The sequence below is a fragment of the Nycticebus coucang genome, chromosome 23, assembly GCF_027406575.1.
Source record: "Nycticebus coucang isolate mNycCou1 chromosome 23, mNycCou1.pri, whole genome shotgun sequence".
Taxonomy (NCBI): domain Eukaryota; kingdom Metazoa; phylum Chordata; class Mammalia; order Primates; family Lorisidae; genus Nycticebus; species Nycticebus coucang.
This window is the reverse complement of record NC_069802.1, coordinates 13789538-13897703: the sequence shown is the minus strand read 5'-3', so window position 1 is coordinate 13897703 and position 108166 is coordinate 13789538. Positions and strand designations below refer to the sequence as shown.

Genomic DNA, 108166 nt, shown 5'->3' with positions numbered 1-108166 from the left:
GCGGGCCGAGGCAACCGGAAGGTCCTGACCCCTTTCCGGTCTCCTCAACATCCTGAAGCGCAGCCCTCAAGGGGTTTTCAGCATCCTGTACCCCGTGAGTCTTTCCGCCGGGTGGATCACTCCCCTGCCACACCCTTTAGGTCTTCTGGGTCGTCCTCTGGGTCCACCCAAGGTTTAGTCAGCTCCCTCCCGACCCGCCGCTTCTGAGAACGATCCTCCTCACGCCAGGAGGACGCTGAGTTCCATCACAACTGGACCAGTTAGTGTCACCGCCCTGGTCACTGGCAAGAGAAGCGGAACACCCACGCCCTCCTGGCAGACTTTACAGAGATACTCCGGCCAAATTCGGAATTTGGGATGTCTGTGCATGATGATGTAGCAGACACTATGCAACATCTAAGTGCCGGGTGTGAGTACGGGTAAAATGGACGCGTGAAGTGGAGCCTGCCCACTTCACACTTTTTGTGTGTGTGTGTGTGTGGTCTTTGGCCGGGGCTGGGTTTGAACCCGCCACCTCCGGCATATGGGACCGGCGCCCTACTCCTTGAGCCACAGGCGCCGCCCTAACCTGCCCATTTTCAATGTGGAGGGCAGTTCCGCGCCTCTTCTTCACCCCTTCGAGCTCGTTTTAAGCCTCAAATCTAAATGGCTTAGTCTTGGCATTTTATTCTTGTCATTGAGAATGTCATCAGGTTGCATGTACTTGTCAAAAGCATTTTAACCTACGTGGGGGAAAGTGATTAAAAAATAATAAAGGCACATTAAAGTATCGTGCTGGATTGCTGTTTTCTGGATAAATTGATAATGGCAACTTTAATGAAGTTGTTGGAAGTTGATTAAACAGCTTGTGTATCATACAAAGTGTGATAGGATATTTAGGCTTGTGCACTTCATGTAGTTTAATTCATTAATCCTACAAATATTCGATGCCTTTTGTGTGTCAGACGTCCTAGAGGCTGAAAATATAAAATGGATTAATACTCATTTCCTTCTTCCAAAGCTCACAGCCTAATAGGAGAGAAGTAAACAAGTAATTGCAATGCAAGTGACAATTTCTATAGTAGAAGTACTTTTGAGCTTGGCATATACATCGATTTAACTTACCTGTTACAATTGACTTTGTAAACAGCCCAAGTGCCCATCAACACATGAATGGATTAACAAATTGTGGTATATGTACACCATGGAATACTATGCAGCCATAAAAAAGATGGAGACTTTAAAAAAAAGATGGAGACTTCACATCTTTTTTTTTTTTTTTTTTTTTCTTTTTTTAGAGACAGAGTCTCGCACTTTGTAGAGTGCCGTGGCGTCACACGGCTCACAGCAACCTCTAACTCTTGGGCTTATGCGATTCTCTTGCCTCAGCCTCCCGAGCAGCTGGGACCACAGGCGCCCGCCACAACGCCCGGCTATTTTTTTGTTGTTGTTGTTGCAGTTTGGCCGGGGCCGGGTCTGAACCCGCCACCCTCGGCATATGGGGCCGGCGCCCCACTCACTGAGCCACAGGCGCCGCCCGACTTCACATCTTTTATGTTTGCCTGGATGGAGCTGGAACATATTCTTAGTAAAGTATCTCAAGAATGGGAAAAAAAAGTATCCAGTGTACTCAATACTACTATGAAATCAATATGTAATCACCTACACATTCATATGAATGGTAAAACATAATTATAGTCCAGAAAGTAGAATAGAAGAAGAAAGGGAAGGGGAAAGGAGAGGTGGGAAGAGGAGGGGTATTTGGGGGGACCCCACCTAATGTGCATGATGCAATGGTACATTTCAAAACTATTAACAAAAGAGTATAATTGTGATGGATGTGTTACTTAGTTCAATGTAAGCATTTCACATATATATCAAATCATGTGAAGTCACACTGAACCCCATAAAAGCATCAATGTATAAACAATAATAACTTGGTATAGCAAAAAAAAGACAATTGACTTTGTAATAAAACCACTCTTCCTTTTTTTTTTTTTTTTTGAGTAGGTCTCACTTTGTCCCCCTCCATAGAGTGCTGTGCTGTCATAGCTCTTAGCAACCTTAACCTTGGGCTGTTTGGGCGGGGGTGGGCGGGTGGTCTCACTCTGGCTTAAGCTGGTCTCAAACCCATGAGCTCAGGTGATCCACCTGGCACCGTGCCCGGCCTCCATTTTGTCTATTATTTATCCCTTTATTTTTGAATTTAATATTTTCTTTTTTTTTTTTTTTTTTTTTTTTTTCGTAGAGACAGAGTCTCACATACCGCCCTCAGGTAGAGTGCCGTGGCATCACACGGCTCACAGCAACCTCTAACTCTTGAGCTTACGCGATTCTTTTGCCTCAGCCTCCCGAGTAGCTGGGACTACAGGCGCCCGCCACAACGCCCGGCTATTTTTTTGTTGCAATTTGGCCGGGGCCGGGTTTGAACCCGCCACCCTCGGCATATGGGGCCGGCGCCCTACTCACTGAGCCACAGGCGCCGCCCTGAATTTAATATTTTCTATGTAGTATTCACTTCACAGTCTTTGTTAGCACTTTGACAATAATCAGAATCTTCAAAACAGTCAACAGGATTTCTGAAATTAGATCAGAATATCAGTGCTAGTTAGAATGGACCCTTGGATTTATGACAGCAGTTCTCAAAATTCATGACAATCCCTAAGCCTTTTCAGGGGATCCAGGAGGTAGAAACATTTCCATGATATGTCATATGCTTTGTTCACTGTGCTCTCTCATGAGTGTACAGTAAAATTTTCCAGAGTCTATAATGTGACAATGGTAACAGATTACACAAGCAGATATGAGAATCCAGCTGTCTTAAGTCAGATATTAGAGAGTTACAAAAATGTAGAACAATGCCAATCTTCTTACTAATTGTTTATTTGGATAATAGAGTAATTTTTTTTTTTTTTTTTTTTTGTAGAGACAGAGTCTCATTTTATGGCCCTGGGTAGAGTGCAGTGGCCTCACACAGCTCACAGCAACCTCCAACTCCTGGGCTTAGGCAATTCTCTTGCCTCAGCCTCCCGAGTAGCTGGGACTGCAGGCACCCGCCACAAGGCCCAGCTATTTTTTGGTTGCAGTTCGGCCGGGGCCAGGTTTGAACCCGCCACCCTCGGTACATGGGGCTGGCGCCTTACCAACTGAGCCACAGGCGCCGCCCATAGAGTAATTTTTTATTAAAATATGATATTGCCAGGCACAGTGACTCATGCCTATAATCCCAGCTTCTCAAGAGGCTGAGGCAAGAGAATCGCTTGAACCCAAGAGTTTGAGGTTGCTGTGAGCTATGACACCATGGCACTCTACCAAGGACAACAAAATGAAAAAAAAAAGAAATATAATAAGATAAGTGGATGAGGTAGAGGAACAAAAAGAATGAATGTGGGGAGATCAATTCAGAGGCTCTAGTCATCTAGAATTGAAAGTAGCATGTCCAGGATGGTATCCATGGAAATTCAGAGACATGACCAGATCCAAGAGATGTTTGGGGGAAAGAAAGTAATAGACTTTGGTAATATCCCTTACCCTACATCAAAAGTGACATCCTGACTTCTGACAGTGAAGCTTAGTTTTGCTTTGGAAAGATACATTAAAGGGAATCAATTTCCAGCTTCTCAAATTCCTCATATCCTTCTTTTCTAAAACTAATATACCTGAGAACAGTATATTTTACAAAAGAAAGGCTTACCTTGTTTTTCTTTTTGTTTTTTTCTTTTGAGACAGTCTTACTACGTCGCCCTTGGTAGGGTGCTATGGCATCATAGCTCATAGCAACCTCAAACTCTTGGGCTTAAGCGATTCTCTTGCCTCAGCCTCCCAAGTAGCTGGGACTACAGGCGCCCACTACAACATCGGGGTTTTTTTGTTGTTGTTATTGTCATTGTTTAGCAGGCCCATGCTGGGTTCGAACCCACCAGCCCCAGTGCACATGGCTGGCGCCCTAACCACTGAGGTACAGGTGCGGAGCCAAAGCTTACTTTGACCCAAACAAAACCTTACTATGATTCATTACCCAGGCATAAAATTCATGTGGGTGCCAAATAAAGGAATAAACTGAATTCTATAATGATTAATGAAGGATCTTCAAACCTGTCTGTCCCTCATTTGATACATATTTTTGTGAGGGCTGACATACAAACTTAGAAACAGGACATTTTGGCCTATGTTGAATAATTCTGAATTCTAAACAGAACGGGCCATATAAATAAGTGACTTTGTTTTTTAAAAAACAACTTGAGTATTTTCCAGGACTAATGGATAAAATTTATTTAGTATAATAGTTCAACTTAGTTACATAAAATCTTTTTTTTTTTTAAGATAGTCTCATTTTGACACCTTCAGTAGAGTGCTCTGGCATCACAGCTCACAGCAATCTCAAACTCTTGGGTTCAAGCAATTCTCTTGCCTCAGCCTCCCAAGTAGGTGGGATTACAGGCACTCACTGGAACACTTGGCTAGTTTTTCTATTTTTACTAGAGACAGGGTTGTGCTCTTGCTCAGACTGGTCTCAAACTCCTGAGCTCAACTGATCTTCCTGCTTTGTCCCAGAATGCTAGGATTATAAGTGAGAGCCGCCACATCTGGCCTATGAAATCTTATAATGAAGTGTTTTTCCACTTATCTTCACCTTATTCAATGTTAATATTTTCTGATTCTTATTAACAAGATTAAACCTATACCTAGAAACGTATTATAATTATTACTATTTTTAGACATGATGTCTTGCTCTATTGGCCAGGCTGGAGTGCAGTAGCATGATCACAGGTCACTGAAGTCTCAAATACCAGGGCTTAATCCATCCTCCTGTCTTAGCCTCCTGAGTAGCCAGACCATATGTGTGTGCCACCATACCTACCTAATTTAAAAAAACAAAACGTGTTTTAAAGACAAGGCCTCACCATGTTGTTCAGGTTCCTAGATACATATTAAATGTCTACTTAAAATATGTGAGTCAACCTAAAAAAAAAGTGTGAGTCATTGGCAAATGCCAGACCAATTCTCCAAAATTTCTGAGCAGTTTAATCACATTGATTCTAACACTCTGGATAGCAGTTGGGATTATAGTTAATCTTTGTGTTTTAAGCTATCCAGTTTTGCCTGCAAGTCTTGCAAAATCAGTTTCTGCTTTAGGATACAGCTGTGACTAGTGGCTTTACCAAAAGATAATTATTATTATTTTTTTAAGAGACAGAGTCTCACTTTGACGCCCCAGTAGAGTGCTGTGGTGTCACAGCTCACAGCAACCTTCAACTCCTGGGCTTAGGCGATTCTCTTGCCTCAGCCTCCAGAGTAGCTGGACCACAGGCACCCGCCACAGTGCTCAGCTATATATATATATATATATTTTTTTTTTTTTTTTTTTTTTTTTTTTTTTTTGCAGTTTTTGGCCAGGGCTGGGTTTGAACCCACCACCTCCAGCATATGGGGCCAGTGCCCTACTCCTTTGAGCCACAGGCGCTGCCCAAACACCCGGCTATTTTTTGTTGCAGTTTGGCCGGGGCCGGGTTCGAACCTGCCACCCTCCGTATATGGGGCTGGTGCCCTACTCACTGAGCCACAGGCGCCACCCCCAAAAGATTATTATTAAAACAAAAGAAGGAAAGGCCAGGCTCATACCTGTAAGTCTAGCACTCTGGGAGGCTGCAGTGGGTGGATTGCTTGAGCTCAGGAGTTTGAGACCAGCCTGAGCAAGAGCAAGACCTCTCTACTAAAAATAGAAAAAAAACCACTGGGCACGTTGGCTCATACCTGTAATCCCAAGGCAAGTGGATTGTCTGAGCTCATGAGTTTGAGACTAGCCTGAGCAAGAGTAAGACTCCATCTCTAAAAATAGCTGGGGTTGTGGTGGGTACCTGAAGTTCCAACTACTTGGGAGGCCGAGGCAAGAAAGTCACTCGAGCCTCTCAAGAGTCTCTCAAGAGTTTGAGGTTGATGTGAGCTATGATGCCGGGCACTTTACTGAGGGTGTCAAAGTGAGACTCAGTCTCAAAAAGAAAAAAAAAAAGTTCCATTCATTCCACAATTTGGCTTCTCAGCAGAATTTGACGCTGTTGAGCCCTCCCTCTTGGAGATGTGCTTGCTTTTCTAGGATTCCAACACATTACACCCTCATGATTTTCTTCTTTTACTGCCTGTTTCTTCTCAGTCTACTCTGTTGGTTCCTCTTTTTCTGCCAGAATTCTAAACATTGTAGCATCGTAGGTCCCTTTCTGGTATTTCTTCTTTCTCAGTCTTTATTCTCTCTGTAAGTGATTTGATCCAGTCCCAAAGATTCAAATACCATTTATATTCTGCTGGTTCTTCATTTATATCTCCCTTTATGGTGGAAACTTTGCTTCACACCTCCCTATCCCACTTCCTACTATAGCTCTATAGTAGATGTGTAAGGGTGAGGGGAAACTTGCCTTTCTCCCCAAAAGTTTGCTGAAAGATAAACTCATAATTAAGACAGAATAAAAGAAAGGATTTATTTACCATGTGCATGGAGAGAAATCTCAGAGTCATAACCCAATTTTCCAAAAGAGTTCAAATATCTTTATGCAGGCCTTTTAGAGGAGAAGGAAGAAACTGAAACTAAGAAGTACAGGGTATAAATGGTTGCTAGGGAGGTTCCTAGGGAGGACAAATGGATGGGGGAGAAATAGATTGACTCATAGATTAACCTGGGAGACAGGTGTTTATGACCCCAATGATTTGGGCCTGGTCCACATATATTCCCAACCGTCATTCCTGAAATATTCTGAGATAACAGGAGAGGGTGGAGGAGTTGATTGTCTACTTTGGTCTTCTGATCAGACCAATCCAGTTTACGCAGATAGAGGGAAGCCTCCTCCAGTGTTTCTTGACCTTGAATGGCCTTCAATTCAAAATATTTTTTGTACTAGGGACTGATATTTTGGAGTAAAGTTTCCTTAGCTCCTTCCGATGGCTAGCAGACATCTCAAAATCATCATAGCCAACACTGAAATATTGAGTTTCCTCTCTGGCAATGACTTGCTGCTGGCCCTATTAGCCACACTTTCCTTCTTCAGTAGTGGAATTCCAAAATTTTGGCTGGACAGATATTGCCCAGAATAAAGATGCACACTGTACAGCCTCCTCATTTGAGTATGATCTGTGACTAAGTTCTGCCTATGGTGAAGTGAACAGAAGGGATAGCTTGACTTTCAGGACACATATTATACTTGAAAATAATAAGGCAAGCCCTCCATTTCTCTTTCCCCTCAGCACCATGGCTGGAACACCGACCCAATGGATGTTGTGGTGTACTCTCTCTAATCATGCAGAGAAAGGGCAACATTGAGTGAACCACACAAAAGCAATTTGAGAAGCACTGCTATGGGGGTCAGTGGAGGAATGGTGGAAAGAGTCTAGGTTCTGAATACAAGGTGAGCATTTCATCCCTAGACTGCTTATATTCTTTCTTTTTTTTTTTTTTTTTAGAGACAGAGTCTCACTTTATCACCCTCAGTAGAGTGCTGTGCCATCACAGCTCACAGCAACCTCCAACTCCTGGGCTTAGGCAATTCTCTTGCCTCAGCCTCCTGAGTAGCTGGGACTACAGGCACCTGACTGCCACAACCCCCGGCTATTCTTTTGTTGCAGTTTGGCTGGGACCAGGTTCGAACCCACCACCCTTAGTATATGGGGCTGGCACCCTACCCACTGAGCCATAGGTGCTGCCCAGTTTATTCACCTCTTAATCAAAATGTCTTTGCTGCTAGGATTTCAATGTGTCTCCCAAAGTTCATGGGTTGGAGGTGTCCCCAGTGCAGCTGTGTGGGGAGGCGAGGCCTAATGGGAGTCATTTGGGTCACTGAGGCACCACGTTCACGAAGGCTAATGCCTTTATCACGAAAGTGGGTTTCTTACTTTTTTTTTTTTTTCCTAGACAGAGTTTCACTCTGTTGCCTGGGCTAGAGAGTAGGTTTCTTACAAAAGATGAATTCTGGGCCAGGTGTGTTGGCTTAGGCCTATAATCCTAGCACTCTAGGAAGCCAAGGCAGGTGGATTGCTTCAGCTCAGGAGTTCAAGACCAACCTGAGCAAGAGCCAGACCCTGACTCTAAAAATAGCCAGGCATTGTGGCCAGTCCCTGTAGTCCCAACTACCTGGGAGGCTGAGGCACAAGGAGTTTGAGGTTGCTGCAAGCTTATGATGATGCCATCTGAACCCTACAGAGGGCTACAAAGTGAGACTGTCTCGAAAAACAAAACAAAACAAAAAAGGATGAATTTGGTTTTTCCCCTTCCTCTTTCCCTCTGTTTTCTCCTTCTCCCCTTATTTTCCCCTTTTCTTTTTTCTCTCTCTCCCCCACCATTTAGTCCTTTTTTTTTTTTGAGACAGAGTCTTACTATGTCACCCTTGGTAGAGTGCTGTGGTGTGAAAGCTCACAGCAACCTCAAACTCTTGAGCTTAAGTGATTCTCTTGCCTCAGCCTCCCAAGTAGCTGGGACTACAGGCGCCTACCCAGCTATTTTTTGTTGTTGTTGTAGTTGTAGCTGTAGTTCTCATTGTTGTTTTTAACAGGCCCAGGCTGGTTCAAACCCATCAGCCTTGGTGTATGTGGCACTCTAACTGCTGAGCTACGGGTGCTGAGCCAAGAAGTCCCTTCTTAGTTAAAAGACCCTCAATCTTTGACTTTCTAGCTTCCAGAACTGTGAAGAAATAAATGATCGTTCTTTATAACCAGTCTGTGGCATTTTGCTATAGCAGCACAAAATAAACTAAAACATTTGCCTTTTGGTTTATTTTCTAAGTATTTTTAAATCTTGGTTGAAAACTGTGATATTCTATTTTTATTTATTTATTTTTCTTTTACTTTAATCATTGGATCTGCTCCTGATACTCTTTTTTTTTTTTTTTAGAGACAGAGTCTCACTTTATCACCCTTGGTAGAGTGCTATGACATCACAGCTCACAGCAACCTCTAACTCCTGGGTTTAGGCGATTCTCTTGCCTCAGCCTCCCCAGTAGCTGGGACTACAGGCGCCTGCCACAACACCCGGCTATTTTTTTGTTGTTGTTGCAGTTTGGCTGGGGCTGGGTTTGAACCCACCACCATCGGTATGTGGGGCCAGCGCCCTGCTCACTGAGCCACAGGCGCCACCCTGCTCCTGATATTCTATTTTCAATCTTTTCTTTTTTTTTTTTTTTGAGACAAAATCTCACTCTGTTGCCCAGGCTCTAGAGTGCCGTGGGGTCAGCTTAGCTCACAACAACCTCACCCTCTTGAGTTCAAGTGATCCCCCTGCCTCAGCCCCCCGGAGTGAGCCACTGTGCCCAGCCCCTATTTTTAATATTCATGTAATGTTTTCCATAATGATTGAGTACTCATGTTGATAAAGGATCACAATAACACATCCCTCCTTTTATAAAAGTTGAGAGTTGGTACCTTGTGTTGTATAGTTTTTGTATCTTTAATGCTTAACATGGTGAACAAATGAATGAATGAATATGAGACATTGATCTGAGGCTCAGAAAGGTTAAGTAACTTCTATAAGGTCATCTAATATGAGGCAAAACCAAGGAGTGTTCTCTACACCACATTGTTTGACAGTTAAAGAAAATAGGCAGTTCTCTTATCAAGGGGAAGAGATTATAGAAGTCAGACTTGGAGTCTCCTGCTGGCGGGGAACTATGAGAACTTTCATCACCCCTGAAAACAGTATTATCTGCTATTTGGGTAGAAATGAAAACGTGTTCTCTTTGCATGTTTATGGATGAAGAGTACTGATACATTTCTCTGAAATATGGGGTGCTGTGTAGAAAAAAAAGGCACTCTGCCTTTGCCTCCATTTGTTACTCCATTTTTGTATTATTATAGTGACCTATTAGTCTAAATACCAAAGCCCATTATCATTTATTTAGGTGTGAAATATGATTTTGGGATCAGATATGTGAAGTAATTTTTGGAAAATATAAGTTTTTCACATCTATGAAAATCCCTCTAAATTTTTAAAAAATTTTTATTTTTTGATTTATGTGTTTATGTCCCTGAGTAGCTGGGACTACAGGCAAGTGCCACCATGCCCGGTTAATTTTTTCTATTTTTAGTAGAGACAGGGTCTCATTTTTCCTCAGGCTGGTCTCAAACTCCTGAGCTAGGTGGTGCCTGTGGCTCAAAGGAGTAGGGTGCCGGCTCCATATATTGGAGGTGGCGGGTTCAAACCTGGCCCTGGCCAAAAACTGCAAAAAACAAACAAACAAAAAAACTCCTGAGCTAAAGTGATCCTTCCACCTTGGCCTCCCCAGAGTGTTAATATTATAGGCATGAGCTACTGTGTCCAGCCTGTATACCTTCTTTTGAGAAATATCTATTCAGATCTTTTGCCCATTTTTAAATAAGATTATTCAGGGTTTTGCTACTGAGTTAATTTCCTAATTAACTATATTCTGGTTATTAATGCCTTGTTGGATGGATAGTTTGCAAATATTTTCTCCTATTCTGCAGGTTTGTTTCCTTTGCTGTGAAGAAAATTTTTAGCTTGATGTAATTCCATTTACTTTTTGTCTGTGCTTTCGAGATTCCCCCTGAATCTTATAAAAGTTGTATCTTAGTTCTGCCAGACACTTACTTCTGTGAACATGACTTTGTTTCTGCTGTGGACGATATACATTCTACACTTTACAGGTTTCCTTGACCTAAAACATCTCAGAATCAACTAGGGCATTATTTAAATTTTAGGATTTCTCAAGGCCCCACCTTCAGGGTGTGTGTGTTGGAATGGTGAAGGCCTTTATATAACAATATTTAAGCAACTCAGTGCCCCTAGCACAGTGGTTACAGCGCCAGCCACATAACACCGAGGCTGGTGGGCTCGAATCCGGCCCAGGCCAGCTAAAACAACGACAACTGCAACAAAAAAATAGCCGGGCGTTGTGGCCGGCACCTGTAGTCCCAGCTACTGGGAGGCTGAGGCAAGAGAATCGCTTAAGCTCAAAGTGAGTTGTGATGCCACGGCACTCTATGCAGGGTTACAGAGTGAGACTCCATTTTGAAAAAAAAAAGAAAGAAAAATTGGCCAGGCATTATGGTGGGTGCCTGTTGTCCCAGGTACTCAAGAAACTGGGTGAGGCATGGGGGTTTGCTTGAGCCCAAGAGTTTGCGGTTCCTGTGAGTTATGAGGCTGCAGCACTTGACCCCACGGCTAAATGCTGTTGACAGTACTATATGCATACATATGTGACACACACACACACATATGTATATATACGTTTCGGGGGGTTTTTTTGCAGTTTTTGGCCGGGGCTGGGTTTGAACCCGCCACCTCCGATATATGGGGCTGGTGCCCTAAATACATTATTATTATTTTTTTTTTTGTAGAGACAGAGTCTCACTTTACTGCCCTCGGTAGAGTGCTGTGGCGTCACACGGCTCACAGCAACCTCCAACTCCTGGGCTTATGTGATTCTCTTGCCTCAGCCTCCTGAGCAGCTGGGACTACAGGCGCCCGCCACAACGCCCGGCTATTTTTTTGTTGTTGCAGTTTGGCCGGGGCTGGGTTTGAACCCACCACCCTCGGCATATGGGGCCGGCACCCTACTCACTGAGCCACAGGCGCCACCCTAAATGCATTATTTTTAATTGACTGTATACTAAATGTAATGCACGTGACAAAATTATTACAATAAAAACAGAACTTTGAGAATTAAAAGCAGTGTTTTGGGAGCCAGTGAGTCACTGTGTCTGGGCATTTGTTATGAAAATTGTTTTTAAGTGATAATGACAATTATCAGCTTTCTTCAACCAAAAATTCTTTTTTTTTTTTGTAGAGACAGAGTCTCACTTTATGGCCCTCGGTAGAGTGCCGTGGCCTCACACAGCTCACAGCAACCTCCAACTCCTGGGCTTAAGCGATTCTCTTGCCTCAGCCTCCCGAGTAGCTGGGACTACAGGCGCCCGCCACAACGCCCGGCTATTTTTTGGTTGCAGTTTGGCCGGGCCGGGCCGGGTTTGAACCCGCCACCCTCGGTATATGGGGCCGGCGCCCTACCGACTGAGCCACAGGCGCTGCCCCAACCAAAAATTCTTATATCATCTTCAAAACTTTCAGAGACTGGGGGGAGGTAGGTGGAGGGAGGGTGATTGGTGGGATTACACCTGCAGTGCATCTTACAAGGGTATATGTGAAACTTAGTAAATGTAGAATGTAAATGTCTTAACACAATAACTAAGAAAATGCCAGGAAGGCTATGTTAACCAGTGTGATGGAAATGTGTCAAACACTATAAAACCAGTGTGTGGTGCTCCATGATTGCATTAATGTACACAGCTATGATTTAATTAAAAAAAAAAAAACTTTCAGAGACTATCATCAGGAAACAATACAGGAGACCACAAGGAATTTATCATTGTCACCTTATCTATGTGACTGAGTGTTTGAAATAGTGACATGAAGAAAAAAATCCTGTAGATGTTATGACAGTTGAAAATTACAAGTTCTATCCATTCTTTAATGGAAAAAGTAAATATACAGTATTACTTTAAATCTTCTGATTTAGCTTTGGATAGCAGAATCCCATGTAACGCTTGTGACTGTCAGCTTTCAATAGGCAGTTGCTAGTGAAAACTCTTAGGGAAGATGAAAGGTGTTGACGTAAGTGTAATGTGATGAAAAACAGAGTAAAAAGTTTTAAAGAAAAAGTTGGCTGGGCTCAGAGCCTCATATCTGTAATGCTAGCACTCTGGGAAGCCAAGGTGGGTGAACTGCTTGAGCTCAGCAGTTTAAGACCAGACTGAGCAAGAGACGAGACTCAACAAGAGCAAGATACCATCTGTACTAAATTAAACTAGCCAGTCATTGTGGCAGTTGCCTATAGTCCCAGGTACTTGGGAGGCTGAGGCAAGAGGATCCGCTTGATTCCAGGAGTTTGAGGTTGCTGTGAGCCAGGTACTCTATCCACGGCAACAGTGTTAGACTCTCTGTATTAAAAAAAAAAAAAAGGTGGGCGGCACCTGTGGCTCAAGGAGTAGGGCCCCGGTCCCGTATGCCGGAGGTGGCGGGTTCAAACCCAGCCCCGGCCAAAAAAAAAAAAAGGCTTCATACGGTGGCTCATGCCTGTAAACCTAGCACTCTGGGAGGCCAAGGCATGTGGATTGCTTGAAGTCATAAGTTTGAGACCAGCCTGAGCAAGAGTGAGACCCCATCTTTAAAAACTAGCCTGGCATTGTGGCAGGTGCCTATAATCCTAGCTACTTGGGAGGCTGAGGCAAGAGGATCACTTAAGCCCAGGAGTTTGGGAATTGCTATGAGCCATGACGCCACAGCATTCTACCCAGGATGACTAAGACTGTCTCAAAAAAAAAAAAGCTTTTAAATAAAAATGAAGACTAACAGTATTTGCAAGAATATAAGGATTATTAACCCATTTGTTGAAGGTATGGACTCTGGTTTCAAATATATCGCTCCTATATCTTGTAACCACAAAATTGTCCTGGCTGAATTAACTATAAGGGAATCTCCTTTAATATTTGCAGATTTCTGAAGTTTCTTTACGTACTAATTAGTTGTCATGGAAAGCTGCATTCAAGCCAGGGTCTATGATGGCTTTTATATATAAAGTGTCTCTCCCCTCCGACACTGAGTGGCTATACAGGGTGTCCGTAAGTTCGCGTGCACACAAACTTTATGGACATCTTGTATATCAGATTCATTTCTTTAAAAACAACACAAGAGTCTTGTCAGGTGTGGTGGCTCATGCCTGTATACTAGCACTCTGGGAGGCTGAGACAGGTGGACTACCTGAGCTCATGAGTTTGAGACCAGCCTGAGCCATAGCCAGACCTCATCTCTAAAAATAGTTGGGCATTGTGGCAGGCGCCTGTAGTCCCAGCTACTCAGAAAGCTGAGGCAAGAGAATTGCTCAACACTCTACTGAGGGTGACAAAGTGAGCTTTGTCTAAAAAAACAAAAAAACCACAAGAGACTTTTTCTACAATGCTGAACCTATGTGGTATTTGTGATTTTTTTTTTGAGGCAGAGTCTCAAGCTATCACCCTGAGTAGAGTGGTGTGGGGTCATAGCTCACAGCAACCTCCAACTTGGGCTCAAGCAATTCTCTTGCCTCAGTTTTTCTGTATTTTTTTTTTTTTTTTGAGACTTAGAGACAGAGTCTCACTTGGTCACCCTTGGTAGAGTGCCATGGCATCTTAGCTCACAGCAACTCTTGAAGTGATTCTCTTGCCTCAGCCTCCCAAGTAGCCTGGGACTACAGGCACCTGCCACAGTGCCCAGCTATATTTTAGAGACAGGAGTCTTGCTCTTGCTCAGGTTGGTCTTGAACTTGTGAGCTCAGGCAATCCACCTGCCTCAGCCTCCCAAGTGCCGGGATTGGAATGAACCACTGCACTGGGCCCCAGTTTTTCTATTTTTAGTAGAGACAGAGTCTGGCCTCAACTTTTGAGCTCAAGCAACACACCTGCTTCGGCCTCCCAGAGTGCTAGGATTACAGGTTCAGTGAGTAGGGCGCCAACCCCATATACTGAGGGTGGCAGGTTCCAACCCGGACCCCGCCAAACTGCAACCAAAAATAGCCGGGCATTGTGGCGGGCACCTGTAGTCCCAGCTACTCGGGAGGCTGAGGCAAGAGAATTGCTTCAGCCCAAGAGCTGGAGGTTGCTCAGCACTCTACTGAGGGCAACAAAATGAGACTGTCTCAAAAAAAAAAAAAAAAGAGAAAGAGAGATGGGGTTCTCCCTCTTGCTCAAGCTGGTCTCAAACTCCTGAGCTTCAGGGATCCTCCAGCTTCAGCTTTCCAGAGTGCTGGGATTACAGGCAAGAATCACTGCTGGGCCCTGTGATGTAATTTTGAATAACATCCATTTTAATGCATAATCAGAAATGTTTATTAAACAACCATAATCCATTTGTTTGAAAAAAGATACAGATCTAATGTCCCTACCAGCAAATAATGGGAAAAGATCACATTGATGACTCCGGTTTTAAAATGTCGGCATGTGAAAGATATTCATGGTCGGTGTTTATGGAACATCTTTTGTGGGGAAAAACCCAATGACTCAACAAATTGAGATCCAGAACTGAGAAAAATCATCAGGTGAAATGGCAGGAAGCATACAGCTTGTTTTATTTGAATTTCATTTCCTGGGAGGAAAACTGGTATTGCAGAGCCATTTAATAAAAATTTACAGTTTTACTGGAGATTCAGATAGGCATTGATGGACATGTACATTACAATCCTTAGACTCATACCATTTTAAAAAACTCATTGTCTCCAAGGAATTATATATTTCACAAATTTTGCTATTTTAAGTAACACTTAAGTTGTCACATAGACACTGACATCAGAATCATGCCAGAGCAATTTTACTATTTGTACATGTATGTGGGTATTAATGATATTTATTGTTTGAACAGATTCCAGGTCACAGAACAAAAGCAGATTTTCACTTTTGTGTGTTTTCAATACATTTACACATCTATCTCCTTTTGAATAAGACGTGTGTGTTCAAATAATTACCCCTTTTGGCTATTCCTTCAAATCAAATGTCTATTTGACCTTGTATTCTAGGAAGAAAAAAAAAAAAAAGAAATGTAATTGCAATTGAGTTTCCTAGAGATTCTTAGAATCTCTATTTCTGAACACTGCCCCATGCTGCTATTACATATTTTTCTAACTTTAGTTTTCTCTTAGGAATGTCTTTAGTTAGGGGAATGGAATCTTACAAAGAAACATTTAATATAGGATGTTAATATCTACTAAGTAAAAGATGCTTGCTTCTCTTACCACAAAAGCCAAACATAAAACGAAGTGTTACTAATGTTTTCTATTTATTCATTAATAAAAAGTGCATAGTACAAGCCCTTTACCCCAATCCAAGTACTCAGTAAATGATTAACAATAAACCCTGGATGGCACAGACATGATTTGGCATGATTTAAAAAAACAGCAGTTATCACTTAGTAGATCACATGACCACTTTTAGTTTTAACAAAGTCATCATCAGACATGGCAACAAATACATGATTTTTCATTGTGAAATATTATTAAGACTAAACTTACTATTGCAACAACAAAAGTTTAACCCATTACAGGTAAACTCTCTTCATTTTCTCCTTCAGGTTGCTGTTTTGTGTCATAAACTGAGCTGGTCAAATTGAGCATGTGTTCGAGTGACAGACTTTCATTTAGAGTGATAGACTTCCAAGATACCTTTGAAAACTTAAGATATTAGTAATTCCAGAAACGCTATTACATCACATACCATAAAGACACTAAAAGTAACCACGGAATAGCTGTATTCAATAGTTAATTCAGAAAATCTCTGCAAGTTATAAAATATAACATACTGACTATAGGATAGTGCTTACACAGATAACATGATAAAATCTTTTACTAAACACTTCCAATGTTAATGCTTTCCAGGTGGAAAGCAAAATCAAAAAACAAACCCAAAATACCCCACCATTATTTTGCATAAAAGAACATTAAATGACTCTAAAACAAAATAAAGTCTTTATGGCATTTGTGAAATGTTTAAGAGCCAAAAGTGTTGAAAATGTAAGCTTTATTTTTCTTTTTTCCAGACTACTTTTTTAAAAATTGTAGCCACAGTTCAGGTGGATATTTATAAGCTAAGTAATGATTTAAGAGTGTACTCAATAAAAAAGGTCACACCTAGAAGCTTTAAGAATTAAATAGAAATTACTAGTTAGGTTAACAAGAATATGTGCAGTACACCGTCTCAGGTATGCAGAGAAATTTTACAAGCAAAAAAATCCAAGACTCAATCTTTTACCAAGAACATTTGTTACTAAATAAATGGCCCATATATGAAAACACTTACATATGTCAATTAAGTGTATGTGACAGAACTAGGAATAAGAATCCAGATTTTTAAGTGTCTAATACTAAACATTCTGTATCCATGTTCTGGCAACTTGTTCTACCAAAGCCATTCTCAATTATTTGCAGGCTATAGGTTCAGTGACTACATCAGTTATCTCTGCCAGGGATTGGCTTCCTAGCAGCTCAGAGAACAGATTGTTAGGATATGTGGGCAACCCTTCAAAGTTCAAGAGGCGAGGGCAGAGAAAGAAATGCTATAGGGAGTCAGCTCCATTTTATGGTGTTCTGGTGCTTTCTGCTTTAGATACTTTACCAACTACAGAGCTAGAAAGACTTCTAGTAGGCCACAGCAAAAAAAAAACCAAAACCTTTACTCTATGATATTTGTTTATGCAGGGTATAACTTACCTGTGTTATATTACCCTTCTATTAGCACAAGTAATTAACAGTTGTTTATGTTATTCAAGAAGTTGAGCACAAAGCTAAGGAGAAATTCAAGCAGTCAATATTGGTATATATAATGAAATGATGCCTTAACAATGTTTGTGGCCTAGAATGTAGTCATAAAGGGAAATTATAGCCTATGAGTGTCACACAATTGTATCAGAGACTATTAAGCAGTACAATGATACAAAGAAGTTTATTTAATTCATACAAGTAATTTAACAGATCTATACAGTAAAAAGCTAGCCTGACCTAAGAGAAAAAAGATCCTTACATCGCTAGCAAAATATCTTCTACTTCCCCAAAATCATCTGCAATCACTTGCTAGGAAGAAAATTCCATAACCATGCAGGTCACACAGATTTTTAAATGCTATTTATATTGACTTTTTTCCAAAATGAGCAAAACAATGCAACCTTTTACTATTTTATACATTTGAAAATTTCACTTATATTAAAGTTCCTTCCCACCCCAATCCATCCCATTACCAAACAGGAATGAGATAAGGGGTGAGAAAAAGATCCTTGATTGCTTCTCATTTTCCTTATTTTTCCTTGGAATAAACCAAGAATTTATTAAAGATTTCTATAAGTCAAAAGCATAACAAAAGCCTCAAATTTTTTCTTCAAATAAAAAAAATGAAGTAAATAGGCATTCAAATGTCAGTAACCTAACAGGCCCTGATACACCTTTAAGACAGGGAAGTGTTAGAACAGAAAAGAAGCTTCCCAAGAGGCACTCATTTTAAAAATAAATTATAGCTTAAATAATTACTATACAGATTACAATGGGCAAAGGCAGGAAGAATTAATTTTTCCTCCTCTGATAAACCTTGCAAGGCTAGTGCACAGTGGCTTACAAATGTCAGATAATGGACTGTAAATCATCTACCATATTGATCAATCATGTTTATTCAAATTTTCATTACATTAGACATTTTTAATAGGAGTAGAAAAGTTAGTAAACAACCATTTCATTTTTTTCTCTCCTCGTATTCTAGCCACCTGCGCCAGTTGTAATAGATGATACAGATTTCAGCTGAAATTTGTAAAATATTCTAAGAGCTGCCACAGTCCTAAGAACTAGAGAAAACTGCCATCCACAAATAAAACTACCAAAGTAAATGTAAATACAGTGTGGTTCTAATTTTTTTTCATACAATCTTAGACAACCCTAAATAACTTTATAAATACCTTATTTTAAAAAGCAATTTAAAAACCTACCAAAACTATTTAAAATATTTAAATGCAGAGCTCTCAAATGTCCTTCAATCAGGCCAGAAATCATTAAAAAAATTATGATCACAGTTACAAACAGAATGAGTGGAATGTTTAAGTTTAGGACAACCAAAAAAGCCCCATGTAACTTTTTTTAATATAATCATTTACTCAAATATACTGTAAATAGGAATGGTTATAACACAGGAAGCAAAAATAAGCTTGCAAATGAAATTTCTAGAAGCTCATGAAAACAATACCATCCCATATTGCAGATGCAAAAGGAAAAACAGTTCTAATGGGGGTAAGAGTACTCTGGTCATCTTCATTTGTTTGGTCTTGCAAGGTGTTAACTATTTTCACTTCCAATATCATAAAGTTAGTCCACAGGAGGAGCTGGTGGGTCTTGCCCCTGGTATAGGAAAGAAATAAATTATTTAGTGGACTTGTTAAATCTAACCAATCTAACACATATAGAAAGAACTGAGCAGGAATGCCCTCTACCATCTCCTCCCAAACTATACATTTATTTGGACTTTGTTTTTTTTTTTTTTTTTTGTAGAGACAGAGTCTCACTTTATGGCCCTCAGTAGAGTGCCGTGGCCTCACACAGCTCACAGCAACCTCCAACTCCTGGGCTTAAGCGATTCTCTTGCCTCAGCCTCCCGAGTAGCTGGGACTACAGGCGCCCGCCACAATACCCAGCTGTTTTTTGGTTGTAGTTGTCATTGTTTGGCAGGCCCCAGCTGGGTTCAAACCCGCCAGCCGCTGTGTACGTGGCTGGCGCTCTAGCTGCTGAGCTATAGGCACTTCTTGTATCTTTGGCCTTCTTATATCTTTTCCTTTTTTTTTTTGAGACAGAGTCTCAAGCTGTTGCCCTGGGAAGAATGCCGTGGTGTCATAGCTCACAGCAACCTCCAACTCAGGCTCAAGAGATCCTCTTGCCTCAGTTTTTCTATTTTTAGAGATGGGGGTCTCGCTTTTGCTCAGGCTGGTCTCCAACTCCTGAGCTCAAGCAATCCACCTGCCTTGGCCTCCCAGAGAGCTAGGTAAGAGCCACTGAGCCTGGCCTCTTATATCTCTTCTACACAAGGGAATACTAGATTAACACATGATCTTCATTGGTCTCATTCTTTTCTGTAGGATAAAAGAAAGGGAATTTGTGTATCGGTGGCATGACTCTCCCTGCCAGTTCCAGCTTTTTTTCTTTTTCTTCTTTTTTTTTTTTAGAGACTAGACTCTCACTTTGTCACCCTCAGTAGAATGCCGTGGCATCACAGCTCACAGCAGCCTCCAGCTCTTGGGCTTAGGCAATTCTCTTGCCTCAGCCTCCCGAGTAGCTGGGATTACAGGCGCCCGCCACAACACCTGGCTATTTTTTGTTGCAGTTTGGCCGGGGCTGGGTTTGAACCCACCACCTTTGGTGTATGGGACTGGCGCCCTACTCACTGAGCCACAGGTGCTGCCTGGCTGAGCTTTAGAGATCTTCAAACCGATAAAGGTATTTTCATCCCTGGTGCTGCATTGATTGAGCAAAGTAGTTGACATTCAAAGTGAAGCTAGTGATTTTTTGTTTCTTACTAAAGAATGACCATCCTCCCCTGACCCTAAGGGGAGCTCACTTTGGAACGAAGCTTAGAGTATGAGGAAATGAAGTCCATGGTAACACTGTTCACCTGTGTTTTTTTTTTCTTTTGATTAAGAGTCTTACTTGGTCACCCTGGGATTGAGTGCTATGATGTCATAACTCACAGCAACCTCAAACTCTTAGGTTCAAGACATCCTCTTGCCTCAGCCCTGTCTCCCTACCAATAGCTGGGACTATAGGCGCTTGCCACAATGCCCACCTAATTTTTCTATTTTTAGTAGAGATGGGGTTTTGCTTTGCTCAGGCTGGTCTCAAATTCCTGAGCTCAGGCAATCCACCTGCTTTGGCCTCCCAGAGTGCTGGGATTACAGGCATGAGCCATAGTGTGTTCACCTTTGGATGACCCTACCTTTGGATCTTTTTGATGTGTAAACCAATAAAGCTACTTGTTTTTTTTTTGTTTTGTTTTGTTTTTTTTTGTAGAGATAGAGTTTCACTTTATGGCCCTCGGTAGAGTGCTGTGGCGTCACACAGCTCACAGCAACCTTCAACTCCTAGGCTTAGGCAATTCTCCTGCCTCAGCCTCCCGAGTAGCTGGGACTACAGGCGCCTGCCACAACGCCCGGCTATTTTTTTGTTGCAGTTTGGCTGGGGCCTGGTTTGAACCCGCCACCCTCGGCATATGGGGCCGGCGCCCTGCTCACTGAGCCACAGGCGCCGCCCTAAAGCTACTTGTTTTAAACCAGTTTGAATTGGCTTTTGTCACTTGCAATAGAGAGCATCTAAATTATAAAGGAAGGATCATAATGTTTAGGAATCTTCAGGAATGAAGACATGACATAAGGAGAACCCAGCTGAGGGTAATCAATATATCTACCTGGAATTAGAATCAGTATGTTTTCTTGCTTAGTCCTAGGGCAATGGAACTACTGTTCCTAAAACTGTTGGCCTCAAATAAATTTAGGTTCGAGGGAGTATAAACTTTCTGTCACATTTAATGGCTTCTGGTTGTGTTTGGGGGTTGGTTGGTGTTGAGACACAATCTCACTTTGTTGATGCCTGAGTTAGATTACAGTGACATGTCATCATGCCTCACTGCAACCTCAAACTGCTGGCTTTAAGATGGCCTCCCATCTCAGCCTCCCAAAGTGCTAGGATTACACAGGCATAAGCCAGCATGCCCAGCCTTACTATTATATTTTTAGAGAAGAGGATTTTATCTCACCCAGGCTGGAGCTCAGAGGTATGATCATAGCTCACGGTAACCTCCAACTCCTGGGCTCAAGCAATCCTCCTGCCTCGGCCTCTCAAGTAGCTAGGATCACAGGCTTGTGACACCATGCCTAGCTAAATCAGGTAATTAAATAGCTGAATCAGGTTATTAAAAGTTGAATTTCCTTAGGTTATTAAGCAAGTTGCTCTTTGATATGAAAGTAATAAAGTCATACATAGAAAGTAAGAAAAAAGACTAAGGAGCAAACAGTCAAGATAGTATAAGACCAGGCATGGTGGCTCACACTTATAATCATAGCACTCTGGGAGGCGGAGGCAGATGGACTGCCTGAGCTCAAGGGTTCGAGACCAGCCTGAGCAAAAGCGAGACCCAATATAGCTGGGCGTTGGGGTGGGTGCCTGTAGCTCAGCTACTCAGGAGGCTGAGGCAAGAGAAATCACTTGAGCCCAAGAGTTTGAGGTTGCTCTGAGCTATGATGCCACGGCATTCTACCGAGGGCGACAAAATAAGACTGTCTAAAAAAAAAAAGTGGCTTGGCGCCTGTGGCTCAAGTGGCTAAGGAGCCAGCCACATACACGGGAGCTGGTGGGTTCGAATCCAGCCCTGGTCCGCCAAACAACAAGGATGGCTGCAACCAAAAAAAAAAAACAAACAAACAAACAAAAACCAAATAGCTGGGTGTTGTGGTGGGCACCTATAGTACCAGCTACTTGGAAGGTGGAGGCAGGAGAATCTCTTAAGTCCAGGAGTTGGAGGTTGCTGTGAGCTGTGATGCTACAGCACTCTACCCAGGGTGACAGCTTGAGGCTCTCAAAAATAAAAAAGTATACAAGCTGTTCTATGTATAACCTCCTCTGAAAAAACCAAAGCACTGACTAATTAACAGTGCACATTTGCTTTCACCTATTTAAGAAATTGGTCTATCTGAACTTATTTCTAATAAGACAACATTGGAGGGGGGGAAGCAATTATTTTAAGAATTCCATATGGTAAAGACTGGAGAAGAGAATTAGTGGGTTACTTTGGTGTTCAACAAGGGAATCCATCATGGACATTTTCCTTCTTCTTTTGATGCTGTATCATCTTACAGAAGTTTTTATTTTATTTGACAAAATTGTATGCAAGTTTATCATGTGCATGTTGTTTTGAAATATGTGTACACTATAGAATAGCTAAATCAAGCTAATTAACATATGCATGGAGACATTTCAAAAAAGGCTGTATTCAAATTAAATGAAAAAAAAAATAAACACTGGTTCTGAAAAGGATTAAAAGTAATCCTTTGGCCAGGTACAGTGGATCACACCTGTAATCTTAGCACTCTGGGAGATCGAGGCATGTGGCATGCTTGAGCTCAGGAGTGGGAGACCAGTCTGAGCAAGAGTGAGACCCCATCTCTACTAAAAATGGAAAACACTAGCCAGACATTGTGGTGGGCACCTGTAGTCGCAGCTGCCTGGGAGGCTGACAGAGGAGAATGGCTTGAGCTCAGGAGTTTGAGGGTATAGTGAGCTATGATGCCATGGGACTCTACCCAGGGGGACTGAGTGAGACTCTGTCTCAAAAACAAAAAAGTGTATGGGGTTCAATCAACTGTGAGGTGCATAAGACTGGGCAGTAAAGGACTGGCATTACAACGATTTTGCTATGGATTATGAAACATATCACTTTTGATATTTCTCATGTGAGTAAAGAATGAAATTCATTTAAAAACTATTTTTTGGCTACTGGTATGTTCTTCCTTCTACATTTAACTCCACCAGATTAAGTCATTTGGGGTCTCAAGATTTACTAGAACTACAGAGGAAGAACTTACTCTATGAGTTAACATTCCTTTTGCCAATTTTGATATTTCAGTCAAAACAAAATCCTCTCCCTCCCTAGGCCAAATACATGCCCCTACCCAAAAAGGATTTACTATCAACAAAACTTACATTGTTAGCACTGGTTGGCTTTCCAGATAGGTTGGATCCTCTTAGATTAGGAGGTCTCAGTAAGAATAAGATCACTGCAATAACCATCCAGGCCATCAAGATCATAGTAACACTGATGCCATTATCACCAGAGGGTCCTGGCACTAAAGACAAACAAAAAATATATTTACAACAAAACTGCAACATGGTTATAATACTGTTATGCATAAAAACAAATTCTAATTTATTTAAATTTCTCCTTCAGAAATATAAGAATAAATTAGAGAAGTACAATGTGAAGTAGTACATCCTCAATTTCCCTTTCCTTCAGTGAGAAAATCTAAATGGTAAATGATGTTAAATAATCATAAACTAAACTTTAATAAATGAAGATTGTTAATAGTTAATAACTCTTAACACTTTGGGGTAACAGAATCAGAATCCTTTAAGCATCTAATAAAAATTAAGAATGCTTTCAACTATAAGAATCCATATATAACGCATTAGATAATTTTGCATATAATTCTGGAAGGTTCAAGGACCCATAAGACCACCAATCCATAGATCTGCTGAGATCTACAGAATACAGGTTAAGACTACCTGATACATAGTAAAACACTCTCCTTTAGGGAGGAAAAATAATCTACATGTTAATTATCGAGGCAGCACCAAAAAATAGGGCTTAACGAAAAGGAACATCTGGGCTGCATAATGTACAAATTAAAAGACCCCTTTAATTCTATTTTCAACCAAAGATTAATTTGGCCCTCTTTTTTACAAAAAAAAAAAGTTGAATTGAGATCTCGATACTTCTACTTTTTTTTTTTTTTGTAGAGACAGAGTCTCACTGTACCGCCCTCGGGTAGAGTGCCGTGGCGTCACACAGCTAACAGCAACCTCTAACTCTTGGGCTTACGCGATTCTCTTGCTTCAGCTTCCTGAGCAGCTGGGACTACAGGCGCCCGCCACAACGCCCGGCTATTTTTTTGTTACAGTTTGGCAGGGGCTGGGTTTGAACCCGCCACCCTCGGCATATGGGGCCAGCACCTTACTCACTGAGCCACAGGCGCCGCCCGATACTTCTACTTTTTAAAAAATATTTATTTATTGGGCGGCACCTGTGGCTCAAGGAGTAGGGTGCCGGTCCCATATGCCAGATGTGGTGGGTTCAAACCCAACCCCGGCCAAAAACCAAAAAAAAAAAATTAAAAAAATAAAAATATTTATTTATTTATTTGGAGACAGACACTCACTTTCTTGTCCCCAGGAGAGTGCTGTGGCATCATTGCTCACAGCAACCTCAAACTCCTGGGCTCAAGCAATCCTCTTGCCTCAGCCTCCCAAGTAGCTGGGACTATAGGTGCCTGTCATAACACCTGTAGAAGAAGGGGTCTCACTCTTGCTCAGGCTGGTCTTGTACTTGTGAGCTCTAGCAATCTACCTGCCTCGGCCTCCCAGAGTGCTGGGGTTACAGGCATGCACCACCACGCTTGGCCTATTTATTTTTTTGAGACAGAGTCTCACTTTGTCCCCCTGGGTGGAACGGATGGCATCATAGTTCACAGCAACCTCAAACTCTTAGGTTCAAATGATCCTCTTGCCTCAGCCTCTCCCGTAACTGGGACTATATGTAGTTGACACACTGCAAGTCTATTTTTAAAGACAGGGTCTCAGCTCTGGCTCAGGCTAGTTTCAAACTCCTGAGTTCAAGCAATCCACTCGCCTCAGCCTCCTAGAGTGCTAGGACTATAGGCGTCAGCCACCGTGCCTGGCCTTAAGATTTAGATATTTTAAAAGTCTGTGCATTAGGCTCGGCGCCTGTAGCTCAAGCGGCTAAGGTGCCAGCCACATACACCAGAGCTGGCGGGTTCAAATCCAGCCTGGGCCTGCCAAACAACAACGGCAAATACAACCAAAAAATAGCCGGGCATTGTGGTGGGTGCTGGTAGTCCCAGCTACTTGGGAGGCTGAGGCAAGAGAATCGCTTAAACCCAGGAGTTGGAGGTTGATGTGAACTGTGATGCCTTAGCACTCTACCCAGGGTGACGGCTTGAGGCTCTGTCTCAAAAAAAAATTATAATAAAATAAGATAAAAGTCTGACTTATCAAGAGAAAAAGACAGCTCTCTCTGTGTGTGTGTGTGTGCGCACGTGTGTATGTAAGGTATTTTGGTCTTTCCTGGCTTCTGAGGTACCCAAGTGTTATTTATTTATTTTTGAGACGGAGTCTCACTATGTCACCCCCCAGTAGAGTGATGTGGCATCACAGTTAATAGCAACCTCCAACTCTTGGGCTTAAGTGATTCTCCTGTCTCAGCCTCCCAAGTAACTCAATTACCGATACCCACCACAACGCCCGGCTATTTTTGATTGCAGTTGTCATTGTGGTTTAGGAGGCCCAGGCAGGGCTTGAACCTGCCAGTCTCGATGTATGTGGCCAGCACCCTACTCACTAAGCTACGCACACCAAGCTTCTAAGACTTAATTTAATTTGAAGTACATGTGCTTGGCCTATGGCATAAGCTTAACAAATTCTGAAAATTGAAATGTACCATTTTTTTTTTTACTAAAATGTATTAGAAAATTCAATTTTCAGAAATAAAAATAATAGATCAGATTTCTAGAGAAAAACATGGTTGCTTTGGGTGGTTACTAAAACAGCTTGCCAAGACTATAACTATTGGCCTGTAATCCTAGTACTCGGGAGGCTGAGGACTGAGCTCAGGAGTTGGGAGACCAGCCTGAGCAAGAATGAGACTGTCTCTACAAAAATAGAAAAAAAAAACAAAACAGCCAGGCATGTGGCATATCCCTGTCACAGAAAGAAGTAAAAGAAATCTAGACAAGATGTTGATGAAATTAAGCTGTGATACATTCCACTGGGGTCCAATGTCAGTTCAAAGAAAGGGAATTGGAAGCATTGCTGTGGCCAAAGGGCTGGTGACCAAAGGAGATAAAGTCAAGAGCTGAGCTGGCTAAAGAGCAGACTGGACAGGAATGTAGCCTCCATTCCAACCCCAGTCACACTTCCCTAGGGACAGCTAACACAGCACCAAGATCACCAGAAGTGCATTATATATCATACTGCATTAGCATTCTATTTTCTCTATAGCCACAGAGCTATTCCTTTCCTTGGGCCTCTGTTATACTAAACTTGCCCACCTTCATAACTAAAAGCTTCGAATCTCATTGATCTTGCACAGATCTATTCATTCTTTTTTCTCCTATGTATGAAGGATGGAAAGGAGTAATCCACTGGAGTAATCTCATAATCACTTTTACATTATCAACTTTCTTCCATTTAAAAAAAAAAACAACAAAAACACCTTCCTTTCCTCAATCCCTTTCCCTGTCTATCAATCACCCTGTCTTCCTCATCAAACTGAACACTGTCAAAGTTATCTGCATTTGCTATCTGCGTTTAATTACCTTCCATTCATCCCCCAGGTTGGTTTCCACCTCCGTCATCACTCAAACAGCTGCTGAAAATGTCACCTTATGACATCTACATTCTGTTAAAAGCTAATTTTAGTCTTCATTTCCCACCACATCCCAATCTTCTGAACTTCAGACCCACATGTCTATCTACCTACATCAATAATTCTCTATTTTTTTCTTCACATCAATAATTTTTTTTTTAAGATAGAATCTCATGTTGTCACCTTCAGTAGAGCGCTATGGCATCATAGCTCACAGCATCCTCAAACTCTTGGGCTCAAGCAATTCTCTTGTCTCAGCCTCCTGAATGACTACAGCGGCCTGCCACAATGCTCTGTTGTTTTTAGAGATGGGGGTCTCACTCTTGCTCAGGCTGGTTTACAGGCGTGAGCCCCATGCCCGGGTCACATCAATAGTTTTTTTTTGAGAAAGTCTCACTTTGTCGCCCTTAGTAGAGTGCCACGGTATCATAGCTCACAGCAACCTCACTCTTGGGCTTAAGGGATTCTCTTGCCTCAGCTTCCCAAGTAGCTAGGACTACAGGTGCCCACCACAACACCCGGCTACTTTTAGAGACAGGGTCTTGCTCTGGCTCAGGCTGGTCTCGAACCTGTGATCTCAGGCGATCCATCTCCCTCAGCCTCCCAGAGTGCTAGGATTACAGGTGTGAGCCACTGAGCCTGGCCTCGAGTGGTTACTTTGAACCAGACATTGCCTTTCTTGATCCTTTTAATAATCTTACTGTATGGTAGATACTATCATGTCCTCATTTCATAGATGAGAAAACTGGGAGGAGGGGGATTTCCCAATGTCATATGGCTGGTAAATGGCAAAACTGAGGTTTATATCCAGGTAGTCTCATTGCAGAGCCTTTCAAACTCTTTGCTGTGTCATAATCTCTGACAGTATCATAGTAAGATACATTCCTGAAAATTGTTAGTACTGTGGGCAGAAAATACAAATTCAACAACAAAATAACCAGGCGTTGTGGCGGGCACCTGTTGTCCCAGCTATTGGGAGGCTTAAGCCCAAGAGTTGAAGGTTGCTGTGAGCTGTGATGCCAGGGCACTCTACCAAGGGCAACAAAGTGAGGCTGCAGTAAGCTAGGCTGACACCACAGCACTATAGCCTGGCCAACAGAGTGAGACTATATCTCAATTAAAAAAAAAAAAAAAAGATTCTGAAGCTTCAGAGAGTTAAAACTTAAGATTTCTACCTTACTAATTCATATCTCCAAACAAAGCATCTCTGCAAAAAAATGCCCACTCCATTTTAAGACTCTCATAGTTGGGCGGCGCCTGTGGCTCAGTCGGTAGGGCGCCGGCCCCATATACCGAGGGTGATGAGTTCAAACCCGGCCCCGGCCAAACTGCAACCAAAAAATAGCCGGGCGTTGTGGCGGGCGCCTGTAGTCCCAGCTACTCGGGAGGCTGAGGCAAGAGAATCGCTTAAGCCCAGGAGTTGGAGGTTACTGTGAGCTGTGTGAGGCCACGGCACTCTACCGAGGGCCATGAAGTGAGACCCTGTCTCTACAAAAAAAAAAAAAAAAGACTCTCATAGTGATAATATGACTCTTAATTCTCTATCATTATCTCCTATCTTGATTCCTATTGCAGCATTTCTTTATTGTATTTTGCTACCAGAAGACTGGGCTTAAAACACTGCTTTTAACACATCTCTACTGATCAACCTAGTGACTCCCTCTCCACTGCCCTCTGCTTCCTCCCTGAACTCTTTAGCCTGGCGTCTCACGATACGATTTGGCCTTCCTCATCCAATTTTTACCTCTTACCACTTCTCATGAAATGTATCCCCTGTTCCAGCTACCCCCATACCAATCCCTAGCCTGGCTGTGCATCAGAACAGCCTGTAAGAATATCAATGGCACGAATGCTAAGGCCTCACCTCAGACCATCTGATTCAGGGAGGGGCTTAGAGGTGGGATCAAAAACCAACAATATTTTTTAAAAGCTTTCCAAGTGAGGCTCGGCACCTGTAGCACAGTGGTTATAGCACCAGCCACATACACAAAGGCTGGCAGGTTAAAGCTAACAAGAGGCCAGCTAAACAACAATGACAACTGCAACAAAAAATAGCCAGGCATTGTGGTGGGCACCTGTAGTCCCAGCTACTCGGGAGGCTGAGGGAAGAGAATTGCTTAAGCCCAAGAGTTTGAGGTTGCTGTGAGCTATGATGCCATGGCGCTCTACTGAGGGTGATATAGTGAGACTCTGTCTCAAAAAATAAAAATAAAATAAAGCTTTCCAAGTCAATCTGATGAAATAGTTCATTGCTAGTTCAGCTGACAACATTTGCCAACTATGCAAATTTATTCCCTCTGGGTTCCTCATTATTTCCCCATGTAGCATGCTCTTACAGACTCATTATTTCCTCATCTAGTATATTCTCCATTTACTCATCTACACACTACATGCCTCTCTGGCCTATAAAAATCTCTATTCCCTCCACCTTCTCTGGAATAACGTAGCATTTCTAGTGTGAGGGAACAGTTTCTTCTCTCTCTCAATTATGTCACAAACTTTTAAAGAACTGAGACTCTCATAGCTGTTTAGTTCTATTACTTCTTAGCTATATCATCTCTGTGTCTCAGCTGGGCATGGTGACAGGCGTCTGTAGTCCCAGCTACTTGGAAGGCCGAAGCAGGAGGATCACATGAGCACAGGAGTTAGAGGCTACAGACAATGATGATCACACCATTGCACTCCAGCCTGGGCAACAGAGTGAGACTCTGTCTGGGAAAAAAAAAAATTTTCTAGGTCTCATTTTTTTTTTCACTTGTGAAAGGAAAACATTACCATCATCTCATAGAGCAGTTATGAGTATCAAAATGGTCAACACATGAAAAGCAGTTATCATAGTGCTGAGTACACAGCAGGTATTCAATAAAACATTATCCATCACCAGTATTAGGTGTGAATAAGGAGGCTGGGTGAGATGGTGAAGTGGGAATAGAAAAGGCACAAACACAACTCATAATAGGATGGAAGGAAGCCTAACACTTGGCAACTAAGTGGACTAGTGACAAAAGAAGAAAGAAAAATGATGTTAAGATTTCTGAAGGAAGGCCGGGAGTGGTGGTTCACTCCTGTAATCCCAGCAATTTGGGAGGCCAAGGTGGGCGGATCACCTAAGCGCACAGGTTTGAGACCAGCCTGAGTTACAGTGAGACACCCATCTCTAAAGAGAGCTGGGCATTGTGGCTGGCGCCTTTAGTCCCAGCTACTCGGGAGGCTAAGGCAAGAGAATCGCTTCAGCCCAACAGTTAGAGGTTGCTGTGAACTATGATGCCAGGGCACTCCACCAGGAATAAATGACAAAGACAGACTTCGTCTCAAAAAAAAAAAAAAAAAAAAAAAAATTTTTTTTTCTGAAGAATAGAATTTCTCTACTTAAAAGGCTAAAGAGACACAAGTTTTCCTGACTTCCAAGGTTTGATAAGATCATTTAAAAAACATATAAAACCAGCACATTGTACCCCACGATTGCATTACTGAACACAGCTATGATTTAATAAAACAAACAAACAAACAAACAAAAAAACTCAAGGCCCATCTCAGAATAAAGGATAACAACTGAACCAATTAAAGTAGAAACTCTTGACCACAGTCAATGTTCTTCTGCTGATGGTGGTCCCACAAAATTAAGATTGGCTATAGAATGGACACAGTATATGATATTGTTTGGATGTTTGGCCCCTCCAGCTATCATGTTGAAATCTGATCCCCAGTGTTGGAGGTGGCACCTGGTGGGAGGTGTTTGGGTCCACAGGGACAGATCCCTCATGAATGGCTTGGTGCCTTCCCCTCATAATGAGTGAGTTCTCATTTTATTAGTTCCCTTATGACCTGGGTGTTTAAAAGAGCCTGGCACCACTCCTCCTTTCTCTCACCTCTTCTGTTACCATGTGACATGCCTGCTCCTCCTTCACCTTCCACCTTGACTAGAAGCTTTCTGACGCCCTCACAAGAAGCAGAAGCTTGTGCCATGCTTGTACAGTCTGCAGAACTGGGAGCAAATAAGTATTTTTCTTTATAAATTACCTAGCTTCAGGTATTCCTTTATTTATTTACTTATTTTTTTGTAAAGACAGAGTCTGACTGTACCGCCCTCAGGTACAGTACCATAAGGTCACACGGCTCACAGCAACCTCCAACTTCTGGGCTTACGCGATTCTCTTGCCTTGGCCTCCCGAGCAGCTGGGACCACAGGCACCCACCACAATGCCTGGCTATTTTTTTGTTGCAGTTTGGCCGGGCCTGGGTTTGAACCCACCACCCTCGGCATATGGGGCCGTGCCCTACTCACTGAGCCACAGGCGCCGCCCCAGGTATTCCTTTATATAGTACGGTATTTAATATTACTTTTTTTTTTTTTTTTTAAACAGAGTCTCACTATGTCACCCTCAGTAGAGTGCAATGGCGTCACAGCTCACAGCAACCGCAAACTTCTGGGCTCCAGTGAAGTAACTGGGACTTCAGGCACCCGCCACAATGCCTGGCTGTTTTTTGTTGCAGTTGTCATTGTTGATTAGCTGGACCAGGTCGAGTTTGAACCTGCCAACTTCAAACTGGTGTATGTGTATGTGACTGGTGCCAGAACCACTGTGCTACGGGCACCAAGCCAGTATTTAATATCATTAACAAAATATTGGAAACAAACCTAAATGTCTGCTGAGAGTGCCTGATTAATAAATTGTGGTACATATATACAATGGAATACTATAAAGCTGTAAAAAAAATTGGTGTCTATGAAAGATGTTGATAGAAAAAAAAACAGGTGAAGAAGTAAGCAAAGGGGGAGCAAACCATTTATACTTGTATTTACTTATACATGCACAAAGAAACTCTGGCAAGGTACACAGAAGGCTAGTAATACCTGGAGAAAGAACCTGGATTGATGGGAGAATATGAGTAGAAAGACAGCTTTTCATTATTTACTGAGATTAACTTCTTGATTTTTGAACCATAGTAAAAAAGAAGTTAATTGGAATTAAACAAAAAAATGTAGCCTAAAGAATCCTGGTGTTGAAGACATTGGGTATATGAACTGACTTAGACTCTCTGAAATATTTAGAAACAGGGAATAAAGGGGTCACTGTAGGCTTTCTGTGATTATTCCCTTATGATAAGACTCACTTCTTCACGAAGTCTCAAAACCGCAGAAAATCAGAGTTAGACTGGCCTACTCAATACCACATACAGCTAATAAATACAAACATAAGGAGCAGCTACTTTAAAGTCAGTATGAAGGGGGAAAAAGAGCTTTAAATGACCTGGCCACTATGGTTTGTAATGTGGTAACTTTTTAGCACAATCATGTGACAGATGTAAATTCTATCCTCTCACTAGGTACTCCCTATATTATTATTATTTATCTTGAGAAGTTAAACACTCTTCAGTCTACACTCTGAAAAGATATCAAATCATAAAAATGTAGGACTCTGTACACCAAAACACAGCATGCCCTGCTTTGCTTAAGCATTATTAAGTCTTTGGTTACACGCAAACATGAGTAGAGTCGATGGTCAGAGATACTATAAATGGAAATGCCAAATGGAATATTTATAATGAAGCTTTTAACTTAGCTGGACAAGAGGAAGACCAATGTGTAGAAAAAGGGGCTCTAAGAGCTGGTGGACCCCAAAGATTTATTTCTATAAACTTATTTATGTTTCCAGTGGGAAAAGTAGAAACAGAACAGCTATGAAAATGGACAGTGCTTTAACGCTGTAACTTTTGGGCTCACGTAGTAATTATATTTATCCTCTGTACGGCTACCAGTTTTCAAGCTGATTTACTCTAAAATGAAGTTTACCATGGAGCTAGTTTCCATATGACACTTTAAATGAAATGCAGTCTTTCAAAAAAGTGAACTTTTCCTATACTGCTCCAGAGAGCAAAACTGTGGGTCGTCATCACAATAAGGTGGAATTTAACTCAATATAAAGAATCATGTGACAATTAATATCTGCTAACAGAACTGCTACCACATGCTATAATTAATTCCATATTCAGTCAAGTCATCTCATACCACGACAGGCAGAAAGGGTATAAAGATAAATTCAAGTGAGTTCTTGCCTTGAACAAGTTCAACGTCTGGTCAGGCGTGGTGGCTTACGCCTATAATCCCAGCACTGTGGGAGGATTGCTTGAGCTCAGGAGTTCGAGACTTGTCTGAGCAAGAGAGAGACTCTGATTCATTAAAAAAAATAAAAAGGAGGGCGGCGCCTGTGGCTCAAGTAGTACGGCGCCGGTCCCATATGCCGGAGGTGGTGGGTTCAAACCTAGACCTGGCCAAAAAAATAAATAAATAAATAAAAATAAATAAATAAAATAAAATAAAAAGGAAAACCCAGCTGGGCACCAACACAAGTGCCTGTAATCCCAGTAGCTTCGGGAATCTCAGGTTGCAGTGAGCTATGACGCCACTGCACTCTGCTCAGAGCACAGGGTGGACTCTGTCTAGACAAAAACAAACAAACCAAAACCAGGGTAATGTCTGAAAGGCAGTAATCACAAATTACTGTAACACAATCTGAGGGGGGCTTGAAGGATGATTAGGCATTCATTAGTCAAAACAGATTGGTGGTAATAGGTTGGGGAGGTGATGAAAAAATACGAGCAAAAGGGAGGCACCTGTGGCTCAAGGAGTAGGGCGCCGGTCCCATATGCTGGAGGTGGCGGGTTCAAACCCACCCCCGGCCAAAAACCACAAAAAAAAAAAAAAAAAAGAAAAAATACGAGCAAAGGTATAGAAGCACGGTGTGTACTGGGAATGTTACGAGCACACAGGGTAGATGTGAGAAGTGGTAGCGATGAGGCTAGACTGTGAAAGGTCTTAAATATCAAGTTAGAACTGCTTATACAGGTCGTGAGGAAGAAGTGACACTAATTTATTATAATGTGGGAAATGCTGGCCTCAATTTTTAAAAGCTAATTATAGTGCCATTATAGAAAAGTGAATTTGGGAGCTAGGAGCCAGGCTATGGGCATAGCTAAAATAACAAAGATGTAGACATAAAGCATTACTAGCAGAGACAAGAGAAGAAGGGAATGATACAATCCATATTAAAAATATAAAATCAGGCCGGGTACAGTGGCTCACACCTGTCATCTTAGCACTCTGGAAGGAGGAGGAGGGTGGAATGCTTGAGCTCAGAAGTTTGACACACACACCCTGAGCCACAGTGAGAACCCCATCTCTACTAAATATAGAAAAACTAGCTGAGCATAGGTGGTATGCCTATAGTCCCAGATGCTCAGGAGGCTGAGGAAGAGGATTGCTCAAGCCCAAGAAGTTGAGGTTGCTGTAAGCTATGATGCCACAGCACTCTACTGAGGGTGACATAGTGAGACTCTGTCTCAAAAAAATAAAATAAAAATAAAAATGTAAAATCAAGGGCGGCGCCTGTGGCTCAGTGAGTAGGGTGCCGGCCCCATATGCCGAGGGTGGCGGGTTCAAACCCAGCCCCGGCCAAACTGCAACAAAAAAATAGCCGGGCGTTGTGGCGGGCGCCTGTAGTCCCAGCTGCTCGGGAGGCTGAGGCAAGAGAATCGCGTAAGCCCAAGAGTTAGAGGTTGCTGTGAGCTGTGTGACGCCACTGCACTCTACCGAGGGCGGTACAGTGAGACTCTGTCTCTACAAAAAAAAAAAAAAAAATGTAAAATCAAAATAATTTGAGGAATGTGGTTGAGGTCAAGGGTGACCTCCAGAGTTTTGTAATGTAAATCTGCTATTCTATGACAGGATGAGTATCCTTAATCCAAAAATTCAAAATCCAGGCCGTTACAGTGGTTTATAGCTATAATCCTAGCACTCTGGGAGACTGAGATGGGAGAATCGATTGAGCTCAGGAGTTTGAGACCAGCCTGAGCAAGAGTGAGATCCCATCTTTACTAAAAATAGAAAATATTAGCCAGGCATTGTGGTAGGCACCTATAGTCCCAATTACTTAGGAGGCTGAGGCAGGAGGATCACTTGAACCCAAGAGTCTGAGGTTGCTGTGAACTAGGTTGATGTTGCCACTACACCCTAGCCTGGAGCAAGAGTGAGCCTCTTTCTCAAAAAATCAAATCAAGGGCGGTGCCTGTGGCTCAGCGGGTAGGGCGCCGGTCCCATATGCCGGAGGTGGTGGGTTCAAACCCAGCCCCGGCCAAATTAAAAAAAAAAAAAAAAAAAAATTGTAAAAAAAAAAAAAAATCAAATCAAATCAAAATCAAAATTGCTCCAAAATCTGAACCTTTGAGCACCAATGTGACACTCAAAGGAAATGCTCACTGGAATGACTGGTAAGTAAATCTGAAAAATTCTGAAATCTGAAACACTCTGGTCCTAAGCATTTCCAACAAGGAATTTTCAACCTGTTTTGTTTTTTTTTTGAGACAAAATAAGTCTCACTTTGTCGCCCTTGGCAGAGTGCCGTGGTGTCACAGCTCACAGCAACCTCCAACTCTTGGGCTTAAGTGATTCTCCTGCCTCAGCCTCCCCAGTAGCTGGGACTACAGGCACCCGCCAACAGGCCCAGTTTTTTTGTTGTTGCTGTTTCAGCTGGTCAGGGCCAGGTTCAAACTCGCCACCCTCCCTTGGTATATGGGACCAGTGCCCTACCCACTGAGCCACAGGTGCTGTCCTCAAACTATACTTTCAAACTGTATTCTGTGAGGGTACCACAGTTTAGCGCTTTTTTTTTTTTTTGAGACACAGTCTCACTATGTTGCCCTTGGTAGAGTGTTGTGGCATCACAGCTCACACCAAGCCCAAGCTCAAACTCTTGGGCTTAAGCGATTCTCTTGCCTCAGCCTCCGAAGTAGCTGGGACTACAGGCGCCCGCCACAACACCCGGCTATTTTTTGTTACAGTTGTCATTATTGTTTAGCTGGCTGGGGCCGGGTTCAAACCCGCCAGCCTCAGTGTATGTGGCTGGCACCGTAACCACTGTGCTATGGGCACCGAGCCAGTTTAGTGCTTTTTAGGAAAAGACAGGCTAAATGAAGAACATCCTTTTAAAGGTTCTGTTAGAAGAGAAAAAAAAAGAAAGTATCACCAAAGTCTCTTCCAACTTTAAGATTCTATGAAACCCTAACTGTGTAGAACATATTTACACTATCACAAAGATCTGTATGGTTGAAGTTTATGTGCTATTTACCAAATAAGATACTCTCAATTAGTAATGATCTATTTGTTTTAATACTTACCTTTTTAAAAGAGGGGAAATATTAGTAGAATTTCTAAACTTACAGAAATTGAGCTCTAATTACAGGTAGGCATGATGGCACATGCCTATAATCACAGCTACTTGAGAAGCTAAGGCAGGAGGATTACTTGATCCTAGGAGTTCAAATCCAGCCTGGGCTGAACACAGCCAGACCCTGTCTCCCAGAAAAAAATCGTAATAAAAAATAATAATAATAAAATAAAATAAAGAGCTTTAGCTACAGGCTGTGAAGCCAATTTTCTCTGCATTACAAACAATGCTGCAATAACATTAATGTGAAACTCAGACAGGACAAAATGAACTATGTCTTTAAAGGTAATTCTTCATTGTGAAAGGCACAGAAATGTTTTTCAGATGGCTAGTTTCTACAATGAGAAAACATAACAAAATGTGGTGACAATAAGATACAGGAGATGAATGGAAAGATAAATATCCAGTGTACTCCATACTAACATGAAATCAATATATAAACAATCACATGTTCCTAAGAACAACTGAACACTATTATAGTGTAGTTTGGGGGTAGAGGGAAGTGGGAGGGGGGAGGACGTATGGCAGAAGGAGGGAGGGCATGAGGTGGGGGAAACAAAAAAAAACATAGGTGATGAAGGAAGGAGACACTAAAAGATGATGGAAAGGTTTGGACTTGAAGAACTGGAAACTACTAACAGAAATAGGAAGACAGGGAAATTACTGCCTTAGTGCTAGGGATAGAGAAGATAATTAAAGGGAACATCCACCTACCTCCACATACCTTTGCCTTTAAGGGTCTTACAGTGGGGGTTGATTAAAGTAAAATAAATCAATAAGATAATTAAGTAAAATATGTGGTGAACAGAGGTAAGTGTTAACAGGAAAAAACCAAGAGGAAAGGGGTATAGGAAATCCTATAGTTTAAATGTGTCCCTGAAACGTTGGAAGCTTCTTCTCCAATGCTACATTGTTGAGATATGGACCTTTAAGAGGAAATTAGGTCATGAGGCTCAGCACCCGTACCTCAGTGACTAAGGTGCTGGCCACATACACAGAGGCTGGGGGTTCAAGCCTGGGCCAGGCCTGCTAAACAATAACAGCTATAACCCAAAAATAGCTGGGTGTTGTAGTGGGCGCCTGTAGTCCCAGCTACTCAGGAGGCTGAGGCAAGAGAAATGATTAAGCCCAAGAGTTTGAGGTTACTGTGAGCTGTGACACCACAGCACTGTACTGAGGGCAACATAGTGAGACTCTGTCTAAAAAAAAATAAAATAAAATTACATCATGAGTTCTCTGCTTTCATAAATGGGTTAATGTCATTAACATTGTAGGAGGGGGTTTGCTATAGCAGGAAGTCCAACCCTCTCTTGCTCTCTCTTAACATACAATGCCTTTCACTATGTCATGATGCAGCACGGAGGCCCTCAGCAGATGTGGCTGTGCAATCTTGAGTTCCCAGCCTCCAGAACCAAGAGTCAAATACATTTCTCTCTATTATAAATTACCCAGTCTCAAGTATTCTGTTGCAGCAAATAAAACAGAATGGATAAAAGACAATGATTTTTTTTTTTTTTTTTTTTAGAGACAGGGTCTTTGTGACCTCGGCTGGAGTACAGCAGTGCAACCATAACTCATTGTAGTCTTGAACTCCTGGGCTCAAACAATTCTCCCACCTCAGCCTATCAAGTAGGTGGAACTAACCACAAAAATGTGTCACCATTCCTAGCTGAGTTTTTAATTTTGTAGAGATGGGGTCTCTCTATGTTGCCCAGGCTAGTCTCAAACAATCCTCCTGCCTCATATTCTGCTCAGATTACAGGCATGAACCATCATGCCCATCCTCTTTTGACAGGACCACTCTATCCTGTTTTGAAAAAGAAGAAATGAGGAGAGATGTAAAAACCTTCTGCAATAATCTATATCAGAAGATGACGTAGAACAGGGAGGAAGCAGTGGGGGTACAGTGAGAAGTGGTAGAATCTTGGATACAACTTGAAGGAAGTGCTTGCTAATGGATGGCTGCAGAGTATGCAAAATAGAGAAGTCGGGTGGTGCCTGTGGCTCACTGAGTGAGGCGCCAGCCCCATATACCGAGGGTGGCGGGTTCAAACCCGGCCCCGGCTGAACTGCAACCAAAAAATAGCCGGGCGTTGTGGCGGGCGCATGTAATCCCAGCTGCTCGGGAGGCTGAGGCAGGAGAATCGCGGAAGCCCAAGAGCTAGAGGTTGCTGTGAGTCCTGTGTACATCATGGCACTCTACTGAAGGCGGTAAGGTGAGACTCTGTTTCTACAAAAAAAAAAAAAAAAAAAGAAAAATAGAGAAGTCAAGGATGACTCTCAGAGTTGCCATGAACTGTTAAAAGAAAGACCGCAAGGGGAGCAGGAATTCTAAAAATGTCAGTCTGAGATGCCTGTGAAATACCCAGCAGACAGTCATCAGTACACACATAATGAGCTGTAAGACCGGATGAGATCACCAATGGAGTGAAAGCAGAAAGGGAAGAAGTCCAAGGGCTGATAGAGCATTCCAAGGTTAAGAGGTGAGAGATCAGAGAGCTCAGGCCCTGGAAAGAAGACAGAAAGCAAGACTGGATGGCAGGATGTGGTGGCTCATGATTATAATCCTAGTTCTCAGGGACGCTGAGGGAGGTGGAGTCTGAGACCAGCCTGAGCAAGAGTGAGACACTGTCTCTACTAAAATATAAGGCAAAAAAATGAGCTGGCTGTCATGGAGGGTGCCCTGTAATCTCAGCTACTTGGGAGGCTGACACCAGAGGATCTCTTGAACCCAAGAGTTTGAGGTTGTTGTGAGCTATGATGCCACCACAGCATTCTAGCCAGGGCAACAGAGTGACACTCTGTTTCAATTGGGGGGGGGGGGAAGCAAGCTGGAACTGGTAAAGAAGGAAAAATAAGGGATTGATATAGATTTGGGAAGTGTTGACAAGACTAAGTTATTAAAAGTTGAGAATAGATAATTTCTCAGATTGTAAATTTTATCAGAAAAAAAGCAGAAAGTTAAAAACTGCTAAAAACTGCTAAGTATTAAAAATATCAAGGATAGACTGGGCCTTGTGGCTTACACCTGTAATCCCAGAATTCTGAAGGCTAAGGTGGGTGGATCACTTGACTCAGACCTTTCAAGACCAAACTGAGCAAGAACAAGAGTCTGTCTCTACTAAAATAGAAAAATTAGCTGTGCGTTGTGGCAGGTGCCTGCAGTCCTAGCTACCTGGAAGACTGAGGTATGAGGATCCAATGAACCCAGGAAGTTAAGGTTGCTGTGAGTTAGGCTGATCCCATGGTGCTCTAGCCTAGGCAACACAGGGAGACTCTGTCTCAAAAAAACAAAAACAGGCTCAGCACCTGTAGCTCAAGCAGCTAAGGCGCCAGCCACATACACCAGAGCTGGTGGATTCGAATCCAGCCCGGGCCTGCCAAACAACAATGACAACTACAACCAAAAAATAGCCTGGTGTTGTGGTGGGTGCCTGTGGTCCCAGCTACTTGGGAGGCTGAGGCAAGAGAATCGCTTAAGCCCAGGAGTTGGAGGTTGCTGTGAGCTGGACGCCACGGGACTCAGCTTGAGGCTCTGTCTCAAAAAACAAAAACAAAATTTTCTATTTGAATAGTAATATAACAATACATGTATCTAAATATAGAGCTATAAAACAGTTTATTATTTTAAGAAAAAAGTTTAAGGTCACTGGAAAATATTTAGAATATAAGAAAAGTAATTCTATCACCCAGAGAAAACTACTGTTTAAAGCATTTAAAAGCATGACTTTCAGGAAGGATTTTCCCCAAATACTAAAGAATGAGAGGTAAAAAACCAACTTGTCAAACTGGTTAAGTGAATGAATATTCAAGCTCTAAAGTCTTACTTTTCTATTTAGAGTTAAGAAGTACACTTCATTCACAGGAATAAGAGTGTATTTGCCTTACAGGTGGGGCTGACTCAAGAGTCATAAATACCACCCATCTAATAAACATTTACTTTCCCATAGGACGTTCAATAAAATTATTTGCAACTAGAAAAGCAGGTTTTAGCTTTACCTGCTAGGGAAAACACTACATATTTGAATAGCACACTGAGGATTAGTGAGGGCTACTGGAGAAGCAACATAAAGAAATCTGAAGTGTTGACTAGGTGCCTGTAGCACAGTGTTTAGGGTGCCAGCCCCATACACCGAGGCTGGCGGGTTTCAACCCAGCCTGGGCCAGCTAAACAATGACAACTGCAAAAAAAATAGCCGGGCGTTGTGGTGGGTGCCTGTAGTCCCAGTTACTTGGGAGACTGAGGCAAGAAAATCACGTAAGCCCAAGAGTTTGACATTGTTGTGACGCCACAGCACTCTACCTAGGGCGACATAGTCTGTCTCAAAAAAAATAAAAATAAAAACAAAAAAATGCAATTTGGCAATACATAAAAAGCCTTAACATGTGTGAAGGAAACCAGAGCATGTCACGCTAAAATGTGCCTCTTTGACATAAAAATTATTGTTGAGCTGAAGGCAACTAAAAGTAGTGAACAGAAGAAAATCTCTCTTTATCTCCCTCTTTTCTTCGAAAGGAGGAAATACATTCTCCTTTACTGGAGACAACTCCGTAGCCTCATTATCAGTCCAGAGACAACATAGGAGGAATCTGTAAACAAACTGTATTCCATTGGTTTCCTCCCATACATTTGCCTTCCCACGGTTTTCCATCCTTAGAAACTTAAAACCTCTTTCCTTAGTCCTGCCATTTTCCCACAAATGTATTCCTTTGTTGAAGATGCCATATAAGCCAGAGTTCTAAGCCACTGCTTTTAATTACTTTTCATTGAGGTTTCTCCCACTTGATGTGTGCTATATTATGTTTAAAAACTTATTTTTCTATTGTTTTTCTTTTTTTGAGACAGAGCCTCAAGCTGTCGCCCTGGGTAGAGTGCCATGGCGTCACAGCTCACGGCAACTTCCAACTCCTGGGCTCAAGCGGTTCTCCTGCCTCCGCCTCCCAAGTAGCTGGGACTACAGGCACCCACCACAACGCCCAGCTATTTTTTTTTTTTTTTTTTGGTTGCAGCCGTCATTGCTGTTTGGCAGGCCTGGCAGGATTTGAACCTATCAGCTAAGGTGTATGTGGCTGACGCCTTAGCTGCTTGAGCCACAGGTGTTGAGCCATATTTTTCTATTGTTAATATGTCTTTTGTTATAGAGGTCCTAACTAAAAACTCTAAAGGGTTATTAAGGAAAAATTATTTTTCCTCCTTAACAAGTACATACAAAGAATGTGTAAATATTGTTTATAATAGCAAAAAATACATCAGCAACCTAAGATTCGAACAAAAGGAAATCATTTAAACACTAGTATAGGGCAGCACCCATAGCTCAGTAGGCAGGGCGCTGACCACATACACTGAGGCTAGTGGCAAGGCTGGCAGGTCCGAACCCGGCCTGAGCCAGCTAAAACAACAATGACAACTGTAACAACAACAACAACAAAATAGCCGGGCATTGTGGTAGGCACCTGTAGTCCCAGTTACTTGGGAGGCTGAGGCAAGAGAATTGCTTATGCCCAGGAGTTTGAGGTGGCTGTGAGCTGTGATGCCACGACTCTCTATTCAGGGTGACAGCTTGAGACTGTCTCCAAAAAAATAAATAAATAAATAAACACTGGTATATTGCCACAATGGATTACTGTTAAATCAATAAATTTTAAGATAAATATATACTGATATATTCATGATACAGTAGTAAAAAACAACACAAAGTGAGCCCATCTCTGTAAGTATGTAAAATCTAATGGGGCCAGGCTTCGCTATTCTGTGAATGTCATACTTTCCTTCTTACAGTTTTATGGCACAAGACTGGATTAGTTTTTTTGGTTCCCTTCAAAGTAGCCATAAGTAATTTCTGAGTATCTTGAAAACAGATGTGTCAAATAAAGACATCAAGTCTGTCAACTACATTTATCATGTAGGATCCATCTTCCTGCTTTCTCACTGTACGCTCACCACTTCCTCACTGTCCATTCTTTGATGGACATGCTAACATCAGAGCCAAAGGAATGAACTCCACAGGCACCAAAACATGGGAAAGAATGGCCTCCCCAGATTCCTCTCCCTCAGAAGTTCCCAAGCCTGTCAATACATGCAAACAGATGCTAAGGAAAGGATAAGTGGTTTCTAGTTACACCAGCACAAAGTGCTCTGTTACATACCTATTTGCCATGAAAAAAAGGTCTGGAAGGATATATACAAATTTGTCAACAGTGTATCTTTAAGTATTCTGCAAGTTTTTCCTTTTTTTTTTTTTGTTTCTTATCTGTGACTTTATAATCTTCTTTAATGGACAGGCCTTTTTTTTTTCTAAGAGACAGAGTTTCACTTTATCGCCCTCAGTAGAGTGCCGTGGTGTCACAGCTCACAGCAACCTCCAACTCCTGGGCTTAGGTGATTCTCTTGTCTCAGCCTCCCGAGTAGCTGGGACTACAGGTGCCTGCCACAACGCCCAGCTAGTTTTTTGTTGCAGTTTGTCCAAGGCTGGGTTCAAACCCGCCACCCTACCCACTGAGCCACAGGCACTGCCCAGGATTTGTTTTTAAGGTAGGGAAAAAACCCAATTTGTGAAGTTAAAATACAAAATATTTAAGTACCAAAAACATTGTTGAAAACCACTTTCTTAAAGAGCAAACTGTAGGGTGGCGCCTGTGGCTCAAGGAGTAGGGCGCCGGCCCCATAGGCCAGCAGTGGCGGGCTCAAACCTGGCCCTGGCCAAAAACTGCAAAAAAAAAGGAACAAACTGTAAAAATAATTTCTGACAAATATTCACAATCATCTGGCCTCTTATCTGCCCCCATTGCCAACCATCTTCCTGTTCCATTAGCACTTACATTCCTGAAGACATTCTGTGTCTGTGCAGTAGGACTGGGACTGCCGCAACTACAATGAATAAGAAGAAAGGAAAGTTAGCTGTTGGATTTAACCATACGTGGACAACCATTATTAGAAGGATCTGGTGGTGCTCGTAGCTCAGTGGGTAGGGTGCCAGCCCATACACCAAGGCTAGTGGGTTCAAACCCAGCCTGGGCCAGCTAAAACAGTGACGATTGCAACAAGAAAAAAAATAGCCAGGCATTGTGGCAGGCGCCCATAGTCCTAGCTACTTGGGAGGCTGAGGCAAGAGAATCGTTTAAGCCCAAGCGTCGGAGGTTGCTGTGAGCTGTGATACTACAGCACTCTACTGAGAGCGACAGCTTGAGACTCTGTCTCAAAAACAAAACAAACAAAAAAACCCAAACCAATTAACTCATACACAATTGGCTAATAGAGAAATTATGTCAGTTTCATGTGGAAGCTGTGTTGATTCATAAGTGATTTTTCCTAGTAAGGGGAGACAGAAAAGCGGGAGTCAAATTATGACTTTCAGCAGGAGTGGGATATATATAGCTTTTAGTTCACTACTAGGTGGGAAGGAACACTTTCAGCTTTCAGAAAATGAAACATGGGGCGGCGCCTGTGGCTCAGTCGGTAAGGCGCCGGCCCCATATACCGGGTGGCGGGTTCAAACCCGGCCCCGGCCAAACTGCAACCAAAAAATAGACGGGCGTTGTGGCGGGCGCCTGTAGTCCCAGCTACTCGGGAGGCTGAGGCAAGAGAATCGCTTAAGCCCAGGAGTTGGAGGTTGCTGTGAGCTGTGTGAGGCCACAGCACTCTACCGAGGGCCATAAAGTGAGACTCTGTCTCTACAAAAAAAAAAAAAAAAAAAAAAGAAAATGAAACATGAATGCCTATACACATACACACAACCAAGAAAAAAATAAATTACTCATTGGGAGCCTGGCTAAATGAAGCAACTTCATCTTAGACCAAGCTATAGCCAGTCTTTAGAACATCTTGACAAGAGCTGGTGTTAGATACTGCTCTGCTGTGGGTTCCTGGCCACATTCTTCCTGTTTATAATCAGGCTTTGCTGTAGGAGGCTCTGAAAAATGAAGTGCCCGAGTAGCGTGACCAAGTCTAAGAGTCACATTATTTTTTCCAAAGCAGAGTATGCTAGAATGTATATTCAATGTGTTGGATTCAAACACCTATGATGGATAAATTATAGTCCTTTAAAGAATTCAAAAACTATTTAGTAAAACAGGAGAATCTCAGTTTTGATGAAACTTAAGCAGAGAGACCTAAATCACAATGTATCTCAGTTTTCTTTTGACTTATTTGGGTAATACAATGGTACTATGGCTGATTTTGGCTACTCTAAAAGGAAACAGTTTACAGGAACAAACAATAGGAGGAAAACCAAGGATAATATGCACGGCGAAGTGAATGAACAGACATGGCAGTGTCTATAGGATGAAACCACAGACTTCAAATATAGTCTGTGTTCTGGTGGGGCTGGGGACACCACATTCAGACTATCTACACACAACAGGTGCTGTCCAGGTAAGCTTTCAAGTTAACCCTGATCCCAGGAAAGAAGTCAAAGTAGAGTTACATCTCCCCAGCTAAACAAGGATGGATGGTCATGAAAAGTTGTTTTCTTTCTTTTTTTTTTTTTTTTTTGAGATAGTTTGACTATGTCACCCTTGGTAAGAGTGCCATGGTGTCATAGCTCACAGCAACCTTAAACTCATGGGCTTAAATGATTCTCTTGCCTTAGCCTCCCAAGTAGCTGGGACTACAGGAGCCTGCCAGAACACCTGGCTATTTTTGTTGCTGTTATCATTGCTGCTATTTTTGCAGGCCCTGGCCGAGTTCGAACCCACCAGCCTCCGTGCATGTGCCTGGTGCCCTAACCACTGAGTAACAGGCTCCAAGCCATGAAAAGTTCTTGAGGTGAGTTAGCTTCAAATTAGCAGCGACAGCATAACATGAGTAGAAGAAATATAATTTTTCATTGTGGCAAGAAGCATAAAAAGAGATTAAAGAATGGAAGAAACTAGGCACAAAGATTAATGTTAGGGAAAACTAAATACAGAACCTAAAATGATCTAATAAGATATCAAGAAACCTAACAGAAAACACTGGCAGTCATAGGCTTATGGAGGAAATACAGATCAAAGAGAAGGTTCTAATGACAAAAAGAAGACAGATGGAGCTTCCATAAGGAATCTTTTTTTAAGACAAGAGTCTCATTCAGTCACACTTGGGCTCAAGACATCCTCTTATCTCAGCCTTCCAAATAACCAGGACTACAGGTGATCGCCACAACACCCAGCTAGCTTTTCTATTTTTTAATAGAGACAGGGCCTCGCTTCACTCAGGCTAGTCTTGAACTCCTGAGTTCAGGCAATACACATGCCTCAGAAGCCCAGAGTGGTAGATTACAGGCATGATTGGTGTGATCCACCAGGTCTCACCAAGATCTATAAGTAATTTTACCTTGGGGAAATTCTTTGAAAAAGATTACAAAGAACAAAAATTCCCTCTTTTGGTTGGGCACAGTGGCTCAAGCCTCTAATCCCAGCACCTGGGGGGCTGAGGTGGGTGGATTCCCTGAGCTCACAGGTTCGAGACCAGCCTGAACCAGAGCAAGACCTCATCTCTTAAAAATAGCCAGGCGTTAGCCGGGCATTGTGGCGGGCGCCTGTAGTCCCAGCTACTCGGGAGGCTGGGGCAGGAGAATCGTCTAAGCCCAGGAGTTGGAGGTTGCTGTGAGCTGTGTGACGCCACGGCACTCTACCGAGGGCAATAAAGTGAAACTCTGTCTCTACAAAAAAAAAAAAAAATAGCCAGGCGTTGTAGTGGGCACCTGTAGTTCCAGCTACCTGGGAGGCTGAGGCAAGAGAATCACTTAAACCCAAGAATTTCAGGTTGCTGTGAGCTGTGATGCCATAGCACTCTACAAGGGTGACAAAGTGAAACTCTGTCTCAAAAAAAAAAAAAAATTTCCTCTGTAGAGTTATCAAAACATATTTAACCAAGAATTTATTGACTGTTCTTCTATGTGTGCTAAGAACCTCATATACATTAGAGGGACCCTTCTTTCTCATTCATAGGAGCTGCCACTGGACTGACAAACCAGAACTGTGGTTTAAAAAAAAGAGGTTTTAGGGCGGCGCCTGTGGCTCAGTCGGTAAGGCGCGGGCCCATATACTGAGGGTGGCGGGTTCAAACCCGGCCCCGGCCAAACTGCAACAAAAAAATAGACGGGCGTTGTGGCGGGCGCCTGTAGTCCCAGCTACTCGGGAGGCTGAGGCAAGAGAATCGCTTAAGCCCAGGAGTTGGAGGTTGCTGTGAGCTGTGTGATGCCATGGCACTCTACCGAGGGCCATAAAGTGAAACTCTGTCTCTACAAAAAAAGAAAAAAGAGGCTTTAAAATCAGAAGATCTCAGTTCAAATCCTGTTTCTTGTTTCTCTATGAGGGAAGAGTTTCAAACTATGAAAAAGTTAAATACAACCTATTATGAACCTTAAGGTCACTGTGAGGATTATATAACATAATTAATATATATATGTATATTGTACATAAAGAATTCAGGTCATGGCTCATAGTATAATGCTTCAATCATCACAATATCATAGCTAATACAGTGTGCTTTAAGAAAAAGTCTTGGGGCTCGGCACCTGTGGCTCAAGCAGCTAAAGCAGCAGCCACATACACCTAAGCTAGCGGGTTCGAATCCAGCCCAGGCCTGCCAAACAACAATGCTGGCTGCAACCAAAAAATAGCCAGGCATTGTGGCAGGCGCCTGTAGTCCCAGCTACTTGGGAGGTGGAGGCAGGAGAATCGTTTGAGCCTAGGAGTTGGAGTTTGCTGTGAGCTGTGATGACACAGCACTCTATCCAGGGTGACAGCTTGAGGCTCTGTCTCGAAAAAAAAAAAAAAAGAAAGAAAGAGTATTGGTGGGCAGTGCCTGTGGCTCAGTGAATAGGGCACCAGCCCCATATACCAAGGGTGGTGGGTTCAAACCTGGCCCTGGCCAACTAAAACAGCAGTGGCAACTACAACAAAAATAGCCGGGCGTTGTGGCGGGCGCCTGAAGTCCCAGCAACTTGGGAGGCTGAGGCAAGAGAATCGGCCTAGCCCAAGAGCTGGGGGTTGCTGTGAGCTGTGACACCATGGCACTCTACCAAGGGCAACAAAATGAGACTCTGTCTCTAAGAAAAAAAAAAAAACAAAAAAACAGGCATTGTGGTGGGTGTCTGTAGTCTCAGTTACTTGGGAGGCTAAGGCAACAGGATCTCTTGGGCCCAAGAGTTTGAGGTTGCTGTGAGCTGTGACTCCAAGGCACTAAACTGCAGGGAGATAAAGTGAGACTCTGTCTCCAAAAAAAATAAAAAATAAAAAAAAAATAATAAAACAATGCTGTGGTAAATGGTCCTATAAATACATTCTTACTTACTTGATTAATCTCCTTAGAAAAGAATCCATTGACTAAAGATATGCATACTTTAAGCTCTGATATGCCCTGCCAAACAACAGGAGGGGAATTTGTTTTTTTTTTTTTTTTTTTTTTTGAGATAGTGTCTCACTTTCTTGCCCTAGGGGAGTGCCATGGCGTCACAGCTCACCTCAGCCTCCCTAGTAGTTGGGACTACTGGTGCCCGCCACAACACCCATCTATTTTCAGAGACGGGGTCTTGCTCTTTCTCAGGCTGTCCTAACCTCTGAGGTCAAACAATTCTTCCGCATCAGCCTCCCAAGAGTGCTAGGATTACAGGTGTGAGCGTCTGCACCCTGCCAACCAATATAATTTTGAAGGACCACAATAATCCATGTACATTTAAGCCTCAAAACTACAAATAATGAGGGTAAAGGGAAGTCTAAATATTTTCAAAATGTCTAACACTGTCTCCACAATTGCCTCAAATCTGTGAGCTCAGGCAATCCACCCACTACTTGCCTAAATAATAGAACACTCTTGATTTCTCATATACTTTCCCCAACCCTACAAAACACATTCTGAATTATTTGTTAAATTACTTTATTAAATGAAACAATCCTGATGTAATTTCCTGCTACTAAGGAGATAACATTACAATTTTATTATTTTTTTTTTTTTTTGAGACAGAGTCTCAAGCTATCGCCCTGGGTAAAGTGCAGTGGTGTCACAGCTTATAGCAACTTCCAACTCTTGGGCTCAAGCTATCCTTTTGCCTCAGTTTTTCTATTTGTAGTAGAGGCAGGGTCTTGCTCAGGCTGGTCTCTAACTCCTGAGCTCAAGCAATCCACCCACCTCGGCCTCCCAGATTACTAGGATTACAGGCGTGAGTCACTTTGCCCAGCCAACATTATAATTTATAGCTACACCCTTATGGTAAAGTCTATTTTAATTATATTTGAAGTATATATTAAAAAGCGCACAAAAATGTGACTTGAAGGTCCATAAGCTTACTGTGACCTCTGGCAAAACAAGCAATAGTGGCCATGAGGGAGGATGAGCTATGAGAGGCAATAAAAAGGGAGAAATAACATCTTGCTCCATATTTCTACATTTTAAGCTTTCATAATCTAGATAATCACAACATCACTTGTATTGTTAATTCCAATATCATGACACTACTAAAATGAGGCTGACTTTGACTTGCTAATATGAAAATATATATGAAGTGGAAAAAAGTTAAGTTGTAGAAATGTATTGTCTTAGACGGTCAGAGCTGCCCCCAAGTTCTACAAGGCTCCAGACAAACCTGTAAGGGTTTGGTGACCCAAAGGCTTTAAACAAAAGTTATCTGGCCAATTGATGTGAAAGCCATGGTCCCACCCCTGTTTTGAAAGTAAAGAGGCAACCCTGAAAATCCCAGAACCAATGACAGGATCATTCTTCCCTTGTCTTGAAGAATAATGCACACTTGAAGCCATATAGCTCTGCGGTCCTGTCCCATAAAATTGAAGAAATCCCACAACCTTCTTCCTTCCCTCTAATCTCCTTCTCCTTTAGTTCAAATTGACAGTTTCCTAGTAGGGTTGCTCACTGGGTCTGTGGTTAGTGTTCCCTTCTGAACATGTTTTCTCATTTTTTGTGATATGAACAGGCCAAGAATGTTCCAGATCTTTATATTTTGGCTCCTTTTTGCTTCATACCACCTTTAATTTATTTCTCTCATTTGAATTTTACTATAAATTCAAAATCACTCCTGAATTTTGCTTAGAAATCTCTTCAACTAAATATTCAATTTCATCACTCACAAATTCTACCTTCCATCTACAAAACGCCAGAACACAAACACAATTCAGCCAAGTTCTTTGCCAATTTGTAACAAAGATCGCCTTTTCTCCATTGTCCAATGTGCCTCATTTCTGTGTAAGACCAGATCAGAAATGGTCTTTACGGCTCGGCGCCTGTGGCTCAAGTGGCTAAGGCGCCAGCCACATACACCTGAGCTGGCGGGTTTGAATCCAGCCCGGGCCCGCCAAACAACAATGACGGCTGCAACCAAAAAACAGACGGGCGTTGTGGCGGGTGCCTGTAGTCCCAGCTACTTGGGAGGCGGAGGCAGGAGAACCGCTTGAGCCCAAGAGTTGGAGGTTGCTGTGAGCTGTGAAGCCATGGCACTCTACCCAGGACGACAGCTGAGGCTCTGTCTCAAAAAAAAAAAGAAATGGTCTTTACTGCTCATATTATTACCAAAATTCTGTACATGACTATATATTCTATACGATGGAGGTTTTCTCAGTTTTTCTTTCCGAGCCCTCTCATTAAGTCCACTTTCTACCAACAGTTCCTCATAGCAATATCAGCCTGTTCTAAATCAGAATGCACCTAAAAACTCTTCCAGTCTATTTCCATTACACAGTTCAGCCACATAAATACTCCTGATTTCTCATATACTTTCCCCAAACCTACAAAATACCTCCTGAATTTGAGTTAAATTAACTTTATTAAATGGAACAATCGTGTTGTAATATGGGCCACCAAACTCTTAGAAGTTTGTCTGGAGCCTTGCAGACAAATCAGCAATATCAGCATGTGCCTAAAAACTCTTCCCGTCTATTTCCATTACATAGTTCCAAAGCTGCTTTCCCATTCTTAGGTATTTGTTACAGCAGCACCCCACTTTTCAGTAGCAGTTATCTTGGTCAGTTCTGCAATAACAAACACCATAAGACTGGGTAGCTTAAATAACAAACATTTGTTTCTTCCTGTTCTGGAGGCTGGGAAGTACAAGATCAAGATCCTGGCTAATCTGGCTCCTGGTAAGGGTTCCCTTCCTGGTTTGCAGATAGGCATCTTCTGTGTACTCACTCACACAGTAGAGAGAAAGATTATGACTCTCATTTATCTCCTTCTAAGGGTACTGATCCTATCACAAGAGCTCTACTCATGAGACCTAATTACTTCCGAAAGGCTCCACCTTCAAATACCAGCACTTTTTTTTTTTTGAGACAGAGTCTCACTATGTTGCCCTCAATAGAGTGCTGTACTGTCCCAGCTCACAGCAACTTCAAACTCTCTGGCTTAATTGATTCTCCTGCCTCAGCCTCCCAAGTAACTGGGACTATAGGTGCCTGCCCCAACGCCAGGCTATTGTCGTTGTTGTTTAGCTGGCCCAGGCCAGACCATATTTTCCAAAACTCACCATAGCATTATTTCTAAGTCATGCATGCTTTTCTACAATCTTGCCACTCCCTATCAAGAGTTGCAATCTATTTGCCCTCCTCTTGGTGACACTTACTATACTCTCGGTTGTGCTAGTCATAGCACATGTGCTCGTCATGTGTAAAAGTGTCATATACGACTTTTAAGGTTAGGTTCTCTCCCCTTCATTTCCTCTTGGGATGGATACTTGCCCTTGACACCAAGTTGTGAGGAAGCCAAGCAGCCACTTGAAGAAGCCATATGTAGGTATTTTAATGACAGGATTAAACTAGGGTTTCAGTCACCCACCAGCATCGACTATCAGAGAGTGTGTGAGCAAGCTTCGAGATGCTTCCTGCACTCAGCCTCTGAGTCGTCCAGCTAAGAACACAGACAGTGAACATCAGGTAAGCTGTGTGATGCAGTTTGTCAGCTTAGTAAATGGTGTTTTAGGCCAAGAGCAGTTGTTCATGCCTGTAATCCTAGTATTCTGGGAGGCAGAAGCTGGTGGATTGCCTGAGTTCAGTTTGGAGACCGGCCTGAGCAAGAGCGAAACCTCACCTCTAAAAAATAGCCGGGTGTCATGGCAGGCACCTGTAGTCTCAGCTATTTGTGAGGCTGAGACAGGAGGATTACTTGAGCCCAAGAGTTTGAGATTATGTGAGCTATGATGCCATGGCACTTTACTGAGGGCAATAGGATGAGACTGTCTCAAAAAAAAAAAAAGGGCGGCGCCTATGGCTCAGTCGGTAAGGCACCGGCCCCATATACCGAGGGTGGCGGGTTCAAACCCAGCCCCGGCTGAACTGCAACCAAAAAATAGCCGGGCGTTGTGGCGGGCACCTGTAGTCCCAGCTACTCGGGAGGCTAAGGCAAGAGAATTGCTTAAGCCCAGGAGTTGGAGGTTGCTGTGAGCTGTGTGATGCCATGGCACTCTACCAAGGGCCATAAAGTGAGACTCTGTCTCTACAAAAAAAAAAAAAAAAAAGTGTTTTATGCCACAAGTTTAGTCTAACTTTTTATATACCTATAATAATTAGAACAATATACAAGAAACTATTAACAGTTGTATTCCGTCAAATGGCAACGAAGGGTAGGGAAAAACAGGGAGATTTTACTTTTCCCTTTCTATACTTAGTATTGCTTGCATTTTGTGCCATGAGGAAATAGTTATTCACCTTTTAAATAAAACATTCCTTAAGGGTGGTGCCTATAGCTCAGTGGGTAGGGCACTGGCCACATACACTGAGGGTGATAGGGTCAAACCTTGCCTGGGCCAGCTAAAACAACAATGACAACTGCAACAACAATAAAAAAAAAAAATAGCTGGGCATTGTGGCAGGCGCCTGTAGTCCCAGCTATTTAGGAGGCTGAGGCAAGAGAATTGCTTAAGCCCAAGAGTTTGAAGTTGCTGTGAACTGTGATGTCACAGCACTCTACCCAGGGCAACAACTTGAGACTGTATCTCAAAAAATAAAACAAACAAAAAACCCCAGCATATCCTTTCTTCCTAAAGACACAGTTCAAAATTGGTAAAACCACTGTATCACTAACTATATAGACTATCTAGTCTTCCAGTGCCTGGATATTTACAAAAAGCATTAATATTTTTATTTATTTATTTTTTTATTTTTAATTTCAGTTTGCTTGTTCATTCTTCGTTTGAAGTACTCCTTTTTTTTTTTTTTTTTTTGTAGAGACAGAGTCTCACTTTATAGCCCTCGGTAGAGTGCCGTGGCATCACACAGCTCACAGCAACCTCCAACTCCTGGGCTCCAGCGATTCTCTTGCCTCAGCCTCCCGAGCAGCTGGGACTACAGGCGCCCGCCACAACGCCCGGCTATTTTTTGGTTGCAGTTCGGCCGGGGCCGGGTTTGAACCCACCACCCTCGGTATATGGGGCCGGCGCCTTACCAACTGAGCCACAGGCGCTGCCCAGTGCTGGCTATTTTTGATGTTGTTAGTAGAGACGGGGTCTTACTCTGGCTCACTGCTGCTCATACTGGTCTTGAACCTCTGAGCTCAGACAATCCACCTGCCTCAGCCTCCCATAGCACTGGGACTACAGGCATGAGCCACCACGCCCGGCCAAGCATTAATATTTAAAAGGAAGAAGGACACTAAAATTATTTTATTGACTAAAATATATTAAATGAGGGGAAATATATCATACTATCCAAAAACATATTTGTTAGATAGATCTGGGAAAATATATATCAAATTCCTCTGGGGAAGTAGGGAATAAGCCAGGTATGGAGCAGTGAGAAGGAGTTTAGGCTTATTATTGTTTTTTGTTTTTTTATTGAGATACAGTCTCACTTTGTTGCCCTTGGTAGAGGGTCATGGTGTCATAGCTCACAGCAACCTCTAGCTCTTGGGCTTAGGCAATTCTCTTCCCCAGCCTCCCAAGTAACTGAAACTATAGGCGCCCACCATAATGCCCGGCTATTTTTTTGTTGCAGTTTGGCCAGGGGCCAGGTTTGAACCTGCCACCCTCGGTATATGGGGTTGGCGCCTCACTCACTGAGCCACAAAACAGGCGCCCGCCACACCTGGCTATTTTTTGGTTGTAGTTGTCATTGTTGTTTGGCAGGCCCAACCAAGAATTTGAGGTTGCTGTGAGCTACAATGATGCCACAGTACTGCACCCAGGACGGCAGAGTCTGTCTCAAAAACAAAAATACACCACCACCACCACCCCCCCCAAAAACAAAAGCCATTGTCTTCTAGCAAGAAAAGTTCAACAAATCATAAACTAATTAAGTACAGTAGACATTACAATTTATAGGGCCTTCAGGCTTCTAAACAGGAATCTCATCAAAGTAAAGGTTTGCTTCATCACACATGCTTATAGTACTTTAATATAGAAACAAATTTCTGTAAATTAAAGAAATAGAAGTTTTACTTATGCTGTTGAGATTAAGAGCTGAAATATATAAAGCTCAAAAATTAAAAAAAAAAAAAAAAAAAAAAGAGGATTATCTGCATTCCAAGTCTAAGGTTACAACAGAGAACAGGAGAAAACAACAGTATAATCCAAGTTCATATTTCTAAATCCATCTGTTCTTTCTTTCTGGAACTCCTATTATTAATAGAAGGAACAATATACTAAGAGAAAGCCAGTCAAAAAGAACAATAGGAATAAAAAGTAGGTAGAAAGGGATAAAAGCGTGAAATCAGAATTTTACAAATGAGTTCAATGGAAGAAAAAGTCGTGGTTGTAAGGAAATAAGAAATTTTTTTATTTAAAGAATACTTGGTTGTGGGCAGCACCTGTGGCTCAGCTGGTAAGGTGCCAACCCCATATACCGAGGGTGGCAGGTTCAAACCCGGCCCCGGCCAAACTGCAACAAAAAAATAGCCGGGTATTGTGGCGGGCGCCTGTAGTCCCAGCTACTTGGGAGGCTGAGGCAAGAGAATCGCTTAAGCCCAGGAGTTGGAGGTTGCTGTAAGCTGTGTGATGCCATGGCACTCTACCTAGGGCCATAAAGTGAAACTCTGTCTCTACAAAAAAAAAAAAAGAATACTTGGTTGTAAGGAAATAAGAAATTTTTTTATGGGCAGCGCCTGTGGCTCAGTCGGTAAGGCGCCGGCCCCATATACCGAGGGTGGCGGGTTCAAACTCGGCCCCGGCTGAACTGCAACCAAAAAAAAAAAAAAATAGCCGGCGTTGTGGCGGGCGCCTGTAGTCCCAGCTGCTCGGGAGGCTGAGGCAGGAGAATCGCTTAAGCCCAGGAGTTGGAGGTTGCTGTGAGCTGTGTGAGGCCACGGCACTCTACCGAGGGCCATAAAGTAAGACTCTGTCTCTTAAAAAAAAAAAAAAAAAAAAAGAAATTTTTTTATTTAAAGAAAACTAAAGCTCGGGCGGCGCCTGTGGCTCAAGGAGTAGGGCGCCGGTCCCATATGCCAGAGGTGGCGGTTCAAACCTAGCCCCGGCCAAAAACCACAAAAACAAAACAAAAACAAACAAAGAAAACTAAAGCTATCATTTGCATTGCAGTTTTAAAAAATTACTAAATTAATTATGAGGAAATACCTGATTTTTCTTTTTAAAAAAGAATACTAGACAACTTAAAATAATAGATTTGTGATTAGACTGAGGTTTTGTGCTGGCATCTTTCTATGTGTAGTAGCACCCTATTGCTACATCCCTGAAAGTCCATATTTACCACTGGGTATGTTCAATTAAATAACACACAGAATTATATGTGACATAATAAAAATCTGATTTTAACTGAAAGAGGGTCAAGACTAGGTGCAGTGGCTCACACCTGTAATCCTAGCACTTTGGGAGGCTTGGGAGTGGAGGGAATTGCAGATTGCTTGAGGTCAGGAGTTTGAGACTAGGCTGAACAAAAGCTAAGACCCAGTCTCTACAAAATATAATAAGTTAGTGGCCAAGGCAGGTGGACTGCTTGAGGTCAGAAATTCAAGACCAGCCTGAGAAAGAGTGAGACACCATCTCTAAAAAATAGCCAGCTGTTGCGATGGGCATCTCTAGTCCCAGCTACTGGGGAGACTAAGGCAAGAGGATTGCTTGAGCTCAAGAGTTTGAGGTTTCTTCTTTCATGTTTACATGGATGGAGCTGGAACATATTCTTCTTAGCAAAGTATCTCAGGAATGGAAGAAAAAGTATCCAATGTACTCAGCCCTACTATGAAGCTAAATTATAGCTTTCACATGAAGACTATAACCCAACTATAGCACAAGACTATGAGGAAAGGGCCAAGGGAAGGTAAGGGAGGGGGGAGGTCAGGGTGGAGGGAGGGTAATGGGTAAGGCCACACCTACGGTGCATCTTAGAATGGGTACAGGTGAAACTTACTAAAGGCTGAATACAAATGTCTACATACAATAACTAAGAAAATGACATGAAGGCTACGTTGAACAGTTTGATGAGAATATTTCAGATTGTATATGAAACCAGCACATTGTACCCCTTGATTGTACTAATGTACACAGCTATGATTTAACAAAAAAAAAAGGCGGGGGGGAGACCAAGCCAGTCGGGGAGCCTAGCTATTTGGAAATCTTCTAAGCTCCTGGCTGGTGAATAAAGCCCTTTCTCTTATTAAAAAAAAAAAAAAGAGTTTGAGGTTTCTGTGAGCTATGATGCCACAGCACTCTACTGAGGTCAACAAAATGAGAATGTCTCAAACAATATATAATAAATAAGTTAATTAATTTATTAAATAAAATAAAAAGTTAGGCTGGACTTGGTGGCTCATGCCTGTAACCCTACCGCTCTGGAAAGCCAAGGCAGGTGGATTGCTTGAGCTTAGGAGTTCAACACCAGCTTGAATAAGAGTGAGACCTCCCCGCCATTTCACCTAAAAATGAAAAACTGAGGCAAGAGGATTGCTTGAGCCCAAGAGTTGGAGAGTTGGAGGTTACTGTGAGCTATGATGCCACGGTACTCTACCCAGGGCGACAAAGTGAGACTCTGTCTTAAAAAACAAACAAACAAAAACCAAACAAACTACCATTCCGGGAGGCTGGGGCTGGAGTGGGTAGATCACTTGAGCTCAGGAGTTCGAGATCAGCCTGAGGAAGAGCAAGACCCCCATCTCTACTAAAATTACAAAAATCAATGGTGTTGCAGTGGGTGCCTGTAGTCCCAACTACTATGGAGGTAAGGCAGGAAGATCGCTTGAGCCCAGGAGTTTGAGGCTAGGCTAAGCCATGGCACCTTAGCCTAGGCAAGGGAGTGAGACTCCATTTCAAAAAAATAAATAAATAAATAAGCAGCACTTGGCAAAATACAACTGCATTAAGAATAGTCTAACATTCATGTAACTCAATGATGTAATTAATAGGAAGCACATATGCCAAGAGAAAGTAAAGCTTTGTCATGAGCACCCCAAAATGGGCACTGTTTGTACTGCAGTCATATCAGCCTTGAAGTTAGTTTATAATTTGTAATTTTTTAAAAACCTATAATAATGTAGTCAGAGATAGTCATTTGGTTTACATTCCATATTGCAAATAAACAATCAAATGAACAAAAATCAGCTTTATATTCTTTGTACTGAAAAAGCCCTGATAGGGGCGGCGCCTGTGGCTCATGAGTAGGGCACCGGCCCCATATGCCGAGGGTGGCGGGTTCAAACCCAGCCCCGGCCAAACTGCAACCAAAAGATAGCTGGGCGTTGTGGTGGGCGCCTGTAGTCCCAGCTGCTCGGGAGGCTGAGGCAAGAGAATCGCATAAGCCCAAGAGTTAGAGGTTGCTGTGAGCCCTGTGACGCCACGGCACTCTACCCGAGGGCGGTACAGTGAGACTCTGTCTCTACAAAAAAAAAAAAAAAAGAAAAAGCCCTGATAAGGCAGTTTAGTAAAGAGGAGTTTGAACTGCTGTTTGTGTCCATAAACCCTTAGGAAAGGGAAGTTTCTTTCTATTTTTACAGATTTTTTTTTTTTTTTACATTCTGATGAGAACAAGTTTCACCAATTTTTTCTATAAATCAAAAAAAGTAAAAGAAAAGTCTTATTAGAACTGAAAACCATTTTTTTCAAATCTTATTAGTATAGTGGCACTTAAAATTTTCTTTGATGAAAAGGAGTCATCTATAATTACTAACTTTTCTTTAATTTCAGATTAATATGAGTACAAATTATTAGGTTAGATGGTTTGCATTTCTAAAGTTCAAGTTGTAATTGAGCCCTTCATCCAGGAGGTGTGCCGTACACCCTTACAATGTATACATTAGGTGTGAGCTTACCAATCTCCTTCCCTCCTCTCCTCTCCCACCCACTTGAATACACTTGTGTTTTTCTCTGGGGTGGGCATGCAAGTGTCTTTCTATTGGTTTCATATTAGTATCAAGTACCTTGGATGCTTGCTTTTCCATTCTTATGATACTTCACTAAGAAGAATGTGCTTCAAATCCATTCAGGTAAATACAAAATATGTAAACTATAATTACTAATTTTTGTATATAACTGTACATTCTTGATTTTTCATATACATATCAAAAGTAACTATTTGCCTTATCTTCCAATGTAGCTTTGCCTATGTACATCATGGTCTTCTTTTATTTTCTTCAATTGGTTTTCTGCTCATATTTATTTATTTACTTACTTTTTTTTTTTTTGAGACAGAGTCTATCTTGCCCTTGGTAGAGTGCTGTGGCATCACAGCTCACAGCAACCTCAAACTCTTGGGCTTAAGTGATTCTCTTGCCTCAGCCTCCCAAGTAGCTGGGACTACAGGTGCCCACCACAACACCCAGCTATTATTAGTATTTTTTTTTTGTTTAGCAGGTCCGGCCCAGGTTCAAACCTGCCAGCCCTAGTATATGCGGCCAGTGCCCTAACCACTGAGCACGGGCACGGAGCCTCTGCTCATATTTATTAATGAAAGACTAGGTCAGAGAACAGTTACGGTATAAAAACGCTTCCCTAATCAAGGAAGCATGCAGGCAAGCCAGAGAGCCTCTTACCTCTCAAAGTAGGGAAGGCTTCATTCCCAGGCTTTATAGTACATTTCATTCCTGAACCAAGTATTCTCTTCCTCTCACTTTACAATCAATGTTGTAAAAGCAGAAGTTTGGGGTTACCTTTGCTTTTCTTTCAGTCCTTAACATCCAACTAGGAGCCCTCCCAATGAGTTATCTTCCACTTTTTCTTTTTTAGCAGGCCCAGGCTGGGTTCGAACCTACTAGCCCCAGTGTATGAGGACAGCATCCTAGCCACTGAGCTACAGGTGCCACACCTATCTTCCACTTTTTTTTTTTTTTAGAGACAGAGTCTCATTTTGTCGCCCTTGGTAGAGTGTCATGGCATCACAGCTCACAGCAACCTCCAGCTCTTGAGTTTAGGCAATTCTCTTGCCTCGGCCTCCCAAGTAGCTGGGACTACAGACGCCCACCATAACAGCCAGCTATTTTTTGTTTGCAGTTTGGCCAGTGTTGGATTTGAACCCACCACCCTTGGTATATGGGACTGCTCCCCTACCCACTGAGCCACAGATGCTGCCTGTCTTCCACTTTTTTTTTGTAGAGACAGAGTCTCACTTTACCGCCCTCGGTAGAGTGCCATGGCGTCACACGGCTCACAGCAACCTCCAGCTCTTGGGCTTACATGATTCTCTTGCCTCAGCCTCCCGAGTAGCTGGGACTACAGGCGCCTGCCACAACGCCCGGCTATTTTTTTGTTGCAGTTTGGCCGGGGCTGGGTTTGAACCCACCACCCTCGGTATATGGGGCCGGCGCCCTACCGAATGAGCCACAGGCGCCGCCCTATCTTCCACTTTTTTTTTTTTATTTTTTTTTATTTATTTATTTTTTTTTTAATTTTTTTATTAAATCATAAGTGTATACAATGATATGATTATGGGGCATCATACACTCACTTCATAACCCATTTGACACATTTTTATCCCAGTGGTTAACATAGCCTTTCCGGCGTTATCTCAGTTACTGTGCCAAAACATTTATATTCTACATTTACCAAGTTTCGCAAATACCCCCTTCCACTTTTTTAATAAAGTAGTTCTCATGGTTTTAGCCTGGAAGTAAAGGCCTAAGCCAGTCACTTTATATTCCACAAAAAGGAAAAAGATGCAACAGATCCAGCTATTCAATAGACCCATATCATCTCTTTGGACTCACTGAACTTGGAAGGTTTTGCTTTTTGTTTTGATAGTTTTAATTGTCTTATTTACATATACAATTAACAAGGTTTATTCTGAAAAACAGCAATTCCTCATCCTGCCTACTAATTTCCCTCTTCAGAGGCAACCATTTTTAACTTTGAGCTGATTCTTTTAATATTTAGCTCCATATCTTTTATATATAAATATGCTTTATTATACTTCATGATATTTTAGCATGATGCAACATGTTCAGATGTATCAGTACAGACTGGAGTATCTAGTTCTCCTTCCCTGACCCCACTTCAGAGATGTACAACCTTCTTTTGTCCTAATAATGCTTGTATCATAATGTTGTTTAGTTAAATACTAAATTATCATATTATGACTATGTAAATGGTCTTCAACGTTGAGCCACACAATAAGCTGTACTCTATTTCTTTTCTGTTCTATTTTCTGTGTTTCTTTAAAGTAAAGATCTTCTTTAAATTTACTTGGTTTTCTATAACTTGTTTTCTGTTATCTATAAAGTCATGAGGTATTCTATCAATTCATCTTTCTGAAAGAAAGTCTTTCCCAGAGCCATGGGTCCCCTTTCAAACTAAACCAGCTACCCTGTAGTCCTGGTGCACAAGTACAACCCTGGGATGTCCCTTCACCATTATCCCAGAAGGCATTTTGCTTCTTTCATGTGCTGGATCTCTTCCTTTCTACATTTCAATTTTTAGCCTTCTTTTTTGGTTTATGCCATCATTTTGGTGAAAACCAGTCCATCTTCTAGTGACTTCTTATTAAAGAGTACTTATAAAATTTTTGAAGAATTCCCCCCTTTTAATTGATAGTATGCTTAGATACAGAATGTGCGACTGAAGCCAGAAGGTGGCTCACGCCTATAATCCTAGCACTCTGGCAGGCCATGGCAAGTGGACTGCTTGAGCTCAGGATTTTGAGACCAGCCTAGGCAAAAATGAGACCCCATCTCTACCAAAAATGAAAAACTGAGACAAGAGGATCACTTGAGCCCAAGAGTTTGAGATTGCTGTGAGTTATGATGCCATGGCACTTTACCAAGGGTGACAAAGTGAGACTCTGTCTCAAAAAAAAAAAGAAAAGAATGCTGGACTGGTAAAATTTCCCTTCAAAAAAAAAACCCATAGTCTCACTTTGTCACCCTGGATAGAGTGCCATGGCATCATAAGTTACAGCAACCTCAAACTCTTGGGCTCAAGTGATTTTCTTATCTCAGCATCCCAAGCAGATGGCACTATAGTTGCCTGCCACAACATCCAGCTATTTTTAGAGAGGGGGGTCTTGCTCTTGCTCAGGCTGCTCTGTGAGCTCAGGCAACCCACCCACTTCGGCCACCCACAGTGCTGGGATTACAGGCATGAGCCACTGTGTCCCACACCTCCCTTCAAAATTTTGAAGTCATTATGTCAATACCTTCTGGTTTATAATTTTGCTGTTGAGAAGTCTAAAGCCATTCATATTCTCTATCCTTAAGATGTGACCTGTTTTTTAGGAATAGCAAGGCATCCAGAATTGTTAGAATAAAGTGAGCAAAGGAGAAGAGTGGAGTAAAAGGGGACAGATTATTTAGGACCATGTAAATTTTGTTTCTTTCACTCTGAGTCTCATAGGAGCTAATATAGGATTTTGAGCAAAGGAGGAACATTTATCTGCCTTATAGAAAACGGATCACTTCAGCTGTTGTGGTGAGACTAAACTTGTAGGAGGTGAGGCATGGCAGGCAAAAAGAAGCAAGGAGATCCATGCAGTGGCAAAACTCAGTGGTTTTCCAGGCAAGAGATGATTGTAGATTAGACCAGGATGTTACATTAGAGGTGAAAAATGGCTGGATTCTGGATGTATTTTTAAGGTTCTGGATGTATTTTTAAGACAAATCCAAAAGGATTTGTCTCTGCATCAGAAGTAGGTTGGAAGAACAGGGTTAAAGACTCAAAGTTGTCACCTGAGCAACCAGACTAATGAAACAGAGAAGACTAAGAGAAGTGTAAGCTTGACAACAAGATAAGTTTGGTTACTAACATGTCAAATTTAAAATGCCTATTAGTTATCCAAATAGAGATGATGAATCAACAGTTGGATATATAGAAGTCTGGAATGCAGAAGCAGCAGTACTTTGGCCCAGCTAGCACTGGAGCATGACTTTGGCTCTTGTTTTGACCACTAAACCTCCCTTTCATCCTATTCATTTTTCATGCCCAGTTTTTCAATATGAGCCACCAAATAATACTTTTAATAAGCCATCAATCAGCCAGAATGTCTATTACATATAATAAAGGACCATAACTGATGTAATTACTAAATAAGGAAAAGTATGATTGATTGAGTGATTTTCCCAGGCTAGAGTGCAGTGGTACAATTGTAGTTCACTGTATCCTTAAAATACTGACCTCAAGCGATCCTCCTGCCTCAGTCTCCTAAGTATCTAGGACTACAGGCATGTGTCACCATATCCAGCCTTAATTTTTTTTCTTTTTATCTTTTAGAGATGGCATCTTGTTCTGTTGCCCAGGCTCATCTCAAAACACCCAGCCTCTAGCAACCCTTCCACTTCTATCTTCTGAATCACTAGGATTACAAACAAGTGTGAGCCACCATACCCAGCAAAAATTAAAGTTTTAATTGTGAATGAATAAAACTTTATGAAAAGTAACATAAAAAGGTGGCACCTATAGCTCAGTGGGTAGGGCGCCAGCCACATACACTGATGCTGGCGGATTCGAACCTGGCCCAGGCCAGCTAAACAACAATGACAACTACAACAAAAAATAGCCAGGTGTTGAAATGGGCACCTGTAGTCTCAGCTACCTGGGAGGCTGAGGTGATTGATAAGGCCGATTCAAGAGAATCGCTTAAGCCCAGGAGTTGAAAGTTGCTGTGAGCTGTGACCCCACGGCACTCTACCAAGGGTGACACAGTGAAACTATCTCAAAAAAACAAACAAAAAAAACTCATAAGAATTTATGTATAGCAGTTTTTACTTTAGCGTTATTTATAGTAGTATATAGTATATTTTATTTATGAAAAGAAACTCAGGATACAATACTCCTAAATTGTATATATCCCTTAGCAAAGTCCATCTATTTCTAAAGACTAGAAATAGTCTTTAGACTATTTAGACTAAAACCAACCCACAGCTTAGTGTACAATAAGGTAACACATAAATATTAAAATTTTCAAGTTTCTCCAGGTTTCTACTTGCTATTAGCACTTTAAATCCTTTGAAATTGTCCAGGCAGGGTGGCTCATGCCTGTAATCCTAGCGCACTGGGAAGTTGAGGCAGGTGTATTGCTGAGCTCAAGAGTTCGAGATGAGCCTGAACAAGAGTGAGATTCTGTCTCTAAAAATAGCCAACCATTGTGGCAGGCCCCTATAGTCCTAGCTACTCAGGAGGCTGAGGCAAGAGGATCACTTGAGCCCAAGGGTTTGGTTATTGTGAGCTATGATGCCACGACATTCTACTGAGGGGCATAAAGTGAGACTCTGTCTCAAAAATTAAATAAATCCTTTGAAATTGATGATACTCTGACCTCCAAAAAACCCTCAATTTTATCACATGCAGTCAAAAATAATAAAAATGCCAGCTTAATATTTGAAATTAATGAGGTATTACTCTAAGGATGAATTAAATGTCTATTTTTAGAAAAACGAGACTATATCTCTGCTCTGTCACCATACTATAACATATCACTATTAAACCTATGAGTTTCCTGAGCACACAGGGGTTTAAATTCTGGTTGTTATAACTAATAGAGAAAAACTATACCCTCAGAGTTCCATAAAGTTGTCAGGTAACAGGTACTAAGAAAAAAAGTGCTCTGAAGTATAAAAGTAGAACATGATAGATGCATGAGACGAAGAAAAGCCTAGTATATTATAAATACTGATGATGTGGCTCGGTGCCTGTGGCTCAAGCAGCTAAGGCACCAGCCACATACACCTGAGCTGGCGGGTTCGAATCCAGCCCTGGCCTGCCAAACAACAATGACGGCTGCAACCAAAAAAAGCCGGGTGTTGGGGCAAGTGCCTGTAGTCCTAGCTACTTGGGAGGCGGAGGCAGGACAATCACTTGAACCCAGGAGTTGGAGGTTGCTGTGAGCTGTGATGCCACAGCACTCTACCCGGGGCGACAGCTTGAGGCTCTGTCTCAAAAAAAAAAAAAAAAAAATACTGACGATGTTAAATGAAAAAACTGATAGTTTGTGCTAAATAACCTTTTCCTGATTATGAGATTATACAATCACAGCATAAAGAATTCTCACCCCAAATTCTACCATCCAGAGATAACTACTATTAACATTTTGGTATATTTACTTCTCGTCTTTTTTTCTATGCATGTGCATATGCATATATATATTCTTAATTCTTAGTATGTGACCTGTTTTTATATATACATATACGATTCTGTGTGTATAAACCAAAGCAAGACCACACTAAACGCCATTTTTATATTTTGTTCTTCATTTCACGTTAACTGTTTTCCCCATTATTAAGTATTCTTCAAAGGCATTTTTTAAAAATTTTTTCTTTTTTTTTTTTTTTTTTTTGCGACAGACTCTCACTCGGTTGCCCTGAGTAGTGTGCCATGGTGTCATCATAGCTCACAGCAACCTCAAACTTTTAGGTTCCAGCAACCCTCCTGGTTCAGTCTCCTGAGTAGCTGTGATTATGGGCACCTACCATGAGGCCTGGCTAGATTTTCTATTTTTAGTAGAGGCAGAGTCTTGCTCTCCCTCAGGCTGATCTCAAACTCCTGAGCTCAAGCAATCTACCCACCGTGGCCTCCCAGAGTGCTAGGATTACAGGCTTGAGTCACCAAGCCTGGCCTCAAAGGCATTATTTTTAAAAATCATCTGTTTAAGATTCCATTATATAAATGTGCCATTATATAATCATGCATGACCTACCAGTAGGCACGTAAGTTATCTATAACTTTTCACTACTATAAATAATTCTAACGTAAACACTAATATACATAAATCTTTGAATTTCTGAACTTAAGAGACCTTGTTTAGAAAGCACTTAAATACCAACAAGTATAATATGGCTCAATAATATCACTTGAGGGCGGTGCCTGTAGCTCAGTAGGGCGCCGGCCCCATACACCAAGGGTGGCGGGTTCAAACCCAGCCCCGGCCAAACTGCAACAAAAAAATAGCTGGGCATTGTGGCAGGCGCCTGTAGTCCCAGCTACTTGGGAGGCTGAGGCAAGAGAATCGTGTAAGCCCAAGAGTTAGAGGTTGCTGTGAGCCGTGTGAAGTCACGGCACTCTACCCGAGGGTTGTACAGTGAGACTCTGTCTCTAAAAAAAAAAAAATAATAATAATAATAATACCACTTGATTTTCAATTTATTATTTTTTTATTTTTTTTTTTATTCTTTTAGTTTTTACTAAGCTTTAACTTTTTTGTATTTATCTAAGTGTATTGTAGGAAGGAAGGGGGTGGTGTCATCTCTTCTAAATAGCCAGTTATTCTAACATAGTTATTTTTTGGTCCTTCATTAATTTTCTTTTTGCAGTTTTTTGGCCGGGGCTGGGTTTGAACCCACCACCTCTGTATATGGAGTCGGCGCCCTACTCCTTTGAGCCACAGGCACCGCCCTTGATTTTCAATTTAAATAAAAGAAAAAATATGCATGAAATAAAAATTATAAGCAAAATTCAATTAAAAAAAAAAGTTCATCAAACCTAATCAGCAAGTTTCCTTAATGAATCAAATGATAAATGAGTCTCTCCTTTTTTTTTTGAGACAGAGTCTCAAGCTATCACCTTGGGTAGAGTGCTGTGGCGTCACAGCTCACAGCAACCTCCAACTCTTGAGCTTAAGCGATTCTCTAGCCTTAGCCTTCCTAGTAGCTGGGACTACAACGTCCGTCACAATGCCTGGCTATTTTCTGTTGTTTTCATTGTTGTTTGGTAGGCCCAAACTGGATCTGAACCCACCATCTCTGGTGTAGGTGGCTGGCATCCTAGCCACTAAGCTATATAGGCGCCGGGCCAGAGTTTCTTCTTTTTTCCTGGTATCTTCAATACTGCTATCAGCACGTTATACATGAGATGGTCACCTATCAGTAGTTTATTTTATGTGAAAATATTAAGCATAGACTAAAATATGTGAACTTTTAAAGGATTTGTAAAAACTAAAACCTATTTTCACATAACGACAAAGTACTTCAATTGCCAAAAACAATGTCTTTATCAAGCATGAATTGATTTAAATTGCTGTGCCTACAAAAACAAAGCTAAATATGGCTTTCCTGACAGTCTATTATTAAAAGAAACAGAACCTTACAAATGTACAGGGGATTGCAAACAGTAGGGCAAAATCTTAAAAACATACATGGGGATCCCAAAATGTAGGGCAGAATCTTAGAAACATACAGGGGATCACAAAAAGTAGGGGTTAGTTTTAACCATTTCTAAAAAGCGGCAAGAGCTATTAAGCAAAAAAGCATGACATTAAAAATAAAAATACTACTAAGAAATAAAAGGAGGTAGTAACCCAATTAAAAAGTAATCCTGTGGTAAAATTTATCACAGTTAAATCTGAAGGCGATTTTTTGCTTTTTTTTTGAGACAGGGTCTCAAGCTGTCTCCCTGGGTAGAGTGATGTGGCATCACAGCTCACAGCAACCTCCAACTCCTGGGCTCAAGCAATTCTCCTGCCTCCACCTCCCAAGTAGCTGGGACTACAGGCGCCCGCCACAATGCCCAGCTATTTTTTGGTTGCAGCCGTCGTCGTTTGGCGGGCCGGGGCTGGATTCGAACCCGCCAGATCAGGTGTATGTGGCTGGCGCCTTAGCCACTTGAGCCACAGGCACTGAGCCCGATTTTTTGCTTCTAATAGCACAGTGATTTGAAACAATGTTTGCCTTACGTTTGAGTAAATTTAGATTTAAAAACTATCAGCTATTCATTCATAAATAAACAGCAGAAAATATATATATTTTTTTTTTGTAGAGACAGAGTTTCACTTTATTGCCCTCGGTAGAGTGCCGTGGCCTCACACAGCTCACAGCAGCCTCCAACTCCTGGGCTTAAGCGATTCTCTTGCCTCAGCCTCCCGAGCAGCTGGGACTACAGGCGCCCGCCACAACACCCGGCTAAGCAGAAAATATTTTTTAAAATATCCTGAGCCAGGGCGGCGCCTATGGCTCAGTGAGTAGGGCGCCGGCCCCATATGCGAGGGTGATGGGTTCAAACCCAGCCCCGGCCAAACTGCAACAGAAAAATAGTCGGGTGTTGTGGCGGGCGCCTGTAGTCCCAGCTGCTCGGAAGGCTGAGGCAAGAGAATCGTGGCTGTGGGCCGTGTGACGCCACGGCACTCTACCTGAGGGCAGTACAGTGAGACTCTGTCTCTACAAAAAAAAAAAAAAAATATCCTGAGCCATGCACACCTATAGTCCTAGCATTCTGAGAAGCCAAGGCAGGAGCTGCTTGAGCTTAGTACTTTGAGACCAGCTTGAGCAAGCACAAGAGCTCATCTCTACTAAAAAGAGAAAAATTAACTAGGCCTTGTGGCTGGAGCCTGTAGACCCAGCTACTGCAAAGACTGAGGCAGGAGGATTGTTTGAACCCAGGAGTTTGAGGTCCCTGTGAGCAAGTCTGACACCATGGCATTCTAGCCTGGGCAACAGAGTGAGACCCTGTCTCAAAAATAAATTAATAAATAAATATGTCTTCAGACTCATCTGTTTTTAAGTCAAGTTATCAGCGATATGACATTATCATTAAATTTCTATACCCTCAAGTATCTGATTTAATTTATAATTCTTATTCTAGTTCTTTTCTTAAGGATCATTAAGTCCTAGTATATGCTGGTTTTAAAAAGATATTATTCACAAGAAACACAACTCTGACCACTACAGGTAAAGACACTAAGTTGGCAGAAAACATGTTTATTAACAGGTTAATTGTTAACTACTAACAATTCAAATATTTGAACAAATGTTTCTAAATGCCTTTATTAACTAACCCAAGAGAATATAACTTCATGCAGAGAATTTTAAAACAACAACAAAATGTGGTTAAAGGTTAAATACCTCTAATTCAAAATACTCCAGTATCTTTAACTTTTGGGGGACTAGCATCATGCTCAAATAAAATGCTCTTTGGAACATTTTAGATTTTGGAATTTTTAAATTAGGGCTGCTGAACCCATAAGTATAATGCAAACATTCCAAAATCCAAAAAAAGTATGAAATCTGCAAGACTTCTCAGTCCCAAGCATTTTGGATAAGGGATATTCAACCTATATTAATATAGTAAAAATATACTTCACTTTTTTTTTTTTTTTTTGAGACAGAACCTCAAGCTGTCACCCTGGGTAGAGTGCCGTGGCATCACAGCTCACAGCAACCTCTAATTCCTGGGCTCAAGAGATTCTCCTGCCTCCGCCTCCCAAGTAGCTGAGACTACAGATGCCCGCCACAACGCCCAGCTATTTTTTTGGTTGCAGCCGTCATTGTCGTTTGGTGGGCCAGGGCTGAATTCGAACCTGCCCACTCAGGTATATGTGGCTGGTGCCTTAGCCACTTGAGCCACAGGCGCTGAGCCTTTCTTTCTTTTTTTTTTTTTGCAGTTTTTGGCTGGGGCTGGGTTTGAACCCGCCACCTCTGGCATATGGGGCCAGCGCCCTACTCCTTTAAACCATAGGCGCCACCCCATACTTCACTTTTAATTATGGTCAAATATCTCATTTTGTGCATAAAAAGTATAAAGTATAATATAAACAGCTTCTGTATCTAAATCTGTAGACCAGGATAGTCTTTAAAACCCTCTAATTCAAATCTCATGGAAGTTGATTCAGTGACACTATCCAAACCCTGTTGTCCCGGAATCTACTTCTGTCAAGTAATTATCTGGATTTGAAAATACTTTACATAGAGATTTTTTACTGTTAAACCATTATGTTGGAGTAGCATTTGAACTATATTATAACAATAACTGTAACTTAATAGCACCTTAGCAGGCACAAGTTCCACACAGCTAAAAACAGAGCGAGACTGTCTCTCAAAAAAACAAACAGTGATGTTTTCATCTCTAACAAAAGAATTGCTGGCAAACATTTTAATCATTATGACTTAAACCACTGTGGAATTTCAATTATGACATACTTGTTAGTGACAATCAGCTAAAATCCCCTAATAACCAATATTCTCATAAAAAACAAGATAGAAGGGGTACAGATCACTTCTGAATAGAATTGCCCTATTCATCTCACCAGATTGATCAGCCTTCTCATTGCATGTTCATGAGAGCAAACACATTCACAGGGATCGAATCCACCTTCTGCCATGATTACCCGGCTTGATTTTACTTGACTGTTTAAATCTAGGCGGAAGAAAAAAAAACCGTAAGACTGCTATTCAGAGGTATAATTTAAATATTATATAGACAATATAGTAGTTTCTTGAAAAATACATAGTTCATATTTATTAATAACCCGTATCTATAATTTCTTTTTTTGAGACAGAGTCTCACTATGTCACCCTCGGTAGAGTACTGTGGTGTCACAGCTCACTGCAACCTCAAACTCTTGGGCTTAAGCAATTCTCTTACCTCAGCTTCCCAAGTAGCTGGAACCACAGGCGCTCACCACAACGCCAGGCTATTTTTTTTTTTTTTGTAGTTGTCATTGTTGTTTGGCAGGCCCAGGCTGGGTTTGAACCAGTCAGCCTCAGTGTATGTGGCCAGAGCCCTAACCGCTGAGCTATGGACGCCGAGTCCTGTATTTATAAATGTATTACTAATCCTATATGAATTATACATTTATTATGAGTTATGAATCTATACACGTGACTGGCTATCCTTTCTGCCATCAGACCAATATCCTATAAAGGCAGATGTCTTCAGAGGCTCTAAACTAACCCCACCTATGATTGATGGGGATGATGCTAGAACATACTCTGCTTAATTTTTTAAGCTCACAAACATTTAAAGCACCCTTAACCCCACCAAGAAAGCCTCCTGGGGTGGCGCCTGTGGCTCAGTGGGTAAGGCGTCGGCCCCATATGCCGAGGGTGGCGGGTTCAAGCCCAGCCCTGGCCAAACTGCAACAAAAAAATAGCTGGGCATTGTGGCGGGCGCCTGTAGTCCCAGCTACTTGGGAGGCTGAGTCAAGAGAATCACCTAAGCCCAAGGATTTGGAGGTTGCTGTGAGCTGTGTGACGCCACGGCACTCTACCGAGTGCGATAAGGTGAGACTCTGTCTCTACAAAAAAAAAAAAAGAAAGCCTCCTGAAAAGAAAAAATGAAGAATTTAAAATGATGCTGAGGGCTGGGCCTAGTGGCTTATGCCCATAATCCCAGCACTCTGGGAGGCCAAGGCGGGTAGATCACCTGAGCTCATGAGTTTGAGACCAGCCTGAGCAAGAGTGAGACCCTGTCTCTAAAAATAGCCAGGCATTGTGGTGGGCGCCTATAATCCCAGCTACTCAGGAGGCTGAGGCAAGAGAATCACTTGAGGCTAAGAGTCCAAGGATGCTCTGAGCTCTGACACCATGGCATTCTACCAGGGGAGACAAAGTGAGACTCTGTTTAAAAAAAAAAAAAAAAATAATAATAATAATGGGCAGCACCCGTAGCTCAGTGAGTAGGGCACCGGCAACATACACCAAGGCTGGTGGGTTGAAACCCAGCCTGGCCCAGCTAAAACAATGACAACTGCAGCAAAAAAATAGCCAGGCATTGTGACAGGCACCTGTAGTACCAGCTACTTGGTAGGCTGAGGCAAGAGAATCGCGTAAGCCCAAGAGTTTGAGGTTGCTGTGAGCTGTGATGCCACAGCACTCTACCGAGGGTGACAAAGTAAAACTCTGTCTCAAAAAAAAAAAATAAGTAAATAAATGAATAAAATGATACTGCGGTTTATGTGGGGAAATTAATAATAGCTAGGAAATAGCTGGGTAGGTACTGAAAAATAAAGAGAAACAAGAAAGAGGCCAAAATGGAGTACTGCTAATCAGATTTACCCTTCTGTATGTACAATACATGAAACAATCATTTTCTTTCTTCTTTTTGAGACAGGGTCTCAAGCTGTTGCCCTGGGTAGAGTGCCATGAAGTCACAGCTCACAGCAACCTCAAACTCTTAGGCTTAAGCAATTCTCTTGCCTCAGCTTCCCAAGTAGCTAGGACTATAGGCACCCACCACAACACCCAGCTATATTTTGGTTGTAGTTGTCATTGCTGTTTGGCAGGCCCAGGCTGAATTCAAACCCACCATCTCCAGTGCATGTGGCTGGTGCCCTAGGTGCTGAGCTACAGGCGCTGAGCTGAAACAATCATTTTCAAGACATTAGACACCAGGTAACAAGGAAAAGAGATCCCTGAGAGATGGGAAACAAATGAGATGAACACTATCACTGACCAGTTTACTGCTTAGAGGAGCTTTTAAGCTGAAATGCAACAAGGGGAAAACCTAGAGAAAAGCCCAGTGGTATCCTGAGTTGGGGAGAAGCAACTAGAAGAATGATTATATTAAGCAGGGACATGAAAGATATTTAAAGCATTCAATTGGGCTCGTAGAGAGGAAAACTATAATGCTTGAGATGAAAAATATACTAGACGGATTTGACAGCATATTAGACATTGCAAAAGATGACTAAACAGACATTATAAGCATAATAAAAGGCTGGGCACAGGATTACAGTGCTCCTGTAATCCTAGAACTTTGGGAAGCCCAGGCTGGAGGACTGCTTGAACTCAGGAGTTCAAGATTAGCCAGAGCAGGAGTGAAACTCTGCCTCTACTAAAAACAGAAAAAGCTAGCCAGGCTTCATGCCAGGAACCTAAAGTCCCAGCTACTTGGGAGGCTGTGGGAGGAGGATTGATTACTTGAGCCTAAGAGTTTGAGGTTGCTGTGAGCTAGGCTGTAATGCTGTGGCACTCTACCGAGGGCTCATGAGCTTGAATAAGATTGAGACTCCGGGCGGCGCCTGTGGCTCAGTGAGCAGGGCGCCAGCCCCATATGCCGAAGGTGGCGGGTTCAAACCCAGCCCCGGCCAAACTGCAACAACAAAAAAAAATAGCTGGGCGTTGTGGCGGGCGCCTGTAGTCCCAGCTGCTCGGGAGGCTGAGGCAGGAGAATCGCGTAAGCTCAAGAGTTAGAGGTTGTTGTGAGCCGTGTGAGGCCACGGCATACCCGAGGGCGGTACAGTGAGACTCTGTCTCTACAAAAAAAAAAAAAAAACAAAAGACTGAGACTCCATGGGCGGCACCTGTGGCTCAATGGGGTAGGGCACCGGCCCCATATGCTGGAGGTGGCGGATTCAAACCTAGTCCCAGCCAGAAACTGCAAAAAAAAATGAGACTCCACATCTTATAATAGCTGGGCATTGTGGCAGGCACCAGTAGTCCCAACTATTGGGGTTGCTGAGGCAAGAGAATTACTTGAACCCAAGATTTTGAGGTTGCTGTGAGCGAGCTATGACACCATGGCCCTCTACCAAGGGTGACAAAGTGTGACACTGTCTCAAAAAAAAAAATCTCTAGTAAAATCAGAAAAACTAGCCAGGCATTGTGGTGTCTGCCTATAGTCCTAGCTACTTGGGAGGCTGAAGTAAGAGGATTGCGTGAGCCCAGGAATTTGAGGTTGCTGTGAGCTGTGATACCACTGTATTCTACCCAGGATACAGAGAACTGTCTCAAAAAAAAAAAAAAAAAATCACAAAGACATTTAAAAAAGAAATTTAAGTATCAAAATGCCCAATACTTATCCAGTTCTATAGTCTCTGAAAAATGGAAATTTAAGAAAGCATTAGCACAGTAACTTTCTTCTTTCCTTTTTTTTTTTCAGAGACAGAGTCTCACTCTGTTGCCCAGGCTAGAGTGCCATGGTGTCAGCCTTGTTCACAGCAACCTCAAACTCTTGGGTTCAAGCCATCCTCCTTGCCTCAGCCTCCCATGTAGTTGGGAGTACAATTGCCTGCCACAATGACTGGCTTATCTCTTTTTTTTTTTTTTTAGAGACAGAGTCTTACTTTATGGCCCTCGGTAGAGTGCCATGGCATTACACAGCTCACAGCAACCTCCAACTCCTGGGCTCAAGCGATTCTCTTGCCTCAGCCTCCCGAGTAGCTGGGACTACAGGCGCCCGGCTATTTTTTGGTTGCAGTTTGGCCGGGGCCGGGTTTGAACCCGCCACCCTCAGTATATGGGGCCGGCGCCTTACCGACTGAGCCACAGGTGCCGCCCATGACTGGCTTATTTCTAAAGAACTGAAAAATAGAAACAAAAAGAGAATTTTTTTTAGAGCTATGGTAGCATAGCTCACAACAACCTCAAACTCCTTGGTTCAAGAGATTCTCTGCCTTCAGCCTCCCAAGTAGCTGGGGCTATAGGTGCCTGCCACAACACCCGGCTGCTTTTAGAGATGGCGTCTTGCTCTTGATCAGACTGGTCTCAAACTCCTGAGCTCAAGGGATTCACCCACCTTGGCCTCCCAGAGTGCTAGGATTACAGGTGTGAGCCACTGCACCTGGTGACAATTTTTAATCTTTAGTAGAGATAGGTCTTGTTCTCACTCATATTGGTTTCAACCTTCAAGCTCAAGTGATCCTCCTTCCTTGGCCTCCCAGACTGCTAGGATTATAAGTGTGAGCCACTGTATCTAGTCGAACACAATGACTTTTATAAAGAAAGGAAGACTTGTTCTTATTACTATAGTACCTATCAAAAAATTGTAAAACTTGACTCTTTTGAATCCAGTAACAAAATAAGACTTTACCACTCATCCCAAAAAAACACAGCATCTTGAGGGCAGGAAGCTATCTTAGTCATCACTGTCTCCAAACACCTTCCCACTGCTTCAGCCACAGCACTCACTGAATAAATATTTACTGAATTCTTGACAATGTTTACTTTCTCTGTGGCTATATATACCAGGAAATAGAATTTTAAATTATGCTTCAGTCCTAATTAGCCTCCAGTAAAATGAGAAAATGTATTTATAACTAGGACCTTCTTCAATAGTGCTTGCTATGCCTCTGTGGAACTTTCTCCACGTAAACTTGAGCTGTTTTAAGAACTATTCAGTTTTCAGTTAATAGTTTCCATTTTAAAATCACCACAGTTTTTTTGAGAATGGACACAGTTCTTTTTTGGTCAGGACCTAAGAACAAACGTCAGTACAAACCAGCAGCTGAGCACTGGAGCAAAAAACCTTAACCAATCCCACCCCACCTGTAAATTCCTTGGTCTCCAGAGACGTTAAGAAGCTAATGTTCTCTCCTGGGCAAGACTTAAGGAGGTTACTGAATTAGAATTTTGGTAAATCTGCCACAAAGATGCCTGTGATAGAAAGTAATTCAAAACAATACTTTCACCTTTCATGTTTCATAGGGTTGTTCACCTCCTTAACATACATCCCTAATGTTAGAGAACAATGCTAATATCAAAGTCAAGGGCTTGATCCTTGAGGACAACCAGCTTTGTTACTTGCTTCTCAAAAATATGCAATAGGTCACAAAAGGCCTAAGCCATGAAGACATGAACAGTGCACTAAAATTCAAAATAATCTAGGGGTAGTGAGAGTAGATACAGGCATAGATGAAATAAAACTGACCATGAGATGAGTTGATAACTATTGAAGTTGGGTGGTAATGACCAGGGATTCCTATACTACCTTTTTTTTTAACTGTTTATACCAATATTTGTTTTTATTTCAAAATACATGGTGGCCATCAAGTTTGTGTGCAATTTTAAACTGCACATTCTTTTATTTTATTTATTTTTAGAGACAGAGTCTCACTTTTTCGCCCTCCGTAGAGTGCGCTGGCATCACAGCTCACAGCAACCTCCAGCTCTTGGGCTTAGGCAATTCTCTTGCCTCAGCCTCCCAAGCAGCTGGGACTACAGCCACCTGCCACAACACCTGGCTATTTTTTGTTGCAGTTTGGCCAGGGTTGGGTTTGAACCCATCACCCTTGGCATATGGGGCTGGCGGCCTACTCACTGAGCCACAGGTGCTGCCCATAAATTGCACACTATTTTAAACTGTATGCGAACTTCATGGCCACCATGAAGGAGGTACAAAGGCTTTTATTACATGGATACATCATGTTAGACTTAACTAGGGGCTATTTATATACCCATCACCAGAACAGTGTTCACGGTGCCTTGTAAGTATTTATGCTTCATTCCCTCCCACTATTATTTTTTGAAATTTTCCATAATAAACAATTTATATGTTAGCATTTTTCTTTCTTTTTTTGAGACAGAGTCTCACTTTATTGCTCTCAGTAGAGTGCCATGGCGTCACAGCTCACAGCAACCTCCAATTCCCAGGCCACAACACCCGGCTATTTTTTGTTGCAGTTTGGCCAGGGCTGGGTTTAAACCTGCCACCCTCGGCATATGGGGCCAGTGTCCTACCGACAGAGCCACAGGCGCCGCCCTTATGTTAGCATTTTTCTAATATTTGTGACAGCAATCTGACTCCAAGAATACATTAAGCAATACAGTTCGTGGGTGACTTTTTAGGCAGCACTAAGGACAAAATAAGTTCATACATCTAAAGCTCTCAAACCCATCCACTCCTACATGAGAGTGGGACTACACAGGTGCCCACAACAATACCTAGCTAGTTTTTTCTATTTTTTTTTTTTTTGTAGAGACAGAGTCTCACTCCATGGCCCTCGGTAGAGTGCCGTGGCCTCACACAGCTCACAGCAACCTCCAACTCCTGGGCTTAAGCGATTCTCTTGCCTCAGCCTCCCGAGTAGCTGGGACTACAGGTGCCCGCCACAGCGCCCGGCTATTTTTTGGTTGCAGTTTGGCCGGGGCCGGGTTTGAACCCGCCACCCTCAGGTATATGTGGCCGGCGCCTTACCGACTGAGCCACAGGCGCCACCCATAGTTTTTTCTATTTTTAGTAGCTCCAACTCCTGAGCTCCAGAGATCCACCAATCTAAGGCCAGGTGCTGTGGCTGGGAGGTGGAGGCAAAGGCGGTAGATTACTTGAGCTCAGGAGTTCTAGACCAGCCTGAGCAAAATCGAGATCCCATATGCAAAAATAGCCAGGCATTATAACAAGCACCTGTAGTCCCAGCTACTTGCGAAACTGAGGCAAACAGATCATTTGAGCCCAAGAGTTTGAGGTTGCTGTGAGCCATGATGCCACAGCACTCTATCAAGGGCAACCATATGAGACTCTGTCGCCAAAAAAGGAGGGGGAGCGATAGACCCATCTCAACCTCGCAGCGTGCTAGGATTATAGTCATGAGCCACCACACCTGGCCAGGGATCACTTTTGTAATGCTTGAGTCATGCCTGTAAGTGTGCCCATCACCCAAATAGTCCCCCTACAATCACAAATTGTGAACCATTCACTTACAAAAACCAAAAACTAGGCAAGAAGATGAACAGAGGACTATGAAGCATAATTCAGCACAGAACATTAAATATGTCCTGCTCCTGGCTAGACCTTGGAATAAAAATTTTCATATATAGGCTCAGTGCCTGTAGCTCAAGCAGTTAGGGTGCAAGCCACATACACCAGAGCTGGCAGGTTCGAATCCAGCCTGGGCTTGCCAAACAACAATGACAACTATAACCAAAAAAAAAAAATAGCTGGGCATTGTGGCAGGTACCTGTAGTTTCAGCTACTTGGAAGGCTGAGGCAAGAGAATCACTTAAGACCAAGAGTTTGAGGTTGCTGTGAGCTGTGACGCCACAGCATTCTACCCAGGGTGACAGCTTGAGACTGTCTCAAAAAAAAAAAAAAAAGAAAGAAAAATTTTATGTAATTGAAGCATACACTAATTTTCTAATGATCAACATCTGTCCCACACTACAAATAGTTAATTATCTATAATTACAAGGACATCTTAAAGTTAATTGTTTCTGTGACCATAAAAAGGGACTATTAGCTATTACACCCTGTGTCTTGTCTTTTCAGCATGAAGTATATGACATTTAGAATGAAATGCTTATTGTAGTAAAAAAACAAAAAAAAAAGCTAGTGTTAAGTGATAAAAGCATACTAAAGCAGACTGCAAAATGGCACCTATGTTGCAATTAAATTTGAAAAAGTAGTATTAAAAAAAGAGGCTGTAAAGAACTATTAACAGCTTAATTATGCTCATGAAAACTAGCATGGTAGGAAGCTGCATTGAGGAACTGAAAAATGTTTAGGAAAGTAGGGTTAAAATACTAGTTCTAGGGTGGCGCCTGTGGCTCAAGGAGTAGGGAGCCGGTCCCATATGCTGGAGGTGGCAGGTTCAAACCCAGCCCTGGCCAAAAACCACAAAATAAATAAATAAACACTAGTTCTAGGTAATCCTACAGAAGTCCTGAAAGATTACCTAGATGAAAAGAAACAGATTCTTTTTTTTTTTTTTCCGAGACAGAGTTTCACTATGTTGCCCTCAGTAGAGTGCTATGGCGTCACAGCTCACAGCAACCTCAAACTCCTGGGCTTAAGTGATTTTCTTGACTCAGCCTCCCAAGTAGCTGGGAATACAGGTACCCACCACAACACTCGGCTATTTTTTTCTTGAAATTGTCATTGTTGTTTAGCTGGCCCGGGCCAGGTTCATACCCACCACTCTCGGTGTGTGTGGCCAACACCCGGGCGCCGTAACCACTGTGCTATAGGCGCCAAGCCAAGAAACAGATTTTTTTTTTGTTGTTGTTGTAGAGACAGAGTCTCACTTTACCGCCCTCATAGAGTGCCATGACGTCACAGGACTCACAGCAACCTCCAGCTCTTGGGCTTCCGCGATTCTCCTGCCTCAGCCTCCCGAGCAGCTGGGACTACAGGTGCCTGCCACGACGCCTGGCTATTTTTTTGTTTCAGTTCAGCCAGGGCCGGGTTTGAACCCACCACCCTTGGTATATGGGGCCGGCGCCCTACTCACTGAGCCACAGGCGCCACCCAAGAAACAGATTCTTATCTACATTTTACTTATCTTAAATTAGTAACAATAAGTAATGTGATTCCAAAGCATCCATTGTTCATTCAAGAATTTTTTTTTTTTTTTTTGAGCTAAGAGTCTCACTCTGTCACCATGGGTAGAGTGCTGGGGAAATGATCATAGTTTACAGCAACCTCAAACTCCTGGTCTTAAGCAATTCTCTTGCCTCAGCCTCTTGAGTAGCTGGGATTACAGTTGTGTGCCACTACACCCAGCTAGTTTTTTCTAGTTTTTAGCAGAGATGGGGGTCTCACTCTTGTCCAGGATGGTCTTGAACTCCTGAGCTCAGGTGATCCACCCACCTCAGCCTCCCAGAGTGCTAGGATTATAGGCATGAGCTACTGCGCACAACCTCTAGAAATTTTTTTGGAATCATCCTTTACCAAGAGGCTTACAGTTAATTTTTTCTTTCATGTTTTACCTCCAATCAATTACAAATTAATTTGGATTTGAGGTAGAGTACTGTAGACAGGTATTTTTGTTTTTTTTATCCAAGGAATCAATTCCTTCATGCATTTTTTTATAGCTAGGAGTTTTTGACTCCTGCTGCTCAAATGCCACTATAAACTGAATGCATGATTTGGAAAATTCTTTGCTTTTCCTTTTTAAATAAATTCTACTTGGTACCCACATCAAAACATAAATTAATGTTTGACTCTGGGCCAATAGCACAGTGGTTACGGCACTAGCCACATACACTAAGGCCGGCGGGTTCGAACCCAGCCTTGGCCAGCTAAACAATGACAACGGTAATAAAAAATAGCCAGGCGTTGTGGTGGGCACCTGTAGCCCCAGCTACTTGGGAGGCTGAGGCAAGAGAATCACTTAAACCCAAGAGCTGGAAGTTGCTGTGAGCTGTGATGCTACAGCACTCTACCAAGGGCGACATAGTGAGACTGTCTCAAAAAAAAACAAACAAAACCCTAACTTAATGTAATCTGTCAGTTTATCTTCCACTCAACTTAGATTCATTTAATATATGTGCGCACGTGCGCACACACACACAGAGTTCTAAAAACCCAGAATTATCATGACTTAGATTTTTGCTTTATTTTTCTCAAGTCTATTATACATAAAAAGACTGTCGGTGGCGCCTGTGGCTCAAAGGAGTAGGGTGCTGGCCCCATATGCCAGAGGTGGCGGGTTCAAACCCAGCCCCGGCCAAAAACTGCAAAAAAAAAAAAAAGACTGTCATACACATAAAAATACGTACTCTTATTTAACCTCCTTATTCTTTTTCCAATTCCTAGTTTCCTTTGTTCAACCTAGTTCCCTGTTCCTTCTTCCAAGACCAACACTACTAACAGATTCATTTCCTGCCTACTGAGTCAGAATTCCAGTTTGCTCTGTGTGAAATTCTTGTGATTAAGGTTTTTGAAAGTATGCAGAATTACTACATATCCAGCATATGAATTTGCGGGAGGATTATTTTACATTAAAATTATTATACCAGTAAGGTGATCAGATAATGTTTTTTCCTTGTTTTTCCACTTTTCTATAATATTACTTTTTTGAACCAAATTATGTACTTAATGAGTATGTAAATGTTTATAAATATATATTTACAGATTTACATAAATATGGCTTGGTGCCTATAACTTAGTGGCTAGAGCGCCAGCCACATACACTGGGGCTGGTAGGTTCGAACCCAGCCCAGGCCTCCTAAACAACAATGACAACTGCAACAAAAAAATATCTGGGCGCTGTGGTGGGCACCTGTAGTCCCAGCTACTTGGGAGGCTGAGGCAAGACAATTGCCTAAGCCCAAGAGTTTGAGGTTGCCGTGAGCTGTGACACCACGGCACTCTACCTAGGGCAACATAGTGAGACTCTGTCTCAAAAAAAAAAATTACATAAATATGTAAATAAGATACTGCTGAAAATAAAAATTGAATGGTGATACCAGGTGGCACCTGTGGCTCAAAGGAGTAGGGCACTGGCCCCATATGCCGAAGGTGGTGGGTTCAAACCCAGCCCTGGCAAAAAAAGAAAAAAATTGAATGCTGATGCCAAAATTTCCATGACATTAATAACTTTAGGGTAAATAATTATCTATGTTTAGATGTTTGCAAATAGTCCTAATCCTTAAGAATTTAGTATTTTAAAATATTTTTAGAGTTGGTTGCCTCTGGAAAAGGGGACCTAAGTGGCCTAAAGACTGAAGAAGTGAGACTTTTTACTGTAGAGCTTTGTGTCTTCTGAATTTACACCATGTGAATATTTTCACTATTCAAAAACATTTTTTCTTTTTTTAAACAGGATCTCACTGTATTACTCAAGCTGGTCCTGAACTCCTGGGCTTGCCTCGGCATCCTGAGTAGCTGGAATTATAAATATACCAAGACACCAGGCTTTAACTTTTTAGAATTATATCTCAATTTTCTCTTGAACTGAGCATGCTAAATTGTCTAAACTCTGATTCTCTATTATTATGGAATTTGTTGGTTAGAGTTAATATACAATGAGAGATTTTAATTCTAAGTAAGTATGTTACAAAATGAACCAAATCACATCATCAATAAAGAAATTACAAAGTATACAAACAGACCCCACAATGATACTTCTAACTTCAGCCTTTTTAGCTGGAGGGGCATATGCCACTCAGGAGGCTGAGGCAGGAGGTTCTTTGAGTTCCAGATTCCATGCCACAGTGAGCTGTAATGACATCACTGCACTCCAGCCTGAGTAACACAGTGAAATCCTATGCCTAAAAATATGAAAATTAAAAATAGGGTGGCGCCTGCGGCTCAGTCGGTGGGGCGCCGGCCCCATATGCCGAGGGTGGCGGGTTCGGGCCCAGCCCCGGCCAAACTGCAACAAGAAATAGCCGGGCGTTGTGGCGGGTGCCTGTAGTCCCAGCTGCTTGGGAGGCTGAGGCAGGAGAATCGCGTAAGCCCAAGAGTTAGAGGTTGCTGTGAGCCGTGTGACGCCACGGCACTCTGCCCGAGGGCCATACAGTGAGACTCTGTCTCAAAAAAAAAAAAAAAAAAAGATATCATTTGAATGCTTACCATAGCCAGGATGGCAAGCTGGGAGAAAGAGGAGGAGAGGTGGGGGGAGGAGAGGGATAAGAGAGAATATTATTCCTGCCAAAGCAAGCTCATCTCTTCAGAAATAAGCGGAGCAAGAATAGTAACTTTAAAATATCAGCGACACCAAATTCATGACTATTCAAGCCACAGTATTTAGCCTTGGCTAAAGCAGAGAAGGACTCTGAGACATCCAGGAAGGAAGAATGGTCATCAGGGGCTGCTGAGGAAATCAACACTGTCAAGGACAAGGAAAATTCATTCTATTAGGCCAAACTCATTTGAGCACCTTGGTACTGAATGTTGTGAAAGGTATGGTGGAAACTATAATGTGCGTAATCACTACCCTCAAGACAACCTCAGCTCGACCTAAAAAGCCCCAGAGTAATAAAACTCACTCAACCTCATTCTCTTCTACCCATTCTCACTTGATTATACTTCCCGAGCAGAAAGCATGATTTAATAATAGCTTTCATATTTTTATGTACTGTAATTTATAGGAAGGGATTGCATACTTTTTGCTACATGCATGTCAGATAAGGGGGCTACTAAGCCTCCTGTTGAGAAGAAATATAAGTGGTGAAGAGACTCAGTGGGAAACAACATTATAGGACAGAGATTTGGGTATGAAATAGCAGCAGAGATGCATATACAACACATATTCACCTATCCTCACTATGATCCTTTATACTGCACAAGTGCCTGTCTTTAGCATAAACTGAATACAAAAATGACCTGAGAACTGCTTTGGACTACACAAGCATAATGAATAATCATACTTTACTATTTCTTTTTTTTTTTTTTTTGGCCGGGGCTGGGTTTGAACCCACCACCTCCGGCATATGGGACCGGCGCCCTACTCCTTGAACCACAGGCGCCGCCCCATACTTTACTATTTCTATAACAAACCACTTTTATGTGGGAAGTAGAGACTTAGTACTGATGCCCCCGTGTTAAATGTGTAAGACCAAATAACTTCAGTAGGCAGGGCCGCTCAATCCCATAATCCTAGCTTTCTGAAAGGTTGAGGTAGGGGGATCCCTTGAGCTCAGGAGTTTGAGACCAGCCTGAGCAAGAGCATCTATAAAAAATAGAAAAATTAGCCAGGCATGGTGATGCACACTTCTAGTACCAGCTACTCAGGAGGCTGAGGCAGGAGCATCACTTGAGCCCAGGGGAGTCTGAAGTTGCTGTGCGCTATAACAACACTACACCACTCTAGTGTAGGTAAAAGGGAAAAACCTTATCCCAAAAAAAGTACTACTAATAGAAAGAGTTCTTATCTCCCAAGAAATCTCACCTAGCATTTTTCAGTTAAAGCGATACAATGCCTAGGATCTAGTAAAAATAATTCTGCAAAATAAGGGAGTATAGATGAAACAAAACAACCATGAGTTAAATAATTGTTGAAGGCAGGTAATAGGTACATTTGGATTCACTATACCAGTCTACCTTTTAGTACTAAAAATTTCAAACCACATAAAAATGTCTTTAATAGAAAAACAAAAATTCCCCTTTTTCCCCCACCCCATGCAAACAAAAGCCTCTTCCTGAGAAGGCAAAGATAATAATTGCTAACTCCAGGCCATAAGATAAAAACTCTATTGTGATTTTAAGAATATGATTTATGGGTTTGGTGCCTGTAGCTCAGTGGTTAGGGTGCCAGCCACATACACCTGCAGTAGTTAGGGTGCCAGCCACATACACCTGGCCCAGGCCTGCTATACAATGACAACTACAACAAAAAAATAGCCAGGCATGGTGGCTGGTGCCTGTAGTCCCAACTACTTGGGAGGCTGAGGCAAGAGAATTGCTTAAGCCCAAGAGTTTGAGGTTGCTGTGAGCTGTGATGCCATGGCACTCTACTAAGGGTGACATAGTGAGACTCTGTCTCAAAAAAAAAAAAAAAAAAAAAGAGTATGATTTATGATAAAAATCACTTCAGGCTCAGCGCCTGTAGCTCAGCAGCTAGGGTGCCAGCCACGTACACTGGAGCTGGTGGGTTCAAATCCAGCCCAGGCCTGCCAAACAACAACTGCAAACCCCCCGACCCCCTCAAAAAAAAAACGGCCAGACGCTGTGGTGGCCGCCTGTAGTCCCAGCTACTTGGGAAGCTGAGGCAAGAGAATCGCTTAAGTCCAAGAGTTTGAGGTTGCTGTGAGCTGTGATGCCACAGCACTCTATCCAGGGCAACAGCTTGAGACTTTGTCTAAAAAAAAAAAAAACAATCACTTCTTCAAATAGCCACATCTTTACAGTGAAGAATGAATGATATCAAAATTAATTCTTTCAGGTGACCCTTGTGGCTCAACGGAGTAGGGCGTCAGCCCCATATTCCAGAGGTGGCAGATTCAAAATTAATCCTTTCTTTCTTTCACTGCCTCAGGCTAGACTGCCATGTCCTCAGCCTAGCAACTCACAGTAACCTCAAATTCCTAGTTTTAAGCACTCTTCCTACCTCAGCCTCCTAAATACCTGGACTACAGATGCCTGCCACAATGCCCAGCTAATTTTTCTATTTTTAGTTGAGAGGTTATCTCCCTCTTGCTCAGGCTAGTCGACCTCCAGAGCTCAAGGGATCCTCCCTCCTTGGCCTCCCAGAATAGGGGTGAGCCACCCTGCCCAGTCTCACAATTCTTTCAGTTTTAAAAATACCCACAACACGAGGAAAACGCACAGAAACAACTTAGAACATAGGCAATTAACGTTTATAAGACAAAATATTGATGCTGGTCCATAAAATGGGAATTAAGAAGCATTCTATGCATTTTTATCCTAAAAAGCATCATAACTGGTTGGGATAACTTTTATCAGATTGCCCAAAGTCACAACGTAATAGGACATTCAGGACTGGACGTGGTGGCTCACACCTGTAATCTCAGCACTCTGAGAGGCTAAGGCAGGTGTATGACTAGAGCTCAAGAATTTGAGACCAACCTGAGCAAGAGACTCCATCTCTACTAAAAATAGAAAAATTAACCAGGCTTTGGGGTGGGTGCCTCTAGTCCCAGTTACTCAGGAGGCTGAGGCAAGAGGATCACTTGATGCAGGAGTTTGAGGTTACTGTTAGCTATGACACTGCACTACTTTAGCCTGGGGCAACAGTGAGACTGTCTCAAACAAACAAAAAAAATGATATTCAAACCTACTCATATGTAATACTTTTTGCAAAATATTCAAAACTGATTGCTTTTAGAAGAAATGGGTCTCAACCAAATTACAACCATACCTAGTAATAGCTTTTCTTACAACTTTCAGATTTCAACAGCCCTTCTGACAAAGTCAAGGCAGGAAAATTAATCCCAAAATGAAGAAAATAGGTCCAGATAAGCTAGTAATTTGACCATGATCACAGGTTTAATATTTGACAGAGCTTGCACAAGAAGTCACATTGTAAATTCCTAACCAGGACTCATTCCGCATCTGCCAGATATAACCAATCATGTTACATTTGTTTCACTTTTACAAAGACAACTCCAGAAAAGTACAGAAATTAGATAACTACCAATTGACTTCCTATTACTTCTTCTTTTTTTTTTTTTTTTGTAGAGATAGAGTCTCACTGTACTGCCCTCGGGTAGAGTGCCGTGGTGTCACACGGCTCACAGCAACCTCCAACTCCTGGGCTTAAGCGATTCTCTTGCCTCAGCCTCCCGAGTAGCTGGGACTACAGGCGCCCGCCACAACGCCCGGCTATTTCTTTGTTGCAGTTTGGCCGGGGCTGGGTTTGAACCCGCCACCCTCAGCATATGGGGCCGGCGCCCTACTCACTGAGCCACAGGCAGCACCCTCCTATTTACTTCTTTTTTTTTTTTTTCTTTTGTAGAGACAGGGTCTCACTTTATGGCCCTCGGTAGAGTGCCGTGGCCTCACACAGCTCACAGCAACCTCCAACTCCTGGGCTTAAGCGATTCTCTTGCCTCAGCCTCCCGAGTAGCTGGGACTACAGGCGCCCGCCACAACGTCCGGCTATTTCTTTGTTGCAGTTTGGCCGGGGCTGTGTTTGAACCCGCCACCCTCGGTATATGGGGCCGGCGCCTTACCGACTGAGCCACAGGCGCCGCCCTTCTATTTACTTCTTAATACTGACATACTTTTTTTTTTTTTAGAGACAGAGCCTCTATTGCCCTTGGCAGAGTGCCATGGAATCACAGCTCACAGCAACCTCCAACTCTTGGCCTTAGGTGATTCTCCTGCCTTAGCCTCCTGAGCAGCTGTGAGCACAGGCGCCTGCCACAACACCCAACTATTTTTTTTTTTTTTTGTAGAGACCGAGTCTCATTGTACCGCCCTCGGGTAGAGTGCCGAGGCGTCACACAGCTCACAGCAACCTCTTAACTCTTGGGCTTACGCGATTCTCTTGCCTCAGCCTCCCGAGCAGCTGGGACTACAGGCGCCCGCCACAACACCCGGCTATTTTTTGGTTGCAGTTTGGCCGGGGCTGGGTTTGAACCCACCACCCTCGGCATATGGGGCTGGCGCCCTACTCACTGAGCCACAGGGTATTGCAGTTTGGCTGGGGCCTGGGTTTGAACCTGCCACCCTCAGTATATGGGGCCAGCACCCTACCCACTGAGCCACAGGCGCCACCCCATACTGACATACTTTTAAACTACATTTGTACCTCTGATGAGAAATAGACAAGGGAAAAATGCAAAATTAAGTTCAAATCAGTCAATTGCTATGTATTAAAAATTGTGCTAACACTATACCTGAAGAATTTCAAGACATTCAGGCCAAGCAAGGTAGCTCATGCCTGTAATCCTAGCACCCTAGGAGGCTGAGACAAGAGGATCACTGGAGCCCAAGAGTTCGAGTTGCTGTGAGCTATGATGACACCATGGCACTCTATGCAGGGCGACAGCTTGAGACTGTCTCAAAAAAAAAAAAAAAAATTAAAATGAAGTTAAAGGTATTTTTAAATATTAAATGTTTAAAATCAACTCCATTATGTATAATATGTCTAAAATATCACAATTCTCTGGTATCAAAACTCACAAGATTAAAAATTCATGAATCCTATCACAAATTTTTAATTTTTTTTTTTTTTTTTTTGTAGAGACAGAGTCTCACTGTACCGCCCTTGGGTAGAGTGCCGTGGCGTCACACGGCTCACAGCAACCTCTAACTCTTGGGCTTACGCGATTCTCTTGCCTCAGCCTCCCGAGCAGCTGGGACTACAGGCGCCCGCCACAACGCCCGGCTATTTTTTGTTGCAGTTTGGCCGGGGCTGGGTCCGAACCCGCCACCCTCGGCATATGGGGCCGGCGCCCTACTCACTGAGCCACAGGCGCTGCCCGCAAATTTTTAATTTTTATTACAATAAATTTTTTAAATCCAAATTAATATCCAACCCATTATAGTTAATTTTTTTTTGAGACAGAGTTTCATTATGTCACCCTCTGTAGAGTGATGTAACATCATAGCTCACAGCAACCTCAAACTCTTGGGCTTAAGCAATTCTCTTGCCTTAGCCTCCCATGTAACTGGGGCTATAGGCACCCGCCATAATGCCTGGCTATTTTTCGGTTGTAATTTTCACTGCTGTTTAGCAGGCCAGGGCCGGGCTCAAACCCATCAGCCTTGGTGTATGTGGCCGGCACCCTACTCACTGAGCTATGGGTGCCAAGCATACAATTAATTTTTTTAGCAAGGCCCATCACTTCAGAAACAACATTTTTTATAACAGTGACCCTATATTTGTTTATCTACAAGTAGCTATTTATCACAGTAAAAATAACCATCCCACACAAAAAATTTACCTCTAAAATTCTTATATTTTTATAAGAAAACAAAGGCTTAAAGACACCCTTTCAGAGGTCATATCATTCAAATGGAAGAGACTAGGCTGGAAAGAAGAGAAGTTTATTTCCAACAGAGTAAAATAGGAGTTTATAGATGCAACAATGTCAGCATGAACAGGAGGCCTGTACAAGACATCACTGTACAGATCAGATATAGATCAGAAGATACCAAGTCTTGGCGGCGCCTGTGGCTCAGTCAGTAGGGCGCCGGCCCCATATACCGAGGGTGGCGGGTTCGAACCCGGCCTCGGCCAAACTGCAACCAAAAAATAGCCGGGCGTTGTGGTGGGCGCCTGTAGTCCCAGCTACTTGGGAGGCTGAGGCAAGAGAATCGCTTAAGCCCAGGAGTTGGAGGTTGCTGTGAGCTGTGTGAGGCCACGGCACTCTACCGAGGGCCATGGAGTGAGATTCTGTCTCTACAAAAAAAAAAAAAAGAAGATACCAAGTCTTCATTTATTCATATTCAACAAACCACAACTTCACAAGTTATATGATTACAACTTTGGAGATGCACCAGTTCTCACACATTAATTTAAAGAGGAAAGAACTGAGACTCTGAGAGCTTCAGTAACTTGCCCAAAGTCACAGAGCACACACAGTGGTGGGATTCAAAACCCTGTCTTCTCTCACTTCTGTTTTCCTAAAAAGGCAGTATCAAACAAGTCCTCAGGGGACTAAGTAACTGGCAGAAGAGTTCAAAGGGGATACAGAAGAAACAGGCAGCCTCTACCTTCAAAGGCTTACAATCAATTATTAAATTATTTAATATAATTACATACCAGTATATAACAGCCAAAATAAATATTAAAAATTACTTCTATGATCACCACTCTGCAGAAAGCTTGAAATTCAAGAAAAGGAGAATAGCAAGGCATGGTGGACCACAGTGCCAGGTGGATCCTAGCACTCTAAAACCAAGGCAGGTGGATTGCCTGAACTCACGAGTTTGAGACTAGTCTTAGCAAGAGTGAGACCCTGTCTCTAAAAAAAAATAGCTGGGAGTTCTGGCAGGTGCCTGTAGTTCCAGCTACTTGGGTGGCTGAGGCAAGAGGATCGCTTGTGCCCAAGAGTTTGAGGTTGCTGTGAGCTATGATTCCACAGCACTCTATCAAGGAGGACAAAGTGAGACTGTCTTTTTTTTTTTTTTTTTTTTTTAGAGATAGTCTCATTATGTCACCTTTGGTAGAGTGCTGTGGCCTAACAGCTCACAGCAACCTCAAACTCTTGGGCTTAAGTGAGTCCCTTGCCTCAGCATCCCAAGTAGCTGGGATTACAGGTGCCTGCCACAACACCCGGCTATTTGTTGTTGTTGTCGTCGTCATTGTTGTTTAGCAGGCCGAGGCAGGATTTGAACCCGCCAGTCCTGGTGTATGTTGCTAGCACCCTAACCACTGAGCTATGGGTGCAGAGCTGTGAAACTCTGTCTTAAAAAGAAAAGGAGAGCGATCTTTAACCTTCTATCCCACTGCTACCAGGCTTAACTCTTCAAAGTCATCAAGAATTTCCTTATCTCCTTAATTCTTCCATTTATCTGTAACATAAGATTCTATTAAAAGTCCACCCCCTCACCCCCCATATGTTGCTCAACGAGTAGGTGCTGGTCCCATATGCCGGAGGTGGCAGGTTCAAACCTGGCCCTGGCCAAAAACTGCAAAAATAAAAAAAATTAAAAAAAAAATAAAAGTCCACCTCAGGTTGCCACCACTTTTACAGAAATTCTCATTTAATGTGACCCTATTTTCTTAGGTGCCTTACAGGGCTGCTAAAAAAAAAAAATCATAAACTGCATAGTTTATGGACAGAAATTCCTGGTATACTAGTACTCATAGAAAAAAAGAAAAAAAAAAAAAGATAAACTACAGAAATTTACTTCTCACACTTCTGGAGGCCAGGAAGTCCAAGATCAAGATGCTGGCAGATTCAGTGTTCAGAGGGCCTACTTTCTGGTTCATAGATGGTGCCTTCTCACTGTAGCCTAACATCAAAGAAGGGGGCAAGGGGCTCTCTGGGGCCTCTTTTGTAAAAGCACTACCTTAGAGGGCTCCACCCTCATGATCTCATCACCTCCCAAAGGTTCCACCTCCTAATACACTGGGGGTTAGGATTTCAAATATGAACTTGGGGGGAAACATTCAGAACATGACATTATGGTTTAGACATTAACCTCTCTTTCGTTAGTGACCCCTTTATTCTTTACCTATATTTGATTCATATTCTAGGAATCACTTTAGACAACTTTTGCTAAGACATCATGAGACAGCAGAAAGAATGTGTCCTAAGATAAATGATTCAATTAACTTAGCTTCTCTGTGACTTTATAAAACAAGAGTGATAAAAATGGAGAAGCATGAATCCTATGTACTCAATCTTGACATGAGGACAATTAATGACAATTAAGGTTATGGGGGGGGGGAGCAGAAAGAGGGATGGAGGGAGGAGGGTGGGGCCTTAGTGTGTGTCACATTTTATGGGGGCAAGACATGATTGCAAGAGGGACTTTACCTAACAATTGCAATCAGTGTAACTGGCTTATTGTACCCTCAATGAATCCCCAACAATAAAAAAAAAAAAAAAAAAAAAGTACTGAATAATGTTATAATATGGATGAACCCCAAAACATTATCCTAAGAAGCCAGATACAAAAGATTATATATTGTATGATTCCATTCATATAAAATATCCAAAATGCGTAAGTCCATATAGACAGAAAACAGATTGTCAGGGGCTGTAGAATGGGATTGGCATGGGGAAGAAATAACTACTCAATGGATGTGGATTTTTCTTTTGGGGTAATAAAAATTAAAAAAAAAAATAAAATAAAATAAAACAAGAGTGATAACTGAAGCTATTCATTTTAAAGAGTTGTACAAAGAGGAAATGAGAACTTGTAAGAGTGCTTTTTATTTATCTATTTTTTGAGAGTGTCTCACTTTGTCACCCTGGGTAGAGTGCCATAGGATCATAGCTCACAGCAACCTCAAACTCTTGGGCTCAAGCGATTCTCTTGCCTCAGCTTCCTGAGTAGCTGGGGACTACAAGCACCAGCCCTGTCTGGCTCTTTTTAGAAATGAGGTCTTGCTCTGGCTCGGGCTGGTCTCAAACTCCTAAGCTCAAGCAATCCACCCACCTAGGCCTGCCAGAATGCTAGGATTACAGGTGTGAGCCACCACATACAGCTATCCTTTCTGATTCACCCACACACTTCAACTTTCTCACTTCAGTATTGCTGAGAGGGCTTCACATATTTCTGTCCATGTGGATTTTAAAAACACTGCCTGATTTTTATGTATCTCAAAACTTTCGCAATGATCAACGTAACACAAGTAATGTTTTTATGAATAAGCTGCCTTATCCAAATAAATTAGAGTGGAATCAACACATCCAGGTATCACTCCATTCACTTGGCTTGTCTCTATTTTTCTGAGCAGAAAGTAGCAAAGTTATCGGTACTATTCTCCAAACCCACATAAACTCACATCCGCTATCATCTACATGACAGCCAAGATGACATATGTGCACAAAGATGCACATAAATGTCATTCATCATGTCAGGAAAAATACTTGGAACCACTCCAATAAATTAATAAAATCTATAAACAGATTTTTTTTTTTGAGACAGCCTCAAGCTGTCGCCCTGGGTACAGTGCTGTGACATCACAGCTCACAGCAACCTCCAACTCCTGGGCTTAAGCGATTCTCTTGTCTCAGCTTCCCAAGTAGCTGAGACTACAGGCACCCGCCACAACCCAGCTATTTTTTGGTTGTAGTTGTCATTGTTGTTTGGCAGGCCCAGGCTGGATTTGAACCCACCAGCTCTAGTGTATGTGGCTGGCGCCTTAGCCACTTGGGCTACAGGCGCCAAACCTGTAATGGATTTTTAAAGTCTGTTCAAAACTTCAAGCAAGTCAGTTTCTTCTACACTACCTTTGCTAAGAGTAACAAAGCAACAAAACATACTATAGCAAAAAATAAACTCGTCTTCAAAAAATTATTTTGCAGCTTATATTTGTACCTCAACTAATGCAAATTTTCCTCTTATTTGCCCTTCCATCCTTTTGGTGCACTTAAAAGTTGATTTCCTAATAGCCAGGCGTTGTGGCGGGCGCCTGTAGTCCCAGCTACTCGGGAGGCTGAGGCAGGAGAATCGCTTAAGCCCAGGAGTTGGAGGTTGCTGTGAGCTGTGTGACGCCACGGCACTCTACCGAGGGCAATAAAGTGAAACTCTGTCTCTACAAAAAAAAAAAAAAGTTGATTTCCTTTTCTATTGATGGTACTATTTCTTAGAGCTTTTTTTTTTTTTTTTAGCTGTCCTGGGTAGAGTGCTCTGGCATCATAGCTCACAGCAACCTCAAACTCTTGGGCTCAAGCAATTCTTTTGCCACAGTTTTTTTGTGTTTAGTAGAGACAGGGTCTCTCTCTTGCTCAGGCTGGTCTTGAACTCCTGACTTAAGCAATTCACCCACCCCAGCCTTCCAGAGTGATAGAATTACAGATGTGAGCCACCATCCCAGCCTTTATTTCTTAAGTTTTAAATGGGAGCATATCTTGCCTCATGAAGCTTTACATTATTATCTTTGGTCTAATATTTATTTGGAATTGTGCCACTGCTGGTCTGCACCAAATGTTATCATCCTCTCTAATTTTTTGTTGTACCTTGTAGTAGAATCTGCATATCATCTTTCCCACCTAAAAACATCTCAATGCTTACATGAATGAATTTTATGACACACATACACACACAAATTATGTTGTAAGATAAAATATGACAGCAGCCAGAGCACTGACCTCTAACTCTGGTGCAGACACCATGAAGATCCTTACTACAGCCCTAACTAGATTGGAAACACCTTTACTAGCTGTTAAATTTTGAAAGCTCTGCATTTGTAACACTTGTGAATGAGCGCAGTCAAGCATAAACCATTCACTTTGTATTTTTACAAAGCTGAAACTTACATCTGCGCATTGATCTAAATTTTTTAAAAAGGGAAATGAAAACTCAGTATGAAAATAAGCAACGAAAAGGTTAACTTTCTCCAAAACAAACCAATTAAGTTTAAAATGTTATTTAACATATATAACCCCTACTATCTACCTAAAAATCAGTTAAGGAAATTATACATTTTGCTAAACAGTTCTTTAAAAAATACATTTATAGTTAAAAATTTAAAAAAAAAGTTCAAAAAAATCCAGAAAAGTAAAAGGTACTTTCCTCAGAAGTAGCTTCTATTAAAAACTTTCATGTAAATTTTCTAAGTACATGCAAGTAACATATGCTGAATATACTTCTTATTGACAAGAACATTTCATTTCAAACCATTAAAAAGTTATTAATATGGCTTTTTATAATTAGACTTGTTGCTCTAATCATTCAGAGTGTGGATTAACTATTTGGTTTTGGGGGGTTTTTTGAGACAAAGTCTCATTCTATCACCCTGGGGTTGAGTGCCATAACATCATAACTCACAGCAACCTCAGACTCCTGGGATCAGGTGATCCATCCTGCCTCGGCCTCCCGAGTAGCTGGGACTACAGGTGCCCACCACAACACCTGACTAGTTTTTCTATTTTTAGTAGAGACCCTACTAACTTACCCTTGCTCAGGCTGGTATCGAACTCCTGAGCTCAAGCAATCTTCCCGAGTAGACCTCCCAGAGTGCTAGGATTACCAGAGTGAGCCACCACGCCTGGCCTGAACATGATTTTTAACTGGCTATGCATTGTAAGATATATTAAAAAAACTGGCTCTTTCCCTGCCGCCGCTGAATTGCACAGAGGCCGAGGCCTAGGTGAGGTCAAGATTCAACTTCACCCGTAACTCACAGCCATGGCTGAGGAAGGCATTGCTGCTGGAGGTGTAATGGACGTTAACAACGCTTTACAAGAGGTGCTGAAGACCGCCCTCATCCACGATGGCCTTGCACGTGGAATCCGCGAAGCTGCCAAAGCCTTAGACAAGCGCCATGCCCATCTTTGTGTGCTTGCATCCAACTGTGATGAGCCCGTGTATGTCAAGTTGGTGGAGGCCCTTTGTGCTGAACACCAAATCAACCTCATTAAGGTTGATGACAACAAGAAACTAGGGGAATGGGTAGGCCTTTGTAAAATTGACAGAGAGGGGGAACCCCGTAAAGTGGTTGGCTGCAGCTGTGTAGTCAAGGATTATGGCAAAGAATCTCAGGCCAAGGATGTCATCGAAGAGTACTTCAAATGCAAGAAATGAACAAATAAAACTTTAGCTCCTGTTCCTCAAAAACAACAAAAAAAACTGACTCGAAGTTTTCATTTAAGGCATGAACATAGTTCCAGTTTTTCACCACTGTAAATAATATCATGGTGAATCCCCAAAGTTGGGCCTAATTACATGCAGTGGTTTATGCATGTAATCCCAGCACTTTGGAAGGCCAAGGCAGAAGGACTGCTTGAGGCCAGGAGTTGAAGACCATCTGAGAAACATGAGACCTCCATCTCTAAGAAAACCAGAAAAATTAGGCAGACATGGTGGTATACACCTATAGTCACAGCTACTGGGGAGGCTGAGGCAGGAGAATCGCTTGAGCCCAGGAGTTTGAGGTTGCTGTGAGCTAGGCTGATGGCATGGCAATCTAGCCCCAGGAACAGTGAGATTCTGTCTCAAAGAAAAAAAAAATCCTAATTTAGGCTCGGTGCCTGTACGTTGTGGCAGGTGCCTATAGTCCCAGCCACTTAGGATCCCCGTCAGCTGAAGCAAGAGAATTGCTTAAGACCAAGAGTTGGAGGTTGCTGTGAGCTGTAACAACATAGCACTCTACCAAGGGCAACATAGTGAGACTGTCTCCAAAAAAAAAAAAAAAAAAAAAAAATCCTAATTTAAGTCACAACATTACAAAGAATATTTGAGATACTAACACATTACTGTTTATTACCATCAATTTAGACAATTTAATTTTGTTTCTGGTATTAAAGTTCTTTGTTCTTAGCCTTATTAAATTATATGGAAAAAGATTATTACAAATTCATTTTGGCAATACATTGTTCTTTACAGGTACCAATTAAAGTGGGCACTTTTCTTCATTTATTTATCCCATAAATAATCCTACGTTTGCCTTTCTGATAGGGAGGGGAAAACATCTCTATTGCCTACTGATTACCTAACTGGTCCTCCCTGACTTTACATGCCTCCTCCCAATCAAACAGGCTGGACAGCCACCAAAAGACTAGGAAAAAAAAATCAGTACTTCTCCAGATTGAAGGCTCTGGCCCATACCCCCAATCAATGCAAGAATCAAATGCTACTTTTTTAATTCTTTTGGAAAGTAGTCTTACTGAAATCTCTGCAGTTTATGATGATTCAAAGACAATTCAAATAATAAAACACCCACATCAATAGAGAAAATGCAGGAAGAATTCAAATGACTATCAACAGAAAGTGCTAGATGGGTTCTGGTGTGGGGAATGAGAAGTAACACACAAAGGATGAGAAAACACTCCGAATTTACTTTAAGCCTGGTAGGGTCTCAGTAATCCACACAAGAAAACAAGACCTAGGAGTCTTTGCAGTATGTTTCTTAAGGTAATCTTCAAGCTGTGCAAATTCAAACAAAAAGGCCAAGAAAACAATGAACTACATTAAGGACAGTATTGGAAATGGGACAGAAAAGACTACCTTTAAATGCATCAATGTATAAAGTTATGATTTAATTAAAAAAAATAAAACAACACTACCTTGTCCTTAAATAAAAACATGGTCTATCTTAACCAAAGTACTGCTACAGTTCTAAAGTCTGTAGCTCAGAGGCAGTAAAGTGATTAAAAAGATAGATTTGGGGGTGGCACCTTTGGCTCAGAGGAGGGCACAGGCCCCATATACCAGAGGTGGTGGGTTCAAACCCGGCCACCGGCCAAAAACTGCAAAAAAAAAAAAAAAAGATAGATTTGGGTTCAAATCCAAGTTGTCACTTACATGTCTTATTGTCTTCATTGGTAGGACTATCTATATTTAGGTTGTTATACATTAAATGAAAAGTATGGAAAATAATTTTTAGCATAGTATCTGACATACAAAGAAAGTTCAAAAAAATGGTAGCTATCATTACTACTATAAAGCAAGAAGCAATCTCTCAGGGAAAAGCCATTAAAAGATTAAGAGAGATTCTCACAGTTTAATATGAGCTAAAATCACCTGAAGATTTTATTGAAAATGCAGATTCTAAGGACCCATTTCTCTCAGGAATTAATTCCATAGGTCTGAAGTAAAATGTGGGTGTTTTCTTGCCCAAAGAAAATAAAGGCACTGAATTTGGGATTTTCTACAAAAAGAACTGGCCTCAAATAGATAGTATGTTTAAGAGGAACAGAGACGTGTTCACTAAGTTCACACATTCAACCAACACTAAGTACCTCCTATGCAGTGAAAAGGACAGACAAGGCCCCCATTCTCATAAAGCTTAATTTGCAGAGAAGACAAAATAAAAAGTAAGAGAATTACAGACAGTGATAAATGGTGTGAAGAAAATAACCTAGAATGGAGTGATGGGACAATGTCCTTCAAAAGGTAACATCTGAACTGAGAAGGGAATGACATTATGGAATTAACCACTGGGAGAAGAATACTGAAGACACAGGGTGCAAGTACAATGGCTTGAGCTACCTATGAGCTACCTGCTACCCTATAGCTTGAGGTACCTATGAGCTACCTACTACCCTATAGCTTGAGCTGCCTATGAGCTACCTACTACCCTATAGCTTGAGGTACCTATGAGCTACCTACTACCCTATAGCTTGAGCTACCTATGAGCTACCTACTACCCTATAGCTTGAGCTACCTATGAGCTACCTACTACCCTATAGCTTGAGGTACCTATGAGCTACCTACTACCCTATAGCTTGAGGTACCTATGAGCTACCTACTACCCTATAGCTTGAGGTACCTATGAGCTACCTACTACCCTATAGCTTGAGGTACCTATGAGCTACCTACTACCCTATGGCTAGATCTGGTTTGGCAATGCTAGTGGGGCTGGAATCCAGGAAGAAATTCATGTGGCCAGGCTTCAGGGTTCTGAACTAGGTAGAGTGAAATAGGTAAGGTAAGGAAAGGAAGCAGTGCCAACAGGTAGCACCTAGCAAACCTATGTAAAGAGTTTGAATTTTATTCTGAATGTGGATGAGAGACTTTCAACAAGGGGGTGCCAATCTGTTATACATTTTAAAGGAACTGTTAGGCTGCCAAGAATGCATCATAAAAAGTGAAAGTGCAGCTGGGCGTGGTGGTTCCCGCCTGTAATCCTAGCACTCTGGGAGGCCAAGGCAGGTGGACTGCTTAAACTCAGGTGTTCAAGACCAGCCTGAGCAGAGTGAGACCCTGTCTCTAAAAACAGCCAGGGTTGGGCAGCGCCTATGGCTCAGCGAGTAGGGCGCTGACTCCATACACCGAGGGTGGTGGATTCGAACCCAGCCCGGCCAAACTGCAACAAAAAAATAGCCAGGCGTGTGGCAGGCGCCATAGTCCCAGCTACTCAGGAGGCTGAGGCAAGAGAAATCGCCTAAACCCAAGAACTGGAGGTTGCTGTGAGCTGTGACACCACAGCACTCTACCAGTGTCACAAAAGTGACACAAAGTGAGACTGTCTCTAAAAATAAATAAATAAATATAGGGCGGCGCCTGTGGCTCAGTTGGTAGGGCGCCGGCCCCATATACCAAGGGTGGCGGGTTCAAACCCGGCCCCGGCCAAACTGCAACCAAAAATAGCCGGGCGTTGTGGCAGGCGCCTGTAGTCCCAGATACTCGGGAGGCTGAGGCAAGAGAATCGCTTAAGCCCAGGAGTTGGAGGTTGCTGTGAGCTGTGTGAGGCCACGGCACTCTACCGAGGGCCATAGAGTAAGACTCTTGTCTCTACAAAAAAAAAAATAATAATAAATAAATAAATAAATATAGCCAGGCATTGTGGCAGGTGCCTATAATCTGTAGTCCCAGCTACTCAGAAGGCTGAGACAAGAGAATCACTTAAGCCCAAGAGTCTGAGGTTGCTGTGAGCTATGACACCACAGCTCTCTACCAGGAGTGACAAAGTGAAGGCTCTGTCTCAAAAAAAAAGAAAGGAAAAGAAAATAAAAACTGAAGCAAAAGGATCACTTGAGCCCAAGAGTTTGCAGTTACTGTGAGTTATGACACCATGGCACTCTACCAAGGGTGACAAAATGACACACTGTCCAAAAAATAAATAAATAAATAAATAAAACCTAGGTGTTGTGGCTCATGCCTGAAATCCCAGCTACTCCAGAGGATGAGACAAGAGAATCCCTTGAGCCCAAGAGTTTGAGGTTGCTGTGAGCTATGAGACCACGGCACTCTACCAAGGGTAACAAAGTGAGATTCTGTCTCAATTAAAAAAAAAAAAGATAGAAATGACAGTCCCCCTAAGGTGGTGCTGGCATAAAGGATGGGAAGAAATAGACTAATCTAGAATACATATTAAACACTGTCATTTAAGCCAAATCAAAAAAAAAAAAAAAAAGAAGTCACATAATGAGTAGTAAGCATCTGGCATTTAAAGGTTTTAGGTAAGTTTGAGAGAACTGGACTCAAAATGGGTATTAGCAAATTTAGGCTACTTCTTGGTATGTACTTCTCCTTTGAAGTTGAGGTGAAGAGGACATTTCCTCCCACAGCAGGCTCTTTTGGTGGCACTATAAAGTACTGGACTAAAATGGCACCCACCTAGGACTCAAGAAAGTGTATTAATCGTGATATGTAAAGTAAAACCTTCTAGTATCTTACTACTTAAACATCTTATCAGCTTTTAGGACACAGTATAACTATGGGTTAGAACTAAATATTTACCTGAATCAAACGATTACATTAGCAAAAACTATTTCAATTTCCATATTGTTAAGTCAGGCTATGCTTGTTTTCCTAAGAGTTAAAATAAGCTAAGCCTTCCTTTGCCACACAGAAATACCTATATATTTCTTTTTTGAGACAGAGTTTCACTATGTTGCCCTAAGCAAAGTGCCTTGGCGTCAAAGCTCACAGCCACTTCAAACTCTCGAGCTTAAGCAATTAATTCTCTTGCTGCAGCCTCCCAAGTAGCTGGGGCTACAGGCGCCTGCCACAATGCCCGGCTATTTTTTTGTTGTTGGGAGTTGTCATTGTTGTTTAGCTGGCCAGGGCCAGGTTCGAACCTGCCAGCCTGAGTGTAGGTGGCTGGTGCCCTATCCACTAAGCTACGGGTGCCACAAAAAAATGCCTATTTTTTTAACATATATTTCATTAACTCGGCGTCTGCGGCTCAAGCGGCTAAGGCGCCAGCCACATACACCTAAGCTGGCAGGTTCGAATCCAGCCCTGGCCGCCAAAACAACAATGACGGCTGCAACCAAAAAATAGCCAGGCGCCTATAGTCCCAGCTACCTGGGAGGCGGAGGCAGGAGAATCGCTCCAGCCCAGGAGTTGGAGGCTGCTGTGAGCTGTGATGCCACAGCATTCTACCCAGGGTGACAGTTTGAGGCTCTGTCTCAAAAATAAATAAATAAATAAATAAAAATTTTAAAAAACATATACTACCATAAAGACTTGTGAGGGAACATTTTAAAACCATGGTTTTAATAACTACGGTTTGCCAAACATGTAACAGTCCCCCCTTATTTACCGGACATATGTTCCAAGACCCCTAGTGGATGACCTAAACTGTGGATAGGGCCAGATCGTACACATGTATATTTTTTCCTATGCATACTTATGATAAAGTTTTTAATTTATAACTTGAACACAGTAGGAGACTAACAACAATGAAACCATTATAGTAACAATCTACTATTATAAAACTTACATGAATGTGGTATGTATGTCTTTCTCTCCAAATACCTTACTATTATTTTCAGACTGAGGCTAACCACAGGAAACCTCAAAAAGTGAAATAATAGATAAGGGGGAACTGCTACACAGTGACTATTCCCCAAAAGTTAAGATCCAAAAAAAGTACAGTACTAATAAGTGAAAAAGTAGGAGACATAGTGAGACTCCGTCTCATATGTATTACATATGCTTTTTTGTAGCCTACTTGTATAGGAACGCTATAAACTACTGCTAACATTTTGGAGATCTTTGGGTGGCAGGATTACTGATGATTATTTTCTTCTTTTTTGCTCACCTGATTTTATCAACACTTTCTCCAATTATCACAAAATAGTTCAAACAAAAATATTAGTTACAGGTTAGCATAAAAGGTAAAAAGCGAAAAACGAACTTCAAGAAAACTTTCCTTCATCTAAATCAGCAGGATTCCCACTGTGGTAGTAAGAAAAAAGATCTCAATGGCACACACAGGAGAAAAAGACCGATCAAGAGATCCATGCTACCCCACAATAAGGACATAACTTCAAGGAAATAATCTAAATTCGTAAGAACTCTTCCTTGATTTGATACGTGGCAATTAATCATCACATACTTTTGTTGTTCTTTCTTGCTGCTAACCACAGAAACACTTCAATTAATGAGTTAATGTTTTTTTCGAAAACCAAGTCAGGACAAAAAAGGTTTGGTTTTCTGGTCTCAGCCCTGGAGGGCACGCAGGGTGGCAGGCGCCAAACAGGCAAAAGGAATCTATCTACACGTCCAGTCCCCTCAAGTGGAAGGGAACACAAGCTTTCTGCAACCTCCACAGCACTGGGCAGAGAAAACGTCCCTTAAGAGTCTTAAGACTAAAACACCTGGAAGGTCTTACGCTTTCCAAATTACTGTATGTATAACGGCCGTTTCTGACAATAAAACACAATAACTGGAAGGTCTTTTCTACAAATGTAGGTATTGTGCGTGAAGCTCATCCCAGTCTCTTGATGCAAAACTAAGACACTATTATTAGGGTCACATCCTCGATTTTACCAACAGGGGCGACTGAAAACATCCCACCGACTCTCTACAACTAACAAACATCGTCTTCATTAAAATCATAGCATATATAAACAGCCACTCTGGAGAACTTTGGCTTTAAACACCAACACTGGACTTCAGGTATTGCTGGTAACCAGTCTGTCGCACACTATTTAAAGGGTGTTACCTCTTTACTGTCAGCCCCGGTTCCACCTACTGAACAAACTGAAAGAGGGAATCCCTTAAATTCGCAACACAATAGGGGCTGAAAGGCTCTCGCTTTCAGGGTGGCAGCTTTCCTGTCTCATCTATCACAACAAAGGACGCATCCTAGTGACTTCATCATACCCAGAAAGGGTTGAGGAAGACGGGTAAACGACATGGTGTGGATTTCAGGGTTTGAGAGTTCTTCTTTCCAGCTACGACTCTCTTCTTTTTACTCCATTTCACGCCTCCACCCGTGTTGACTATCTGGCGCTAAAAATAAAACCACCGTGGCTACCGTCCACCTTCCTGCCAAGCCCCAACTCTGATTTCCTGTAGAAAAAGCCAAAATGCAGGCTCTCAGCCTCACTCTTCGCCCGACGGGGGAGGGGGGCGCGGGCTCGGCACCAGCAGGCTTCTCCCGGTGCAGCAACACCAGCCCGGCTAAGGAACCACCGAGGCCGAGCAGCAGCCCCGTTCTGCCGCAGCCCCCAGAAATAACCGGGGCGAGGGGAAGGTGGGCTAGCAGACGCCGGTGGGAGAGGGGGAAGACACTCACCCGCCCAGACAACACCGATGGGGCGGGGAGGGTAGGGGCCGGGACCAAGGCTCGGCAGAAAGACCGCCTGGAGCTTCCGGAACGCTGCGGCTGCTCCGGACGCCGCTACCGCCGCTGCTCCTGGCCGCCGGCTTCCTTCCCCCTCCTCTGTTTTGATTCGATTGACCACGTCACTCTTAGCCACGAGACCCGGATCTGCCGGCTCTTGTGGGCGGCGGCGCAACAGATTGCAGCGCCTCGAGACCCCAGCTGCCCTGCCTGCCGAGCATGCGCGCGCCCTGCGCCAGCCCTGTGCGTCCGGAGGAGGCGGGCGGGCGCGAGTGCCTGCGGACACCCACGTCACGCTGTGCGTGGGGGCGCGGAGCGGGGGGATGTAGTTCCGGTTGGGAGGGGCGGGGCTGAGAACTCGTGTCTGATGACCTGTCGCGCGCAGGGTCTGTTTCTTCTTTGGTGAACCGTGCCCGCTAACGTACATGAGTCTCTCTTTTCTGTAGTCTTTAGAATGCCCGTGTAGGGGTAGAAGTAGAGGTGGGTACAAATACCTGCCCAAACAGGCTAAAATTGTAGAGTTTTTGGGTTATTTTTTTGAGACAGTCTCAATTTGTCTCCCTGGGTAGAGTACCTTGGCATCGTAGCTCATAGCAACCTCAAACTCTTGGGCTCTAGCAGTCCTCTTGCCTCAGCCTCCGGAGTAGCTGGGATTATAGGCGCCCGCCACAAGGCCGGCTATTTTTAGAGACGGGGTCTGGCTCTTGCTCTGGATGGTTTCTAGCTCAGGCAGTCTAACCACCTTGGCCTCCCAGAGTGCTAGGATTACAGGCGTGAGCCACGGCGCCCGGCCCATTGTGGAGATCGGAGATTACAAAATTATGTCAAACGTGACAATGACTGATTATCCATTTTTGCCCTGGAAAGCTGGCCGAAATTAAGTTCAGCAGAAGTAACTAGAGGGAAATACGTGACCACAGATGATTTGCTAGTCAGGAGGTAGTGGGGAAGGAGAGCACTGTTGTTAGGCAACAAGGCCAAGCCTTTGTTGCTTTGGTCTTAGGAGCCTGAATGATGTTGGTGAACAACCTCACTCTTTTTTAGATGAAGTTGATGCTTTCTACTATCTCCATCCTAGCCTTTTGATCTCCCCACTAAAACTTTGAGGCCCAGGAAATTTCCTAACCTGGCAAAATTTAGAACTATGTCGTTTTTTCTTTTTCTTTTTTTTTTTTTTTTGAGACAGAGCCTCAAGCTGTCACCCTGGGTAGAGTGCCGTGACTTCACAGCTCACAGCAACCTCCAACTCCTGGGCTCAAGCGAGTCTCTTGCCTCTGCCTCTCAAGTAGCTGGGACTACAGGCGCCTGCCACAGTGCCCGGCTATCCGTCTTTGTTGTTTGGCTGGCCTGGGCTCAATGTGAACCCGCCGGCTCAGGTGTATGTGGCTGGCGCCTTAGCCGCCCGAGCCACAGGCGCTGAGCCCTATGTTGTTTTCTTAAGTGAACTGACAACCTTTAACTAAAGTGAGACTGGTGGTAAAAATAAAAGTGTGAGTCCCAAAGAAAGATTTCACAAGAATACTCCTGCCCCTCCTGCAGGCAAAGTGAAAGCTGTAAGAAGCTGTCTTCCTTATTCTGACTTGACCTTTACCTTGCTGTCTACCTCAGCTATTGGTTAATTACTTCTCAATAAGCTGAGTCACTTTCAGCAAATTAATACAATCAGCAAGAGCTTTTTAATTAAAGTAGATGTTGAACACAAGCAAAGGTTTCTAGAAAATTAAAGGTTTCTTTTTTTTTTTTTTGCAGTTTTTAGCTGGGGCTGGGTTTGAACCCACCACCTTTAGGTACATGGGGCTGGTGCCCTACTCCTTTGAGCCACAGGCGCCGCCCAAAAATTAAAGGTTTCTGGTAATACTCAAAATGTTCCCTACTTAATTAACAAATTACAAATAGGTATAAAGAAGTCAAGCTTCTTGGCCCTTAATCTGCAATTTTGAACTTAAATTCAGAGAGTTTGAGGTGGAATCTAGTGCCCTAATGAAGTTTAGTCTACTACCAAGCCTGTAGTAGAAGGGCTTTGTAAAACTCTAAACAAAGTATCTTTTATGCTTGGGGTGTGCCCCTATGCACAAAAGTGTTTTTTGAGAACACAGCTGTGTTTGAGAGGAGTATGGTGCAAAACTAGAATTATATGGCTTGTTGCAAAATTCTCAGTATGTGCTTTATAAATTATGGGCAAATCAAGGGGTTAGGATTAACTGGTCACTAAGACATATATGCCTGCAATCCTACCTACTTGGAAGGCTGAGACCTGAGAATCATTTCGGTTCAGGAGTTTGAGGTTGTATGGCACTTATGATCTGGCATGCGAAAAGCCACTGTGCTCTCCAGTTTGGGGATCAAAGTGAGATCCTTTCCCCCAAAAAACAAAACAGTGCCCAACCACTGGGCACCGTGGCTCATGCCCATAATCCTAGTGCTCTGGGAGGCCAAGGTGGGACAATCACTAGAACTCAAGAATTTGAGATCAGCCTGAGCAAGATGGACACCCTGTCTCTATTAAAATAGAAAAATAATTAGCTGGGCATTATGGCAGGTGCCTGTGGTCCCAGCTATTCAGGAGGCAGAGGCAGGAGGATTGCTTGAATCCAGAAGTTTGAGGTTGCTGTGAGCTAGGCTGGCACTTTAGTCCAGGGCAACAGAGCGAGTCTCCGTCTCAAAAAAAAAAAACCAAAGAGGAAAAGGATGTTAGGATCCTTGGTAGTTGACCTTCTAAGATGACCCCCAATGATTCTCACCTTTGAAGGCACCAGGGCTCTTTGACCAGTAGAACGCTGCTGAATGTGTACAACTTCTGAGGCTATGTCATAAAGGCACAGATTGCCAATTTCCACCTCATTCTCTTGGCTTTCTAGGGAAAGCCTGTCTCCATACCACTCTACCCAGACCTTTGAAGAGGCCTAGGTGGAGAGAAACAAAAGCCTCTACCAACAGCCAACACCAATTTGCCAGCCATGTGAGTAAACTACATTGACTGATCCTGTTACCCTAATCAAGCATTCAAATGATTACATCTATACCTGACATCTAACTGCAATCGCATGAGAACTAGAAAGGGTTAGCTCTGACCAACAGACACTGTGATATGGGATCTTACATGTTTTTTGTCTTAATCTGTAAGTGCAAGCTTTAAACTTTAACAAGAACTGAAAAGTATGTGTGTCTAATTTTATGTGTAAGGTAGTTTTATGTATAAGGTAGAATTCCTGGGTGGCGCCTGTGGCTCAAGAAGTAGGGTGCCGGCCCCATATACCGGAGGTGGCGGGTTCAAACCTGGCCCCAGCCAAAAACTGCAAAAAAAAAAAGAAAAAGAAAAACCATAGCATTCCTACCACACAACCTGGAATATACTAGGCATTGAATAAATATTTGTTGAATGGATACAGAATTAAGAGAAACAGTTGGAAAATATTTGGAAAAAACAGCCAGGCATTGTAGTGGGTGCCTGTAGTCCCAGCTACTTGGGAGGTGGAGGCAGGAGAATCGCTTGAGCCCAAGAGTTGGAGGTTGCTGTGAGCTGTGATGCCACAGCACTCTACCCAGGGTGACAACTTGAGGCTCTGTCTCAAAAAAAAAAAAAAAAAAAGGAAAATATTTGGAACAAATACTAATGAAGGAGTAATATAACATACAAAGGATTCATACATCTCAATAAGGAAGATATTAATGCCTGCAGTACATCTATAGGTGGCTATAGAGTATGAACTGATGGTTGACACACAAAAAAGAAACACAAATGTTTGACATTTGAAAACTTTCAATTTCATTAGTAATCAAAAAACACAACTTAGCCGGGCACAGTGGCTCACACCTATAATCCCAACTCTTGGGAGGCTGAGACAGGTGTATTGCTTGAACTCACAAGTTCAAGACCAGCCTGAACAATAGCAAGACCCCATCTCTAGGGCAGCGCCTGTGGCTCAGTGAGTAGGGCGCCGGCCCCATATGCCGAGGGTGGCAGGTTCAAACCCAGCCCCTGCTAAACTGCAACAAAAAAATAGCCGGGCGTTGTGGCAGGCGCCTGTAGTCCCAGCTACTCGGGAGGCTGAGGCAAGAGAATCGCGTAAGCCCAAGAGTTAGAGGTTGCTGTGAGCCGTGTGACGCCACGGCACCCTACCCGAGGGTGGTACAGTGAGACTCTGTCTCTACAAAGAAAACAAAAAAACAAAAAAAAAGACACCCTCTCTAAAAAATAGCTGGGCATTGTGGCAGGCACCTGTAGTCCCAGCTACTTGGGAGGCTGAGGCAAGAGAATCCCTTGAGCCCAGGAGTTTGAGGTTCCTGTGAGTTATGATGCCACAGCACCGTAACTGAGGATGACAAAGTGAGACTCTGTCTCAAATACAAAAACAAAAAAAATTTCCTTAAAGTAGTAGTCAAGAAATAAACCCTGCTTTAATTTGTGTTTTTTCATCTTCTTTCTTTCTTTTTTTTTTTCTTTGAGACAGAGTCTCACTTTGTTGCCCTTGGTAGAGTACTGTGGCATCATAGCTTACAGCAACCTGAAACTCTTGGGCTCAAGAGATCCTCTTGCCTTAGCCTCCTGAGTGGCTGGGATTACAAGCACCTGCCACAATGCCCACCTTTTTTTTTATTTTAAATAGAGAAGAGGTCTGACTGTTGTTCAAACTGATCTCAAACTACTGAGCTTAAGGGATCAACTTGGCTTGGACTCCTAGAGTGGTAGGATTATAGGCATGAGCCACTGAGCTCAGCCAAGGAAATACCTTTGTAAAGAGGTATCTCATATTGGGGCTGGGTGCAATGGCTCACACCTGCAATCCCAGCACTCTGGGAGGTCAAAGTGGGAGGATCACCTAAGCTCATGAGTTCAAGACCAGCCTGAACTAGAGCGAGACCCTGTCTCTAAAAAACGGGCATTGTAGTGGGCACCTGTAGTCCCAGCTACTAGGGAGGCTGAGGAAAGAGAATTGCTTGAGCCCAAGAGTTTGAGCCCAAGAGCCGTGAGCTATGATGCTACAGCACTCTACCAAGGGCAGCAAAGTGAGACTCTGTCCCGGAAAAAAAACAAAACAAAAAAACTATGAAATTAAAAATGAAGCTGATGGGATCTTGATACATATAACTCTCTACATTTCCTTTTTTTCTTTCTTTGTTTTTTTTTTTTTGAGACAGTCTCACTTTGTCACCCTTGGTAGAATGTTGTGGTGTCATAGCTCTAGGGCTTGAACAATCCTCTTGCCTCAACCTCCCTAGCAGTTGGGACAGGTGCCCACTACCATGCCTGGCTAGGTTTTTCTATTTGTAGTAGAGATGGTGTCTTGCTCTTGTTCAGGCTGGTCTCAAACTCCTGAGCTAGGCCTGAGTTCAGGCAGTCTACCTGCCTAGGCCTCCCAGAGTGTTAGGATTATAGGAGTGAGCCATCTCGCCCAGCTGGGAGGGTACTTTTAGTTAAAAAGAAAGAAAGAAAGAAAAATTCAAAAGCTAGAAATATCAGAGGTTTGTCCCAGCTAAAATCTGATAGTAGGGCAGCGCCTATGGCTCAAAGGAGTAGGGCGCCGGCCTCATATAACAGAAGTGGCAGGTGCAAACCCACCCCGGCCAAAAACTACAAAAACAAAGTAAAACAAAACAGGCTCAGCGCTTGTGGCTCAAGTGGCTAAGGCGCCAGCCACATATATCTGAGCTGGAGGGTTCGAATCCAGTCCAGGCCCGCCAAACAACAATGATGGCTGCAACCAAAAAAATAGCTGAGCGTTGTGGTGGATGCCTGTAGTCCCAGCTACTTGGGAGGCAGATGCAGGATAATTGCTTTAGCCCAAGAGTTTGAGGTTTCTGTGAGCTGTGATGCTACGGCACTCTACCCAGGGCAACAGCTTGGGGCTCTGTCTTCAAGAAAAATGGCTCAGTCGGTAAGCGCCAGCCCCATATACCGAGGGTGACGGGTTCAAACCCGGCCCCGGCCAAACTGCAACCAAAAAATGGCCGGACGTTGTGGCGGGCGCCTGTAGTCCCAGCTACTCGGGAGGCTGAGGCAAGAGAATCGCTTAAGCCCAGGAGTTGGAGGTTGCTGTGAGCTGTGTGAGGCCACGGCACTCTACCGAGGGCCATAAAAGTGAGACCCTGTCTCTACAAAAAAAAAAAAAAGAAAAACAAAACAGGGTGGCACCTGTGGCTCAAGGAGTAGGGTGCCGGTCCCATATGCCGGAGGTGGCAGGTTCAAACCCAGCCACGGCCAAAAACCACAAAAAAAAAAAAAGGAAAAACAAAACAAATAAAATCTGATAATAACAGATTTTTTTTTGAGTCTCACTATGTCACCCTTGCTAGAGTACGTGGCGTCACAGCTCACAGCAACCTCAGACTCTTGGGCTTAAGCGACTCTCTTGCCTCAGCCTCCCAAGTAGCCAGGACTACAGGTGCCTACCACAAGGCCCACCTATTTTTTTTGTTGCCATTATCATTGTTGATTTTAGCTGGCCTGGACTGGATTCAAACTCGCCAGCCTCAGTGTACATGGGCGATGCCCTACTCACTGAACAACAGGTGCTGTCAATAATAGAAAAAAAAATTTTTTTTTAAATAGAAAATTTAGGGTGGCACCTGTGTCTCAGTGGGTAGGGTGCTGGCCCCATATTACAAGGGTTGCAGGTTGGAACCCAGCCCCAGCCAGCTAAAAAAGCAATGAGAATTGCAACAAAAAATAGCCAGACATTGTGGTGGGTGGGTGCCTGTAGTCCCAGCTACTCGGGAGGCTGAGGCAAGAGAATTGCTTAAGCCCCAGAGTTGGAAGTTGCTGTGAGCTGTGACGTTACAGCACTCTACCCAGGGCGACAAAGTGAGACTCTGTCTCAAAAAAAAAAAAAAGAAAAAAGACAAGAAAATTTAGCTGGGGCTGTAATCCTAGCACCCTAGGAGGCAGGTGGATTGTCTGAGCTCACAAGTTTGAGACCAGCCTGAGCCAGAGCAAGACCTCGTCTATAATAAAAATAAAAAAGGGCTCGGCGCCTGTGGCTCGAGCGGCTAAGGCGCCAGCCACATACACCTGAGCTGGCAGGCTGGAATCCAGCCCAGGCCCGCCAAACAACAATGATGGCTGCAACCAAAAAATAGCCTGGCATTGTGGCGGGCACCTGTAGTCCCAGCTACTTGGGAGGCGGAGGAAGGAGAATCTCCTGAGCCCAGGAGTTGGAGGTTGCTGTGAGCTACAATGCCACAGCACTCTACCCAAGGTGACAGCTTTAGGCTCTGTCTCAAAAAAAAAAAAAAGAAAGAAAGAGAGAAATAAATAAATAAATAAATAAATAGCAGATGTTGTAGCAGACGCCTGTAGTCCCAGCTACTTGGGAGGCTGAGGCAAGAGATTTGCTTGAGCCCAGGAGTTTGAGGTTGCTGTGAGCTGTGATAACCACGGCACTCCACCGAGGGCAACATAGTGAGACTCTGTCTCAAATAAAAAGAAAAATTAGCTGGGCCTGGTGGTGTAATCCTGTAATCCCAGCTGTTTGGGAGGCTGAGGTAGAAGGATCACTTGAGCCCAGGAGTTTTTTTGGGTTTTTGGGTTTTCTTTGAGACAGAGTTTCACTTTGTCACCCTCAATAGATCACCATGGCATTGTAGCTTACAGCAACCTCAAACTCTTGGGCTCAAGTGATTCTCTTGTCTCAGCCTCCCAAGTAGTTGGGACTACAGGTGCCCGCGATTATTTTTAGAGACCAGGTCTCCCTCTTGCTCAGGCTGGTCTCGAACCTGGGAGCTCAGGCAATCCACCCGCCTCAGCCTCCCAGTGAGCCCAGGAGTTTGAAGTTCCTGTGAACTTTGATGATACCACTGCACTCTAACCATGGTGATTGACAGAGCAAGACTCTGTCCCAATAAATAAATAAATATAAAAGATAAGAAAGGAAACAAAAGATGGCAAAAAAATAATTTTAGCTAATTTAGTGGAAAAACTGAGAGTATAAGTATATTTTATATCCCACTATTTAAGAGTGAAATCATCCCAGCTACTCGGGAGGCTGAGGCAAGAGAATCGCTTAAGCCCAGGAGTTGGAGGTTGCTGTGAGCTGTGTGAGAGGCCACGGCACTCTACCGAGGGCCATAAAGTGAGACTCTGTCTCTACAAAAAAAAAAAAAAAAAGAGTGGAATCAAAACTGACTCCTCCAATCCCCATGACAACCATCCTTAACACGTAGCAGTTTATTTGAAATTAAAACACTTGGCTAGGGTGGCACCTGTGGCTCAGTGGGTAGGGTGCTGGCTCCATATGCCGAGGGCAGTGGGTTCAAACCCAGCCCCGGCCAAACTGCAACAAAAAAATTAGCTGTGTGTTGGGCGGTGCCTGTGGCTCAAGGAGTAGGGCGCTGGTCCCATATGTCGAAGGTGGCGGGTTCAAACCCAGCCCCAGCCAAAAACCACAAAAAAAAAAAAGTAGCTGTGTGTTATGGTGGGCGCCTGTAGTCCCAGCTGCTCGGGAGGCTGAGGCAAGAGAATCAACTAAGCCCAGTAGTTGGAGGTTACTGTGAACTGCGTGACACCACAGTACTCTACTAAGGGTGATTGAGACTCTGTCTCTACAAAAAAACAAACAAAAAAACATTTGGCTAAACTTTTAGTTGCTATGATATCAGGGTGTGGTTAGCCAAAAGTATGGTCAGATTCCAACAAATGATCTCATGATTTTTAAACATATAATCTTGAATCCACCCTAACTCCCAGCTAAGGGCATTATGGTTCATAACTAAGATGAGATTGAGAGAAAATCTAAGGAGAGGTGTTCATGAATAATTGGTAGGTCTTGTAAAGCATTTTGTGGCATCTAACGAATTGA

General features: G+C 42.7%; 2 protein-coding genes across 2 annotated transcripts; one reads left to right on the top strand and one right to left on the bottom strand.

The window, feature by feature from the left end:
* Positions 1 to 15756: 15756 nt before the first annotated feature.
* Positions 15757 to 99631, bottom strand: SMIM14 (small integral membrane protein 14). Its single transcript, XM_053578172.1, has 5 exons — positions 99324 to 99631; positions 68187 to 68296; positions 42711 to 42759; positions 23211 to 23353; positions 15757 to 18866 (listed from the first exon to the last, which is right to left on the bottom strand). Exons 2-5 carry the CDS (start codon positions 68259 to 68261, stop codon positions 18834 to 18836), a joined length of 300 nt encoding a protein of 99 aa, XP_053434147.1. The 5' UTR covers positions 68262 to 68296; positions 99324 to 99631; the 3' UTR covers positions 15757 to 18833.
* LOC128576129 (40S ribosomal protein S12-like) lies at positions 91449 to 91977 on the top strand. The gene has a single exon (XM_053578169.1). It carries the CDS (start codon positions 91538 to 91540, stop codon positions 91931 to 91933), a length of 396 nt encoding a protein of 131 aa, XP_053434144.1. The 5' UTR covers positions 91449 to 91537; the 3' UTR covers positions 91934 to 91977.
* Positions 99632 to 108166: the final 8535 nt, after the last annotated feature.

Bases quoted from the DNA above. Each gene is read 5' to 3' on its own strand.
- SMIM14 (XM_053578172.1), bottom strand. From the start codon at position 68,261: ATGGCAGAAGGTGGATTCGATCCCTGTGAATGTGTTTGCTCTCATGAA. The intron at 23,354-42,710 runs GTAAGTGCTAAT...GTTTGTCTTTAG, and splicing joins CACAGAATGTCTTCAGGAAT to TGCCAGGACCCTCTGGTGAT. The intron at 18,867-23,210 runs GTAAGTTTTGTT...TTCCTATACCAG, and splicing joins AGCCAACCAGTGCTAACAAT to GGGCAAGACCCACCAGCTCC.
- LOC128576129 (XM_053578169.1), top strand. From the start codon at position 91,538: ATGGCTGAGGAAGGCATTGCTGCTGGAGGTGTAATGGACGTTAACAAC.